This window comes from Oncorhynchus clarkii, chromosome 13 (genome assembly GCF_045791955.1).
Source record: "Oncorhynchus clarkii lewisi isolate Uvic-CL-2024 chromosome 13, UVic_Ocla_1.0, whole genome shotgun sequence".
Taxonomy (NCBI): Eukaryota; Metazoa; Chordata; class Actinopteri; order Salmoniformes; family Salmonidae; genus Oncorhynchus; species Oncorhynchus clarkii.
The window spans coordinates 43,285,585-43,399,119 of NC_092159.1; the positions used below are offsets into that span (position 1 = coordinate 43,285,585).

Below are 113,535 nucleotides of genomic sequence, written 5' to 3' on the forward strand. Positions count from 1 at the left end.
GAAAAATGGCGAGAGCAAGAGAGACAGAGAGAGAGAGAGGCAGTGGGAGAAAGATTGGAATGAGCGGGAAAAATATATGGGTCATAGAGTAGAGGATGAAGGTGGGAAGAGATAGAAAGAGACAGAGAAAGAAAACTACATTTTTTGGCGGGGGGGGGGGGGTGGTTATAGCCTAGGGGAGAGCTTTGATTTGAGTGTCAATCACCTTTCCCCTGTCCCTCCTCTCTCCATGACCTACTCAGGCTCTACATCATTTACCTCACTCAAATCACCCACCATCTTCACATCTGACCCCTCAAAAATGTATCTAACTTACCTATTCATTTTCTATTACCCCCCTCCTGAAACAATAAAGCACAGAGAAAGCTCTGGAATTTGAAAAAGAGAGTGATATTTACAATCCTCTGTTGTTTCTCCTCTCTAGAGTGTTTGTGTGTCACTGGAATCCCTCCATAAGACATAACAGCAGTTTTCACTGTCTCAGTGTCACTGGTCTGGCCTGGCCTGGTCTGGCCTGGCCTGGTCTGGCCTGGTCTGGTCTGGCCTGGCCTGGTCTGGCCTGGCCTGGTCTGGCCTGGTCTGGTCTGGCCTGGTCTGGCCTGGCCTGGTCTGGTCTGGCCGCGGGCAGAGCAGAATTAGTTTCAAGTTTTAGTCTCATGCACTAGTACCGTGAAATGCTTTTCTTGTAAGCTCTCCCAACAACTCAGTAATACATATCAGTAGTAAAACTATTATACTATAAAGTAAAGTAAAGTGGAACAAAAACACACAAAAATTGAAATGATAAGAAAACAAGAAAGTAAGTAGGCTACATACAGGGTCAGTTCATGGCTCTGTGCCAAAACCATATTTACAATGTGCAGGGATACTGGAGTGTTAGGGGTAGACTTTTAATGACTGATTAGTGTCAGATATCTGGCCTGTGCTACCTGGGCCTGACTGTGGGAAATAGGTTGTGCCTGATCCAGAGCTCAGTTTAGAGTTTCTCTTCAACTGGCTCGTCACATGAAGAAGAACAGTGAGACTTAACCTGGCTTAGAATTAAAACTAAACTAAAATGGCATCTGATTGGGATAATCACAGTTCCCCTGGCAGCTGGAGATTGGCCAACCCTCTTCTGTGTGCCAGGAGGCCAAGAACAAAACATTCCCCAGATCAGATCTCCTCCACTCTCAACCGGCCAAATCCTATTACCAACAGGCCATTCTCTACCAATAGGACATTCTCTAGCCCGGCCTGTGGAAGAGACTGGAGACCTGGTAGTATGTATTAGAGGTTAATATCGGATCTCTAAATTGCGTTTAATGGGAAAGAAGAGCCAGGTTGTGTACTTGGGACACAGTTGTATAACTTCCTAGTTCATACGCTGCTCAAACAGGGTTTAGGGTATACCTCAACATGAAAGTTATATATTTTAATGTGGAATCATATGTTTTTCTTTTGGAGCACACCACACACTTACAGGCAAGCCAATGCTTCTAAAATATGCCTCCCTTCCATTGCCCGTAAGCTTTCGACAAGTGGTGCAGCACTTGAAAGAACAGCCTTCCAATACACCATTCCTCATTAAGCAGTTTATATACAATTCTCCTTAACTGTGTATGTTGTAAAGACACACTCAAGCAGCTCAACAGTTGGGAGCAAATCATTGCCTGTGAACGTAATAACAACCTTTAATCTGTTCCCACTTATCTACTACATCACTTTTACTGGGTTTGGCTTCATGTTCCCCTTGGACATTTTTGAGTGATTGTGAACTCCAGCTTCCAATCTTTCCCAACCAGTCAGCCAGGGAATGATGAGTAGCATGTGGGCTGTCTGGAGGCATCACTTTTAATCACCTGCAGAGGGAAGGCCTCCCAGCTTCATTAGGGAATGTTGTGGCAATGTTAAGGGATGTGGCATTGTGGGGAGATGATGGGGTAAACAAACAGCGAAAGAAAATAGAGAAGCTAATTTTAGACATGAGGACAGAGTGAGGTCATGTTCTAGATTTAATGATCCATCTATGATTGACATGATTGCTCATTGCCATGTTTTCTTTGCCGTGCCCTGTGTCCCTGCTTCTCACTCTCGTTCCCTGCCCCCTCTCTCTTTATCTCCCTCTCCACCTCCTTAGCCATTGACCACCCCAGACTGAATGATGCCCTTCACAGCAGCTAGCAGTGGGAAGACGAGTGGCTCCGTGACGGCTGTGACTGTGGCTATGGCTGCGCTGTCGGCCCTTGTTGAGACAAAGACAAAGGGGGAATTTGGCAGGCTGCTGGGGCTGCGGCTGGATCAAACAGACTCTGTTTATTGGACGTCTCCTGCCCTTCTCCCCTCTCATCTAGGAGCTGTGTATCAGACTGCAGTCTGAAGTGTCTGAGAGCGCCACTCTCTCTCTCTCACACGCACGCACGCACGCACGCACGCACACACACACACACACACACACACACACACACACACACACACACACACACACACACACACACACACACACACACACACACACACACACACACACACACACACTCTGTGAAACTGGGACCAGAGAGACCACACAGGGTGTTCAACACCACCACAAAGGGGGACTGTCACTCAGCTTATAGGCACACAGTACATATGTTCCCATTCTCCCTTTGCCTGGCCCTCTGTCTCTCTGTCTCTCGGTCTCTCTGTCTCTCTGTCTCTCTGTCTCTCGCTCTCTCTCTCTCTCTCTCTCCTTCTAGTATCTCGCTCAACTTCACTCTTAGCATGGGGGTCTTAGCTTTCCTCTCTCTCTCTCTCTCTCTCTCACACACACACACACAAACACACACACACACACACACACACACACACACACACACACACACACACACACACACACACACACACACACACACACACACACACACACACACACACACACACACACACACACCACACACACACACACACTCTCTCTCTCCCCCTCTCTCTCTCTCTCTCCACATCACTTACTCTTACTGCTGCAGTAATGCCCTGCGGCCTCTGTTGCCCCTGTGTCTTTGTCCCATGGTGCCACTATAGGAATGTGTTCTTGTTAAAGGTGATAAATGCATCGTCAGGCAGAGAGAACTTCATCACAGGCTGATACAGATACAGTGAAAACAGAGTTCAGTAAGAAGACCCAAAAGCATTCTGTCATTACTCAACAGCCTTCACTCTGGGCACACACACACAGCACACACACAGCACACAGAGGAGAGATCTGAGATGCATGTAGCTGATCCTGCACCCAATGATGGTCAATCGTACTACAACATGATAGCAGCAGTCAATGAGTTCTGAGCAAGTGTGTGAGTGTGTGTGTGTGTGTGTGTGTACTCTGATCTGTGTTTGGGAGAGAGTGAGAGTGAAATGTGGGGGGATTATGATGATGGCACTGATAAGTGTTGATGGGAGGAGATCAGGTAGAGACAGGTCTCTGTTATCCTCCCATCTCCAGGTTGGTTCCCATCACCAGTTCTGTTGACAGCACTCTCCTAGCAGACACATGTAGAGTACAGCAGGCTGAGGATGGGAGAGTTATGACTATAGCTATGCCTACAGCCGCCTGAGTATGTTATAGATCCCCAGAGGTGCTTTGTTTTTCTCATCGTACTGCACAGAGCCCCTGTCCCCTGGATGCCCTGTGCACATGACTGATTGACAGTTCTTATTCTCCCATATCTCTTCCCTTAATTCCCACGCTAAAGCTGAAGCAACAGGTCTGATGGGAACATTCCAGAATAGAGGGACACACACACTATTAGGTCCCAGAATGCTTGCGGTGTGTACAAAAACTACCCCTGCCCTGTCACACAGACAGAGAAAAAAATGAAAAGGAGAATGTGAGAGACAGAGATTTCTCGGGGCGACCTTCCTGCGGTTCCATGTTATGTTGAAATGACAGCATGGGGCGGATGAAGTTCTCACAGCAAAGCGGTTCTAGTCCATGCCCAACCAAGGCCACTCCGCCGGCCCTTATCTCTCCCACATCGATCCCCACTGGGGAGCACACGGTTCCCACACACACTCCCCTTCAGCCGGCAGTGTAAACAAGCAGATGGCTGACATCTGCGCCTCACACACCCCTGACCGAAGGTCTGGCCTGGGAGAGACCCTGTCTGGGACAGACACACTGCTCGGTGCTCACTGCCCTGTGTTCAGCACCAGGAGCAGCTCTACTGGGTGGCAGGAGGGTGGGTGGCAGAGTGGCAGGGCACTTCAGGTACCCCTTTTTACACGACTGAGTCCAGCCAAGCTGCGCTGGCCAAGGTTCTGCATCCACCGTAGTTGCTGGAGCCATGCTGGAAAACGTTAAAAAAAGGAAATATCCTTGCAAGAACAGTATGACTCAAGCTAGAAGCAATAGTGTGACAAGGGCATTAGTGTCTGGTGATGGAGGTGAGGCAGAAGGAGTGGCAGGGGAAGCAGATGAGACAAGGATAAGAGGGCTGGTATCTGGCTGGTATCAGTGGCCATGCAGCAGCCTGAGAAGAGAAGAGCAGGGAGGATTTGGAATGGAGGAGTTGGATATTATTGAGCTTGGGAGACAGAGGCAGCATTGTTCAAGCCGGGGCAGAGCAGGGTGGTGTAATGTACTAGTTGCCAGGCTGGGTTTAGCGTTTAGCCAGGGTAGTAAAGCCAGCCGACTCAGCCATGTTCACAACAGACCATATGTTTCTGTCATCAGGAGGATCAGATGCCCTGGCAGAGGCTCCCTCTCAGGGTTGGGGTCCACTGGCCAGTTTAAGAGCTGGAGCCTCTGGAAGGAGGCATAGAGCGCAGACTGAAGGATCCATCAGGCAATGGGGTTGTAGAAAAGGGCGAGGAGGTTTGATGAGTCAAGTTAAAAGGAGAGGCAAGAGTTAATATGTTCACCAAATGTTCCAAGAGAGTTTTGAGACCACTGACTGGTACACACAGACAAAACACCACAAATACCTCAATATCGTGTCACGTTTTGGGCCACAGCGAAAGTTCACCTGCTCTAAAGCTTCACTCAACCTAAAGCCACTCCAACATCCTACTACTCAGCTTTCACCTTTTCAAAAGAGCCCTGCCCTTGACTTGAATAGACCAACTTTAGCTCACTTTATGGCAACACCAGTTCTACCATCGTCTCTTCAAATAAAATCAATTCAAATGTATTTGTCACATACACATGGTTAGCAGATGTTAATGCGAGTGTAGCGAAATGCTTGTGCTTCTAGTTCCGACAATGCAGTAGTAACCAACGAGTAATCTAACCCAACAATTCCACAACTGCTACCTTATACACACAAGTGCAAAGGGATAAAGAATATGTACATAAAGATATATGAATGAGTGATGGTACAGAACGGCATAGGCAAGATACAGTAGATGGTATCGAGTACAGTATATACATATGAGATGAGTAATGTAGGGTATGTAAACAAAGTGGCATAGTTTAAAGTGGCTAGTGATACATGTATTACATAAAGATGCAGTAGATTATATAGAGTACAGTATATACATATACATATGAGATGAGTAATGTAGGGTATGTAAACATTATATAAGGTAGCATTGTTTAAAGTGGCTTGTGATATATTTTTTACATCAATTTCCCATCAAATCCCATTATTAAAGTGGCTGGAGTTGAGTCAGTGTGTTGGCAGCAGACACTCAATGTTAGTGGTGGCTGTTTAACAGTCTGATTGCCTTGAGATAGAAGCTGTTTTTCAGTCTCTCGGTCCCTGCTTTGATGCACCTGTACTGACCTCGCCTTCTGGATGATAGCGGGGTGAACAGGCAGTGGCTCGGGTGGTTGTTGTCCTTGATGATCTTTATGGCTTTCCTGTGACATTGGGTGGTGTAGGTGTCCTGGAGGGCAGGTAGTTTGCCCCCGGTGATGCGTTGTGCAGACCTTACTACCCTCTGGAGAGCCTTACGATTGTGGGCGGAGCAGTTGCTGTACCAGGAGGTGATACAGCCCGACAGGATGCTCTCGATGGTGCATCTGTAACAGTTTGTGAGTGCTTTTGGAGACTAATTTCTTCAGCCTCCTGAGGTTGAAGTGAAGCTGCTGCGCCTTCTTCACCACGCTGTCTGTGTGGGTGGACCAATTCAGTTTGTCGGTGATGTGTACGCCAAGGAACTTAAAACTTACTACCCTCTCCACTATTGTCCCGTCGATGTGGATAGGGTAGATATGCATATGGCTACACTCAATTGTAATAGCTTTTTGTAATAGCTTTTCAGAACAGAGAAATCTGGAAAGACAAACTCTGAGAGATCTGAGGGCCTGACGGACTGATGTCAGTCCGTCTGTATACTCAGAATCACCCCCTCATTCACCCTTCCACTCTGCACTCCTCTCCAACAAATAACCTGATGGAAATGTGCTGGCTCAGGAAACAGGGCTGAGAGGGAAATTCAGTCAGTACATTCATAGCTCCTAAACCAGAGCAGTCTGAAAAAGTCAGTTCATGACGTGAAGTGACTAAACAACTGGTTGAGACTATAATACTGTTGTTTCCCTCTCTCTCCCTTCACGGTGTCAGAATCGATCATTATTTACACAGAACCCCACATCCGTTTATTAAGCCTTGATTTCACTGACCGTCCGAGCGCCTGTAAGTACTTGTGGTGTGTGAGATGTGTTTTCTGTTTCAAAGTTTCACCCGAAGGGGACCCGGAGCTCAGATCACCGTTTCCACTGCAGCCCGCTCCTTCCCTCCAGCTGGGTTTAAACTCTTACTGCCTCGGCCAGCCAGTCCACCAACCACTCTTAAAATACTGTGGTGGAGGGATCACCTCTCCCTTCAGAGAGAGGCCTTTAAAGTTTAAGGGAGAAACGTAGTGAGGAGGATTAGGATCCTTAACACAGACTCAGGTTTCAGATGGGGACTTCAAACAGTCTGAGCCAGCCGGGTTTAGGCTATACTATACCAGCCTTTGTAAAACCATTAAAAACCAGAGGACCCTTTGGAAAGAAGAGAAATTCCCCAATATGAGGGCGTAAGGTAGTGGGCTACGACCCTATCCTGTTCCTATATTTGCGACCCCCTCCCTTGCCCCGAGCCCCACTGTGATTGTGTTAACCCTCTTCCTGCTGGCGCCCCCAGGCCAGAGGCTGCTCTTATTGTGGACTTGTTGGACTTCCAAGACTTCCTTCTGTGTTTGTCCAGCGGGAGAAGGGCTAAGGGGAGAGGGAGGAATGGGAACAAGCTGTTGAAACAGCACTTCCATGGGAGAGCAGCGTGGGGAGACCCCCTGGATCTCCTGGTCTGTTCTCATGCATGTGTTGTGTTGACCAACTCAGAGCACTGGGTTCATGAAGGAGCCTGCGCAATTCACATCGCTTCAAAAGCTCAAGGAAACAACTGCTAGAGAGAGATGCCAGAGTAATGTTACGCAGCAGGAATGAGAGAAAATTGACAATGAAAAGGCACATTTTATGTAAAACTGCATGCCAGTTTATTTAGTCTTGTATTCTCAGTAAGGACCTATATTGATTGGTTTATTCTGAGTAAGCCAAAAAGTTTGAACTTTCTGCACCTGTGGAGGGCATTGCACCAGTGAGCCATTCTTTGACCTGTGTGTGTTTGAGTAATGTGTGTGTATTGGCAGTGTGTGTGCACGTATAATATGTATGTATGTATGTGCCCAAGAGAGATGAGGAAAAAGGGAGATGAATGAACGGTGCAGCACTTGCCTGAATCCCAGAGCTTTAAATTCCCAGTACTAATTATGTCTCCTAATGGAGCCAGTAAGGTAATTAGGGGTTAGAAAGCGCAGAAAGCACACTGGAACAGAAAGCAGATCACATCTGGGATCCCCCAGGGTCTCCCAGCCCCAACATGCAGCTCAGCCGAGTGTGAGAACCGGCCTCCTCAACCTGGGGAGACACCTATCTCCATTGGCAATTGGATCTATCTACCACACACCTACAATGTGACATTAAAATCACTTTGAATATGAAATTATACATTTAGGTGGGTGTTGAGCATTTAAGTGGTAGTTTAGCTTATTTACAACTTATTTTTCGACTTCTCTCTGGGTATCGTTGTTTCCAGCAAATGTTTTTTAAATTCCTAAAAACCTTTCATTTCCTCTCATCACTGGTTTGGTCTGTGAGTGTTATTCGCTCCTCCTGCAGGCTGTATATTCTGTTTTTAGGCTTTTCTATAAAGGGAACGTGTGCTGTGAGAAGCCGCTATGACTCAGGATCTCATGTGCTGCTGCTCAAATCACTACCCGCTCTGCAATGACTAATGCTGGATCTGGTGAATGGATAAAGCAACAGGTGATTTCCCTCTTCACTAAGAGAGAGGCTAGCGGGACCACAGTACCCACAGCAGCAGCAGGTGCCATCCACTGCACAAACAACCCAGCAGGGACCTTCAGGTCTCAGTGTGAGAACCAAAGCCCTATCCACCAGCTCCTCAGGACCCCTGAGGAACATTTCCCCATGGAGTCCCTCATGTGCTGTTTCACTGAGACTAGTCCCTTTGGAGGAGAGAGAGAGAGAGAGAGAGAGAGAGAGAGAGAGAGAGAGAGAGAGAGAGAGAGAGAGAGAGAGAGAGAGAGAGAGAGAGAGAGAGAGAGAGAGAGAGAGAGAGAGACTGAACAAAAGTATAAATGCAACATGCAACAATTTCAAATATTTTACTGAGTTACAGTTCATATGAGAAAATACATTAATTAGGCCCTAATATACGGACTTCACATGACTGAGAATGCAGATATGCATCTGTTGGTCACAGATACCTTACAAGAAACGGGCCTCACAATGGGCCTCAGGATCTCATCACGGTATTTCTGTGCATTCAATTTCCATCGATAAAATGCAATTGTGTTCGTTGTTCGTAGCTTACAGTGCATTCGGAAAGTATTCAGACCCCTTGACTCTTTCCACATTTTGTTACGTTACAGCCTTATTCTAAAATATGTTACATATTTTTTTCCCTCATCAATCTACACACAATACTCCATAATAACAAAGTGCAAAAAAACATATTTTCTTGCAAATGTATTAAAAATAAAAACATAAATACCTTATTTACATAAGTATTCAGACTCTTTGCTATTAGACCCAAAATTCAGCTCAGGTGCATCCTGTTTCCACTGATCATCCTTGAGTTGTTTCTACAACTTGATTGGAGTCCACCTGTGGCAAATTCAATTGATTGGACATGATTTGGAATGGCACACACCTGTCTATATTATGTCCCACAGTTGGCAGTGTATGTCAGAGCAAAAACCAAACCATGAGGTCGAAGGAATTGTCCGTAGAGCTCCGAGACAGGACTGTACCTACAGTTGAAGTCGGAAGTTTACATACACCTTAGCCAAATACATTTAAACTCAGTTTTTCACAATTCCTGACATTTAATCCTAGTTAAAGTGCCCTGTCTTAGGTCAGTTATGATCACCACTTTATTTTAAGATTGTGAAATGTCAGAATAATAGTAGAGATAGTTATTTATTTCAGCTTTTATTTCCTTCATCACATTCCCAGTGGGTCAGAAGTTCACATTCACTCAATTAGTATTTGGTAGCATTGCCTTCAAATAGTTTAACTTGGGTCAAACGTTTCGGGAAGCCTTCCACAAGCTTCCCACAATAAGTTGGGTGAATTTTGGCCCATTCCTCCTGACAGAGCTGGTGTAACTGAGTCGGGTTTGTAGGCCTCCTTGCTCACACACGCTTTTTCAGTTCTTCCCACAAATCTTCTGTAGGATTGAGGTCAGGGCTTTGTGATGGCCACTCCAATACCTTGACTTTGCTGTCCTTAAGCCATTTTGCCACAACTTTGAAAGTATGCTTGGGGTCATTGTCCATTTGGAAGACCCATTTGCGACAAAGTTTTAACTTCCTGACTGTCTTGAGATGTTGCTTCAATATATCCACGTAATTTTCCCTACTCATGATGCCATCTATTTATAGAAGCGCACAAGTCCCTCCTGCAGCAAAGCACCCCCACAACATGATTCTGCCACCCCCTGTGCATCACGGTTGGGATGGTGTTCTTCAGCTTGCAAGCCTCCCCCTTTTTCCTCCAAACATAACGATGGTCATTATAGCCAAACAGTTATTTTTTTGTTTCATCATACCAGATAATATTTCTTCAAAAAGTACAATCTTTGTCCCCATGTGCAGTTGCAAATTGTAGTCTGGCTTTTTTATGGTGGTTTTGGAGCAGTAGCTCCACAGAGGAACTCTGGAACTCACAGAGGAACTCTGGTTCTTGGTTACCTCCTTGACCAAGGCCTTTCTCCCCCGATTGCTTACTTTGGCTGGGCAGCCAGCTCTAGGAAGAGTCATGGTGGATCCAAACTTCTCCCATTAAAGAATGGTGGAGGCCACTGTGTTCTTGGGGACCATCAATGCTGCAGACATTTCAAAAATGCTAACATTTCTAAAAAACTGTTTTCACTCTGTCATTTTGGGGGGTGTAGATTGTTGAGAATATCTATCTTTTAGAATAAGGCTGTAACGTAACAAAATGTGAAAAAAGTCAAGAGGTCTGAATACTTTCTGTATAGAGATGGGGGCAGAGATGGGCACTTCTATCAATGGCCATCTAAAAATATTTGGCCTTTGTGTTTTTACTCCCGGGGCCTCCATTGACTATCTATTTCCATCCTGTAATTTATCCTCCCCCTTACCTTTCGCAGGTGTTTTGGTCCGGAGATGACCTGGCACACAGTTAGAAGGAACGTGTGCTGAGTATAACTCCTCTCCTCTCAGACCCCTGCTTCTCTATGTGTGCCCCCCTACCCCCAACCTCCTCCTGTCAGGAGCTTTGATGGTTGAGGGTTTGCAGAGCGACAGCTGCTCCCAAATTAGAGAGCAGAAGACAACACGACAGAGCCCTGGAATGCCAGGATTGTCCCAGCAGCCCTCTCTCTATCTCTCCTGCAGAAGCTCCCTGGGAAGACGGCTGCAACTGCAGCAGAAGCTCTACCAGGATGCAGGATAATCCAGCCCATCATGTATGTTCCTATAGGCTAATAATCGTATTCTAAACACACATTGGATTGCCCAGATGGCCTGAATAGAATTAGTGGCTAATAACTGTGAAATGCCACACAAAGGAATCATTTTGAGATTGATATATGAATGTTTTTATTTTCTCCAACAGGAAATAGCAGAAGACATTCCCGCCATGCCTAATGTCTAAGACAAGTGACCATGGCCTGTTTGCTGTTGCTATGTGAGGTTAGAGAGCCAGCCACTGTGAGACCCACGGGTCGTCCAGTCTGCGAGGAGGTGAGGAGCTCCTCTCTCTGTTCGAGCGGCATTATCACAGTTCCTTCATTAGTAACCGGGGAAACAGTGACCAGGGTCACCGGGGTCAATGGGACCAGGAGCATGGTTGTAAAATCAACCAGACAATAACGTCCGCCTCAATAACAGTGTAGTGTTCATTCACAGGAGATTAGGCCAACACAGCTCTTTAGGGCTCCACCACCAGCACCACAGCCTACTGAAAGCCACAGGACACCACGCTAACAGAGGGCAGACAAGCATGGAAGGAGGAGCACCACGAGGCTACTTACATAGAGCATGTGTTTACTACTGAGAACTACTCACATGGGGAGACAGAGAGGCTGCCATAAGAGAGGAAGTGGAGTAGTGAAAGTTTGATAAAGGGAGCGAGGAAGAGGGAGTGGGATGTTGAACGGAGCAAGAAGAGAGATTAAAGGAGGAGAGATGGCCGGACAGCTGTTTGGAACCGGACAGAGGGAGAGAGAAAGGGAGAGAGAGAGGGAGAGAAAGGGAGAGAGAGAGAGGGGGAGAGAGAGGGAGAGAAAGGGAGAGAGAGAGAGGGAGAGAGAGGGAGAGAAAGGGAGAGAGCTGAAAAGAAGAAGAAAGGTTCAACGCCGGAGCAGAGGCACAAGCCTCCAGTGAGGGAGGAAGAGAGAGAGAAGGGGGATCTGTCATGTTGATTTCCTCCTCCCCTGCAACAGCTCAGCTTGCTGTTTTTCTTCAATATATTTTAATAAAAGTGGTATTACTCAACCCCCTCCCCCTCCTCCCCCCTGCCTCGGTGGTGGTGTGGAATGTCTGCTCCCGTCGGCCCCCCCCCCCCCTCCCCCAGCCCCTCAGAGGAAGACAACACAGCACAGCGTTCAACTCCAATCACACACTTTGACCCACGAGACCCAGATATGGAGAAAGACAAATAATTTGTCATGTTTAGCTCGGAGTAACCATTCCCACGCCTTCTGATTCAACTGAACTATGATTTAGAAGAAAAGCTCGGAGCCAGAAGTTTGGTCTAAACATAAACAGTCATGTTGTGTCCAGTCCATAGCCAATGACGCAGGCTAAGGAACTCCTTATCTTCACACACTATCCGTACAGAGGTGTTCATGTGGGAGTGATGTGTACTCTGGTGAAAATGTGTGTGTGTGTGTGTGTGTGTGTGTGTGTGTGTGTGTGTGTGTGTGTGTGTGTGTGTGTGTGTGTGTGTGTGTGTGTGTGTGTGTGTGTGTGTGTGTGTGTGTGTGTGTATGTGTCTGTGTGCATCCCACAGAGGAGCTGGGTCAAAGTTCCTTTCCAAGTTGCCTTTGTCAAGGTGAGTTAGCCTTCAGGCATAAAGTATTCCAACCATGTCAACCAACCCCCCACCATCTTCCTTCCTTCCCCCCTTCTCATTCCATCACTACCCTCTCCCTATGTGCCTCCACTCCAGACCTGCCATGCCTAGTCAGTCTGTCTCAACAACGTGATGTGCAGCGCAGCATGCTGTGGAATCTGGAATCTGAGACCAGTAACAGTAAAGCTCACCACTCCTCAAATTCACCCTCATTTTCTGGACTTGATGATCCTCACTCTCTCCCTAAGCCTGACACAGAGCATGTCATGGAATCCTTTGTAATGAACTGGAACAGCTGCTGCAATGTGGTGCGTGATAACATCTTTAACAGAGGCTGGCGCTATAGCTGCTCCCTCCCTCTCTCCCTCCACAGCCCTGGCCCGAACTGACTGAGGAAGAGGACGAGAGGAAGACTGTGGTAATAACCGGAGATGTCATCTGACACCGCTTCACTGGGCTGGGACAAAAGGCAAGGGGCCTCCGTCACAGATCCTAGCGATCAGAGACGGATTGGCCCTCAGAACAAACAGGCCTGTTGATTTTGGCAGCAGGAGGACAGCCAGAGGACTCACCAGCCTTGGCAGGGTTCACACCAGACCAGTCACTACTGACACACCGACACCGCCACCACTGCACTGCCCCTCCACAGTACAAAGTCATAACGCCATAAAAACTATACTTCAAAAAGCAAACTGAAAGTGTGGTGCCACTGGCCCGAGGGTTTATGAGTCAGTTCAATCAACATGGGACCAAAGGATCAAAGTCTGACTTACATCAGAGCAGGAAGTACTAGTGAAAGCATCCAACGCATGACTTCCCTCCACTTCCAGTCTGATGGCTTGGTGCACTGAATGACACTCCCTGTCTTTAAGACTCTCTCTTGCGGTGATGTCTCTGCTATGAGGCACGGAGGTCTATGTGTGTGGGTGTGTCTGTGCCAGTATGTAAGTGTGTGTGTAGCCTATGTCTGTGTGTGTGTGGTGTGTGTGGTAACTACTAGGGTAATTATCCTGCTATCGGGTATTGTTTGTTATAATTATACCTTAGTGGTGTTGTGGCATTGTGTCTCTCTGGCTGGTGTTTTGATTGTAGCATGGCCAGATTGATCCTGTTTTCCCTGTTTCTTTTCTTGGGGAAGAGCAGGGATCTGTGGGGCTCTGCTGGGACAGGCAGGCTACCTGTACAGGTGGGGCTGTGGGCTGGGGGGCCTCCCTCTCACCTCAGTGTGGAGGTGTGGGAACCACTCAGCCGTCGGTAGTGCATGAGAAACAAGACCCCTGAGGGAGAGTGCTGTAATCTCCTCCAACGCTTTTCTTTTCTCTCGGTTTCTCCCAACCGGCTCTCAGAGGAACACACACACAAACATCCACACTCACTCCAATAAACAGGTAACCTCATGCAAACACGTTCATCTCAATCGGTGTACATTCGCAAACATTCGTCTGCAAATGAATACACACGCTCTATAATCACATAAACACAATGTATGGTAAGTATGTGATATTGCAAATACAGGTCTATATAATGCCAAACACAAGAAAGTCCATTAGTGAATAGATGAGTAATAACCATTTACTCTCTGTAAGATCCTTCTTGTAAAAATAAATTTCCAAACAACTTGTGCGCAATTACAACACACCTGGATTTGAAACAACAAGATGTGGCTGGTTGAGCAACAATACAAAGTACGGTTGAGCTGTTTTAGTATGCAACATGTGTATAATAGGAAAATTGGCTTTAATATTTTCTAGTCACGTCCATCAACTTCAACACAACAGAGTCTAACCCAGTCTACTGTTGTAATGTTATATTCAAGTGCATTCTTCACATCAGAAGCTAGTGAATAAGGGAATTGTAATACACAGGATGAAGTCAACTACAGTCAAACCACCCACCGTGTGTAAAACTTGATAATTGCTAGTCAAGTGCTACGACAAAACAGGAACGCTCTCCTCAGTAAATAACATGTACATAACACATATCCACTTTCTCTGTTGTATCAATAGTGACATTGTTCAGCTTTGCGTGATGGTGAAATAAAAGATGATCTCACATCCTCTGCGACAACGCTGTAGTTATACTCCACAGACCCGCACACGGTCACACGCACGGTCGCACACCCACCCGCTCAGCCACACCTCAATTACATACGCACAAACAGAACCACGTGTACATAACTAAACGTGTAAGATGTAACAATCAGGACTTCTGCATGGGTGGGGAGGGGAACGAAGAGGAGCAACAATATAAAAGCTATAATACAGACTTTAGAGCGGTGGGTCTGAGGAGCTGTGGGTCTGGGTGGGGTTGGGCCAGCAGAGAGGAGCAGAGCAGAGCGGAGGTGCAGGGAGGGGCAGTGCAGTGGGCTGGCAGCTGTTGCCGCTGTGCTGTGAGGGGGCCCTCAGGTCTCGGCCTATCCCTAATGGCCAGACCAGCTGTCAGAGTTGTGTCTGTAGGGACGCGGGGCTGCAGGAGGGGGTGAGGGCATGAGAACCACCACCCCCCTGTCCTGGGGGGCGGGTCCCCGGGCTGTCTGCCCTCCTCTGAAAGGGGGTGATTGATGGCGCAGGGTTGACACCATGCCTACAGAACAATTGACTCAGGAGGGACAGAGGACCAACACAGACGGGGTCCCCTCCAACTCTTTTCTCCTCTTTTTTTTTCAGAGGCAAATGCAGGATCAATTGCAGTTGTAATTCAGTCATTTTTCTTATTTTGACATATTTTGTGGAACGTATGCTTCTCCAAACCGAGGTTCAAAGTTCAAAACAGTGTCCGTGAATAATACATTCCCCAACTTATTTGTTTTGTGATTATTTGTCAGATTACTTGGAATCAGGACTTGGTTTTTGACGACTGGTTTAAATGACCCTCGACATTCCTTCAGATAAACCATCTTTTTTGGGGGGGTGCCATTTGTGCCCTCCATCTATAAACCCAGCAGGCAGGCAGGCAGAGCGGGGCTGGGTGGAGAGGTGTGGTGGATCATAGTGGACATGGTGCTCCAGGGCTGCAGTGAGGAGCAGCTCCCTGGCCTTTAGGCGTGCGCTCACTGTGCTGGGTTATCTCTGGGTATCAGGCCATGAGCCTCGGCACCGGGAGCCTGCTAACACAGACCTGACCCCACACACTAAACCCCAGGAACCCCTCTGGAGCCCTTTCAACAAGTCGCCAGCACCTCCCGTTCCTCCTCTGAGATTTATAGCCCTAGGGAGAGGGGGGAGGGGAGAGAGAAGGGAGGGAGGGGACACTGTCCGGCAGCTGTTCACAGTGGTCTTAAGAAGCTATTTCACACGGAAACAGAGCCATGGCACTCTAGATTCCTCCAGCTGGCTCGTCTCCAGCCCTGATCTGAAACACATTCCCTCACAGACCATCCACTCTGCTCTGCTGTACTCTGCGGCCTCCTCCTCCTTGCTCTGCTGGGGACGGACTGACTGACTACTGAGGGGCGAGTGGACCACCGGATTCTCTTACAGGAGCTCTGGGGTGTTTCTCTCATGTGGGGGGTGTAAACCCCCATAGGTGGGGGGCTACTTCTTACATAGCAGGAATATCAGAGTAGAGGTCTGCTTTTTTGGGGGAGTGATTCTGTTGTGTTCTCCAGGGGACTGGAGGGTGGGAGGATAAAAGGTCCACTGTAGCACAGGTCTACTACAGGGGTTGTCTTTAGGTGCCTCTCCCCTCGGGGGATGTGATCTAACACTCCAACAGAGCCCTGGCACATTTCCACACAGAAACAACAGGGGCAACAATCACTAACCAGGAGAAAATAGTAAATGAGAAAAGGGAGGGTGGAGAGTGGGAAAAGATCCTGAAAAAAACTCACACACACACAAACTACCCCCCTGAGGGAGACGTACACACATGCAAGATTTAATAGCCGTTTAGAGGACTTGTGTGAAAGTCAAACACCTTTTCCCACAATCCGTAAAAACATCCATCACTCACAATTGTTTACTTTAGGTAACAAGCCTCAGTTTCTCTGTGTGTGTGGAGGGAGAGGGAGAGGGAGAGGGAGAGGGAGAGGGAGAGAGAGAGAGAGAGAGAGAGAGAGAGAGAGAGAGAGAGAGAGAGAGAGAGAGAGAGAGGGAGAGAGAGAGAGAGAGAGAGGGATATATATAGAAATATCGAAGCCAGAGAGAGAGAGAGAGAGAGAGGGGGGAAAGTGTGAAGGAGACAGGATGGGGGAGATTATGATGAATTAATATGAAGAAGAAAGGTATTTTCCTCTTTTAAGCCTCCAGCAAACTGCTTCACCAGTACAGTTCATGAATACACACAGTGGAGAAAGTACAAGATCAAACCACATCAACACACATTTCACCAACACATTATTTAGCCTTCTAGTCGCTCTGTTGGCTTACCAGGATTTTCTTGAAAGATTAGGAAACAGGAAATGAACAAACCACACTCAGATAGGAAGAAAGGAAAAATCATATTTTGTTCCTCTCCATTTACTTATCATCCTGGGAAAGGCAGAGGTGTTCCCATTCCCGCCCTCAGAGATGATCCCAACTTTCCATTCAGAGCAGAGCAAGCGAGGTGATGTCTTATCATCCCGGGAAAAGGAGTGTGTGCGTGTGTGTGTGTGTGTGTGTGTGTGTGTGTGTGTGTGTGTGTGTGTGTGTGTGTGTGTGTGTGTGTGTGTGTGTGTGTGTGTGTGTGTGTGCGTTCGTGTGTGTGTGTGTGTGTGTGTGCGCGCATGTGTGTGTGTGTGTGTGTGAGTGTGTGTTCTTGCACTACTTGTAGAACAAACTTTATTTAATGATAAGAACACAACACCACAATAATAAGTCAATGTGTCAACAATAGATATGGTTGGAATAGACCACATTCCCCTCCGAACCACAAACATTATTTTAACAGTCAAAGTTGTCAATTTTACAAGACCCTTGACCCTTGGGCCTGTAAGACGCTTTTTGTTTCTCCACCTGGACATAACACACACTTAATCAATAGAGGGATCTATCGCATATGTACTTAATTACAATTCCATGGCCGACACGTAAAGCATACAAATGGATTCAACCTACAGAGCCTGATGATAGAGAGATCATAAGATCATAAAGGAACTGGGAGGAGCTATAGTTAGCTAATAAAGACAGCAGACCTGAATGTTGCGTTTTGATTGGCCGTGACGTCTGTCTGTAGGGGGTCAGAGTTGCTGATTGGCCGTGACGGGGTTGTGTGGCGGGGGGCTCTAATCCTCTCCACACTCAACAGGCGCTCTGGGAGCTTTTCCCACATAAATCAGCCTGGTCTGGGTGGTAAAGTCATCACCTCCCCTCACTCAATCCAAACAGCCTCACATCACAGAGCAGGATAGGCTAGCCTAGATCTCAAAGGCCACTGGACTAGGCTAGAAGAGCACTCACTCACAGCACAGGGGCTTGCCAAAGTCTGTTTTAGCATTAGTTCTCTCAGGTCATACTGCATGTTACAAACTCACCTTCCCTTCCTATCATATGAGGCATGTAAGGTTAGTACAGGGCACAATACAGGGCAATTGTTTTGATGACATCCCCAACAGCATTTTTCTCCTTACAGTCTTACTGTCTACAGTACATTTACATTTGAGTCATTTAGCAGACACTCTTATCCAGAGCAATTTAGGAGCAATAAGGATTGAGTGCCTTGCTCAAGGGCACATTGACAGATTTTTCACCACGTCGGCTTGGGGATTCTAACCAGCAACCTTTGTGTTACTGGCACAATGCTCTTAATCGCTAGGCTACCTGCTGCTACATAGTAGTGATTAGCCTACAGACTGCCGGTGGGCAGAAACAGACTCCAGATCAGTGCTTCAAAACAAAACTCTATCTCGTTAGATATATCTTAGTGGTCAGTGTGTCTGTTATGTTTGTCCAAGTGACTCCTGCAGGGTATCAACGTGCTCCCCTGGGGTCTGGGTGCGAGGTGGGGGAGGTTATGCAGGCAGCTTTACTCTCTCTTTACACACACACCTACACACACACCAGGGTGGTCCTCCTCACTAAGTGGCTTTAACCTCAAGCTTTCACTCTCCTCTCGGTAAACAGAACATACAGTAGTATCATTCTAATGCGCTGCTGAATGGATAAAAGCAGACTAGCATGCAGGCCAGGCCGGTGTTGCGTCACAATAGTACAGAAGCACATGCTGTAGGTTACTCATGGTAATCAGATTTGGAATAGTATACTTTAAACTAGTTAGTACAGCTGAACATACAACTAACTATACGTAGGGAATTGTCAACAACAAGATCTTACAAAAAGCTACTTTGAATAGCCAAGCCCTTGGATTTATGTCCTTAGTGTAAATATAGAATTTTAATAGGGACAGATAGATCTATATCATCAAAAATAATTCATCAGAGAATTGCTGAATGCCATAGGGGTGAGGGTAATTTGATGTATGTGTAACGGTTCTCCTCCTCTTCTGAGGAGGAGTAGGAGAGATCGGACCAATGTGCAGCGGGTTAAGTGTCCATTTTAGTTTATTAAAACTGAACACTAAAGAATACAAAATAACGGACGCAAATGAAAAACCTAACGAGTCCTGCAATGTGAAACAAACATCCAACAGGAAACAATCACCCACGAAACACAATAGAAAACAGGCTCCCTAAATGTGGTTCTCAATCAGGGACAACAATTGACAGCTGCCTCTGATTGAGAACCATACCAGGCCAAACACAGAAATAGCAAATCATTATAAAACTAACATAGACAACCCACCCAACTCACACCCTGACCACACTAAAACAAAGACATAACAAAAGAACTAAGGTCAGAACGTGACAGTATGTGTTTCATGTCAATACAGTATGTACTGTATGTAGACTGCTAATAAAGACACAGGTCCACATATCTGTAGAATTCCTCAGTGCATTTCTGTCTCCTATAGGAGTGAGGGTTCAAAGGGTAATACTGGGTTCCCATCAGTGGCCAGGGGTTATAAATCCTGACTGCTGTCAGTGTTGTTTATCTGATGTGAGTTCCCCTCGGAGTCCTGCGAGAACTCTGCCACCAGCCTTTTCCTCTCTCACACTCTCTGTCCCTAACACAAACAAACATTAAGTTCCCTATCTCTGTTTGCGTTTGTGTGTGTGTGTTTGTGTGCGTGTGCGCACCCACACGCATGTTTATGTATCTGAAACTATGTGCAGTAATGTAGGCTACAGAATCAACAAGAAGTTCTAAATTCACCTCGTCCCAAAAACGCATCACACAAACAAACCATTGTTGCTGTGCACAGCCGAAACAACACAACAGTACACTACACACTCACCATCACAGAGGTAGTCTGGTCACGGTGTTCTCTTTTATTCTCCAAACAATCAGGGAGAGTTCACATTTCCAGAGGTGAAGGGCTGGCTCTTCCACTGATGAGTTCAGAGAAAATACGTCAAACCAGAAACTGATGTGATTGTGTTCCTATTTCCTGGGTTAAGATCAGATGAACCTGGTATTATTCCCACACATTACGGGGTTTAACGCAGGCCTCTGGGCCTGCAGGGTGAAGAAAAGACTAGGCCCCCATGCATATGAACCGAAGTCTTGGAGACGTTTACATGGTTTTGCGCATGTGCCAGGTGAAACAAATTTCAACTTCAGTACCTGTGCTCTAAAGACTTGGGTAAACAATACTTTGCTGTGGATATTTTGTCTCACATTTTGAGTAGTTGAAGGACCAACACCATGGACAAGTTCAAATATAATTGTTTTCAACATTCCGGCTTGTAGAGGACCATTTCCAGAATCAAACACTCATGTTCCAGACAGTGTATTTAGAAATTCACCATCTGGTCCTCAGGCAAGGTCAAACCTGCCCCGGTATCAGTGCATTCGAGATGACAATGATGACTATGACGTGTCATACTCATCTGCCACGTTCACGTGCTAGTCGGAACCAGGAAACTCAGAAATGTAAGACTTGATAACTGTTTGGAGTTATACACGTGCAGTTAGCAAGTCGGACATTTCCGAGTTTCCTAGTTCCGACTAACACGTGAACGCAGCCCAAGGCAACATCTCGAACGCACTGATACTGCGGCACGACGAAGAGGAGACACGTCCGGAGAACAAGTTTGGTTGATGTAAGGCTCATGCTCTCAAAATGTCGGTGCCCGGAGAAGACATGTTTCCGAGTTGAGCAGGACGATTATGAGATGGAGTTACATCAGGATGCCCCCGGGCTGCAAAGCTAAGTCGGGAGAAGAGGAATATTGGGACAGGGACACAGAAATGTGGATTTCTGAGGAGAAAAGGAAAGGAAAAAGAGGAAGAAGTGGTTGAAGAGAATGAGGAAAGCACAGGTTGGATTTGAATCTGATGAAGAAGGCAATACAAATGGAGATGGGGTGTTGAAGGTGATTGGTGTCAAACAGAATGAGTCATGAGCCAGACTGAGTTCTAGAGGAGAAATTAAAGTGAATGAGGGAGAGTTAAGTGAGGTGGAAGGTGTGGTGAAGAGCTTGACATCGTTGGACAAAATACAAAATAATCTAGTTCAATAGGAGTGACATTTTTGGAGAAAGTGGACCCTTGCCTTTTGGCAGATCCATTTGTGGTTTCAGGATGGGTGGGAAATGAGTTGGGTGCATTAGAATCCATGAAGGTAACCTGAAGTGGACTCGTGATATTTGCTTGTGTTTCTTCTGTACAGAGGGAGCAGGCGCTCCATGTCACGCAACTTGGGTCAAGATCTGTTTCGCGCTTTGCTCTTAGGAACAGGGCACCATTGAAAGGAGTGATTTCTGGGGAAGCGTTAAGTGTGGAGGTGGAGCAATTGAATTTGAAGATTCCTGGTGTTCGTGATGCCTACAATTTGGTGCAACACAGACACGATGGTGAGTGTGGTGAAACAGAGGAGTCACTGCCAGTTCTTCCGAGTTTTGAGCCTGAGTCTTTACCCGACAAGGTCATGTTAGGATGTATCCTGTTTGAGCTTTTGTGGCGAATCCACTGCTCTGTTTCAGGTACAACGTTTATGGTCATGTTGCAGCAGTGTGTAGGAGGGAGATTCTAAGATGTGGGAAGTGTGCAGGAGGGCATGGGATAGAGGATTGTGTCGTTTCGGTAAAGTTCAATGTGCCAACCGTAGGCTTGCCTATGTTGCTGGGGATCGGAAGTGTCTGATGCGTGAGAGGCAGGTTGAGGTGGCTAGAGTCAGAGTAGTGAGTAGTAGATCTGTGCCAGCACACGGATAGGCCAACGAGTGATATATGCTTCAGTAAGGTTGGCTTCTTAGAGTTCATAGCAATGGTTATCAACTGTACTGCAGAAATGGAACATAAATCACAGAACATATATGTTGCGGTCGCAGCTGCAGAGAAGTATTTGGGTATACGACGTTTAACTTCAGAAGAGTTACAAACTGTTGGCATGGTGCAGGAGCAGATAGGGTCAAAGTGGGGTAGTGGGTTTTTAATGAGTTGGAAGGGTGTTCATTTTTCCCCCCTTTTTCCTCTATGAATCACATAGTATAATGGATTTATATTATAGTCCAGTTGGGGGTGGTAATGCAACATATTGAATGTCAACCGCCGTTAAACTCAAAAGAAGATAAAGAAGAGGAGAGGAGACACGTCATACTCAAACGCACAGATGCTGGGGCAGGTCAAACCCAACCTGAAACAGTCACAGCCAACTCAACACTACATGGCCCATGGGAGATTTAGGATTCCTTCTAACAGCAAAACATATCACATATCACAATACCTGGCAACTGACTCAATGAATAGGAAATATTAGCCAATATTTTTTGCATCTCTGTGACGATACGGGCTCGCGTAATAACGCTTATTCAGAGTAGGCCCTAGACCTATTTGTATCTTGCACTGTCACGTGTGATTACAGTTGCCTATTTAGGCCTGTCATTTTCAAATGAACGCTCACATTGGTATGTGTAAGTGTTTCTATACAGTCAAGCTTAGGCCAAGTCCTTATGTTGCTTATTTTTCCTAAAAAGACACGGTTTAGATAGTAACATTTCTACTGCAACTCACCTGCTTGCTTGAAAATCACGTTGGGAAGTCTTATTCTTCTATTACATCATGGCGGTCCGCAAACAAACGTTTAAGTGCATGCCGCCACCTACTGTGCTGGAATGTACGATCAATCATGATCTGGCCAATTCTGTACTACCATGAAAAATAACATTAAAAACCCCCACATAAATCCCTACCAACTCCCTACCAGATCCATCAGTCTGACAGTAGGTCCACTTACTACAGGTACATCCATGTAAACTCCATCAGTCTGACAGTAGGTCCACTTACTACAGGTACATCCATGTAAGATCCATCAGTCTAATCTGTAGTTCTACCAGTCTGTTTTATGGCCTCTGCATATGCTACATCATCATTGATCCTACTGTATATCTCTGAGCCTCTCTCTGCACCTGGCATCCACCAAATGCTGCCCTGTGTCCTCCCCCACAATTACAAAACGTGTGGGCCCTGTGGTCTCATCAAACACCATCACAACTTCCCACTCTGACACATTACTACTCTTGCTTCCTACTTTGACCCTCTTTTTGCTTTCTACACTAAATACTCCACTGCTTTCAGTATCTTCAAATCAAATCAAATGTTATTAGTCACATGCACCGAAGACAACAGGTGTAGACCTTACCGTGAAATACTGACTTACAAGCCGTTAACACCAACAATGCAGTTTTGAGAAAAATAAGAGTTAAGAAAATATTTACTAAATAAACTAAAGTAAAAAAATAAAAGAGCAACAATAAAATAACAATAACGACTAATGAGGCTATATACAGGGGGTACCGGTAGAGTAGGGGATAAAGTGACTATGCATAGATAATAGATAATAAACAGCGAGTAGCAGCAGCGTAAAAAAAATGGGGGGGGTCAATGCAAATAGTACGGGTAGACATTTTATTGGATGTTCAGCAGTCTTATGGCTTGGGGTAGAAGCTGTTCAGAAGCCTTTTGGACCTAGACTTGGCACTCCGGTACCGCTTGACTTGCGGTAGCAGAGAGAACAGTCTATGACTGGGGTGGCTGGCCTTCCTCTGACACGTCTGGTATAGAGGTCCTAGATGGCAGGAAGCTTGGCCCCAGTGATGTACAGGGCCGTATGCACTACCCTCTATAGCACCGGAGGCAAAGCAGTTGCCATACCAAGCGGTGATGCAACCTCTCAATGGTGCAGCTAAATCATTTTTTGAGGAACTGAGGACCCATGACAAATCTTTTCAGTCTCCTGTGGGGAATAGGCTTTGTTGTGCCCTCTTCACGACTCTCTTGTGTGTTTGGACCATGATAGTTTGTTGGTGATGTGGACACCAAGGAACTTGCAGCTCTCAACCTGCTCCACTACAGCCCCGTCGATGAGAATGGGTGCGTGCTTGTCCCTCCTTTTCCTGTAGTCCACGATCATCTCCTTTGTCTTGATCACGTTGAGAGAGAGGTTGTTGTCTTGGCACCACCCGGCCAGGTCTCTGACCTCCTCCCTATAGGCTGTCTCATCGTTGTCGGTAATCAGGCCCCACTCAATTCCTGCCAATATTTGTCTTCATGTTGGGAGTTCTAGAGAGCATGCCCTTCTCGTGCACTACTTTACCTGTGTAGTGCACACACATTGTTTGGGATAATCCATTCTGAATTGTCAGTGACATAATATTACATTTTGTGCTAATTAAAATGGCTTACACTATTTCCTATTACCACTGTATGTATTGATGTAAAATACATGTTTATTGAATCTCGTTGAGGTGTTTATTTATTTTGAATGGACTGTACATTTGTAAATATCCTCATGAATGGATCCACCTGTCGTTAGGTATGATCATTTCCACTTTCAGGCTATTTATGCCATATGTGCTTTTTCACCTGATGTTGGTGGTATATAGACAACATGCTGTTGATACAGTGTTTAGTTGTTACAGTAAGTGGGCCTAGTCAACTTAAAACCTACTACTACAACCATTTTTTTTTTAAATGTTCCTGGACTGTACATTTGTAAATATCCTCAACATCACTTTTGCACTGTAGACATACAAATACTGTAAATAACTATGTTTTTGATCACGCTACTCCGTCTGCTCTCCCACTCTGGTCCCACTGTGTGCTCCAAAATCCAACTAACTGGGCTGTGGTCCATTATCCTTAAAGATGCAATATGCAGATATCGCTCCACCATTTCCTGGTTGGTAAAATTCAAATACTTCGCCTAATTTCAGTTTATGTGACAAAACAAACAAGTATAGTGTAGAAAATCATTGTACCGTCTAAACCGCTGTGAAATATCTCTTCCATAACCAAAAATATTGCATTTTCAGCTGTTTGAAGCTGGTGTACAAAACCGAAAGTAAAAGATGCAAAAACGAAACTTAAGATCGGGAAGCATAGAAATAGCAGACCTAGAACAGATCTACTGCTTCTTACACTTGCTTTCAATAAGAATGACAGATCTACAACACACTTTTCTATGTGAATTTGGTCAGGTCACCCAAAAAGTTACATAGTGCAGCTTTGATAGGTCAATATTTTTTACACTTCAAATAGTGTCAAGGCTCTACACTGGCAAGCCTGTGTCTGTGTCTGTGACTTACACACTGTAACACTTAACTACAGAGTTGTTATAACAGTGTCATTTTTTTTTTACAGTAAGTACAGCGTTACAAGCATATTGTCAATTGTTACACTGTATTGTTACGCTGTATTTACAGCAGTAAAAAAATGAATAGTGAGAGTTTACAGGTTTCCAATCCTGTGCCACCCTTACTCTGTCACATTTAGTGATGTGACTCATCGGTAACACCTCTGTTGTCAAAGCACTGTCAGAGTAGAACAACCTCTATGGAACAGAGCCAAACAGCCTGCAAGCTGTAAGCACAGGGAAACACACACACACTTTTTCACCCAGTGATATGACAGAGATATAGGTGCAGGGCGTGCCAGGCCAGTGCCGTGCATAAATCGGAAATACCAGAACACACACGCAAACAAAAGTACAAACTAAAGTATCCACAAACTAGTAACAAACTGTAGCCCTACTTTGTGGTGCTGGGGAATGCCCCTCTCAGTGGTCCATTACCCCCAAATATAACATCTCCAACAGCAAATTCTAATGAGATATATGAGCGTATGACGAGGTTGCAGCTGGGATTGATCAACTGCCCATTTTGACCTCTATTGTGAAGATCATCAGGGAAGGATGAGGGATGATAAGGCGGCCACAGTCTGACATGGAGTTCCTGGGTGATTATAGACTCCCCTAACAGACTCTCTGTCTTATAACACACAGGGAGAAAACCCTCTCTGGGAAGTCCTCCAGCTGGAAAGGACTCTCAACACAGATGGGAGCCTGCCATGACCCATATGGAGAGGTTACACCACAAGCCCTGCGGCAGCAAGACAAAACTGTGGCCAGCCAGGTGAGACACACAAACTCACCCGATCACACACACTCGCAACCTCTCTTCTGCTCCACATCTGTCTTTCTCAAACATATGGAGACACTCACACATAGTCAGAGAGTCTTGGTTGAGAGTGAGTTTGCATCCATGTGGCTATATCAGTGTGAGAACATCCAAATGATTTGTTGGTGCTGGTGAATAAATTAACTCATCCACCCACCATGTGTACATCATCAACCATTGTATTCGCTGCTGAATCCGGCTATTGACTGGGATGGTTACAGCAGAACACACGTTTTAGAGGGTCGGTACCAAAAGAGGCAGGTGTCTGGTGGGCCCTAACAAGCTCTTTTCAATTACCCCTATAGAGTGACGTCACTGGCTGTAACGAGCTCCACTCCAAACGAGCTCTGCTACATTCACACCCCTATCTAGACCTTGCTAATTTATTCAAGTCCAGGAGCAGAATGTCAGTGTGCTACTGCCCCCCTTCACCTCAGTCCCCCGCGGAGAGAAACTGTGTCATAATGCCGGACTCCTTTTCTCATTCAAATCACGCTTATTGTCTCTGTAAGCGACCGGCTCCGCTCTGAGCACATAGAACAACCGAGGCCCTATACAGCGACTGCATAAAATGAGTCCACTGACGTAGGGCTGTGGACTCTGGAGAGGCAGGCTGAGAGAAAGAGAGGCCTGTAGCCCTGACAGTAGCAGTATAAAGGGTGGTAACAGGGATGTCTGCTCTCATTTTCATCATGTCAACATCAGTCTTATCTGCACAGCATCAAGTGTAAACACACAAACAAACAAGTAGCACCCAGACACACTCCTGTCAGGATAACAAGAGGCGCATTGTCAGGAAAACAGTAGTCCATCACACTCTACTGTAAACATTATGTTATTCTACAAAGATTGTTATCTATTATTATCAAGTTGATAATAACAGATCATATCAAGTAGTAATGGCAAATATTTTTTTATGGTAAGTCTACTCTAGATTGGCTATTACAGATCGATTACAATGCTGAAAAAAAATCTATATAAAGTGCCAGTATAAACTGACTGTCTACATGTATGTCTTAACGTGCTGTTATATTAATTAGATAATTTACTGTTTCTTTGAAATTATTTTCAAGTGAGATATAAGATACCTCAATGGAACCGCATTGTCATTCTCTTGAAAGACAACAAGACTGGTCTCTCCCTAAATGTTGCTAATGCCATACAAAAAACACTTTACCCTGTCCATTGAGTGGTGGCTTGCGGACTATTTGTCTTGAGCGGAGTGTAACCCGTTACTGCAAGTGGAAAGGGGAGGAAAGGAGGGCGGAGTAATACCAAGTTGTTTCCCAGCGCAGACTTCAAGCTGAGAAGAAAAAAATAGTTATTCAAAAGTTCCAGGAGGAGACGCACAGCAGCCGCGTCCGAGCTGCGAATGCTAATACGGGATAGGACCTGTACGATTTATACGCCGTTTTTACTTTTAGTTGATTAATGAACTTTTTGAAGATCCCAGACACTGCCTCTTGGAACTTTTATCTCTCGGTGAACTCAAAGGATGTATTACTGCTAAGTTAACACTTCAAAGAGAAGTTGGGACAAATTTCCACCGAGATGGGGGGGAATTATAACGTTTGGATATTTTTACCCATTTTATTCTTGGTCCATAATTGCGAAGGTAAGGACAATTAATTTATTTGACAGTCACATAAATTTCAATTAATGTGTTTGTGAGCTTTCTAAATTTGACTAGCAGACAAGTCTGTACAAATTCTAGCAGTTTCCGTTTTTTTCCCCCCCTTCACAAATTGTTAACGTTACATTTTGTCACCTGTGCGCTGCACAATTTAAATGGCATCAGATTGAAGCACATGCCAGACAACATGCTAGCTGATCTCAAGTCTAGGCTACAAAGATTTGTTTTAAGCATTTCATTTACAAAAGCATGGTTGGTTGTTAGTGGCGTTAAAAGTTCGATTTCTGACAGGTTAATATAACACCTACGAAGGCTGTCATAACGGGTTAATAGCTGGATAACAAGCATTCGTTTTTGTATAGCCTACAGTAATAGGCTACGAAACTTTGTATTTGCATAATGTTCTTTGTAGACTGGTAGTGAACAAGGAGGATTCTATCCTGGAATATTTGCCCCCTGATGTTATTCTATCTTCTAGCAGTGTTGAGTGACAAAGCCCAATGTATTCAATGGAAGGAAGTTGGGAGGTGTTTTGTGGAGGTTGATACCAATGTTGTATCTTCTATTGTATGGGTGAGATTTTTGTTTACAGATTGCACCCGATAACAGCAAAGAATCCGCTTGTCTCTGCGGCATTGGTATGCGTCTCTGTGGGTAACTTTGCGAGGCTGATCGCCACGGTGAGAACTTAATTACAAGCGATAGTATGGAGTGCCGCTGGCAGCGCTGTGCAAGCAAGCCCGCAGGAACGGAACGCGGAATGGAACAATTGAAAGAAAGTTACTTCGGGCATTCGTCCACAAGTTGTAGGCTAGAAGCACGGTTCACTCACATAACAACGGAATTCCATATGTATGTCTTGTAGGAGATAAGTATTTTCCCTCTTTCATTCAAGTCTATTATCTTCGTTCGTGGGGGTATAGGGTGAGATTTGTTTGTGAGTGAAGGGGGGTGATGAGCCAACTTGACCCACTCCTTATCTGAACAAAGAGCTGTAAACAATTGAACTTTGTTGCTGTGGGGGATGGGATGAGTGCTAGAATATAATAACATGATTCAAAAAAGGTCATGTATCTGTCTATGCTGTGTAATAAACTCCCACATATGGCTGACAAACCTTTTGGATGGATGTTTGATAGGGTTGTGAGTTTCAGATCTGTTTGTGCGCGAAAATCTTTTGAACTAGGCCTACAGTTGAGAAAGTAACAAATAGGTCTATTTTGTTGCCATCCAGTAAAATGTTAGTTTATGGTAGCACAATTTGATTGGTTGCTCATCGTTGAACTCCGAATTAATTCATTATCTTGCAATAACCCTGAACATTAATCAACTTGAGTCGGCTACATTTCACTGTAATTAAACAAATTATGGAAACCATTCATTGGCTTATAGGCTATGCCTACCCTCAACGAAACGGGTTGGCAGATACTCTTATAGTTATCCCACATAGTCAATAATTACCATATCAAACCTATTATTACTAAAGCGATGTGGAATCTATGTCAAATAAATGAAATCCTATCTCGTTTCCCTGTCTACACCCATCTCAGCATGCATCTGCATTCAGTCGCAGATAACGCTATCAGCTCTTGCCAAGAAAGTAAACATACACGTACCCATGTCAGCGGGTGTGTCCATAAAGTGTCATTTTAACGAGTGGGAAAATGGAACTGTCTAGCCAAGAGCAACATGTTTGAAATCCAGCACATGGCTTACCGGTATATTGGAATGATTGATTCTGAACGGCGGAGAAGTGTAATTTGATTATAAAAAATACAATGTTCCTCCATGACCACTTCTCCTCCCACAAATGATATAGTCTGCTCTATCAAATGTCTGGATTAAATGCATGTTTCAAACCTGCCCTGAGAAAAGGGCCTGATCACCATGGGTCTGCCTCCCTTCATCTCTCCTTCCTCTCCACAGGATTCCGCTGCTTGGATAAATACAGACCGTGTGACAATGGAGGAATGTGCATAGACTCACCCTCGCGATGCATGTAAGTGCAACATCATGTTTTATGGATCACACATGAACGAAATCACTGCAGGCCTACATTGATCCAAATGGTGACGTGATGAGGAGGAACTCTGGAAAACAGTATAGGCCCAGGCCTATGAGTAGGCTCTCAGGATTAGTTGAGGACTGATGGGGTAGAAACGGTTCAAGTAGACATAGTTTAGTCATTTGTATCAGTAAGCAGAACTTGTGTTATTTAGCGTTGGTTAGTAAATCATTGCATTGCAAACTACTCGAGCTGCACCGCGCTCACAATGGGCTGGAACTCAGCCAAGTGCTGGGTGGTTATCGATACTATGTGGACAATGGCAAGTGTTTACCGTGAACATTTTACACGTTTGATAAAACGTTTCAGTCTGCAGTCAAACCACTACATGGGGTGTAATGAACAACACATGGATACATACAGACAGGTTGAATGGAGTGTACCAGCCTGGACTTGTTTGGCTTGTGACACACGTTCACTTGGAGTTGCACCTGTTGAAGATGAAGAGCTTTGTGGAACACAAACGACAGTATTAAAGTGCTCATAGCATGACTAAGGTGTTCCTTATTCGCAATTTGATGGATTGTTTCGTAACCAGCAGAATTGATTTTGAGAGTTTCCCACGGTTTCTATGTCGGAGAGGTCGAGGTTCCAGTCCTTCAGAGCGAGAGCAACGTGATTGTTATCATGAGAGAGCCCGGGGGCTGCTGTTTTTACTTTCCCGCCTGATTTGGACATGTTCTGTGTGAGCTCTCACCGTCGTTCACAGTGATTAGGGCTCTTTGTTTTTCCAATAGGCGAGGGGGTGCGTGGGAAACAATCTCAGTAGTTTAGGATAGATACAGATGATGGCGAGGGAGCCATTAGGCTTTTTACCATTGAGCCTATAATGCATTAGTGTTTGAAGTTGGACCAGAGCTGAGAATTGGACGGAACAATAACACTTGGTTCCTTTGGTTTTTACTTTTGTCTGATGAGATTGGCTGACAGGCAGCTTCCCTCCACTACAGTCGTTTTTAGGACTTGGTTGGTGACAAGACCCTCACCTTCAAATCAAATCAAATCACCATTCATTCTACAGTTAAGCCGAAGGCTATTTGACATCACCAAGCATCATTCCGATGCTCAGTAGAGTTTCTCAACCAGGCTGTATAGTAGCTCCCCATGTAGGCTAGTGATTGACCACTGATTCCACCACAGTAGTCTGCTGCTTGCCTGGAACATTCCACACTGCCATCTCATTACTTACATCCCAGTTCTGACCTGTCTGAAAACATGGCCATTGTAAAAGATCAGTCACAGACACCACATAAAGGTATAAAAGTGTCAGGCAGTGTCTGTGTAAACGCACGTGAAGCCAGTCACCAACAAACGACAATATAGTTCTCAAATCATTACCTGAAGCAGGGGAAGCGGTTGGTAAATGTGTAATTGTGTTAATAGCTCTTCAAACTGTTCTTTGTGAGAGGAGCTCTCTTCTGTTTTCAAACTGCTTAGACTTTCTGGAGCTAAAGACTTCTGTGTCTTCACATAACTCTGCTACCAACTGGCCTATGCTTCAACCTTCTACGGGTCATTACTGTATCATTGTACATAGTTAAACCCTTGAACTTGGACCGAGCGTGTTCATTCATCTCCCAACTTTAATGGCGTCTCGTCTCTGGGTTAGTGTTCACTTCTCAGAAAGTGTGTAGTGTGTTCATGCTTTGTGTTCCTCAGCTTTCTTGGCGCTGCGTGTCTATATGTATGGGGCGTGGAGGGCTATCCATTCATGCGTAATCACTCCTCTGGGTCAGTGTCAACAGCGAGACATAGAAGAGATTCCCAATAGGAAATCGAAATGCCGTACCACACAGAATGGTAACACGTCCACAGCAGTGCAATGACCGGGACAGGCAGCGTAGCCTCAGACCGGCTAACGGGGGAGCGGAGTGGTCTAACCAGTCCTAGACAGAGGCGACTGGAGGACCCAGCCCCATCCCCTGGGATCCCAGTGTAACTGGAGAACCACAACAGCAGAAAAGATCCTTTCTTTCCCCAGACACCTGACTGTAACCGGGCACCATCAGGAGAGCTGAGAGCTGGGGAGAGGGGGAGAAAAGGAAAGGGCACAGGAGAGTGAGGAAGGAATGGAGAGAGAGAGAGAGAGATAGCAGATAGAGATCAAATTGAGGGCTTTAGGAAGAAATTGCAGAGAGCTGGTGAGACATGTGAGATTTTACCTGAAAATCACTGAAGGCAAACTAGCCATTAGCTCTCTGTTTGAAATCAACCTGTGGATTTTCCTACCTGATGTTTCAGAGCAGAAGCTGTTGATCAGGTCCTTCTCTGAAGTTGTGCAGCATGGGTATTATTTTCCTCTGTTCTCAGGTGACAGTAATGTTCTATCTTTTTTTTATTGTCATTGTTACTGTTCCAGATACCAATGTATTCTCTGTCTGGTGGCCCTGTCTGTGGCCCTGTCTGTGTGGCCCCCTCATGGTTTACTGCTGTGACCCTGTCTGTCTGGCCCCCTCATGGTTCACTGCTGTGGCTTTGTCTGTCTGGCCCCCTCATGGTTCACTGCTGTGGCCCTGTCTGTCTGGCCCCCTCATGGTTCACTGCTCTGGCCCTGTCTGTCTGGCCCCTTCATGGTTCACTGCTGTGGCCCTGTCTGTCTGGCCCCTTCATGGTTCACTGCTCTGGCCCTGTCTGTCTGGCCCCTTCGTGGTTCACTGCTGTGGCCCTGTCTGTCTGGCCCTGTCTGTCTGGCCCCCTCGTGGTTCACTGCTGTGGCCCTGTCTGTGTGGCCCTCTCATGGTTCACTGCTGTGGCCCTGTCTGTCTGGCCCCCTCATGGTTCACTGCTGTGGCCCTGTCTGTGTGGCCCCCTCATGGTTCACTGCTGTGGCCCTGTCTGTCTGGCCCTGTCTGTCTGGCCCCCTCATGGTTCACTGCTGTGGCCCTGTCTGTCTGGCCCTCTCATGGTTCACTGCTGTGGCCTGTCTGTCTGGCTCCCTCATGGTTCACTGCTGTGGCCCTGTCTGTCTGGCCCTGTCTGTCTGGCCCTCTCATGGTTCACTGCTGTGGCCCTGTCTGTCTGGCCCCCTCATGGTTCACTGCTGTGGCCCTGTCTGTCTGGCCCCCTCATGGTTCACTGCTGTGGCCCTGTCTGTGTGGCCCCCTCATGGTTCACTGCTGTGGCCCTCTCTGTCTGGCCCTGTCTGTCTGGCCCTCTCATGGTTCACTGCTGTGGCCCTGTCTGTCTGGCCCCCTCATGGTTCACTGCTGTAGCCCTGTCTGTCTGGCCCCCTCATGGTTCACTGCTGTGGCCCTGTCTAAGGTGAACGAGCAGGGTCTCAGACATGTGTAGTGGATAGCAGATTACAGGAGTAATCCTTCTGGAACCTGTTCCTCCGTCTCACTGAGCCAGCATGACGGTCACTTCTGATAGGTGTAGGGGCTGGCTGGTCTGGCCTGGGCGGGACTACTATGCTGATGCACCTGTAACACACACTACAGCAATCCAAGTGATTTTTGTCTTCTTCTCTGAATCATGATAACAGTATTTTGGCCCCCTTGAACTTTGCGACCTTTTGCCACATTTCAGGCTTCAAACATAAAGATATAAAACTGTATTTTTTGTGAAGAATCAACAACAAGTGGGACACAATCATGAAGTGGAACAACATTTATTGGATATTTCAAACTTTTTTAACAAATCAAAAACTGAAAAATTGGGCGTGCAAAATTATTCAGCCCCCTTACTTTCAGTGCAGCAAACTCTCTCCAGAAGTTCAGTGAGGATCTCTGAATGATCCAATGTTGACCTAAATGACTAATGATGATAAATACAATCCACCTGTGTGTAATCAAGTCTCCGTATAAATGCACCTGCACTGTGATAGTCTCAGAGGTCCGTTAAAAGCGCAGAGAGCATCATGAAGAACAAGGAACACACCAGGCAGGTCCGAGATACTGTTGTGAAGAAGTTTAAAGCCGGATTTGGATACAAAAAGATTTCCCAAGCTTTAAACATCCCAAGGAGCACTGTGCAAGCGATAATATTGAAATGGAAGGAGTATCAGACCACTGCAAATCTACCAAGACCTGGCCGTCCCTCTAAACTTTCAGCTCATACAAGGAGAAGACTGATCAGAGATGCAGCCAAGAGGCCCATGATCACTCTGGATGAACTGCAGAGATCTACAGCTGAGGTGGGAGACTCTGTCCATAGGACAACAATCAGTCGTATATTGCACAAATCTGGCCTTTATGGAAGAGTGGCAAGAAGAAAGCCATTTCTTAAAGATATCCATAAAAAGTGTTGTTTAAAGTTTGCCACAAGCCACCTGGGAGACACACCAAACATGTGGAAGAAGGTGCTCTGGTCAGATGAAACCAAAATGGAACTTTTTGGCAACAATGCAAAACGTTATGTTTGGCGTAAAAGCAACACAGCTGAACACACCATCCCCACTGTCAAACATGGTGGTGGCAGCATCATGGTTTGGGCCTGCTTTTCTTCAGCAGGGACAGGGAAGATGGTTAAAATTGATGGGAAGATGGATGGAGCCAAATACAGGACCATTCTGGAAGAAAACCTGATGGAGTCTGCAAAAGACCTGAGACTGGGACGGAGATTTGTCTTCCAACAAGACAATGATCCAAAATCTACAATGGAATGGTTCAAAAATAAACATATCCAGGTGTTAGAATGGCCAAGTCAAAGTCCAGACCTGAATCCAATCGAGAATCTGTGGAAAGAACTGAAAACTGCTGTTCACAAATGCTCTCCATCCAAACTCACTGAGCTCGAGCTGTTTTGCAAGGAGGAATGGGAAAAAATGTCAGTCTCTCGATGTGCAAAACTGATAGAGACATACCCCAAGCGACTTACAGCTGTAATCGCAGCAAAAGGTGGCGCTACAAAGTATTAACTTAAGGGGGCTGAATAATTTTGCACGCCCAATTTTTCAGTTTTTGATTTGTTAAAAAAGTTTGAAATATCCAATAAATGTCGTTCCACTTCATGATTGTGTCCCACTTGTTGTTGATTCTTCACAAAAAAATACCGTTTTATATCTTTATGTTTGAAGCCTGAAATGTGGCAAAAGGTCGCAAAGTTCAAGGGGGCCGAATACTTTCGCAAGGCACTGTATGTTGAGTCTTAGCTATTCTTTTCTCTTCTCTTGATGCGCCTGCTTACATCGACATCCTGGTTTGTTGGGGAAAGTACAAAACATACACAAATCATTGGGCAGAACGTTGTTGTTCTCTCTGTCTCTCATTCTGTCTCTCTGAATCCCATAATTGAACACAAGGCCAGGGAGCACAAAGCCCAGAGACAGACAGACAGACAGACGTGTGGTGCACTTGATGGTGAAGAGGTTGAGTATCACGGAAAGAGTGGCCCTCTAGGTGAGCAGTCAGTTGAAGGGCCACGGGTCCCCTCTGCTCCGCATGTCTGTGTGTAGACGGAATGTGCAACGGAGGGGCCGCTGGAGTGTCGGAGATAATTAGGCAGATTGAGAGGGTGTCATTCAGAGTGGATCCAGCTGGAAGAATTGGGCAGGGGGGGACAGCTGGTGCATGTTGTGATGGTAATCCAGTGAAGTCAGATCTTTGACAAAGGGGGAGAAGCGGAGGGCCAGGTGCTGCCATTGAGCGGCCTGCTGGCCGCATGCTGGGAGAGACGGGCTCGTGCGTGGAGGAGTGGAGCCGGACGGCGGACCAGCCCACAGGCCTCCTCTTCTCTGAACATGCTCCCTTTCTCTCACTGATATTGGGGATGAACGCTCTTTGTCTCTGTGTGTTTTTCCCCAGCTCCTCCAATGGTTTATCTATCCTCTGTGTGTTGTGTCTCTCAAAGCCCACAGTGGTGGACCCCACCACAGATTGCACAATGGCTTCAGATCCTCTGGCAGGGAGGGATGGATCTGAAAGATATGTTTTTCTCTCTCTTGCTCTCTCTCTTGCTCTCTCTTTCTCTCTCTCTCTTTCTCTCTCGCTCTCGCTCTCTCTCTCTGTCTGTCTGTCTGACTGTCTGTCTGTGAGGCCAGGCTGATGGAGGGATGGATCTGAAAGATATGTTGTTGTCTGTCTGTCTGTCTGTCTGTGAGGCCAGGCCGATGGAGGGATGGAAACAGTGTCTCTCTGTGTGTTATTAATAGCTGTGATGTGACCTCAGTAGCAGGGTGAGGTCTATAAATTGTAAGTGTTGTGTTTTAATGACCTCCATGGAAGCTCCGGCCTCTTAGGACATGATGAACGAGGGACAGTTTTTCAGTTTGATAGGGAACAGCCACTTCAGCCTGTGTGTGTGTGTGTGTGTGTGTGTGTGTGTGTGTAGAGTCTCTGTGTAGTAAGAGCTCTGTGTCCTAGCAACTCTGTGTCCTAGGGTCTCTGTGTAGTAGGAGCTCTGTGTAGTATGGTCTCTGTGTCCTAGGGTCTCTGTGTAGTAGGGTACCTGTGTAGTAGGGTCTCTGTGTCCTAGGGTCTCTGTGTAGTAGGGTACCTGTGTAGTAGGAGCTCTGTGTAGTATGGTCTCTGTGTCCTAGCAACTCTGTGTCCTAGGGTATCTGTGTAGTAGGAGCTCTGTGTAGTATGGTCTCTGTGTCCTAGGGTCTCTGTGTAGTAGGGTACCTGTGTAGTAGGAGCTCTGTGTAGTAGGGTCTCTGTGTCCTGGGGTCTCTGTGTCCTAGGGTCTCTGTGTAGTAGGGTCTCTGTGTAGTAGGATCTCTGTGTAGTAGGCTCTCTGTCCTAGGGTCTCTGTGTCCTAGGGTCTCTGTGTAGTATGGTACCTGTGTAGTAGGAGCTCTGTGTAGTAGGGTCTCTGTGTCCTGGGGTCTCTGTGTCGTAGGGTCTCTGTGTCGTAGGATCTCTGTGTAGTAGGCTCTCTGTCCTAGGGTCTCTGTGTAGTAGGGTATATGTGTAGTAGGAGCTCTGTGTAGTAGGAGCTCTGTGTAGTAGGAACTCTGTGTAGTAGGGTCTCTGTCCTAGGGTCTCTGTTCTAGGGTCTCTGGGTAGTAGGGCATCTGTGTAGTAGGGTCTCTGTGTCCTAGGGTCTCTGTGTCCTTTGGGTCTCTGTGTAGTAGGATCTCCGTGTAGTAAGGTCGCTGTGTAGTAGGGTATATGTGTAGTAGGAGCTCTGTGTAGTAGGGTATCTGTGTAGTAGGGTCTGTGTCCTGGGGTCTCTTTGTCCTGGGGTCTCTGTGTAGTAGGGTCTGTGTCCTAGGGTCGCTGTGTAGTAGGGTCTGTGTCCTAGGGTCTCTGTGTAGTAGGGTCTGTGTAGTAGGGTCTGTGTCCCTCATGTCTGGGTTTCCTCATGAAAAATGCATCAAGCTCTGTTGAATGTGATTATTGTCATTTGGATCCAAACCAGATAGACCAGGGATTTGGATGGGTCACTGGCGGTCTTGCGGCCAGCTATCTAAACTTGTAGTAATCACGGTGGAATTAACGACCGGGAGGCCCCAATTGATTTTGTTAGTCAATCTCAGTCAGATATCATATTAAAAACTGCAAACATTTCTCTCCGCCCCATGGCCAAATGAGTAGAATTGTAGGAAATGAACTCTAAAACTTCCATTTTCGCTTAGGCTCTCCAAAAGGTTGCACATGTGAGTGAGTATGGATGTGGGTATGCAGACCCCCCCATGACGAGTTCAGCGTTTTGTGACCCCCACCCCCATTAAAGTTGCCCATCCCCGAGATGTCATCCTGTACAGTACCCCTGAACAGAGCCAGTTCACCTTGAAAGAGAGATGTACACACATCCCCCACCCACTGGGCGCAGGTGTCATTTCAACAACAGTTTTGAAGTACATTTGGTTGAGTTGTCAACTAACATGAATTCAACATGAAATCAACAAAAAATTTCACCATGTCATTGGATTTAGGTCCAAAAAAATATGATGAATTCCCTTACGTTGATGACTAACGTTGATGACTGACGTTGATGACTGACGTTGATGACTTACGTTGATGACTTACGTTGATGACTTACGTTGATGACTAACGTTGATGACTAACGTTGATGACTAACGTTGATGACTTACGTTGATGACTTACGTTGATGACTGACGTTGATGACTTACGTTGATGACTTACGTTGATGACTTACGTTGATGACTAACGTTGATGACTAACGTTGATGACTAATGTTGATGACTTACGTTGATGACTAACGCTGATGACTTACGTTGATGACTTACGTTGATGACTTACGTTGATGACTGACGTTGATGACTTACGTTGATGACTAACGTTGATGACTAACGTTGATGACTAATGTTGATGACTTACGTTGATGACTAACGCTGATGACTTACGTTGATGACTTACGTTGATGACTTACGTTGATGACTGACGTTGATGACTAACGTTGATGACTAACGTTGATGACTTACGCTGATGACTTACGTTGATGACTAACGTTGATGACTAACGTTGATGACTAACGTTGATGACTAATGTTGATGACTGACGTTGATGACTTACGTTGATGACTTACGTTGATGACTTACGTTGATTACTTTTTGCAAATCCAATCAGTTCCACACGTTAATTAAACATCATCACATTGATTTTGACGTGGAAACAATGTTGATTCATCAACAACAATAAAATCCGAGTGGGCAGTCACACGGTGACAGGCAGAGCGAGGCAGGCAGACAACACAGTTAGTTAGTTATTACTGTTGGCTTTGCCCGGAACACCTTGGGGCTGGTAGTGTTTTCTCTGGCGTCTTCACGCTGGATGAGAGAGGAATGCTTTAGTGAGATTCCTCCTTTCCCCTCCGCTGCTCCTCTCAGTGTATTGTCCTCCAGCCCGTTCACCCCTGCAGTCATCTCAGTGTGTTGTCCTGCTCACCTCCAGCCCGTTCACCCCTGCACTCATCTCAGTGTGTTGTCCTGCTCACCTCCAGCCCGTTCACCCCTGCACTCATCTCAGTGTATTGTCCTGCTCACCTCCAGCCCGTTCACCCCTGCACTCATCTCAGTGTGTTGTCCTGCTCACCTCCAGCCCGTTCACCCCTGCAGTCATCTCAGTGTGTTGTCCTGCTCACCTCCAGCCCGTTCACCCCTGCAGTCATCTCAGTGTGTTGTCCTGCTCACCTCCAGCCCGTTCACCCCTGCACTCATCTCAGGAATGCTTCAAACACCATGACCACAGGCTCTCATTTAAAACGTCATGTTTGGAATGACTGGTGGGATAGATAGACAATTAGGTTCTCTCACGCCAACATGCAGCGGGAGGGAACCACAGATCACTCGTGTCTGGTTGACAGGCAGATTGAGCCATCCCCAGTCCGTCATGTCAGGAGGAGACCACTGACTCCATGGATGAATCTCAGCTGTGTTTCTTGATTTCCTTGCATCCTCTTCCCTCACCTCCTCAAAACGCATCTATGAGAGAGGATCCATGGAATCACGTAAACACAATTGAGATTCACTCCAGAGGAGTCAGTGGTCTCTTCCCGACATGAAGGAACCTGTGGATTCAGCTTGTTGGACCTGTAGATAAGATTCGAGGTGGTTGTATATCTAAGGGAAGATGACCTGTATTTATCTGAGACAGTGCTGGTTGGGTCTGAGCAGAGAGAGGAGGTAGTGGGTAGAAGGGGGTTTGTCCCCACTGCTCTTGAGTCATGGGGGCTGGAGGAGAACTGAGGGCTGTGGTTCCCAGGCCCTATCAGAGGAAGTGGTGCCTTCTGACCCGCTGTCATACGCACATCCTGACTGTCTGTGCAGCTTAAAGCAGCTTACTCACTGCTCTCTGCCCTCCTCCTCCTTGACCCCTCCATCCACACTGACCACAATACCACCAACAACGTCCCCTACGCAATCATGTTACTGCCACAACTCATCATCAGGGATTGTGGTACAACTTGCCTGCTTGTTTTTCTCATGTGAACCCTTCATGTTTTGTGTTTGGAATCTCTACTAAGAACAAACACTGACTCACACGCACACAGCACTCAGACACAGGGACACAGACACTCTACTGAGCTAGATAATCATCGTCAGACTGTCCATTATTGTGTGGCCCAAAGAGAAAGAAGATATGCGATAAAGTCCTATATTATTACTACATTATGCTTCAGTTCCTATATGTCTAAATCTGGTGCTTAGATAGGGACAGGCCTTCCTCTGATGTCTCATCCCCTGCTTGTTTCTCTTTCTGCTGGGAGACTACGGCTTCTAAAGAGACATGTAATTGGAATAGCTGAGGTTGAGCCCAGCCGATTGAGATTCCTCCCCGTGTTCCCCTCCCTCTCCTCTCAGACCCAGACTAGCTGAGGAGAGGAAGGGATGGGTTCTTCCCTCAGACAACCAGAGGAAAGGCAAGCACACCTTTCCACAACACATAAATGTGTTAATGTAATTAATGACAATTACAACAATACTGAATGAACACTTATTTTAACTTAATATAATACATCAATAAAATAAATGTAGCCTCAAATAAATAATGAAACATGTTCAATTTGGTTTAAATAATGCAAAAACAAAGTGTTGGAGAAGAAAGTAAAAGTGCAATATGTGCCATGTAAGAAACGTTGAAGTTCCTTGCTCAGAACATGAGAACATATGAAAGCTGGTGGTTCCTTTTAACATGAGTCTTCAATATTCCCAGGTAAGAAGTTTTAGGTTGTAGTTGTTATAGGACTATTTCCCTCTATACCATTTATATTTCATATACCTTTGACTATTGGATGTTCTTATAGGCACTTTAGTTTTGCCAGTGTAACAGTATAGCTTCCGTCCCTCTCCTCGCCCCTACCTGGGCTCGAACCAGGAACACATCGACAACAGCCACCCTCGAAGCAGCGTTACCCATGCAGAGCAAGGGGAACAACTATAAGTCTCAGAGCAAGTGACGTTTGAAACGCTATTAGCGCACACCCCGCTAACTAGCTAGCCATTTCACATCAGTTACACCAGCCTAATCTCGGGAGTTGATAGGCTTGAATTCATAAACAGCGCTTGAAGTCATAAACAACGCTTGAAGCATTGCGAAGAGCTGCTGGCAAACACACAAAAGTGCTGTTTGAATGAATGCTTACGAGCCTGCTGGTGCCTACCACTGCTCAGTCAGACTCCTCTATCAAATCATAAACTTAATTATAACATAATAACACACAGAAATACGAGCCTTTGGTCATTAGAGTGGTCGAATCAGAAACTATGATTTCGAAAACAAAACGTTTGTTCTTTCAGTGAAATACAGATCCGTTCCGTATTTTATCTAACGGATGGCAACCCTAAGTCTAAATATTCCTGTTACATTGTACAACCTTCAATGTTATGTCATAATTATGTACAATTCTGGCAAATTAATTACGGCCTTTGTTAGGAATAAATTGACTTCACACAGTTTGCAGCGAGCCAGGCAGCCCAAACTGCTGCATATACCCTGACTGCTTGCACGGAACGCAAGAGAAGTGACAATTTCCCTAGTTATAAGAAATTCATGATAGCAGGCAATATTAACTAAATATGCATGTTTAAAAATATATACTTGTGTATCGATTTTAAAGAAAGGCATTGATGTTTATGGTTAGGTACATTGGTGCAACGACAGTGCATTTTTCGCAAATGCGCTTGTTAAATCATCACCCGTTTGTCGAAGTAGGCTGTGATTCAATGAGAAATTAACAGGCACCGCATCGATTATATGCAACGCAGGACACGCTAGATAAACTAGTAATATCATCAACCATGTGTAGTTAACAAGTGATTATGATAAGATTGATTGTTTTTTTACAAGATAAGTTTAATGCTAGCTAGCAACTTACCTTGGCTTCTTGCTGCCCTCGCATAACAGGTAGTCAGCCTGCAACGCAGGCTCCTCGTGGAGTGCAATGTAAGGCAGGTGGTTAGAGCGTTGGACTAGTAACCGGAAGGTTGCAAAAATGAATCCCAGAGCTGACAAGGTAAAAATCTGTTGTTCTGCCCCTGAACAAGGCAGTTAACCCACTGTTCCTAGGCCATCATTGAAAATAAGAATGTGTTCTTTTAACTGACTTGCCTCTTTAAATAAAGGTAAGAAAAATAAGAAAAAATCGGTGTCCAAAAATACCGATTACTGATTGTTATGACAACTTGAAATCTGCCCTAATTAATCGGCCATTTCGATGAATCGGTCGACCTCTAGTTTAGATGGTACAATGATGCTCTACACTATACTTGCTTGTTTTGTCACATAAACTGACATTTTGGAAACTATTGTAATTTTAGCAACCATCAAATGGTTGAGCGATTTCTGCATAGTCCACCTTTAAAGTAGAAAGAAACCAGGCACAGTTACAGAAAGATACAAGTCAAATCCCACGTTGTCGAGTGTTTATTTTGGTGTTTATGAGATGTTGGAGGAGATAGAAGTGAGGACCTCACCCTTCATCTTAAAGTTCTCCAGCGGTTTGTTGGTGAGAGTGCTTGAGATAACGGACATTCTTTGGCCCTTTTCCTAGCGTTCTCCCCCAGGTTTCTTATCACGGTGGAAGATAGTCCCTGCCTTGTAAACATACCTCCAATGACTCTGATTCTCACACAGCGGTTCTCCTGTAAAACGGTCTGCTCTGTGCTGGTCTGTTTGGTTTGGACTCCACATTCTAATCCATCAACCTGTCTTCATAAAAGCTTTTGTTTGAATATATTGGAAGCCATTCATTGCTCTCTCCCAAAGTCATTGTGAAATAAATGTTCACCGAGGAGTAGAATAGCCAACTATGATAAATGAGCTTGGTCTTTGGATTGGAACAAATGCTGTCTCATCATCATTAGTCACATTTAGGCCTGGCTATACATTATTCCTGAATGAACTTGGAACCAGCACAGTGAGAAACAGGCAAGATATTTGGAGGGAAGTTCTGCCATTTCATGATGGGGAATCATTTATTGAGAAACTCTGTGAGGAAGTTGATTTTTGAAGTTGCCTTTGGTGCTGGAAAAATTCCCTTTTGTTTTCTCAGGCTTTGCAGCAGTCTGGTTCAGTTTAGGTGGTGGGGTGGGGTTCTGTGGTGGAGCACGTTGAGAAGAATGCTTTGGAAGACCTCGACCCTGGGATGCATGCGATGCGGTTATGGACGTCTGCTTTGCTATTCAAACTATTTCAGGGAGTTTTTTTTATCCCAAAGAAAAGATGTTGTCGTTTGAGGTATTTCTTATGATATCAACTTTAGTGTTGCATTGTCTCCTAAAGAATCAGTGTCTTCGTTTCAGTTTAATGTGAGGTAAATGTGTGTGTTTACTGCATTACTGAGCCCTTATTTACACAATTGCAGACATGTGTCACGCCAAGGTACAAAAATGCACCATGTCCAGGCAGTCTTCTGACCAGAGAAAACAAGGAGTTACAAAGATAATTGAGACGAGCAAAGCCACGGGAGTTTGAAATACACTGATAGGCCCATATGTTCTTGTCCCCTCGAGGGTTAAGAGGGTTTAGTGACAGCTTATTTCTGCTCAGATTCATATTTGCTTTTCTCTAAGAGGAGGTTAATTGTCTTAATGTTCACATGGTTAATATTCATGCCATGGGGGTGCTCCTCAAACCTCCCTCTGCTCATTTCAATACCTCCATTGTCTGTCGCCAAGCACCATTATTCAATAAAACGTTGGACTTTAAACTGGGAAACTCTGGTACACACATCCTTTTATAGTTGATCATGGTCGTTCTGTTTGATCTTGTCACTCACTGAACTCTAAGTTACCTGTACATACTGTATGGTCTCCAGAACTTTACAAACTGTCTTCACAGAACCCTGTGTCTCTCCCAAATGCCCCCCTCACCTCTCACCCTCTCCCCAACCATGGGTTACTGTTGCCAGGCTACAGCTGAGATCTGTTGGTCCGTGTAAGCTCAGGCCTGAAAGACTGTCTGTTTGGGTCACTGCCCCTCCTCCCTCCACTCCGCTCCAGCCCCCCCCCCCCCCCCACACAATGGAGTTCTGACTACTTTAGCTCTTTTATTTGGCCCACAGGACTCTCCCCTACCCCCAACCTGTTGGCTCCTCTCTGAGAAAGAGGAGAGCAGGGAGAGAGAGAGGAGAGGGGGTGTTGGGGGAGGAGGATCTCTTCTTGTTGGCAGTATGGTGTCAGTATGGACTCTCACAAAGAAATGGAGCTGCTGGTTCCTGGTGGTGGTGGTGGTGGTAGTGGTGATAGTGGTGGTGATGGTGGTGGGAGTTTGCCTGACGGAGGCTGTGCTTTGCTGTGGGCAGAACACTGCCTAAGAGGGACTTTTGTTGGAGGTTACCAAATTCCCATACCTTCGTAAATTCCTCCCAAATCAAAAGCTCGCAAACAAGGGAAGGATAATACTTCCATGACAGTTCTCAGAAGTGTTGAGGTTGGAGATTCCTTCCTTCCTTCCTGCTGAAGGGGATGACAAGATGGTGGCCCTGCTGTGCTTTCAATCCTGTTATTGTTATTGTCCATTTGTCTTGTATGGGCTTTTGGTTGATTCACAATACCTGTGGAATAGGTCACCCTTTGAGTGGGGATCAGGCCATTCATCCATACTTGTTGCTCTGTAGGCCATGACCGTGACTTGTCGAACCGTGTCACAGATTACTGCGTGACGTCCACAGGTGAGCTGGCCTGCGACCCCTGTGTCAGGCTGGGTGATGTATTGTGTCTCAGAGGGTGGGCTCAGTGTTACCTTGCACAATGACCCACAGAGCAGAAAAAGTGTATCTGGGTTACTGTCACACACACGGGCTGAACAGAGGTGTCCTGATTCACACACATAAATCAATGGGTCTTTGCGGTAGGTCTGTCTGGGTCCCTTGATGTTGTTCAGAAGTGTCCCCCATAAAGTGTAGAACGTTGGAGTAGCTCAATGTCATTGTCACCTGTTTTGTCATTTCCCAGTGGATCCCCAGCCCTGTGATGGGCTCACCATACTGCCTCCCTCCTCTTCCAGCAGCTATAGTGGTTGTAAGTTCCTGCCTGTGTTTGGATGTGTACTGTGGTGTTTCTTTGCATGTGTGTGCACATTATACCATGTGAATATTTGCATTGTTTTTGTTGTCGTTGGTGCCCTTTTGGTTGAAGGTGTAAAAAGTAACTACATTGCATGTGAGTGTTTGTGAAGGAATGTCATGTGTGTGTGTGTTGGTGTTCGTGCCTTGTCTACCAGCCAGGCAGAATAGCTCCATTGTTCTAGCAAGAGTAAAATAAATAGTGGCCAACACCAGACAGCCTGAGTCTCTCTGACAGATGTGGACAGATGCATGGTGCTGGCTGGGGCTGAGTGGGGCTGCAGCTGGCGTTAACCTTCAGATCTGTTGTGACGTGAGGAGATTACCCTGGCTTTTCTGGCCCCGGGCCCCGCTGCACCCCACAGACCTCCCCCTCGTCTGGCTCTGGCACACTCTCTTCCTCAAAGGTCAGGAGTCAGCCCTCAGTAAATCTTGACACAGGTTGCGCAACCCACCCCCCCCCACACACACACACACCTGCTCCCTCCACATCCTACCACTAAACACTTAACACCCCCTGGCTCTGGTCGAAGGTCCAGCAGCTACTGCTCTGCTAGGCTACACTACAGCAGTCTCAACAGACAAGGACTTTCACAACAGTGGTGGAATCCAGATGGCTGTAAAAGTCTGAACTCCCAGATTCTGATAAGGCTGCATGACTGAACCACAGGTGCAGGACAAAATAGCGTCCCCCACAGCCACGAGACTGACAGAACCCTGGTTTAGTTATGTGTTCCGAGAGTAGCATGTTGACAATGGCCAAGGCCCTACACAAAAGAATGTGTGTTTTGGCTGCTGGACTCTGTGTGTTTTTAAAGGAAAGCAAACAATCTCTCCACTGCATTCCCTCCTGCTCTACTGCTGCTGCTGCTCAAGCACAGACACACACACACACACACACAGACACACACACACACACACACACACACACATATACACACACACACACACACACACACACACAGACACACACCTGATTTATTCTCACAATCCAGTCATACTCTTTCACCCTTACTTCCTGAATTGTAACATCTCTCAGTCAGTATTATCCACACATTATGCAGCTCTCTCCACAGTCGTCGGTTGAGATTCTCCTCTCTCCCTTAAACTTTTAACTGCCGTAACAGCAGAATAGAAGTCAAAAAGATTTGAGTGTGACTGCCCGGGTCTCATTCACTGTGCCTCAGACAAACACACACACATACAGTCTCACATCCGCTAGTTTCTAGAAGTAGCTGTTATTCCCTGTCTGTCTGTCTGTCCAGGAGAGTTGTGAAGGCCTTTAGAACAGAACAACAGGCTGTAAAAGATGGCTGTTCTGCCGTTCTTTCTTCAGCGTTTTAAATGGCCTCAGAAGAGTTTGAGTGTCAGTCTGTGTTGTTAGTTTTAAAACCTCCAAGCGGTTCCCCTTCCCCTCCTCAGTCCGTCCAGTCCTCTCTTTGTGCCGACGCAGCACTGTCCTCGTTTCTTCCTGGGTGACACCCTAGATTCCAGACATAGTTAATTTGCTTCTAAATGAACCCAGCCAAGCCATGACAAATAGCTAAGGGGACGAAGGCTTGGGAGGGAGGGAGTGGGGGGGTGAGGCGGGTGATTGGTCCGGTGTCAGGGCTTGCTCGTTCGTCTGTGAGGTTGCCTGGGCAACAGGGATATGGGATTCAAAGAGAGTGTTTTCAGAGCAGGGGACGAGAGATTACAGGAAATATGACATGACATTCTCTCTGGACCAGACCCCCCTCTATACCCCACCCATACCCTCCCAAAGACATTCTCTCTGGACCAGACCCCCCCTCTATACCCCACCCATACCATCCCAAAGACATTCTCTCTGGACCAGAGCCCCCTCTATACCCCACCCATACCCTCCCAAAGACATTCTCTCTGGACCAGACCCCCCTCTATACCCCACCCATACTCTCTGGACCAGACCCCCCTCTATACCCCACCCATACCCTCCCAAATACAATCTTTCTGGACCAAACCCACCTCTATACCCCACCCATACCCTCCCAAAGACATTCTCTCTCCAACAGAATCCCCCCAACCCCTGCCTTCCCTTCCCACAACCACCCACATCCCCCGGCCAGCTCTGCCCCCTCCTTTCCACAGCCTGACTGACATTATCATTACAATCAGACTGGTGACCTTTGACATCTGACCTCCCAGCATGTGAGTGGGTTCATAGGGAAAGCCAGGCCTATGCTGCAGGACCTTTGGGACACGAAGGAGTAGCCGTGGAAACTAAGCGAGCCAGCAGGGATCTCTCTCTCTCTATCTCAAAGGTCACCAGATCTCTCTCTCTCTATCTCTCTCTCTGTATATATATATATATAGCTGCTCAAGTTCTTCTTCCATGTAGAGGAGCATAACTCTCCCAGGCCCCAACACTGTCCCAACTGCCAAGAACCATTATGTTCTTACTGTAATGGCAGTTTTGTTCAAAATGACCGGTTGTCTAATGAATCAGAGTGGCGTACTTGAATAATCTGGTAATTCTTCTCAGCATGTCATTGAAAGTGTAGAGGGGAAACAAATGGTCTGAGGAGGACTTTCCTGGGTTTCTCTGGATTTTAGGTCCGGTGTGTGTGTGTCTCTACGGCTGCACATTCATGCGGGTGTGCCTGCCTCTCCATGCTGAGCCCTGTGGCTTCTCGGTCTCGCCATTGTCATGGCAGGTAGAAAGAAAGGCCACAGAACACTGAGCAGTCTTGTTTTTAGGAAGCGGAGCAGAGCAGCCAGTGGAACACAGTGTATTAGAGAGACAGAGAGCAGGCCGGCTCAGTATTCAGCACACAGGGCCTGGTAACCCACAAGAAGAGTGGCCCCTACGGGTCAGGAACAGCTCCTCCCCCTGCACTAGCCTCAGGCCCCCCAGTCAGAGAGCAGCCCGGCTCAGTATTCAGCAACAGGGCCTGGAAACCCACAAGAAGAGTGGCCCCTACGGGTCAGAAACTGCACCTCCTCTCCCTGCACTAGCCTCAGGCCCCCCAGTCAGAGAGCAGGCCGGCTCAGTATTCAGCACACAGGGCCTGGTAACCCACAAGAAGAGTGGTCCCTACGGATCAGAAACTGCACCTCCTCTCCCTGCACTAGCCTTAGGCCCCCCAGTCAGAGAGCAGGCCGGCTCAGTATTCAGCACACAGGGCCTGGTAACCCACAAGAAGAGTGGCCCCTACGAATCAGAAACTGCACCTCCTCTCCCTGCACTAGCCTCAGGCCCCCCAGTCAGAGAGCAGGCCGGCTCAGTATTCAGCACACAGGGCCTGGTAACCCACAAGAAGAGTGGCCCCTACGGGTCAGAAACTGCACCTCCTCTCCCTGTACTAGCCTCAGGCCCCCCAGTCAGAGAGCAGGGTCATAAAAGCAGATTGAGGTCACAAAAGAAGCACAAACAGTAACAGAGATGATCTACCCCCTCCTGCAAACAAGAAGAGGAAAAGCCATTGTTGTTTTCTGCCCGGGGGTTATTTTACAGTGAAAGAGGAGAGTGGGACCCAAGGGAGGGCCAGGGCCCAGCCATCACTGCCCTGTCATCAGCTTCAAACGACCTGTTTGAAGTGGGAGCCAATTCCCGTCCCTATCCCTTGGCCGGACCGGGGCTCCCTGTCCCTGGGTGGATGTAGGGTTATCTACCTATCACACTGGCCTCCCTCTCAAACAGACCCCAATAGGTACTGCTTCACCGAGCTCTCCATCCCCAGGGGCCCCTGGAGTAGGCCACAGGAAACCTGTTGTTTATCTCACCCTACCTGCACACTTTTAGTTCAGGCTTTAGTCGTCCATCAAGATGGTGTGATGCGTTACTGGAAAACAACAGCTAGGAAGAGGCCCAGGAAGCAGAGACATTTATTTCTCACCTAGACTTTAGAATCGTTCCAAAGCAGCTCTCAGTCAGTGAAATGTTGTGTTAGTGGAGTCCTGGTTCCTAATGTCTGCACCTCTCATAGGTCAACTATGTCACAGGTGGTCTGACATTGTTGACATGCTTTTGTAAGCTGCTGGTTTTGGGGCGTGCTTGTTTTAACGTACGAGGGGAAAAGTGAGAGCTGAAGTGCGGAAAAGGAGTAATGTTGGAAGAATGTGAACTGGCATGGAGAGAGTGATGCTTTCCAGCTGGGAACAACAGAGGGAGAGGGAAATGGAGGAGAGTGCATGTCTTGTCTTTTACAGACAAGAGAGAAAGACAATGACTGATGGCTTACATCTGTTTCCGAATTAGAAATAGTGTGTGTGTGTGTGTGTGTGTGTGTGTGTGTGTGTGTGTGTGTGTGTGTGTGTGTGTGTGTGTGTGTGTGTGTGTGTGTGTGTGTGTGTGCTTGCAGTATAAATATTCTGACTGAATGGAACCCACCCAGCCCAGGGCCAAGTCGACTGACTCCTTCCAGGGTCTGAGTCAGGGGCGCCTGCCAGGGTGTCTATAAGGGGGTGGAGCAGGAACAGGGAGGGAGCTGGGAAGGGGGTTGCCTGCCTGGCTTTTGGCTGGAAATCACACTGAGGTAGTTGTAGTTAGTTTCACATCTCTCCCAACAGCCTCAGCTCTGAGGCCTGCTGCTCTGCTGTCAGACTGTCTGTCAGTCTAACCTAGGGTCTAACATGCTATGTTCCGTATTCTGTGTCCAGATGTCGGCCGGGGTACATCGGCCCTCTGTGCCAAAGCCTGGACCCCTGTCACCGGTCGCCATGCCTCAACGGAGCTGCCTGCAAGAGCCAGGTGGCCAACGGAATGCCACAATTCACCTGTGTGTGTCAGAGAGGGTTCAGAGGTACGTCTGTCTGTCTGTCCGTGTGGATCAGTGTTTCCTGAGAGAGTGGTGTGGGAAAGAGCTGATCTGTGCACATTTATGTAAGTATGTAAGTACAATGAAGAGAGGCAGTTGAAGGCTCATGCATGCTAATAACAAGTTATAAAGCATATATTAGGTTTAGGTGTTAACTAAAATGTTCATAATGAGACATTGCATCCCTTATCTATCTACAGGTCAAGACTGCTCCCTCATAGACGCCTGTGCCACCAGCCCCTGTGCCAATGGCGCCCGCTGTGCCAGTTGGAATAACCACTATAACTGTTCCTGCCCGCCCGGGTTCCAGGGGAAGAACTGCCGCAACGATATCGACGAGTGCCGCAAGTCTGGCGCCTGTCTCAACGCAGGCCTCTGCATGAACACCCATGGTTCCTTCCGCTGCCAGTGCCCACCTGGGTACAGCGGGCGCACCTGCGAGGTGTCCTCCCTGCCCTGCGCCCCCTCACAGTGCATCAACGGGGGCACCTGCCGCCCGACCGGAGATCACACCTATGACTGTGCCTGCCTGCCAGGTAAGCTGATTGGCTCATAAACTGGCCTACACACACAGACCCCAGAGCCCCGCCAGTCACTATAAACCCCATGTCTTTCTCAGGGTTCCCATGCCTCTCTCTCTCTCTCTCTCTCTCTCTCTCTCTCTCTCTCTCTCTCTCTCTCTCTCTCTCTCTCTCTCTCTCTCTCTCTCTCTCTCTCTCTCTCTCTCTCTCTCTCTCTCTCTCTCTCTCTCTCTCTCTCTCTCTCTCTCTCTCTCTCTCTCTCTCTCTCTCTCTCTCTCTCTCTCTCTCTCTGGCTGCTATTAATAGCTTGTTGATGGGATGGGGGGGACAAACGGGGGTTGGGAGAGGAGAGTGGGCCGCTGTTCTACTCCAAACTGCTCCCTTCAGGAGGAATTTACTTCATGGCCCTTCTGGCTTCCCTCCTGGGAGCTGACAGGAAATGTCTCTGGGCCAGAGAGGAAGTCATTGAAACTGTGAGAGATTATAAAACAAGCAAACATGGCAGGGAGTAGTGGACCTCTGTAGCGCAGCACAGCGCTGTGTGTCAGCCCGGTGGTGTCAGGGGCCTCCCTGGTGCTCTGCTGCTACCTACTGTGGGAAACACCACGCCATGAGAACATGTAAACACTTTTACTGCCCCTCTCTGCCCTTCACCTCCACGGCTGTGGGAAGCAGAGGGGAATGTTTAGGAAGACCATATGAATGGAAGTGGGGAGGCATTGGATGTGTTAGTGAGCACTTAACTCAAATGCGTGTGCTTATTATCCCTGAGACTTAGCTTCTTGGCTCACCTCTGTCTCTCTCTCTCTCTCTCTCTCTCTCTCTCTCTCTCTCTCTCTCTCTCTCTCTCTCTTTCCCTGCTCTCTCTCTCTCCGTCAGGGTTTGAGGGACACAACTGTGAGACGAACATGGACGACTGCCCAGGGCATAGGTGTATGAATGGAGGCCTGTGTGTGGATGGAGTCAACACCTATAATTGCCAGTGCTCACCTGAGTGGACAGGTCAGTACTGTGCAGAGGATGTCAATGAGTGCCTTATGCAGCCCAACGCCTGCCATAACGGAGGCACCTGCTTCAACACCATCGGGGGGCACACCTGCGTGTGCGTCAACGGCTGGACGGGAGACGACTGTAGCGAGAACATCGACGACTGTGCCACCGCCGTGTGCTTCAACGGCGCCACCTGCCACGACCGCGTGGCGTCCTTCTTCTGCGAATGTCCCGTGGGGAAAACCGGTGAGTCCGCTGGTCCACTGTTGCCGGGAACTTTCCCCAAATGACCTAGTTTTCCTGAAATCCCGGTCTGGAAAACCAGGGAAGCACCCAGAATTTTGCAGTCCTAGTCAGCTGTATGTTAGTTAGGACAGTGTTCCTGACATGACTCTGTTTGTCCCTGTGTCCCTTCCCTCAGGTCTGCTGTGTCACCTGGACGACGCGTGCGTCAGCAACCCGTGTAACGAGGGCGCCGTGTGTGATACCAACCCCCTGAACGGGCGCGCCATCTGCACCTGTCCCGCCGGCTTCGTGGGCGGAGCCTGCAACCAGGACATGGACGAATGTTCCATTGGTAAGAGGGCATATTATTTAGCACCAACCTCTGCTTTGTGTTGGTCCTATCTCACCTGGCCCCGCCCTATATGTACTGTGTGTGAGCGGGTGCACTGACCCCTGTTCCCTCTGCCTACAGGTGCCAACCCCTGTGAACACTTTGGGAAGTGTGTGAACACGGAGGGGTCCTTCCAGTGCCAGTGTGGCCGAGGCTACGCCGGCCCCCGCTGTGAGATCGACATCAACGAGTGTCTGTCCATGCCCTGCCAGAATGATGCCACCTGTCTGGACCGCATCGGAGAGTTTACCTGCATCTGCATGCCAGGTAGGACCACACCCCGCCCGACCACCTGGAGACACCTCACAGCACAGAAATGCATCCCGGGAACTACAGGGAACTACAGCTACGGAACTAAAGTCAGAGAAATACAGCTAGGGAACTACAGGGAATTACAGCTACGGAACTAAAGTCAGAGAAATACAGCTAGGGAACTACAGGGAATTACAGCTACGGAACTAAAGTCAGAGAAATACAGCTAGGGAACTACAGGGAACTACAGCTACGGAACTAAAGTCAGAGAAATACAGCTAGGGAACTACAGGGAACTACAGCTGCGGAACTAAAGTCAGAGAAATACAGCTAGGGAACTACAGGGAACTACAGCTACGGAACTAAAGTCAGAGAAATACAGCTAGGGAACTACAGGGAACTACAGCTACGGAACTAAAGTCAGAGAAATACAGCTAGGGAACTACAGGGAACTACAGCTACGGAACTAAAGTCAGAGAAATACAGCTAGGGAACTACAGGGAATTACCTCTACGGAACTAAAGTTAGAGAAATACAGCTAGGGAACTACAGGGAACTACAGCTACGGAACTAAAGTCAGAGAAATACAGCTAGGGAACTACAGGGAACTACAGCTACGGAACTAAAGTCAGAGAAATACAGCTAGGGCACTACAGGGAACTACAGCTACGGAACTAAAGTCAGAGAAATACAGCTAGGGAACTACAGGGAACTACAGCTACGGAACTAAAGTCAGAGAAATACAGCTAGGGAACTACAGGGAATTACAGCTACGGAAATAAAGTCAGAGAAATACAGCTAGGGAACTAAAGGGAACTACAGCTATGGAACTAAAGTCAGAGAAATACAGCTAGGGAACTACAGGGAACTACAGCTACGGAACTAAAGTCAGAGAAATACAGCTAGGGAACTACAGGGAACTACAGCTACAGAACTAAAGTCAGAGAAATACAGGTAGGGAACTACAGGGAACTACAGCTACGGAACTACAACCAGAGAACTACGGAGAAGTACAGCTAGGGAACTACAGGGAACGACAGCTACGGAACTACAACCAGGGAACTACGGAGAAGTACAGCTAGGGAACTACAGGGAACTACAGCTATGGAACTAAAGTCAGAGAAATACAGCTAGGGAACTACAGGGAACTACAGCTACGGAACTACAACCAGAGAACTACAGAGAAGTACAGCTAGGGAACTACAGGGAACTACAGCTACTGAACTACAGCCAGAGAACCAAGGAGAAGTACAGCTAGGGAACTACAGGGAACTACAGCTACTGAACTACAACCAGAGAACTACAGCCAAGGAACTACAGCCAGGGAACTACAGCTACGGAACTACAGCCAGGGAACTACAGCTAGGGAACTACAGCCAGGGAACTACAGCTAGGGAACTACAGCCAGGGAACTACAGCTACGGAACTACAGCTAGGGAACTACAGCCAGGGAACTACAGCCAAGGAACTACGGTCAGGGAACTACAGCTACGGAACTACAGCTAGGGAACTACAGCCAGGGAACTACGGTCAGGGAACTACAGCTACGGAATTACAGCCAGGGAACTACAGCCCAGTCCTCTGATCTCATCTCTCACTGATCTCCCATCCCTCTTGTTTACTATAGACCCTCTGAGCCCCAGACACTCTGGAGATGATGGCTTTACACTTGACTTTCCCAGAGCAGCAGTAGCCACAGCTCTAACCCTCCACCTTCCCTAGGCACTAGATCTTATTATGTAACACGTTCTCGCTGCTGCTGGTGGTGGTGGTGGTGCTGGTGGTGGTGGGCTAGAGAGGTGCTCATAACCTTGACACCGGTGGTCCCAGTAAGACAGCCAGCCAGTGTGTTAGTTAGGTACGGTACAGAGTCAAGGCTCCCGACCCTCTTTCACAAACACATTGAGACTCTCACGCACAGCACCGTCCTCAGGCCATGCATGCTGGCTGGGGGTTTGGTTTGGGGGACTATGCAAATTTGGGATGGGAGTCGTGGTCTATAGGGCTGGATGGTGAGAGAGAGAGGGAGAGAGAGAAGCGAGGCGAGGGGGAGGAGTGTGCTGTGAATAATAATGAGTGGTGGAGTGGTGGGAATGGAGCAGGACAATAGGGCCCCTCTGTGCTCCACTTTACACCCCTCATACATACACAGAGAAGAGAAGGGAGAGAGGCTTTTTCCCAGAGCTTCTACCCTCCCCCTTCCCCTCCACCTCCCCGTTCATTTTCCACAGACAGCCGCCTTCCTCTCTCTCCACCCTCCTCATCATCGGCTAGCCTGGTGGAGCGCCATGTGGAGTGGCCGATTCTTCCTGATTCCACGCCGCCTCTGTCTCTTCAGAGCCACCGTGGCCCACTCCACACTCAGCTTCACCTCAATGGAGGGGACACTGCAACACTCTATAGCACGGTTCCACTGAATATAGGACCGTTGTTAAGGGGAAGATGACCCAGGGACAGGGAGTGGTAATACCGTGTGGAACCACGGTGGGGTTTGGTGATACAGGTCACAGCTTTAGCCCAGACAGCACTTCAATTGTATTTGTGTATTTGTGATGGTTTCCCATCCTGGGAGTAAAAGCTAACGTTCCCCCTGTGGTTTGGGACTCTTGACAAGAGCCGTGTTGAGTGAAAACCTTCTGTGGCCCCTTGAGACTGTGTGAACTCTTTCCACTGCTAGAAGTCCCCTAGATAGATAGGGAAACTATATAGTCTCGTCTCCTGGACATAGAAGGGCCCAGAATGAATCGTTTTTCACTTCACAGTTTTGTATTTTATGAATAAATGTGATCTTTGATATTTGTGTTAATAATGTGTATGCAGAGGCTGTTCTATAATAATTATGTTGATTGTCCTGTTTAAAAATCCAATAATATATTTGTTAAAATATATATATATATGCGTATTTACTTTCCAGGCTACATGGGGACCTACTGTGAGGTGGATGTGGATGAGTGTGAGAGCAACCCTTGTGTGAACGACGGTATCTGTCGGGACATGGTCAACGGCTTCACATGCACCTGCCAGCCAGGTAAGAATCATGTCTGAGTCTATCTGAGCTGTTGAGGTACAGCAAAGAACCTCTCCGGCCTTTCATGAATGAAAATAGCTGACCTGTTGGTCAGTGTGAACCGAACAGGTGTGAGATGTAGAGTTAAATGTCCCTGTGAATCAGTGCTCCTCTTGCTAGTTTTGTCTGATGGGAGTTTAGAGCGACCAAGCCCAGTCATAAAAGCCACGCAGGCCCCAGAGGCAGCCTGCCTATCCTTTCCACTGAACAAAGACACTATTGTGACCCCCCTCCACAACCCCTCCCCCTTCCTCTCCACATCTATGGTGGAATGTGGAAGGGACAGCAGTCCTACTAATGAGATTCTTATTCAGGTTGGCAATTTACATCTGGGGCAGACATCCCCCCCACCCCCCATCTAGCTATTGAGCCTATGTAGCTGATGCGGGCAGGGGGGGGGTCCCTGAGAGAGAAAACAATCCCACTGTCTCTCCCCCTCTAACCTCCTGCCCCAAGCAGCAACACAGACACACAGAGACACAGACCAGGTCCATCCTCTTCACACTGTTAATTACCACTAGGTATTCCTAAACCGACCGCACCAATTGACTCCTCCATGGGCCCCTTCCCCATTGATTTCTGTTGCTTTGCCAGCTAAACTTTTTCTCAGACATGGGGAATACAAGTTCATTTAAAGCCTACTTTGGTGTTTCCGTCTCAACAAATTGAGGACGAGCGGTTTCAGACACTGTAGAAGAACGTGTACAAGATGAAATGCCTCAGCTAGTTGACCAAGGCATTAGTCATACTCACTATTCTGGTTTGACATTTACATTAATGTCGGGGCAAGAAATCCATTTAAACGGTAAGCATGTGGGAGATAAAATGTTGCTGGGTTAAGCGATTGGTAGACATGTTGGAAGTTGGACCGTGACTTGACATTAGCAGACATTCCAGAACACAACATAGTCCTTAAGAGTCCAGACATTCTCAAATTCACCACACATCCCAGAATGCATCATAGTCCAGACGCAACAGAACACTGCAGATTCCAGACATTGCAGAGCCTAACCCCCTCCAGAACCATGTTTAGGTCCTACACTGTGGATCCCAGTAGACGTTTCAAGTCCATGGATCACCCAGACACTTTAGAGCCTTACCATCCCACTGTACTGACGTCCCACACCTAACCTAGCCTGGAGACCTCTGGCTGACCTCACTGTGGACCCGACTACCAGAGCTTTTCTCTGACCCCTCACCTCTGTATTTGCCTGTCCCAGGGTTTACTGGCACCATGTGTCAGATCGACATTGATGAGTGCGCCAGCACGCCCTGCCAGAACGGAGCCAAGTGTTACGACCGGCCCAACGGATACGAGTGCCGCTGTGCTGAAGGTAAGGAGCAATAATAATGTCCATTTCTTTATGTCCACGTGTGTGTTCTGTGTTTGTGTGTGTCAGTGTGTACATACATGAGTGGTCCTAGACTGTCCTAGACTGACAGTCAGCCCCTAGTCTGTCCCCTCACCTCTATAGGTGTTATAGATGGTGATGGTCTCAGTGAGAGGGAGTGTGATGGTCGGGTCAGATGACTCCCTGGTTGTGTGTCTGTTGCGGCCTCAGACTGCTGGTTGGACTGGACCTGGGAGACTGTTGCTGGAGATGGACTGGGACTGAGGCTGAGGCTGAGCTTGGGTTGAGACTGGGCTAGGGTTGAGACTGGGCTGGTGTTGAGGCTGGGCTGGGGTTGAGCCTGGGCTGGGGTTGAGCCTGGGCTGGGGTTGAGACTGGGCTGGGGTTGAGACTGGGCTGGGGTTGAGGCTGGGCTGGGGTTGAGACTGGGCTGGGGTTGAGCCTGGGCTGGGGTTGAGCCTGGGCTGGTGTTGAGGCTGGGCTGGGGTTGAGGTTGGGCTGGGGTTGAGACTGGACTGGGGTTGAGACTGGGCTGGGGTTGAGACTGAGCTGGGGTTGAGACTGAGCTGGGGTTGAGACTGAGCTTGGGTTGAGACTGGACTGGGGTTGAGACTGGGCTGGGGTTGAGACTGGGCTGGGGTTGAAACTGGCCTGGGGTTGAGGCTGGGCTGGGCTGGGGTTGAGACTGAGCTGGGGTTGAGACTGAGCTTGGGTTGAGACTGGGCTGGGGTTGAGGCTGGGGTTGAGGCTGGGCTGGGCTGGGGTTGAGACGGAGCTGGGGTTGAGACTGAGCTTGGGTTGAGCCTGGGCTGGGGTTGAGACTGGGCTGGGGTTGAGGCTGGGCTGGGGTTGAGCCTGGGCTGGGGTTGAGCCTGGGCTGGGGTTGAGGCTGGGCTGGGGTTGAGGCTGGGCTGGGGTTGAGAATGGGCTGGGGTTGAGGCTGGGCTGGGGTTGAGGTTGGGCTGGGGTTGAGACTGGGCTGGGGTTGAAACTGGGCTGGGGTTGAGACTGGGCTGGGCTGGGGTTGAGACTGAGCTTGGGTTGAGACTGAGCTTGGGTTGAGACTGGGCTGGGGTTGAGACTGGGCTGGGGTTGAGGCTGGGCTGGGGTTGAGACTGGGTTGGGGTTGAGACTGGGCTGGGGTTGAGGCTGGGCTGGGGTTGAGGCTGGGCTGGGGTTGAGACTGGGCTAGGGTTGAGACTGGGCTGGTGTTGAGGCTGGGCTGGGGTTGAGAATGGGCTGCTGTTGAGGCTGGGCTGGTGTTGAGGCTGGGCTGGGGTTGAGGCTGGGCTGGGGTTGAGACTGGGCTAGGGTTGAGACTGGGCTGGTGTTGAGGCTGGGCTGGGGTTGAGAATGGGCTGCTGTTGAGGCTGGGCTGGTGTTGAGGCTGGGCTGGGGTTGAGGCTGGGCTGGGGTTGAGACTGGGTTGGGGTTGAGAATGGGCTGGGGTTGAGACTGGGCTGGTGTTGAGCCTGGGCTGGTGTTGAGGCTGGGCTGGGGTTGAGGTTGGGCTGGGGTTGAGACTGGACTGGGGTTGAGACTGGGCTGAGGTTGAGGCTGGGCTGGGCTGGGGTTGAGACTGAGCTGGTGTTGAGACTGAGCTTGGGTTGATCATCCCCCTGACATCTGATCATCCCCCTGACATCTGTTCCTCTGTACCCCACAATACATACCCCCACACACCCCAACACGCTGCACTGGCTTTGTGGTATATCTTAGCTCACTCAAGGTCATTCCCATTCATATTAACATCTATGAGTAAGACTGTGAACAGCTCAGCTGTTTTTAGCATGTTTCTTGAGCAGGTGTGTTTGTGTTAGTTGGTCTAGTGTGTGTGTGTGTATGTGTGTGTATGGGGGAGCCTGTTGCATTGTTTAGCGGTGACCAGCTGCTTGGTATTCCCTGTGTCCCCACACCCCCCCTCCTCTGTTGTTGAGTGAAGTGGCCCTGTTAGACGTGGCGCGGACCATTGTCCCCGGTGGGAACAAAGCCAGGCCTGTGAGCCTTGTCAAGGGCCCTACTCCTTCTACACCGCAAGGCCCTGTCCCCTGGCCCACAGCACGATGGGGCCTACCTAGCACCCGGCACAGCAGCACTCAACTCTCTCTGCACCAACACACCACACGGCTCTGGGGTTGAGACTGGGCTGGGGTTGAGGCTGGGCTGGGGTAGAGGCTGGGCTGGGGTTGAGAATGGGCTGGGGTTGAGGCTGGGCTGGGGTTGAGGTTGGGCTGGGGTTGAGACTGGGCTGGGGTTGAGGCTGGGCTGGGCTGGGGTTGAGACTGAGCTGGGGTTGAGACTGAGCTTGGGTTGAGACTGTGCTGGGGTTGAGGCTGGGCTGGGGTTGAGACTGAGCTTGGGTTGAGACTGGGCTGGGGTTGAGACTGGGCTGGGGTTGAGGCTGGGCTGGGGTTGAGGCTGGGCTGGGGTTGAGGCTGGGCTGGGGTTGAGACTGGGCTGGTGTTGAGGCTGGGCTGGGGTTGAGAATGGGCTGGTGTTGAGGCTGGGCTGGTGTTGAAGCTGGGCTGGGGTTGAGGCTGGGCTGGGGTTGAGACTGGGTTGGGGTTGAGAATGGGCTGGGGCTGAGACTGGGCTGGGGTTGAGCCTGGGCTGGTGTTGAGACTGGGCTGGGGTTGAGGTTGGGCTGGGGTTGAGACTGGACTGGGGTTGAGACTGGGCTGGGGTTGAGGCTGGGCTGGGGTTGAGGCTGGGCTGGGGTTGAGACTGAGCTGGGGTTGAGACTGAGCTTGGGTTGAGACTGGGCTGGGGTTGAGACTGGGCTGGGGTTGAGGCTGGGCTGGGGTTGAGGCTGGGTTGGGGTTGAGAATGGGCTGGTGTTGAGGCTAGGCTGGGGTTGAGGCTGGGCTGGTGTTGAGGCTGGGCTGGGGTTGAAACTGGGCTGGGGTTGAGACTGGGCTGGGGTTGAGGCTGGGCTGGGGTTGAGGCTGGGTTGGGGTTGAAACTGGGCTGGGGTTGAGGCTGGGCTGGGGTTGAGACTGAGCTGGGGTTGAGCCTGAGCTTGGGTTGAGACTGGGCTGGGGTTGAGACTGGGCTGGGGTTGAGGCTGGGCTGGGGTTGAGGCTGGGCAGGGGTTGAGGCTGGGCTGGGGTTGAGACTGGGCTAGGGTTGAGGCTGGGCTGGTGTTGAGGCTGGGCTGGGGTTGAGAATGGGCTGGTGTTGAGGCTGGGCTGGTGTTGAAGCTGGGCTGGGGTTGAGGCTGGGCTGGGGTTGAGGCTGGATTGGGGTTGAGAATGGGCTGGGGCTGAGACTGGGCTGGGGTTGAGCCTGGGCTGGTGTTGAGGCTGGGCTGGGGTTGAGGTTGGGCTGGGGTTGAGACTGGACTGGGGTTGAGACTGGGCTGGGGTTGAGGCTGGGCTGGGGTTGAGGCTGGGCTGGGGTTGAGACTGAGCTGGGGTTGAGACTGAGCTTGGGTTGAGACTGGGCTGGGGTTGAGACTGGGCTGGGGTTGAGGCTGGGCTGGGGTTGAGACTGGGTTGGGGTTGAGAATGGGCTGGTGTTGAGGCTAGGCTGGGGTTGAGACTGGGCTGGTGTTGAGGCTGGGCTGGGGTTGAAACTGGGCTGGGGTTGAGACTGGGCTGGGGTTGAGGCTGGGCTGGGGTTGAGGCTGGGTTGGGGTTGAGACTGGGCTGGGGTTGAGGCTGGGCTGGGGTTGAGGCTGGGCTGGGGTTGAGGCTGGGCTGGGGTTGAGTCTGGGCTGGGGTTGAAATGTGGTTGAGGTTGGGCTGGGGTTGAGGCTGGGCTGGGGTTGAGACTGGGCTGGGGTTGAGACTGGGCTGGGGTTGAGACTGGGCTGGGGTTGAGCCTGGACTGAGGCCCCTAATCCCCATCTTCTCCCCAGCCGGTCCCTCGGACCCCAGGATCACACACAGGGTCACCCAGGGCCAGCAGCTGCTGGGGGTGCGGGGGGTTGGGGCTGGTCATCCCCCTGACATCTGTTCCTCTGTACCCCACAATACATACCCCCACACACCCCAACACGCTGCACTGGCTTTGTGGTATATCTTAGCTCACTCAAGGTCATTCCCATTCATATTAACATCTATGTGTAAGACTGTGAACAGCTCAGCTGTTTTTAGCATGTTTCTTGAGCAGGTGTGTTTGTGTTGGTCTAGTGTGTGTGTATGTGTGTGTATGGGGGAGCCTGTTGCATTGTTTAGCGGTGACCAGCTGCTTGGTATTCCCTGTGTCCCCACACCCCCCCTCCTCTGTTGTTGAGTGAAGTGGCCCTGTTAGACGTGGCGTGGACCATTGTCCCCGGTGGGAACAAAGCCAGGCCTGTGAGCCTTGTCAAGGGCCCTACTCCTTCTACACCGCAAGGCCCTGTCCCCTGGCCCACAGCACGATGGGGCCTACCTAGCACCCGGCACAGCAGCACTCAACTCTCTCTGCACCACCACACCACACGGCTCTGCTCTGCACACTAACGAACCAACTAACACTGCTCAGTCTCACACACACACACACACCACCGTCGGCATGGAAACCACGGGGCCCAGAACTCCAAACTGTAGAAGCTTTCATAGAGAGAGAAAGAGTGGGAAATAGGGGGAGGAAATAGAGAGGGATAAAGAGGGAAGTGGAGATGGAGAGAAGTGAATGGGAGAGGGGAAATGGTAGGAGGGGTTTGGATGAGGAGAGGTGGCAGGCAGATTTAAAGACAAAAAACTGTCTAAAAGATGAAGAGTGAGACGCAAAGAAACCCCAGGAGGCCTGTTCTAATTCTTGTTGTCTCTTCCCCAAGGGTACGAGGGCACACTGTGCGAGAGCAACACCAACAACTGCCAGCCCGACCCGTGCCACCACGGCACCTGCGTGGACGGCATCGCCAGCTACACGTGTAACTGCGAGGCGGGCTACACGGGTTACCGCTGCGAGAACCAGCTGAACGAGTGCCACAGTAACCCCTGCCAGAATGGGGGCAAGTGTGTGGACCTGGTCAACAAGTACATCTGCCAGTGTCAGCACGGTACCTCAGGTGAGAGAGCAGTACCAACAGAGATTCATAACACTAAATATCTTCTACTTTATTCTGATTATGGACACAGAGTTTCTGCTGGGGTCTCTGTCTTAGTACTGCTGTTTGATTGGTGTTCTCTCTCTTGTACACACAGGTACCAACTGTGAGATTAACTTTGATGACTGCGCCAGCAAACCATGTGACTATGGCATCTGCAAGGACGGCATCAACCGCTACGACTGCGTGTGCAAACCAGGCTTCACCGGCCCTCTGTGCAACGTGGAGATGGACGAGTGCTCGTCCGGACCCTGCAGGAACGGGGGGACGTGTGTGGACGAGGAGAACGGCTTCCACTGCCAGTGTCCCGAGGGCTTCCAGCCTCCCTACTGTTACTCCCAGGTGGACGAGTGTGGCAGCAACCCCTGTGTGCACGGCGCCTGCAGAGACGACATCAACGGCTACCGCTGTGACTGTGAGCCCGGCTGGGTGGGGAAGAACTGTGACCTAGACCGTAATGACTGTCTGCCCAGCCCCTGTCAGAACGCTGGCACCTGCATCGATCAGCTGAACGGATTCACCTGCAAGTGTCGCCAGGGCTTCAGAGGTGAGCCTGCTGTCCTATCCCTAACCCTATCTCTATCCCAGACCCTGACACTACCACAAACCCTGACTCTACCCCGAACCCTGACTCTATCCCAGACCCTGACTCTACCCCAAACCCTATCTCTATCCCAGACCCTGACACTACCACAAACCCTGACTCTACCCCGAACCCTGACTCTATCCCAGACCCTGACTCTACCCCAAACCCTATCTCTATCCCTAACCCTATCTCTATCCCAGACCCTGACTCTACCACAAACCCTATCTCTATCCCAGACCCTGACTCTACCACAAACCCTATCTCTATCCCAGACCCTGACTCTACCACAAACCCTATCTCTATCCCAGACCCTGACTCTACCACAAACCCTATCTCTATCCCAGACCCTGACTCTACCACAAACCCTGACACTACCACAAACCCTGACTCTACCCCGAACCCTGACTCTATCCCAGACCCTGACTCTACCCCAAACCCTATCTCTATCCCTAACCCTATCTCTATCCCAGACCCTGACTCTACCACAAACCCTATCTCTATCCCAGACCCTGACTCTACCACAAACCCTATCTCTATCCCAGACCCTGACTCTACCACAAACCCTATCTCTATCCCAGACCCTGACTCTACCACAAACCCTATCTCTATCCCAGACCCTGACTCTACCACAAACCCTATCTCTATCCCTAACCCTATCTCTATCCCAGACCCTGACTCTACCACAAACCCTATCTCTATCCCAGACCCTGACTCTACCACAAACCCTATCTCTATCCCTAACCCTATCTCTATCCCAGACCCTGACTCTACCACAAACCCTATCTCTATCCCAGACCCTGACACTACCACAAACCCTATCTCTATCCCAGACCCTGACTCTACCACAAACCCTATCTCTATCCCTAACCCTATCTCTATCCCAGACCCTGACTCTACCCCGAACCCTGACTCTACCCCGAACCCGAGCTCTATCCCTAACCCTATCTCTATCCCGAACCCTATCTCTATCCCAACCCTGACTCTATCCGAGACCCTGACTCTACCCCGAACCCTATCTCTATCCCTAACCCTATCTCTATCCCGAACCCTGACTCTACCCCGAAACCTATCTCTATCCCAACCCTGACTCTATCCGAGACCCTGACTCTACCCCAAACCCTATCTCTATCCCTAACCCTATCTCTATCCCGAACCCTATCTCTATCCCGAACCCTATCTCTATCCCAGACCCTGACTCTACCACAAACCCTATCCCTAACCCTATCTCTATCCCAGACCCTGACTCTACCACAAACCCTATCTCTATCCCTAACCCTATCTCTATCCCAGACCCTGACTCTACCACAAACCCTATCCCTAACCCTATCTCTATCCCAGACCCTGACTCTACCACAAACCCTATCTCTATCCCTAAAGCTATCTCTATCCCAGACCCTGGCTCTACCACAAACCCTATCTCTATCCCTAACCCTATCTCTATCCCAGACCCTGACTCTACCACAAACCCTATCTCTAACCCTGACTATATCCCTAACCCTGACTCTACCCCGAACCCTATCTCTATCCCAACCCTGACTCTATCCGAGACCCTGACTCTACCCCGAACCCTATCTCTATCCCTAACCCTATCTCTATCCCAGACCCTGACTCTACCACAAACCCTATCCCTAACCCTATCTCTATCCCAGACCCTGACTCTACCACAAACCCTATCTCTATCCCTAACCCTATCTCTATCCCAGACCCTGACTCTACCACAAACCCTATCCCTAACCCTATCTCTATCCCAGACCCTGACTCTACCACAAACCCTATCTCTATCCCTAAAGCTATCTCTATCCCAGACCCTGACTCTACCACAAACCCTATCTCTATCCCTAACCCTATCTCTATCCCAGACCCTGACTCTACCACAAACCCTATCTCTATCCCTAACCCTATCCCTAACCCTGACTCTACCCCAAACCCTATCTCTATCCCTAACCCTGACTATATCCCTAACCCTGACTCTACCCCAAACCCTATCTCTATCCCTAACCCTGACTATATCCCTAACCCTGACTCTACCCCAAACCCTATCTCTATCCCTAACCCTGACCAGATCCCTAACCCTGACTCTACCCCGAACCCTATCTCTATCCCTAACCCCGACTCTATCCCAGATCCTGACTCTATCCCAGATCCTGACTCTACCCCAAACCCTATCTCTATCCCTAACCCTGACCAGATCCCTAACCCTGACTCTACCCCGAACCCTGACTCTATCCCTAACCCTGACTCTATCCCTAACCCTGACTCTACCCCGAACCCTGACTCTATTCCAGACCCTGACTCTATCCCAAACCCTATCTCTATCCCTAACCCTGACTCTATCCCAGATCCTGACTCTACCCCAAACCCTATCTCTATCCCTAACCCTGACCAGATCCCTAACCCTGACTCTATCCCAGACCCTGACTCTATCCCAAACCCTATCTCTATCCCTAACCCTGACTCTATCCCAGATCCTGACTCTACCCCAAACCCTGTCTCTATCCCTAACCCTGACCAGATCCCTAACCCTGACTCTACCCCGAACCCTGACTCTATCCCTAACCCTGACTCTACCCCGAACCCTATCTCTATCCCTAACCCTGACTCTATCCAAGACCCTGACTCTATCCCAAACCCTATCTCTATCCCTAACCCTGACTCTATCCCAGATCCTGACTCTACCCCAAACCCTATATCTATCCCTAACCCTGACCAGATCCCTAACCCTGACTCTACCCCGAACCCTGACTCTATCCCTAACCCTGACTCTACCCCGAACCCTGACTCTATTCCAGACCCTGACTCTATCCCCAAACCCTATCGCTATCCCTAACCCTGACTCTACCCCAAACCCTATCTCTATCCCTAACCCTGACCAGATCCCTAACCCTGACTCTACCCCGAACCCTATCTCTATCCCTAACCCTGACCAGATCCCTAACCCTGACTCTACCCCGAACCCTATCTCTATCCCTAACCCTGACTCTATCCCTAACCCTGACTATATCCCAAACCCTATCTCTATCCCTAACCCTGACTCTATCCCTAACCCTGACTATATCCCTAACCCTGACTATATCCCTAACCCTGACTCTATCCCTAACCCTGACTCTATCCCTAACCCTATCCCTAACCCTGACTATATCCCTAACCCTGACTCTATCCCTAACCCTGACTCTATCCCTAACCCTGACTATATCCCTAACTCTGACTATATCCCTAACCCTGACTCTATCCCAAACCCTATCTCTATCCCTAACCCTGACTCTATCCCTAACCCTGACTCTATCCCTAACCCTGACTCTATCCCTAACCCTGACTCTATCCCTAACCCTGACTCTAGACACAGAGGCACTACAAACATACACCAGGCACCCGTGATGTATACGCTCTCACAGTATACAAACACATGGTAGATAAACACCAATCACTGTTTGAAAGTAAACCTGGAGATGCATGTATGCACCAAAACATTTGAACATCTACAGACCGTGTAAACTTCTGTACGTTGTTCTCATGCCAACTGATGCTTCACACAACTCAAGAGGCCTTGTTTGGTTTGGTTTCCAGATCATCCATAAAGGGTCCCATCTAATATACTGGCTCATAACGCCCCCTAGTGTATATCTAAAATAACTGCAGCGGGTGACACAGTTTACTAGTTTACCTAGTAAGGGTTATCCCCATGTTAAATGAACCTACTCAATGACTCTACTCTGTATCGTAATCTAACACATGTCCCTTGTGTCGCTCTGTCCTGCATTGCCTAGGTAACCTGTGCCAGGTCAACATCAACGAGTGTTCATCCAGTCCGTGTCTGAACCAGGGCACGTGTGTGGACGGCGTGGCCAGTTTCACCTGTCTGTGTGAGCTGCCCTACAGCGGGCCCACCTGTGCCGACGTGCTCACCCCCTGCTCCCCCAACCCCTGCGCCAATCATGCCCTGTGCACCAACACACCTGACTACCTGGGCTACCAGTGCAACTGCCAGCAAGGATGGCAAGGTCAGCTGTGCAACATTGACGTGAACGAGTGCATCGCCAACCCGTGTAAGAACCGTGGTACCTGCACCAACACACTGGGAGGGTTCATGTGCTCCTGCCGCGGCGGCTTCACCGGGCTCAACTGTGAGACGGACATCAATGACTGTGCCCCTAGTGAGTGACCAATGAGAGACTAGCAATATTCTATTACTGTACTTCATTATCCATAGAACCACAGTCTCTGCTGCTGCTGTACAATACTGGCCTCCGTATCTGCTTCTACTTCCTCCAACTCCAGTTTATCACATTATCCATAGAACTATAGTACTGTATAGACATATCATCCTCCTCCATCCCTAACCCTTCTCTCGCTTTCTCTCTCTCTCTGTCTTCCTGCAGACCCGTGTCTGAGTGGGGGTTCCTGTACGGACGGTGTGAACTCGATCCGCTGCAGCTGTCTGCCAGGCTTCACGGGGCCTCGCTGTGCCGTGGAGGTCAACGAGTGTCAGAGCGCCCCCTGTAAGAACGGCGGCACCTGCACAGACTACGTCAACAGCTACACCTGCACCTGCAGACCTGGCTTCACCGGCATTAACTGTGAGACCAACATCCCAGACTGCACTGAAAGGTGAGTCTCATAGTCCGCTGTGTTTGTGTGCGTGCACGTCTGCCCTTTGTGACCTTTGAAACAGTGCGTGTTCTGATGTGTGCAGAATGGATCAGCAGTGATGATTGAACTATCTTTTACCCTACACCCACAGCTCATGCTTCAACGGAGGTACCTGTACAGACAAGATCAACGGCTACTCCTGTACCTGTCGCTCAGGCTTCACAGGCTCCCACTGCCAGTATGAGGTGAATGAGTGTGACTCCCAGCCCTGCCTCAACGGAGGGGTCTGCCAGGACGCTCTGGAGTCCTTCCGCTGTTCCTGTCCCAAGGGATACACAGGCAACCGCTGCCAGGTACACACACAGCATATACTATTCTATTCTATACTATTCTGTTCTAAACTATTCTGTTCTATACTATTCTATGCTATTTTTTGCTATTCTATTATATTCTATACTATATTATACTATTAAATTCTAAACTATTATATTCTATACTATTCTATTATTTTCTATACTATGCTATTTTATTCTATAGTATATTCTATACTATTCTATTTTATACTAATCTAGAAAGCATTAACACAAACACATGTTCAGATACTGTGGTGTTAAGCTGGTTCTCTTCTCTGTCTCTCCAGATGCCAGTGGACTGGTGCAGACGCTCGTCTCCCTGTCAGAACGGGGGGCGCTGTCGTCAGAAGGACGCCTCCTTCTCCTGTGAGTGTCTGGGAGGCTGGTCTGGACGCTACTGTGACATCCCTGGGGTTTCCTGTGAGGTTGCCGCGCTCAAGAGAGGTACGGAGGCATGCTCTGTTCTTGTTAGTTGTGTGTGTGTGTGTGTGTGTTTACTGTAAGTGTTTAGCGCAGCGGTGTTAAACTCCGCGGGGGCCTCATTCGGTCTTCAACGAGGTCCAGAGGGCCGCACACAAAAATCTTTATATTTCCTCTCCATCAAAGTTAGCAAAGAATTGTCCTTTATCCATAGTTGTGGGATTTTCCGATGCTCCCTGACTGTCTAGCTTCATTTTGGTGATTATTAGAGAGCTGGACAGTCAACAAACGGTATGAATGTCGGCTCATTATCATTACTACACTGTTTTGATTTGGTTTTAGTCATTTTAAAGTATATTGAGTTCGTACATATATATTTTGTTTTACTCAACCACCCACAGGCCCTATGTTTGACACCCCAGGTTTAGTGCATGTATGTAGTATGTGTTTGTATTTATACCATGGTATAACCACCCACAGGCCCTATGTTTGACACCCCTGGTTTAGTGCATGTATGTAGTATGTGTTTGTATTTATACCATGGTATAACCATCCCCGGTCTCTTGTCTGCTCCCAGGCCTCCAGACAGACGAGCTGTGTCATCACGGAGGTCACTGTGTCAACACAGGCAACACCCACTACTGTAAGTGTCCCACAGACTACACAGACAGCTACTGTGAGAGCCAGGTGGACCACTGTGAGGACAAACACTGTCGCAACGGCGCCACCTGCAGGGGCTACGTGGGAGGATACCAGTGTGACGTGAGTCGGATTAGTCAAGTCAGAATTCTGTATAAACTGCAGTTTTGTCTAATAACTCTAAAGTGATTGTCTTAATGTTGTTGTAATATGGTTCTAGATATGATGTTAATGGAATGTGTCTATGGCCCTACAGTGTATGCCAGGCTACACCGGAGAGAACTGTGAGTTGGAGGTCAACGAGTGCCAGTCTCACCCGTGCCAGAACGGTGGCACCTGCATTGACCTGGTGGGACACTACATCTGTTCCTGCCCACCTGGCACCTTGGGTATGTCCTCTTCTGTCCTCACCCATGTCCTCTTCTGTCCTCACCAATGTCCTCTTCTGTCCTCACCCATGTCCTCTTCTGTCCTCACCCGTGTCCTCCTCCGTACTCACATGTCCTCTTCTGTCCTCACCCATGTCCTCTTCTGTCCTCACCCATGTCCTCCTCCGTACTCACATGTCCTCTTCTGTCCTCACCCATGTCTTCTTCTGTACTCACTCATGTCCTCTTCTGTACTCACCCATGTCCTCTTCTGTACTCACCCATGTCCTCTTCTGTCCTCACCCATGTCCTCTTCTGTACTCACCCATGTCCTCTTCTGTACTCACCCATGTCCTCTTCTGTACTCACTCATGCCCTCTTCTGTACTCACCCATGTCCTCTTCTGTACTCACCCATGTCCTCCTCCGTACTCACATGTCCTCTTCTGTCCTCACCCATGTCCTCCTCCGTACTCACATGTCCTCCTCCGTACTCACATGTCCTCTTCCATACTCATCCATGTCCTCTTCCATACTCACAACGTGTCCTCTTCCATACTCACAACATTTCCTCTTCCATACTCATCCATGTCCTCTTCCATACTCACAACATGTCCTCTTCCATACTCACAACATGTCCTCTTCCATACTCATCCATGTCCTCTTCCATACTCACAACATGTCCTCTTCCATACTCACAACATGTCCTCTTCCATACTCACAATGTGTCCTCTTCCATACTCACAACATGTCATCTTCCATACTCACAACGTGTCCTCTTCCATACTCACAACATGTCCTCTTCCATACTCACAACGTGTCCTCTTCCATACTCACAACGTGTCCTCTTCCATACTCACAACATGTCCTCTTCCATACTCACAACATGTCCTCTTCCATACTCACAACATGTCCTCTTCCATACTCATCCATGTCCTCTTCCATACTCACAACGTGTCCTCTTCCATATTCACAACGTGTCCTCTTCCATACTCACAACGTGTCCTCTTCCATACTCACAACATGTCCTCTTCCATACTCATCCATGTCCTCTTCCATACTCACAACATGTCCTCTTCCATACTCACAACATGTCCTCTTCCATACTCACAATGTGTCCTCTTCCATACTCACAACATGTCATCTTCCATACTCACAACGTGTCCTCTTCCATACTCACAACATGTCCTCTTCCATACTCACAACGTGTCCTCTTCCATACTCACAACGTGTCCTCTTCCATACTCACAACATGTCCTCTTCCATACTCACAACATGTCCTCTTCCATACTCACAACATGTCCTCTTCCATACTCATCCATGTCCTCTTCCATACTCACAACGTGTCCTCTTCCATATTCACAACGTGTCCTCTTCCATACTCACAACGTGTCCTCTTCCATACTCACAACGTGTCCTCCTCCATACTCACAACATGTCCTCTTCCATACTCACAACGTGTCCTCTTCCATACTCACAACATGTCCTCTTCCATACTCATCCATGTCCTCTTCCATACTCACAACGTGTCCTCTTCCATACTCACAACATGTCCTCTTCCATACTCATCCATGTCCTCTTCCATACTCACAACGTGTCCTCTTCCATACTCACAACATGTCCTCTTCCATACTCACAACGTGTCCTCTTTCATACTCACAACATGTCCTCTTCCATACTCATCCATGTCCTCTTCCATACTCACAACATGTCCTCTTCCATACTCACAACATGTCCTCTTCCATACTCATCCATGTCCTCTTCCATACTCACAACATGTCCTCTTCCATACTCACAACATGTCCTCTTCCATACTCACAACGTGTCCTCTTCCATACTCACAACATGTCATCTTCCATACTCACAACGTGTCCTCTTCCATACTCACAACGTGTCCTCTTCCATACTCACAACATGTCCTCTTCCATACTCATCCATGTCCTCTTCCATACTCACAACGTGTCCTCTTCCATACTCACAACATGTCCTCTTCCATACTCACAACATGTCCTCCATACTCACAACATGTCCTCTTCCATACTCACAACATGTCCTTTTCCATACTCACAACATGTCCTCTTCCATACTCACAACATGTCCTCTTCCATACTCATCCATGTCCTCTTCCATACTCACAACGTGTCCTCTTCCATACTCACAACATGTCCTCTTCCATACTCATCCATGTCCTCTTCCATACTCACAACATGTCCTCTTCCATACTCATCCATGTCCTCTTCCATACTCACAACATGTCCTCTTCCATACTCACAACATGTCCTCTTCCATACTCACAACATGTCCTCTTCCATACTCATCCATGTCCTCTTCCATACTCACAACGTGTCCTCTTCCATATTCACAACGTGTCCTCTTCCATACTCACAACGTGTCCTCTTCCATATTCACAACGTGTCCTCTTCCATACTCACGACGTGTCCTCTTCCATACTCACAACGTGTCCTCTTCCATACTCACAACGTGTCCTCTTCCATACTCACAACGTGTCCTCTTCCATACTCACAACATGTCCTCTTCCATACTCATCCATGTCCTCTTCCATACTCACAACGTGTCCTCTTCCATACTCACAACATGTCCTCTTCCATACTCATCCATGTCCTCTTCCATACTCACAACATGTCCTCTTCCATACTCATCCATGTCCTCTTCCATACTCATCCATGTCCTCTTCCATACTCACAACGTGTCCTCTTCCATACTCACAACATGTCCTCTTCCATACTCACAACGTGTCCTCTTCCATACTCACAACATGTCCTCTTCCATACTCATCCATGTCCTCTTCCATACTCACAATGTGTCCTCTTCCATACTCACAACATGTCCTCTTCCATACTCATCCATGTCCTCTTCCATACTCACAACGTGTCCTCTTCCATACTCACAACATGTCCTCTTCCATACTCACAACGTGTCCTCTTCCATACTCACAACATGTCCTCTTCCATACTCATCCATGTCCTCTTCCATACTCACAACATGTCCTCTTCCATACTCACAACATGTCCTCTTCCATACTCATCCATGTCCTCTTCCATACTCACAACATGTCCTCTTCCATACTCACAACATGTCCTCTTCCATACTCACAACGTGTCCTCTTCCATACTCACAACGTGTCATCTTCCATACTCACAACGTGTCCTCTTCCATACTCACAACGTGTCCTCTTCCATACTCACAATGTGTCCTCTTCCATACTCATCCATGTCCTCTTCCATACTCACAACGTGTCCTCTTCCATACTCACAACGTGTCCTCTTCCATACTCACAACATGTCCTCTTCCATACTCACAACGTGTCCTCTTCCATACTCACAACATGTCCTCTTCCATACTCATCCATGTAATCTTCCATGCTCACAACATGTCCTCTTCCATACTCATCCATGTCCTCTTCCATACTCACAACATGTCCTCTTCCATACTCATCCATGTCCTCTTCCATACTCATCCATGTCCTCTTCCATACTCACAACATGTCCTCTTCCATACTCACAACATGTCCTCTTCCATACTCACAACATGTCCTCTTCCATACTCACAACGTGTCCTCTTCCATACTCACAACATGTCCTCTTCCATACTCACAACGTGTCCTCTTCCATACTCACAACATGTCCTCTTCCATACTCACAACGTGTCCTCTTCCATACTCACAACGTGTCCTCTTCCATACTCACAACGTGTCCTCTTCCATACTCACAACATGTCCTCTTCCATACTCACAACGTGTCCTCTTCCATACTCACAACGTGTCCTCTTCCATACTCACAACATGTCCTCTTCCATACTCACAACATGTCCTCTTCCATACTCACAACGTGTCCTCTTCCATACTCACAACATGTCCTCTTCCATACTCACAACATGTCCTCTTCCATACTCACAACGTGTCCTCTTCCATACTCACAACGTGTCCTCTTCCATACTCACAACGTGAGTGTTTTAATCTGAGTATGCTTACTACCATTATAGCTTTACGCTGATTAAGATAAGCAGAGTTAGGTGTTTACATGACTAATGCCATACTCAGTTTGATATTTCATTACTAGTGTGCCTGTAAACATACTCAATGTTGATACCTGTCCATCTCTCCTACAGGTGTTCTGTGTGAGATCAATGAGGATGACTGTGCTCCTCCTCTGAGGCTGCGCGGGACTCCTTCTAAGTGTCTGAACAACGGTACCTGTGTGGACAGAGTGGGGGGCTACCGCTGTAACTGTCCCCCTGGCTTTACTGGAGAGAGGTGTGAGGGGGACATCAACGAGTGTCACTCCAACCCCTGCAGCCCCGCCAACAGTCTGGACTGCATCCAGCTCCCCAACGACTACCAGTGTGTCTGCAAGCCCGGCTTCACAGGTAAGGAGGGTGCGCGTGTGTGTATAGTCGTATTGCTGTGTAATAAATGTGTGTGTTTGTATCGGTTTGCGCCACTCTAACGTGTGTGTGTTATTGTGTGCAGGTCGGCGGTGCCAGAGCAGGTTCAGTGTGTGTGAGTCTCAGCCCTGTCAGAACGGAGGGGCCTGTTCTGTCTCCAGCAGCCCAGCACTTGGATACGCCTGTACCTGTCAGCTGGTAAGTATCAACATCTCACTGTCGCACACTTTTACCCCGTGTCTAGTCCGCCTGTGGAAACAGCTGATATTTCTACAACCATCTCTGTCTCCCTGAACTTCCCTGCTCACAGAGCATAACCTAGAACCATATGTCAAAGCCCCCTGGATGTATTACAATGCTAACGTCCTGTAGGGTTAGCTGTTCTGTTTCGTACCCACACTGACGTTGTATGTGATTGTTCTCCCTCCTCAGGGCTATGCTGGGAACAACTGTGAGAGGAGCATGTCCTGTCGGGAGTTGTCTTGCTATAATGGAGGTAGTTGTGCTCTGACCACGCGGGGCGCCCGCTGTACCTGCCTGACAGGCTATGCCGGGCCCCAGTGCCAGCACCGTAGTAACGAGGGCTGCTCCTCCCAGCCGTGCCGCAACGGAGGCCTCTGCACTGAGGAGACCAGCTTCCCCTTCTTCCTCTGCCAGTGTGCCCAAGGCTGGACGGGCAAGCGCTGCGAGCAGGGCAGCACCAGGCTGGTAGAGACCCTTCTGCCGCCCGCCTGCCCCCTGGCCGACTGCCACGGCAAGGCCAACGACGGTGTCTGCGACAAGGAGTGCAACACATTCCCCTGCCGCTGGGACGGGGGCGACTGCTCACTGGCGGTGAACCCGTGGGCTCGCTGCACCGACCCGCGCTGCTGGCGTGTTTTCAACAACAGCCAGTGTGACGAGTCGTGCAACAACGCAGACTGCCTCTACGACAACTTTGACTGCAAGAACAAGGAGAAAATCTGCAAGTAAGTACTCCACCGCCAGTATTCTGTTCTGGACTCTTATTATTTCACCTTACCCTCTATATGAGACCCTCTAAGCTGATCTCTGTAACTCTTTGTCTCCACCAGTCCCATCTACGAGGCATACTGCATCGACCACTACGCTGACGGCCGCTGTGACCAGGGCTGTAACTCAGAGGAGTGTGGCTGGGACGGTCTGGACTGTGCAGGGAATGTTCCGGAGAACCTGGCTGACGGGGTGCTGGTCCTGGTGGTCCTGCTACCCCCGGACGAACTTGTGAATACGGCCCCTGCCTTCCTGCAGAAGCTCAGCGCCATCCTGAGAACCACCCTGCGCTTCCGCCTGGACCACAACGGAGAGCCCATGATCCGACCCTACACCCGCCGAGAGGCGCGCCTCAAACGAGAGCTGCAGCCCCACCAGGAGGTGATTGGGTCCATAGTGTACCTGGAGATAGACAACCGTCTGTGTTCCCAGCGGTCTGACGACTGTTTCCCATCGGCAGACAGCGCAGCAGACTACCTGGGAGCTCTGTCAGCCGTGGAGATGCTCCCCTTCCCCTACCCCATCAAAGAAGTCCGCGGTGAGTAGAAACCCACGGACACTATACCAGGATACAGCATCTAAAGATAACAGGAGATAACCTTACAAACATTGACATATACATCATTTCTCCATCAAATACTGTAACCACAGCTCGTATACTAAAGTCCTTGTAATAACATGTAGGTGAGAAGATCCCAGACCCTGTAGACATGCCAGAGTGGGGCAAGCTGATGCTGGTGGGCGTGGCAGCCCTGTTCCTGTTGGTCATCCTGGTGGTGGGCGTGCTGATCGGCCGCAGAAAGAGAGAACACAGCACCCTGTGGTTCCCCGAGGGCTTCTTCCCCAAGAAGGAACCCAGCAGCAACAAGAACCGCAGGGAACCCTTAGGCCAGGACGCACTGGGCATGAAGTGAGTAACCACACTGTTGTGTCCTCAGTACACTTACAGCACTCCTATGGTGATTCCAAATCAATGTATCTGCTCCACTATGGTATTGTGACTTTGTGTTACCGGTCTCTCTCCAGATACATGCCCAAGACGGTGGAGGAGTCTCTGCTTGGCGACCACAGTGACTCGTGGATCGACACAGACTGCCCCGAGGCCAAGAGACTGAAGGTTGAGGAGCCCAGTATCCTGTCAGACAGTGAAGACACTGTAGACTGTAGACAGTGGACCCAGCACCACCTAGCGGCTGCAGACATCCGCATGCCCCCCTCCATGGCCCTCACCCCGCCCCAGGGAGAGTTCGACCAGGACTGCATGGACGTCAACGTCCGAGGACCTGGTCAGTATTGAAATGAACCACATGGAGCGTTGTTGTGTCATGTGCAGTGTTGTATGTGTCTGGACTGGAATCCTTGAGGCTGTAGTATATCCTTTAAAAACCGCTCCTCCTGATTCGTATTCCCGGTGTTTATTGGTAGTTGCTACGTTTGATCTCTTTGATCTGTTCCTGTCCGTCGTGTTTTGATTGACACATTGACTGACCCTTCGCCTCTCCCGTCCTTCTCCCCTCCAGACGGTTTCACCCCTCTGATGCTGGCGTCGTTCTGCGGAGGCGGTCTGGAGCCCGAGCTCCCCGAGGAGGAGGAGTCAGAGGAGTGTTCCGCCAACATCATCTCTGACCTCATCTACCAGGGTGCCACATTGGCCGCCCAGACGGACCGCACTGGAGAGACCGCCCTTCACCTGGCTGCCCGCTACGCCCGCGCTGACGCCGCTAAGCGGCTGTTGGACGCCGGGGCCGACGCCAACGCGCAGGACAACACAGGGCGCACGCCGCTACACGCCGCCGTGGCCGCCGACGCCCAGGGGGTCTTCCAGGTAAACACACTTTTCAGATGCTTAATGTTTAAGTTATATCTTCACATGAACTCAATGTATTCCTCTGTCTTTCTATACACAGTATTACACATGTAAGACTTGACTTGGCTACTTCTTACAGTTGCCCACTTGCTGAGTAGACTGTTGTGTCATCTGCCAGACTGACATGGTATTTCTCCCTGTCTGTCCTGGTTAGATTCTGATCCGAACCCGGGCTACAGACCTGGACTCTCGTATGTACGACGGCTCCACCGCCCTGATCCTGGCTGCCCGCCTGGCCGTAGAGGGCATGGTGGAGGAACTCATCACCTGCCACGCAGACATCAACGCTGTCGACGAACTGGGTACGTGATTGGCTAAGCTAGTGTGTGAGTGTGTGTGTGTTGAAGAGAGAGTTGATGCAGTTGAATGGTGATGCTGTGTTTTGTGGTAAGAGGTAGGGTGAGTAACAACAGTGTGTGTTCCTCCCATCCCAGGTAAATCTGCTCTGCACTGGGCAGCTGCTGTCAACAACGTGGAGGCCACCATGGCCCTGCTGAAGAACGGAGCCAACAAAGACATGCAGGACCTCAAGGTACACACAGCCCTCCACCTATATCTACAACTGTCAGCTCCCCACAGTCATACAGTCTGGAATATATAGAGATATTGAGGAGCCAACATGTCTAATTCTCTCTCTCTCTCCCGTCTTACCCCTCCCCCCTCTCTCTCTCTCCCGTCTTACCCCCCCTCTCTGTATATTAGGAGGAGACGCCTCTCTTCCTGGCGGCGCGTGAGGGTAGTTGTGAGGCGGTCAAGGTCCTCCTGGCCCACTTCGCCAACAGGGAGATAACCGACCATATGGACCGTCTGCCTCGGGACATCGCCCAGGAGAGAATGCACCATGACATCGTTCAGCTGCTGGATGAGTACAACACAGTGAGGAGCCCCCAGGGCCACGGAGGGGCCCCACACCACCTGGCCGGGGGACACACCCTGTCCCCCCTCATGTGCCCCCCCAGCGCCTTCATGCCCGGCCTGAAGAACACCCCCCAGGGGAAGAAGAGTCGCCGCCCTGGGGCAAAGGGTTCAGGTCTGGGAGGGCAGCATGCCCAGAACCTGAAGGATTCAGCTAAGGCCCGCAACAAGAAGCTGACCCTGGACATGCAGAGCGCCCTGCTGGAGAGCTCTGTCACCCTGTCCCCCGTCGACTCCCTGGACTCCCCCCGCGGAGGGGCCAACAACGCCGGCTACATCACCAACCCCTGCTCCCCGGTCGCCATGCCCTCCTCGGGGCTCTTCCACTCCTCCATGTCGGTGCCCAGCACTCCCATGGTGCACAACAGCATGATGGACGGCTCTGGCCCCTTCGCTGTGTCTCTGGCCCAGCTCAACGACCTGGGAGATGGAGGCATGTCCATGCAGGGCCGCGTGTCCATGGCCAGCCAGGTCAACCAGGGCCCCCACAGCTATGTGCTCAACGCCGGCCAGCTGGGGCTCAACATGGGCCTGGTGAGCCCTGTCAGCGTGCCCTTCGACTGGCACAGCCGCATGCCCTCCTCCTCCCAGTGCGGGGGACAGGTGGTGAACCTGGTCCACAGCAGCCAGGCGGGCATGCACCCTCAGAGCCCCATGCAGCAGCAGCAGAACAGCCTCATGATGCAGCAGCACCAGCAGAACCTATACCGCAGCGCCCAGCAGGCCATGCTGCAGCCCACGCCTGTCATCGCCAGCACGCCCATCTCCCACAGCCCCGTCAAGCTGCCCTCCATCTCAGAGCAGCAGCAGCAGCTCCACAACCACTCCATGGCCAGCCAGCAGAGCCTCCGCATGGGCACCTCCTCCCCATCCACCCCCCAGACGACACAGCCCCCTCCAGCCTTCTTCCAGCAGCAGCAGCAGCAGCCTCCTCAGCCCCAGCCAGCCACTCAGCCCACCTCTCCACAGGCCTCCCAAGCCCCTCCTCCCCAGGCCAGTGGCAGCACTGCAGGCTTGGAGGACTACCCCACCCCGCCCTCCCAGCACAGCTACTCCTCCGCCCTGGATGCCACCCCCAAGCATTACCTCCGCCTGTCCAGCGAGCATCCCTACCTGACCCCCTCCCCAGAGTCGCCCGAGCCCTGGTCCAGCCCCTCCCCCCACTGTGTGTCTGATTGGTCAGACTCCACCCCCAGCCCGGCGGTGGCCGGTCCTGCCCAAACCCAGATTCCCCATGTCCAGGAGTCCAACGGCAAGATGCAGGTGTTTGCATGAACCCCCAAGGCACCTGGTTAACACCTGGTTAACATAGACCTGCCTGGGGGAGAGGAGAGAGGAGACGACTGGCTGTAAAGGCCTGTGTGTCTGGAGTTTATGCGTCAGCCTGGTTCCAAGATTTCCATTGGATTTGGATTGACTGTGTTTTATCACGAGGACCGTCTGCTAGTGTTGTTTGCAGAGAAAGAGTAAAGGGAAATGTGTTGTCTGGATATAAAAGATCAGACAATTTAATGAAGTAAGACTTATTCTGTCACAGATGGACTTGTTTTTTTATTATTATAAAAAGTATATGAAGAAAACGAAGTCTTTCATTTCAAAGACTTAGGGATGCTCTCCTGAAAAACTAACAAACTTTTTAAAAAGTAGATAAAAGAAAGAAAAAAGCAACAATGTTGAAGGGAATTCCTTTATTTTTATTTATTGTTTGTTTTCTTCTCTCAGAAGTGCCTTTTCAGGTGTTTTCTCAGCCTCTTTCTGTCCTGTCCTCTCACACAGTGTTTCACACTCACCTGTTACATGTCTTGGGCTCACCTGAGTCCAGTGGTGTTAGAAGGAAAACAACTAGTGATTCAGTCTCTCTCTCTCCACCCAGCACACCACCGGTGTCTAACACTCTGTAGGCAGATCAACATGGGGTTCAGACAGGAAGAGGAAGAGATTCCGCCTCTCTTGACTGATGTTATTTATTTAGGCCAACAGGTAAAACGATCAGATTGGCTTGGGAACAAATATGTACTCTTTTAAGTTGGTTGTCATTAGTGATATTATGTTCTGATTTGACAAACTAGGAAAAAAAGGAGTGATTAAGTATTATGTGTAAGAATGTAGAATGATGGGCGTCTCTGAAGCACTTGACAGGACAAAGCGATGGGAGGGAGGGTGATCGTGGGGTTCTGACACTGCAATGAGGCACTCTGCTTATCCACACACAAGAGCCAGGAAGGCATTTAAACATTCATTACAGTACGTTCATTGGCCAGTGTTTAGTCAGACAGACAACTCAACAGAAACATTGATGTGTTAAAAGTTAACTTCCCATTGACTTAAGCTACGTTCTCCCCCAGGCCGTCTGCCTGTCAGTCCCAGGCCGTCTGCCTGTCAGTCCCAGGCCGTCTGCGTGTCAGTCCCAGGCAGTCTGCCTGTCAGTCCCAGGCCGTCTGCGTGTCAGTCCCAGGCCGTCTGCGTGTCAGTCCCATGCCGTCTGCGTGTCAGTCCCAGGCCGTCTGCGTGCCAGTCCCAGGCCGTCTGCGTGTCAGTCCCAGGCCGTCTGCCTGTCAGTCCCAGGCCGTCTGCCTGTCAGTCCCATGCCGTCTGCGTGTCAGTCCCAGGCCGTCTGCGTGTCAGTCCCAGGCCGTCTGCGTGTCAGTCCCAGGCCGTCTGCGTGTCAGTCCCAGGCCGTCTGCGTGTCAGTCCCGGGCATGGCTCGAGTCATCCTAGTCATTAGTCTCATTGGTCCTGGTCTAAAGGGCTTCCCCCCCCCAGTCTGCCATCACTACTTCAGTCATGCAGCTTGTTTTCACTCATTCTGAACATTCATTCAGATGAGGGCATTATTATGCCAATTCTAAAATCAGCCTGTCACTGCCCTTTAGTTTTGGTTTTAACTCAGTTATCTGTTGTTGTTTTTTTACATACTGTATATGTGTTGACACCTTGGTTACTTTTTTGAACATCTCCTCGGTGTACTAAGCTATGTTTATCAGCTGCTATTCCTTTACCACTCCCCTGCAAACATTCCTGCATGTTGCCTGTCAGTGTGATAGCATGCTTTTGACTGCTTCTATTCTACTCTTTGAACCCTGGTCCTGTTTTTGTGTAGCCTGAATGCCACATCTGCTTGTGCTCTCTTGCCGACTCCATTGCGGTCATTGTTATGCGTGTAAGACCGCACACATAGATCTGGGACTCAGGCTAGCTGTCGCGTTGTCCAATAGAAGCACATTCTCTTGCGGTTCCATTGGTAATGGAGGTGTTGGTATGTTCTCCTGCGGTTCAGTTACGGATAAGTCTGTGGACTGATTCCAACTCTGGTGCGCTCCATCGGTAGTCAGTCAGTCGTCGGTCAGTGTGAGGGCCTGGCTGGTGGGTCGGGACTGTTAGTGCTCTGTCACTCCTCAGGGAGGTGCTATACTACAGCATGCAGAGGAGCGTTCCCCTGCATCTTTAGCAGCTTGCACCCCACTAGCCACGGAGAGGACATTTACATATGACTTGTTAGAAGACGTAGAAGGAGAGAACACTACTATGTAGTGCTGCACCCCCCTACTGTAGCTCTTTACTATGGATGTCACTCCCCAGGGATCCAACTAACCCTCACAAGACCACTGCTGCTCCCTGGGTAGGATACTTACTACTGGGAAAGCCAATCAGATCCTCCTCCCCTGTTCGATTTCATTACTATGTTTCCTTCACTGGTCCAAGCCTGTTCACTATAACCAGCTACTACAGTACAGTAGGGAGGTTTCTGGGTTGGACTGATACCAGGTTCAGATTCCAGTTCAGGGTTCATTTAGTGAAGTGTTTATTTGTTGTCCTTTGATTTCCTTTCCTGGCGACACTACTATGCTCTGTCTGTACATTTCAGATATCCCAACTTCTGTCTGTAAATAATGTTTGTCCTGGGTAGATATACTTGTTTAAGATGCATCTTATGTTTCGAAAAATGATGATGTACTAAAAAGGACAAAAAGAAAATGTACTTCCTTTTAGGATTATTGTGAAAATTGAGGATGTGACTGATATTTTATTGGTCTTGTATTATTAGAAGTCATAGATATTTTCTATCATTATTATTAATTCCTATACTTGTTTAAAAGTAGTTTAAAAATCATTGTACATAAAAAAAACTGTTCCACAATGTTTCTTTCTACAGACAAAAGTTGTAAAGTAAGTCACTTCTAATAAAAACTATAGGGAACTACATTTCTGTGTATCTTTTTGCATTCATCGTATTTTCACACCTTTATATTTGACTTATAATAATGTACTAATTATGAAGTATTGCATGTGAATAGAGCAAATCCTTTCAAATGTAGAATATGATGTTGATTGCCGTTTTAGTGGATGGTTAAAGGCATCGCTGCGGCCTTCCTGAGACCTAGAAGTACTGTCTCCCTGGGTTTAGGAATGCCTTAGCATTTCTGGGTCAGTGGTATTGACAGTACTTCTTGAGTACGTTGTTACGGCGATGAGAGTTGTGAGTTCGTGCCCATGTCGGGTGGAATTTCCACTCTGTCACAATTGCAGTGAATTTCCACTGTCACAATTGCACAAAGTAAACAAGTTTAAATGGTATAAAACTGAACTTCCAAAGACCTTGCTATTCATCATTTTCCTCCAGTTCAACGTTACTCTGAGAGCAAGGAAGGATCACAACTTTGGACAACTTTCCCAAGGTCATTTAATCCTATCAGATAAATAATGAAGGTGAGATTGGTTGCCTTGAATAGGGGGTGGGGGATTATTATTCTATAATAATAATAATATCTTTAAGTTAAAGTTGACATTTATTGCAGGCTTTGGATGTGCTCATTCTACTACTCCCAGTGGCAGTCAATACTCTACCGTACGATATCATGCCAGTGGATTGTGCTGGTGTGTATAGAAGGGGCTTTGGACACAGTGGAGTGTACACCATCTACCCTGCAGGAACAACCTCCCCCATCCAGGTCTACTGTGACATGGGCTGTGAGGACCAACCTGAGGGGGGGAAATGGACAGTGTGTACAGTGACTCGACCTTTTGTTTATAGCCTTTTGAGCTTCATCACAGTTTGTTTCACTACCACTACCTCAGGGCTCAATCCATGTTGTTGTTTGCGCAAGTAACATTTGAAGTAGAGAATGTTATCAACCTGGAGAGATGGATAAAAATTCTCCTTGTGTGGAACATTCACATTTCTGTGGAACATCTCACATTTCTGTGGAACATCTCAAAATGCCCCTCTATTCCAGGTGATCCAGAAGAGAAAGGATGGGACAGTGAACTTTTACCGTGGATGGGACCAATACAGGAGTGGGTTTGGGCAGGCATCTGGAGAGTACTGGTTAGGTAAGAGCATGACGCACTGGACACATTTGAAGTGTCTATGCTGAGATACGAAATGCATTAAATGTCTATTCATGTATATTATTACTATCTTTAATACTCACCTCGTGTTATGTTCCCCCCAACACCTTGTGCTCTCCCTCAGGCCTAGAAAACATCCATCTCCTCACTCAGAGGAAAAAGTATGAGTTGAGGGTGGACCTGGAGGACTTCGAAGGGGCTAAAGCCCACGTGCAGTACTCCTCCTTCTCTGTCGACTCTGAGCATGAAGGATACAAGCTGCATTTAAGTGGCTTCAAAGATGGAGGTGCTGGTGAGTCTAAAGAACATTTCAATTTCTCCTTTCCCGTGAAACAACAGTATTACAAATCTGAAAGGACTACTTGGTCGATACAGTCTGAAGAAAGTTATACTGTAAATGGAAATGTGGAACAATCCCTTCTGCATTTCAGGAAAATCTATGGATGAACACAATGGGCAGAAGTTCTCCACCTTCGATAAAGACCAGGACACTTACGTTTCAAACTGTGCTAAATCATATCTAGGAGGATGGTGGTATGGAGAATGCCACAGTGTCAATCCCAACGGGGTATATCTGTGGGGCGACTCAATCTATGGTATTGGTATCAACTGGGTGAATTGGAAAGGTTATAAATACTCTTTAAAAGCCATTGAAATGAAGATAAGGCCAGTGGAATAAGTTCACAACCTCTCACACTCACACTTCACATAAAAATGTTACCTTTCAAATTATGAAAATATTTGGAAAGCCACTGAAGTTTAAACATTTTAAAGCTAATAAATTGAAGGGAAAAAAGCTTTGTCTCGTTTTATTGAAGTGTTGCCAGTCTTACCGTAAACCTTCATTACACTGTTAAAATAAGGTAGAAACGCACTAATATCCTCTAAAAGCGGAAGGAACAGTTGCAGGAGTCCAGATTGGTCTGAGACACACTGAGCCCTTAGTTCGTACGGCTAGGTTACCGGGTTTGATTAGAGGCCCACAAACATCAGTCCTTGTCAAAGTCTCATCTTTGTTGAGCACAGTCATTGATAGTTTAAGGAGTGGTTAGAGGATGTTCATAAGGAAGCGTGTTGGTCTGAGGCATGCATCTTTTACTAAGGATCTATCAGGAAGGTCTCAACAGTAATCTTTTGTTGTTTCTATACACAAACATGACTAGCAGAAAAGAAAAGGGGGCTTGTGCACTGCAGACTGGAGTCACTCAATGACTCACTCCTTCTGCTCTCTCTATCCCCCTATCTCTCCTCACCAGGTTATTCACTCTGTCTCTCCAACCTTCTGCTCATTTGGAGCTCTTCCCTGCCCTCTTCTGCAACATGCGCAGCAGCCCCAGACTGGCAGTGAATAGACTGTCGTGCTTGAACAGCAGCTTATAAAAGGTGTCCAGGGGTAGACGACCGGTAGGGTCTGCATGCTTCAGGGCAGTCATGGGCATGTACACACGGTTGGTCTGGTGGCGAAACGGAGGCTCCTTCGCTGTGATCAGTTGAAGTGTTTGCTGCAAGAGAGTAGAGTAGAGCGATTAGTATATTCTGTTTAACATTTAGCCACCAAAGGATGAGATGTTGAGACTGCATACCAAATAATACTAGGATAGTAGTCACAAAATATAAGATAGTGACATAACAGAGTGTTACCTCTGCTATTTCCTCGGGTGTCTGTGCGAGAGAGTTGAACACCTTCCTAGAGTAGGGCAGGTAGATCTCACGGAAGATCCTAGCAGTCTCCTCGTCTACGCCTGCGAGGTCCATCTTCTCAGAGTCCTCGTACACCTTCCTCTCAAACTCTGTCCCCACCGGACCAGGCTCCACTAGAGTCATCCTCAGAGTGGAAGGACAGATGGACAGAGCGGGGAGAAGTACAGATGGACAGAGCAGGGAGAAGGACAGATGGACAGAGCAGGGAGAAGTACAGATGGACAGAGCAGGGAGAAGGACAGATGGACAGAGCAGGGAGAAGGACAGATGGACAGAGCAGGGAGAGGGACAGGTGGACAGAGCGGGGAGAGGGACAGGTGGACAGAGCGGGGAGAAGGACAGATGGACAGAGCAGGGAGATGGACAGAGCAGGGAGAAGGGCAGATGGACAGAGCAGGGAGAAGGACAGAGCAGAGAGAAGGGCAGATGGACAGAGCAGGGAGAGGGACAGATGGACAGAGCAGGGAGAAGGACAGATGGACAGAGAAGGGAGAAGGACAGATGGACAGAGCAGGGAGATGGACAGAGCAGGGAGAAGGGCAGATGGACAGAGCAGGGAGAAGGACAGAGCAGAGAGAAGGGCAGATGGACAGAGCAGGGAGAAGGACAGATGGACAGAGAAGGGAGAAGGACAGATGGACAGAGCAGAGAGAAGGACAGATGGACAGAGCAGGGAGAGGGACAGATGGACAGAGCAGGGAGAGGGACAGATGGACAGAGCAGGGAGAAGGACAGATGGACAGATCAGGGAGAAGGACAGATGTACAGAGCAGGGAGAAGGACAGATGGACAGAGCAGGGAGAAGGACAGAGCAAGGAGAAGGACAGATGGACAGAGCAGGGAGAAGGACAGAGCAGGGAGAAGGACAGATGGACAGATCAGGGAGAAGAACAGATGGACAGAGCAGGGAGAAGGGCAGATGGACAGAGCAGGGAGAAGGGCAGATGGACAGAGCAGGGAGAAGGGCAGATGGACAGAGCAGGGAGAAGGACAGATGGACAGAGCAGGGATAAGGACAGATAGACAGAGCAGAGAGAAGGACAGATGTACAGAGCAGGGAGAAGGACAGATGTACAGAGCAGGGAGAATGACAGATGGACAGAGCAGGGAGAAGGACAGATGTACAGAGCAGGGAGAATGACAGATGGACAGAGCAGGGAGAAGCGCAGAGCAAGGAGAAGGACAGATGGACAGAGCAGGGAGAAGGACAGAGCAGGGAGAAGGACAGATGGACAGAGCAGGGAGAAGGACAGAGCAGGGAGAAGGACAGTTGGACAGAGCAGGGAGAAGAACAGATGGACAGAGCAGGGAGGACAGAGCAAGGAGAAGGACAGATGGACATAGCAGGGAGAAGGACAGATGTACAGAGCAGGGAGAAGGACAGATGTACAGAGCAGGGAGAAGGACAGATGGACAGAGCAGGGAGAAGGACAGATGGACAGAGCAGGGAGAAGGACAGATGGACAGATGGACAGAGCAGGGAGAAGGACAGGTGAGAAGAGCAGGGAGAAGGACAGAGCAGGGAGAAGGACAGGTGGACAGAGCAGGGAGAAGGACAGAGCAGGGAGAAGGACAGATGGACAGAGCAGGGAGAAGGACAGAGCAGGGAGAAGGACAGAGCAGGGAGAGATAAAAGACCACTGTTTGACTGAGGGAATCCTCCTGCTTGCACATGCATGTGCGATCAGCTATTCCCTATCTCAGGCTAATCATCTACATGAAAACATAACCTGCGGGTTCACTGTCGGGGCATTAGGGCAAAGTCTTATTACTGCCGAGTGTTGGTTTAGTTACTGATGTGTGACTCATGTGAAGTGATGTGGCTGGATCTCCTTAAATGTAGACTCACTTCACGCTGAACTTCATGGCTTGTACTGCTAGACTCTCACAGAACCCCTCCACAGCAAACTTTGAAGCAGAGTAGACATCATTGAAGAGTAGCCCTATCAATACAAATACAATCCATTTATTTGTTTTAATGTACGATTCTATAGGGATAAGTTTAGGAAGTAAACACCTTATTTATTTCTGAAGCTGCATTTATGTACTGACTACTCACCCTGAATTCCCATGATGCTGCTCATCACCACAATATGTCCGCTTCGACGTCGCTTCATATCAGGCAGGACCTCCTTCACCAGCCGCACCAAGCCAAAGAAGTTGGTGTCGAAGAGCCCCTGCATGTCAGACATACTTTGACACTCCAACGGCCCAATCATGCCTACACCTGCGTTACTCACTGAGGGAGACAGATACTGCCATGTCACACCCTGTTCACTCATTATGGATGACAATGTGTTATGGTGTACTGTGTACAGTACAAGTTTATATTGGAGTGTGGTTCAAGTTATCATGCCGTGTGCACTAGTACAGTGAAATGCCAAAAATGCAGTACATTTTTTAAGTCAAGTAGAACAAAAATGCACAAAAAATAGAAGAACACAAGAAAGTCAGTAGGCTGTATACAGGGTCAGTTCCAGGGTCAGTAGGCTGTATACAGGGTCAGTTCCAGGGTCAGTAGGCTGTATACAGGGTCAGTTCCAGGGTCAGTAGGCTGTATACAGGGTCAGTTCCAGGGTCAGTAGGCTATATACAGGGTCAGTTCCAGGGTCAGTAGGCTGTGTACAGGTCAGTTCCAGGGTCAGTAGGCTGTATACAGGGTCAGTTCCAGGGTCAGTAGGCTGTATACAGGGTCAGTTGGCTGTATACAGGGTCAGTAGGCTGTATACTGGGTCAGTTCCAGGGTCAGTGCCAAAACCATATTTACAATGTGCAGGAATACTGGAGTTGTAGGGTTAGAAATGTATAGGGGTAAGGTGACTAGGGGTAATGTATCAGGACATTTGATAAACAGAGTAGCTGCAGTGTATATGATTATTGCATGTGAGTGTGTGTGTGCGTGAAGAGTCAGTATGAATGTGTGTTTGTGCTATGTTTGTGCGTGCGTTCGAGCGCGCATGCGTGGAAGCCTAATATTCACCGAGTACATCCACCTGTCTGTCTTGCAGGCTGTCCACACACTCTCTGATGGAGTCTTCACAGCAGGCATCCAGCTGTCTGATCTCCAGGGATCTGTTCAGGGTGTCCCCAGCCACTCTCTCCAGGGGTTCCCGCTTCTCTAGGTCCCTCATGGTGGCAACCACTGCCTCACACAGACACACTGCAAGTTAACAACACTTGCATTGCATCTCAACTGATGGGGTTGAGCATGTCAAACTGTCAATTTCATTTATGAAAACCACAATGTTTTACAATCAAGGGTTCAGTGCCTCTCTGACCTTTGAATCCCTTCTCCTTGGCCAGTCTTACAGCCACAGCCATCCCGATCCCAGAGGAACAGCCTGTCACCAGCACCCTCCTGGTCCCCATGGATACCTCACGGCAGCTACAGTTGCTCCTGATTGAAACTGGGTTCTCTGCAACTCTCCTTTGCAGTTGGAATGCATGGACCTTAGTGACCAGTCAACCTTGCGGTCACGGCCAGTGTGTGAAGCAGGTGCTTTGTTCAAAGATTAGAAGGCTAATCCTATGCGTCTATCCTGGGAACGCATTGGCTCCATAGACGGGTTGGCTATTTAGCAACAAAACCGACACGTGCGCAACTATGGGGCAAAACTGACGTTGTTGGCTTTTGTTGACAACATGTAAACTATATTTCGTTTACAATATTTGTTGAAAACATAAATCAATTTGCAGTTGTTGTCTCTCAAATACGTCGTTACAGTTGTTGGTTAGCTAGCTAGCGAATTTTAGCCATATTAACATTGACATGAAATCAATCAAAACACCTCAAAACAAGAGATGGTATAAAGAACAAGATGAAACGATCCACTTCCGATTTCCCACATGGCAGTCTCTTGTCAGCTTTGCTAGCAATCTGGTCATCCAGAATCACAACAACACGCCGCATGGAAGCGCGCCCATCGTTTTCGTGACGTTGTCAGCTAACCCGTCTATGCTGCTGCTTGCTCCACTTCATTCAGATGTCAGTAGCCTGCTGCTGATTGCTTAATTTCACTCTAGAGGGTAAAGTTCATTATATGGATGGCTATGTGGATTTCAGTAACAAAGCCTCTCCTCAGCCCCCTACATTAATTTCAATCACTTAAGTATTTTTGCTGGGCTTTACAAATGCATTTTTTTTAATGACAATGGGTCTGCACCACTTTACAAATCTAAATACATTTCTAATATAAATAGTTAAGTTCATAGCATACACACATGCTACCCATGATGATACATTACATCATATTATAAACTGGGTGGTTCGAGCCCTGAACGCTGATTGGCTGACAGCAGTGGTGTATAAGACATGTACCATGGGAATGACAAAACATGTATTTTTACTGATCTAATTACGTTGGCAACTTGTTTATAATAGCAATAAGGCACCTCGGGGGTTTGTGATATATGACCAATATACCACGGCGAAGGGCTGTATGCAGGCACTCTGCGTTGCGTCACAAATAATAAGAACAGCCATATACCACACCCCCTCTGGCCTTATTGCTTAATTATAATGTAATAGTGACAGTTATGCAAGTTCTGGTCAGCCTAAAAGGCTGCAACACAAAGTTGAAGAAGTTGCCAGCTGCGTTGTTTCCAATGACAACAAAAAAAGGTTGCTTGGTGCTGCTATCTGAAATGCCCCATGTGCAGGTTAATACAGCTACAGCAGTCTACAGTTACAGCCGTTATAAATGGCTATAGTCTACCGGTATACTAACCTGTACTGTGGGAAATAGTGCGCAGTTGCTACGGTGCAGGTATATATCCCACGTATATGTGTAATCTAATACAGATATATATATATATATGTGTAAAGATTGTCAATTTAGAGCAACGTGTAAACATGTAGGTTATTCTAACCAACGCTAAAGCAAAGTGAACAGTCACATAACGACGACCGAGCAGCCGCTAGCCGGATGACCTAACTGGGTCATGTCATTTTGCAAACTGTGGCTGCTCTACTGGGAGTTGTAGTTCTTCGTCGGCAATTTACATTAGGTTTTAAATCGTTGGTTTAGGAGAGGGGGCTGGTGATTAAGTGATTCAGTTCGCTTAGATGTGACAGAGTGGTGGGGACGGTGGGGGCTGTGCTACATTCGTTAAAGAGGGGTTGGCATACAGAATATTGGAGATACAGGAATTGGAATGTGTAGGAAGAATAGAAATACAGTTGCAGTCCGAAGTTTACATACACTTCCTCATTAAAACTCGTTTTTCAACTACTCCACGATTTTTTAAAAACAAACTATAGTTTTGGCAAGTCGGTTAGGACTTTATGCATGACACAAGTCATTTTTCCAACAATTGTTTACAGACAGATTATTTCACTTATAATTCACTGTATCACAATTCCAGTGGGTCAGAAGTTTACATACACTAAATTGACTGTGCCTTTAAACAGCTAGGAAAATTCCCGAAAAATGTAATGGCTTTAGAAGCTTCTGATAGACTAATTGACATCATTTGAGTCAATTGGAGGTATTTCAAGGCCTACCTTCAAACTTAGTGCCTCTTTGCTTGACATCATGGGAAAATCAAAAGAAATCAGCCCAGCCTCCACAAGTCTGCTTCGTCCTTGGGAGCAATTTCCAAATGCCTGAAGGTACCACGTTCATCTGTACAAACAATAGTACACAAGTATAAACACCATGGGACCACGCAGCCATCATACCGCTCAGGAAGGAGACGCGTTCTGTCTCTTAGAGATGAATGTACTTTGGTGCGAAAGTGCAGATCAATCCCAGAACAACAGCAAAGGACCTTGTGAAGATGCTGGAGGAAACAGGTACAAAAGTATCTATATCCACAGTAAAACAGGTCCTATATCGACATAACCTTAAAGGCCGCTCAGCAAGGAAGAAGCCACTGCTCCAAAAACGCCATAAAAAAGCCAGACTACGGTTTGCAACTGCACATGGGGACAAAGAGCTCACTTTTTGGCCATAATGACCAAAGTTATGTTTGGAGGAAAAAGGGAGGCTTGCAAGCCGAAGATCACCCTCCCAACCGTGAAGCACGGGGGTGGCAGCATCATGTTGTGGGGGTGCTGTGCTGCAGGAGGGACTGTTGCACTTCTCAAAATTGATGGCATCACATGGAAGGAAAATTAAAAGGATATATTGAAGCAACATCTCAAGACATCAGCCAGGAAGTTAAAGCTTGGTCGCAAATGGGTCTTCCAAATGGACAATGTTCCTAAGTATACTTCCAAAGTTGTGGCAAATGGTTTAAGGACAACAAAGTCAAGGTATTGGAGTGGCCATCACAAAGCCATAGAAAATTTGTGGGCAGAACTGAAAAAGTGTGCTCGAGCAAGGAGGCCTACAAACCTGACTCAGTTACACCAGCTCTGTCAGTAGTAATGGGCCAAAATTCACCCAAATAATTGTGGGAAACTTGTGGAAGGCTACCTGAAACGTTTGACCCAAGTTAAACAATTTAAAGGCAATGCAACCAAATACTAATTGAGTGTATGTGAACTTCTGACCCACTGGGAATGTGATGAAAGAAATAAAAGCTGAAATAAATCATTCTCTCTACTATTATTCTGACATTTCACATTCTTAAAATAAAGAGGTGATCCTAACTGACCTAAGACAGGGATTTTTTACTAGGATTAAATGTCAGGAATTGTGAAAAACTGAGTATAAATGTATTTGGCAAGGTGTATGTAAACTTCCGACTTTAACTGTATGTAGGAATAGGGGTAACGTAATAGTTAACTTCTATAACCCCTGCAAACCTCTCTTGTTACCAAAGTTAAAGGGATTGATTGGACATGTAGGGGTAGAAAGCTAATATGGTGTGATTTTAATACCCATAATTTTTATTTCACCTTTATTTAACCAGGTAGGCAAGTTGAGAACAAGTTCTCATTTACAATTGCGACCTGGCCAAGATAAAGCAAAGCAGTTCGACAAATATAACAACACATAGTTACACATGGAGTAAAACAAACATACAGTCAATAATACAGTAGAAAAATAAGTCTATATATATAAGTCTATATACGCAAATGAGGTGAGACAAGGGAGGTAAAGGCAAAAAAAGGCCATGGTGGCGAAGTAAATACAATATAGCAAGTAAAACACTGGAATGGTAGATTTGCAGTGGAAGAATGTGCAAAGTAGAAATAAAAATAGTGGGGTGCAAATAAATAAATACAGTAGGGGAAGAGGTAGTTGTTTGGGCTAAATTATAGATGGGCTATGTACAGGTGCAGTAATCTGTGAGCTGCTCTGACAGCTGGTGCTTAAAGCTAGTGAGGGAGATAAGTGTCTACAGTTTCAGAGATTTCTGTAGTTCATTCCAGTCATTTGCAGCAGAGAACTGGAAGGAGAGGCGGCCAAAGGAAGAATTGGTTTTGGGGATGACCAGAGAGATATACCTGCTGGAGTGCGTGCTACAGGTGGGTGCTGCTATGGTGACCAGCGAGCTGAGATAAGGGGGAACTTTACCTAGCAGGGTCTTGTAGATGACCTGGAGCCAGTGGGTTTGGCGAGGAGTCTGAAGCGAGGGCCAGCCAAAGAGAGCGTGCAGGTCGCAGACTCAATATGGGGCTTTGGTGACAAAACGGATGGCATTGTGATAGACTGCATCCAATTTATTGAGTAGGGTATTGGAGGATATTTTGTAAATGACATCTCCGAAGTCAAGGATCGGTAGGATGGTCAGTTTTAAAAGGGTATGTTTGGCAGCATGAGTGAAGGATGCTTTGTTGCGAAATAGGAAGCCAATTCTAGATTTAACTTTGGATTGGAGATGTTTGATGTGAGTCTGGAAGGATAGTTTACAGTCTAACCAGACACCTAGGTTTTTGTAGTTGTCCACATATTCTAAGTCAGAACCGTCCAGAGTAGTGATGCTGGACGGGCGGGCAGGTGCAGGCAGCGATCGGTTGAAGAGCATGCATTTAGTTTTACTTGTATTTAAGAGCAGTTGGAGGCCACGGAAGGAGAGTTGTATGGCATTGAAGCTCGTCTGGAGGGTTGTTAACACAGTGTCCAAAGAAGGGCCAGAAGTATACAGAATGGTGTCGTCTGCGTAGAGGTGGATCAGAGACTCACCAGCAGCAAGAGCGACATAATTGATGTATACAGAGAAGAGAGTCGGCCCAAGAATTGAACCCTGTGGCACCCCCATAGTGACTGCCAGAGGCCCGGACAACAGGACCTCTGATTTGACACACTGAACTCTATCAGAGAAATAGTTGGTGAACCAGGCGAGGCAATCATTGAACCAGGCGAGGAAACCAAGGCTATCGAGTCTGCCGATGAGGATGTGGTGATTGACAGAGTCGAAAGCCTTGGCCAGGTCAATGAATACGGCTGCACAGTATTGTTTCTTATCGATGACGGTTAAGATATCATTTAGGACCTTGAGCGTGGCTGAGGTGCACCCATGACCAGCTCTGAAACCAGATTGCATAGGGGAGAAGGTGCGGTGGGATTCAAAATGGTCGGTAATCTGTTTGTTAACTTGGCTTTTGAAGACCTTAGAAAGGCAGGGAAGGATAGATATAGGTCTGTAGCAGTTTGGGTCACGAGTGTCCCCCCTTTGAAGAGGGGGATGACCGCAGCTGCTTTCCAATCTTTGGGAATCTCAGATGACACGAAAGAGAGGTTGAACAGGCTAGTAATAGGGGTTGCAACAATTTCAGCAGATCATTTTAGAAAGAAAGGGTCCAGATTGTCTAGCCCGGCTGATTTGTAGGGGATAATGAATAATGATAATAGATAATGATAATGGATAATGAAGACGACAATGGGAGTACAGTTGAACAATGTATGGATAACAGGGGATTAGTGTGTGTTAATGATGGGAGGGGGGTGAGAATCAATGTGGTGAGTGTCAATGCGCGGACTTGGCATTGGTATCTGCAGCGGTGGCAGGGAGGTGTGAATGAATGGGAAGTGATGAGAGAAACCACCGTAGGAGTGATCAATTTCCAGTTAGATGTAAGGTGTGTGTGTGTGTGTGTGTGTGTGTGTGTGTGTGTGTGTGTGTGTGTGTGTGTGTGTGCTGGAAGTGGTGTTGGAGGGCCAGTAGGAGGCACTCTTTCCTCTGGTCAGAGGAAAAAAGTATCCCAATGCCCCAGGGCCATTGCCCTGTGTAAGGTGCTGTCTTTCGGATGGGATGTTAAACGGCTGTCCTAACTCTCTGTGGTCACTAAAAGATCCCATGGCACTCATCATAAGAGTAGGGGTGTTAACGCTAGTGTATCTGGCTCTCATACCATCATGGTCACCTAATCACCCCCAGCTTACAATTCCATCCCCCTCCTCTCCCTTGTAACTACTCCCCAGGTTGTTGCTGTAAATGAGAATGTATTCTCAGTCAATTTACCGGGTAAAATAAAATAATAACACAAGGTGGTGCTTTGAGAAAGCTAACTGGAAGATATTAGTACCTGTGTGACCGTGTGGAACAAAAGTGATCAATGGAGGAGTCTGTGAAGGAGTGCACCGAGGCAGTAATGTCTGTAATTATATCAGCTGCCGATGTGACTGTTCCAGTGTGCATCATGAAGTATCAAAGGAAGAGAGCGATGGCCAGAAGAATGATTAAGACAGTGAAAGGGGCGGCATGGTGTGAATTTTGCTCCACTATTGGTATAGGGGCCGAAATTGGTGAGGTTTAGAAAATGTTTTAAAAAATGATTGCTGAAATTCCAGTGTTGGTAGAAGGAAACGTCACAGCTGTATCAAGTGAAGAAAAGGCGAATGTCCTAGGAGGTGTTTGCAGCGGTTCATAGATGTGAGCACCTGTGTGATGAGAGTATGAGGAGACGTAGGGAAAAGTTAAAGAGCATGGCCATGTCTTACAGAGAAAAGGGGAGTCAGGAGCAGCTATGGATGTTTGAGATGCCAAGGCTGTTGGGAGGGCTGTGGGCAGACTGCTCCTGAAGATAGGGTGTGTTATGTGATGTTTAAGCATGCACCAGACAGTGTGTTGGAAGCAGTGTTGAGGTTGTATAATGAGGACTGGGACATCTGTATAACTGGATCATGGACTTCCTGTTCGATTGAGTCATACGCATGACACATGGTACTCCTCAGAGAAGTGTGGTTAGTCCGGTGTTGTTCACCCTAATGATAGATTACATATTTAAGGAGCTGAGACAGGGAGTGGGTGTGACCTTGTATGCCGATGATTGGGCTGTGTAAAAGAGAGGTGGGAATGTGAAATATGTGATGAGGAAGTTGCAAGAAGTTGTGGGAGTAGTGGAATATTTGTCTCTAACATGAGGGTTTAAAATGTCTGTGGCCAAGCACTGGTTTATGGTGTATTCTCAGAGGAAGGCTAAAAACCTACGGCTGAAAATATATGGTCAGGATATAAGTACACTCTTAGAAAAAAGGATTCCAAAAGGGTTATTCAGCTGTTCCCATAGCATAATCCTTTTTGGTTCCAGGTAGAACCCTTTTGGGTGCCATGTTTCTACTTGGCACCCATTCCTCTATAGTGCATTTGGAAAGTATTCAGACCCCTTGACTTTTTCTAAAATGGATTAAACTGTTTTTTTCCCCTCAACAATCGACACACAATACTCCATAATAAAAAAGTGGAAACAGGTTTTTAGAAGTATTTGCAAATTTAAAAAACAGAAATAACTTATTTATATAAGTATTCAGGCCCTTTGCTATGAGACTCGAAATTGAGCTCAGGTGCATCCTGTTTCCATTGATCATCCTTGAGATGTTTCTGCAACTTGATTGGAGTCCACCTGTGGTAAATTCAATTGATTGGACATGATTTGGAAAGGCACACACCTGTGTATACAAGGTCCCACAGTTGACAGTGCATGTCAGAGCAAAAACCAAGCCATGAGGTCAAAGGAATTGTCCGTAGAGCTCTGAGATCTGGGGAAGGGTACCAAAACATTTTTGCAGCTTTGAAGGTCCCCAAGAACATAGTGGCCTCCATAATTCGTAAATGGAAGAAGTTTGGAAGAACCAATAGTCTTCCTAAAGCTGGCCGCCCGGCCAAACTGAGCAATCAGGGGAGAAGGGCCTTGGTCAGAGAGGTAACCAAGAACCTGATGGTCACTCTGATAGAGCTCTAGAGTTCCTCTGTGGAGATGGGAGAACCTTCCAGAAGGACAACCATCTCTTCAGCACTCCACAAATCAGGCCACTCCTCAGTAAAAGGCACATGACAGCCCACTTGGAGCTTGCCAAAAGTTATCTAAAGACTCTCAGACCATGAGAAACAAGATTCTCTGGTCTGATGAAACCAAGATTTAACTATTTGGCCTGAATGCCAAGCATTACATCTGGAGGAAACATGGTGGTGGCAGCATCATGCTGTGGGATGTTTTTCAGCGGCTGGGACTGTAAGACTAGTCAAGATCGAGGCAAAGATGAACGGAGCAAAGTACAGAAAGATTCTTGATGAAAACCTTCTCCAGAGCGCTCAAGACCTCAGAATGGGAAGAAGGTTCCGCTTTCAACAGGACAATGACCCTAATCACACAGCCAAGACAACGCAGGAGTGGCTTCGGGACAAGTCTCTGAATGTCCTTGAGTGGCCCAGCCAGAGCCCGGATTTAAACCTGATCGAACATCTCTGGAGAGACCTGATAATAGCTGTGCATCAAAGCTCCCCATCCAACCTTACAGACCTTGAGAGGATCTGCTGAGAAGAATGGGAGAAACTCCCCAAATACAGGTGTGCCAAGCTTGTAGTGTCATACCCAAGAAGACTTGAGGCTGTAATCGCTGCTAAAGGTGCTTCAACAAAGTACTGAGTAAAGGGTCTGAATACTCATGTACATTTTATATTTCAGTTTTTAATTTTTAATACATTTGCCAACATTTCTGAAAACGTGTTTTTGCTTCGTCATTATGAGGTATTGTGTGTAGATTGATGAGGGAAAAAAACTATTTAATCCATTTTAGAACAAGGCTGTAACGTAACAAAATATGGAAAAAGGTCAAGGGGTCTGAATACTTTCCGAGGGCAATGTATAATACCACAAATAAAACTTCAGATGACAGTTTGAACTGAGAGTCTGACCTCAACTAGACGTCTGCCACACATGGGCTATTAGGCCTGCTATGAGCAGCAATAAAGCTACGCCCTCTGGTAAGATGTTTCTATAACTGTGGTAAATTCAATTGATTGGACATGATATGGAAAGGCACACATATACAGTGCCTTGCGAAAGTATTCGGCCCCCTTGAACTTTGCGACCTTTTGCCACATTTCAGGCTTCAAACATAAAGATATAAAACTGTATTTTTTTGTGAAGAATCAACAACAAGTGGGACACAATCATGAAGTGGAATGACATTTATTGGATATTTCAAACTTTTTTAACAAATCAAAAACTGAAAAATTGGGCGTGCAAAATTATTCAGCCCCCTTAAGTTAATACTTTGTAGCACCACCTTTTGCTGCGATTACAGCTGTAAGTCGCTTGGGGTATGTCTCTATCAGTTTTGCACATCGAGAGACTGACATTTTTTCCCATTCCTCCTTGCAAAACAGCTCGAGCTCAGTGAGGTTGGATGGAGAGCATTTGTGAACAGCAGTTTTCAGTTCTTTCCACAGATTCTCGATTGGATTCAGGTCTGGACTTTGACTTGGCCATTCTAACACCTGGATATGTTTATTTTTGAACAATTCCATTGTAGATTTTGCTTTATGTTTTGGATCATTGTCTTGTTGGAAGACAAATCTCCGTCCCAGTCTCAGGTCTTTTGCAGACTCCATCAGGTTTTCTTCCAGAATGGTCCTGTATTTGGCTCCATCCATCTTCCCATCAATTTTAACCATCTTCCCTGTCCCTGCTGAAGAAAAGCAGGCCCAAACCATGATGCTGCCACCACCATGTTTGACAGTGGGGATGGTGTGTTCAGGGTGATGAGCTGTGTTGCTTTTACGCCAAACATAACGTTTTGCATTGTTGCCAAAAAGTTCCATTTTGGTTTCATCTGACCAGAGCACCTTCTTCCACATGTTTGGTGTGTCTCCCAGGTGGCTTGTGGCAAACTTTAAACAACACTTTTTATGGATATCTTTAAGAAATGGCTTTCTTCTTGCCACTCTTCCATAAAGGCCAGATTTGTGCAATATACGACTGATTGTTGTCCTATGGACAGAGTCTCCCACCTCAGCTGTAGATCTCTGCAGTTCATCCAGAGTGATCATGGGCCTCTTGGCTGCATCTCTGATCAGTCTTCTCCTTGTATGAGCTGAAAGTTTAGAGGGACGGCCAGGTCTTGGTAGATTTGCAGTGGTCTGATACTCCTTCCATTTCAATATTATCGCTTGCACAGTGCTCCTTGGGATGTTTAAAGCTTGGGAAATCTTTTTGTATCCAAATCCGGCTTTAAACTTCTTCACAACAGTATCTCGGACCTGCCTGGTGTGTTCCTTGTTCTTCATGATGCTCTCTGCGCTTTTAACGGACCTCTGAGACTATCACAGTGCAGGTGCATTTATACGGAGACTTGATTACACACAAGTGGATTGTATTTATCATCATTAGTCATTTAGGTCAACATTGGATCATTCAGAGATCCTCACTGAACTTCTGGAGAGAGTTTGCTGCACTGAAAGTAAAGGGGCTGAATAATTTTGCACGCCCAATTTTTCAGTTTTTGATTTGTTAAAAAAGTTTGAAATATCCAATAAATGTCGTTCCACTTCATGATTGTGTCCCACTTGTTGTTGATTCTTCACAAACAAAAAAATACAGTTTTATATCTTTATGTTTGATGCCTGAAATGTGGCAAAAGGTCGCAAAGTTCAAGGGGGCCGAATACTTTTGCAAGGCACTGTATATATATAAGTTCCCACAGTTAACAGTGCATGTCAGAGCAAAAACAATCCAATTGTCTGTAGACCTCCGAGACAGGATTATGTCGAGGCACAGATCTGGGGAAGGGTACCAAAATGTCATCAGCATTGAAGGTCCCCAAGAACACAGTGGCCTGCACCATTCTTAAATGGAAGAAGTTTGGAATCACCAAAACTCTTCCTAGAGCTGGCCACCCGGCCAAACTGAGCAATCGGGGGAGAAGGGACTTGGTCAGGGAGGTGATTAAGAACCCGATGGTGACTCTGAAAGAGCTCCAGATTTACTCTGTGGAGATGGGGGAACCTTCCGGAAGGACAACCATCTCTGCAGCCCTCCACCAATCAGGCCTTTATGGTAGTGGCCAGATGGAAGCCACTCCTTAGTAAAAGGCACATGACAGCCCACTTGAAGTTTGCCAAAAGGCCTTCAAAAGACTCTCAGACCATGAGAAACAAGATTCTCTGGTCTGATGAAACCAAGATTGAGCTCTTTGTCCTTCTTTGTCAAAGAAGCATCACATCTGGAGGATATCTGGCACCATCCCTACAGTGAAGCATGGTGGTGGTAGCATCATGCTGTGGGATGTTTTTCAGCGGCAGGGACTAGGAGACTAGTCAGGATCGAAGGGAAAGAAGAATGGAGCAAAGTACAAAGAGATCCTTGATGAAAATCTGCTCCAGAACGTTCAGGACCTCAGACTGGGGGCGAAGACTCACCTTCTAACAGGACAACGACCACAAGCACACACCCAAGACAACGCTGGAGTGGCTTCGGGACAAGTCTCTGAATGTCCTTGAGTGGCACAGCCATATCCCAGACTTGAACCCGATTGAACATCTCTAGAGAGACCTGAAAATAGCTGTGCAGCGACGCTCCCCATCCAACCTGACAGAGCTTGAGAGGATCTGCAGAGAAGAATGGGAGAAACTCCCCAAATACAGGTGTGCCAAGCTTGTAGTGAGGCTGTAATCGCTACCAAAGGTGCTTTAACAAAGTACCAAGTAAAGGGTCTGAATAATTATGTAATTGTGATATCAGTTTTTTTGGTTTTGATACATTTGCAAAAATTTAAAATGAACTTTTTGCTTCGTCATTATGGGGTATTGTGTGTAGATTGATGAGAAAAAAATAACAATTTGATACATTTTTGAATGTGACGGCTGTGACGTAACAAAATGTGGAAAAAGTCAAGTAATCTGTGGATTATAGGGGCTTTGTATAATAATCAGCAGCCAAAACGGTACTACAGCGCCTGGATAGGATACAGTCAAGGGCCCTGAGATTGTGTGTGGGTGCCTTCAGGACGACACCTGTTGAAGCATTGCAGATGGATAGTTGCGATCTGCAACTGAGGATAAGGAGGGACAAACTTGCATTAGTGTACTGGGCGAGGTTGAAAGGGAGTTCAGAAGGACATCCTGCGGTCATGGCACCTGGGGAATGCTGGGAGCGAGGACTGGGTAAGCAGAGGGCGTACTGGTGGACAATCGGGCAGAAGGTGGTAGAGTATGGACTGGGGAAGAGAGGGAGAGGGCCCGTAAATACATTGGGGAACGTTCCTCCATGGCTGTTTCCTTAACCAAGTGTAGACATGATTGATGGCAGGAGAGAATTTGGTGACGTGAGACGTGTAGAGTTTTTTATGATATATGCAAATAGTTCAAAGGATCCAGTCAGTGGTAGGCTGGGGGCAGAGGTGTATATCTCAGATTTCAATGTTAGTGTATGTAAGCAGTTAAATTATTATGTGTCAGTATATGCGGACGAGTTGATGACCATTATTATAGGTTTGAGATGGGTGGATGAGGTGAAACCACTCAGAGTGGTGATCTGCTCTGATTCAGCTGCAGTTTTGGGTAGTGTGAAGACTGGCAGGTCGGAAAGGATAGACTTGTTTGTGGAGATGATGGTGCTGTTAATGGGATTGGAGAGGTTGGGAGTGGTGGTGAGATTGTGCTGGGTTCCCGCCCATGTGGGTGTGGAGGGTAATGAGAAGGCCGATGTGGTGGCTAAGAGTGCTGTGAGGAGAGAGGGGGAAGATATTCAAGTCCCGCTGGGACACAGGGAAGTCAAGTCCTTGATCCGGGTAAAAGGGCTCGATCTTTTGCAAAGGCAGTGGGAGTTATAAGGGGAGGAAATTTTTTTGCGTGCACCGGTCAGTAAAGGAAGAGGTGGAGAGGATGGGATGTAGGAGAAGGGAAGCTGTGTAGAGCAGACTACAGTTTGGGCACACAGGTTTGAATGCCACGTTGTGGATGATAGGGAGACATGAAACAGGTCTGTGTGATGAGTGTTTAGTGGACGAAACAGTGGAGCATGTGTTGATACTTTGTGAACTGTATGACGTACAATACCAGTCAAAAGTTGGACACACCTACTCATTACAGGGTTTTCTTACATTGTAGAATAATAGACATCAAAACTATGAAATAACCCTTATGGAATCATGTAGTAACCAAAAAAGTGTTCAACAAATATTATATTATATATACAGTGGGGCAAAAAAGTATTTAGTCAGCCACCAATTGTGCAAGTTCTCCCACTTAAAAAGATGAGAGGCCTGTAATTTTCATCATAGGTACACTTCAACTATGGCAGACAAAAGGAGAAAAAAAATCCAGAAAATCACATTGTAGGATTTTTAATGAATTTATTTGCAAATTATGGTGGAAAATAAGTATTTGGTCACCTACAAATAAGCAAGATTTCTGGCTCTCACAGACCTGTAACTTCTTCTTTAAGAGGCTCCTCTGTCCTCCACTGTACCTGTATTAATGGCACCTGTTTGAACTTGTTATCAGTATAAAAGACATCTGTCCACAACCTCAAACAGTCACACTCCAAACTCCACTATGGCCAAGACCAAAGAGCTGTCAAAGGACACCAGAAACAAAATTGTAGATCTGCACCAGGCTGGGAAGACTGAATCTGCAATAGGCAGCTTGGTTTGAAGAAATCAACTGTGAGAGCAATTATTAGGAAATGGAAAACATACAAGATCACTGATAATCTCCCTCGATCTGGGGCTCCACGCAAGATCTCACCCCGTGGGGTCAAAATTATCACAAGAACGGTGAGCAAAAATCCCAGAACCACACAGGGGGGACCTAGTGAATAACCTGCAGAGAGCTGGGACCAAAGTAACAAAGCCTACCATCAGTAACACACTACGCCGCCAGGGACTCAAATCCTGCAGTGCCAGACATGTCCCTCTGCTTAAGCCAGTACATATCCAGGCCCGTCTGAAGTTTGCTAGAGAGCATTTGGATGATCCAGAAGAAGATTGGGAGAATGTCATCTGGTCAGATGAAACCAAAATAGAGCTTTTTTGTAAAAACTCAACTCGTCGTGTTTGGAGGACAAAGAATGCTGAGTTGCATTCAAAGAACACCATACCTACTGTGAAGCATGGGGGTGGAAACATCATGATTTGGGGCTGTTTTTCTGCAAAGGGACCAGGACGACTGATCCGTGTAAAGGAAAGAATGAATGGGGTCATGTATCGTGAGATTTTGAGTGAAAACATCCTTCCATCAGCAAGGGCATTGAAGATGAAACGTGGCTTGGTCTTTCAGCATTACAATGATCCCAAACACACCACCCGGGCAACGAAGGAGTGGCTTCATAAGAAGCATTTCAAGGTCCTGGAGTGGCCTAGCCAGTCTCCAGATCTCAACCCCATAGAAAATCTTTGGAGGGAGTTGAAAGTCCGTGTTGCCCTGCAACAGCCCCAAAACATCACTGCTCTAGAGGAGATCTGCATGGAGGAATGGGCCAAAATACCAGCAACAGTGTGTGAAAACCTTGTGAAGACTTACAGAAAACGTTTGACCTCTGTCATTGCCAAGAAAGGGTATATAACAAAGTATTGAGATAAACTTTAGTTATTGACCAAATACTTATTTTCCACCATAATTTGCAAATAAATTCATTAGAAATCCAACAATGTGATTTTCTGGATTTTTTCCCCTCATTTTGTCTGTCATAGTTGAAGTGTACCTATGATGAAAATTACAGGCCTCTCTCATCTTTTTAAGTGTGAGAACTTGCACAATTGGTGGCTGACTAAATACTTTTTTGCCCCACTGTATATTTTAGATTATTCAAAGTAGCCATCCTTTGCCTTGATGACAGCTTTGCACACTCTTGGCATTCTCTCAAGGAGTTCCCACATATGCTGAGCACTTGTTGGCTGCTTTTCCTTCACTCTGCAGTCCAATTCATCCCAAATCATCTCAATTGTGTTGAGGTCGGGTAATTGTGGAGGCCAGGTCATCTGATGGAGCCCTCCATCACTCTTCTTCTTGGTCAAATAGCCCCTACACAACCTGGAGGTATGTTGGGTCATTGTCCTGTTGAAAAACAAATGATAGTCAAACTAAGCGCAAACCAGATGGGATCGCGTATCATAGCAGAATACTGTGGTAGCCATGCTGGTCAAGTAGGCCTTGAATTCTAAATAAATCACAGACAGTGTCACCAGCAAAGCACCCCCACACCATCACACCACCTCCTCCATGCTTCACGGTGGAAACCACACATTCAGAGATAATCTGTTCACCTACACTGCGATTCAGAAAGACATGGCGGTAGTAACCAAAAATCTCACATTTGGGCTCATCAGACCAAGGGACAGATTTCCACCGGCCTAATGTCCATTGCTCATGTTTCTTGGCCCAAGCAAGTCTCTTATTATTATTGGTGTCCTTTAGCAGTGGTTTCCTTGCAGCAAATCAACCATGAAGGCCCGATTCAGTTTCCTCTAAACAGTTGATGTTGAGATGTGTCTGTTACTTGAACTCTGTGAAGCGTTTATTTTGGCTGCAATTTCTGAGGCTGGTAACTCTAATGAACTTATGCCTTGCAGCAAAGGTAACGCTGGGTCTTCCTTTCCTGTGGCGGTCCTCGGGAGAAACAGTTTCATCATATCGCTTGTTGGTTTTTGCAACTGCACTTGAAGAAACTTTTCCAGATTGACTGACCTTCATGTCTTAAAGTAATGATGGACTGTCATTTCTCTTTCCTTATTTGAGCTGTTCTTGCCATAATATGGACTTGGTGTTTTACCAAATAGGGCTATCTTCTGTATACCACCCTTATCATGCATGTCACAACACAACTGATTGGCTCAAACGCATTAAGAAGGAAAGACATTTTACAAATGAACTTTTAACAAGGCACACCTGTTAATTGAAAGGCATTCCAGTTTACATCATGAAGCTGGTTGAGAGAATGCCAAGTGTGCAAAGCTGTCATCAAGGCAAAGGATGGCTACTTTGAAAAATATAAATATAAAATGTATTTTGATTTGTTTAACACTTTTTTGGTTACTACATGATTCCATATGTGTTATTTAATAGTTTTGATGTCTTCACTATTATTCTACATTGTAGAAAATAGTAAAAATAAAGAAAAATCCTTGACTGAGTAGGTGTGTCCAAACTTTTGACTGGTACTGTAGATTGGGAGAGCTTGTGTGAAACGGTTAGAAAGGCTGGATGGGGTTGGAGTTTGGGTGGTGTAGTGGGGGGAGTAAAGGGGAGGGAAGTAGTATTTCCCTTTCTTAGAGGAACAGGACTAATGAAGATAATTACATTTTGGTTTGGCTGTGACTGGCCTTACACTTCAGTACAGTAGGTGGTGGTGTATGCACCTTAAAAGTTGGATGCGATCCACCAATCCAATCCCAAAGAAGAAGAAGCAAAGGGGGCTAGTTGGAACAGTTCACTTGAAAGCGGTTCTGAAGAGGAATCATGGAACAAGAAGAGGAATATTGGGACAGGGACACAGAAATGTGGATTTCTGAGGAGGAATGGAGGTGAAAAAAGAGGAAGAGGTGGTTGAAGAGAATGAGGAAAGTAGAAGTTGGATTTGAATCTGAGGAAGATGGAGATAAAAATGGAGAGGGTGGGGTGTTGAGGATGATTGGTGACAAACAGAGTGAGTCATGAGCCAGACTGAGTTCTAGAGGATAAATTGAAGTGAATGAGGGTGAGGTAAGTGAGGTGTGGTGTGATGAAGAGCTTGACATCGTTGGACATGATAAAAAATAAACTACTGTAGTTCAATAGGAGTGACATTTTTGGAGAAAGTGGACCCTTACCCTTTGGCAGATTCATTTGTGGTTTCAGGATGGGTGGGAAAGGAGTTACAGTAGAATCCGTGAAGGTAACCTGAAGTGGACTTTTTCTTTTTGTTTATGTTTCTTCTGACCAGAGGGAGCAGGCGCTCCATGTCACGCAACTTGGGTCAAGATCTGTTTCGTGCTTTGCTCTTAGGAACAGGTCAACATTGAAAGGAGTGATTTCTGGGATCGCATTAAGTGTGGCGTTAAGTGTGGCGGTGGGGCAATTGAAGTTGAAGATTCCAGGTGTTTGTGACGCCCGCCATTTGGTGCGACACAGACCTGGTGGGGAGCGTGGTGAAACAGAGGAGTCACTGTCAGTCCTTTTGAGTTTTGAGTCAGAGTCTTAACCCGACAAGGTCATGTTAGGATATATCAGTTATCCTGTTTGAGCTTTGAGTGGGGTGTTGGGCTATATATATATATATATATATATATATATATATATACACTGCTCAAAAAAAATAAAGGGAACGCTTAAACAACACAATGTAACTCCAAGTCAATCACACTTCTGTGAAATCAAACTGTCCACTTGGGAAGCAACACTGATTGACAATACATTTCACATGCTGTTGTGCAAATGGAATAGACAACAGGTGGAAATTATAGGCAATTAGCAAGACAACCCCAATAAAGGAGTGGTTCTGCAGGTGGTGACCTCAGACCACTTCTCAGTTCCTATGCTTCCTGGCTGATGTTTTGGTCACTTTTGAATGCTGGCGGTGCGTTCACTCTAGTGGTAGCATGAGACAGAGTCTACAACCCACACAAGTGGCTTAGGTAGAGCAGCTCATCCAGGATGGCACATCAATGCGAGCTGTGGCAAGAAGGTTTGCTGTGTCTGTCAGCGTAGTGTCCAGAGCATGGAGGCGCTACCAGGAGACAGGCCAGTACATCAGGAGACGTGGAGGAGGCGGTAGGAGGGCAACAACCCAGCAGCAGGACCGCTACCTCCGCCTTTGTGCAAGGAGGAGCAGGAGGAGCACTGCCAGAGCCCTGCAAAATGACCTCCAGCAGGCCACAAATGTGCATGTGTCTGCTCAAATGGTCAGAAACAGACTCCATGAGGGTGGTATGAGGGCCCGACGTCCACATGTGGGGGTTGGGCTTACAGCCCAACACCGTGCAGGACGTTTGGCATTTGCCAGAGAACACCAAAATTGGCAAATTCGCCACTGGCGCCCTGTGCTCTTCACGGATGAAAGCAGGTTCACACTGAGCACATGTGACAGACGTGACAGAGTCTGGAGACGCCGTGGAGAACGTTCTGCTGCCTGCAACATCCTCCAGCATGACCGGTTTGGCGGTGGGTCAGTCATGGTGTGGGGTGGCATTTCTTTGGGGGGCCGCACAGCCCTCCATGTGCTCGCCAGAGGTAGCCTGACTGCCATTAGGTACCGAGATGAGATCCTCAGACCCCTTGTGAGACCATATGCTGGTGCGGTTGGCCCTGTTCCTCCTAATGCAAGACAATGCTAGACCTCATGTGGCTGGAGTGTGTCAGCAGTTCCTGCAAGAGGAAGGCATTGATGCTATGGACTGGCCCGCCCGTTCCCCAGACCTGAATCCAATTGAGCACATCTGGGACATCATGTCTCGCTCCATCCACCAAAGCCACGTTGCACCACAGACTGTCCAGGAGTTGGCGGATGCTTTAGTCCAGGTCTGGGAGGAGATCACTCAAGAGACCATCCGCCACCTCATCAGGAGCATGCCCAGGCGTTGTAGGGAGGTCATACAGGCACGTGGAGGCCACACACACTACTGAGCCTCATTTTGACTTGTTTTAAGGACATTACATCAAAGTTGGATCAGCCTGTAGTGTGGTTTTCCACTTTAATTTTTAGTGTGACTCCAAATCCAGACCTCCATGGGTTGATACATTTGATTTCCATTGATAATTTTTGTGTGATTTTGTTGTCAGCACATTCAACTATGTAAAGAAAAAAGTATTTAATAAGAATATTTCATTCATTCAGATCTATGATGTGTTATTTTAGTGTTCCCTTTATTTTTTTGAGCAGTGTATTTTTTTTTTTTGCACTTTTTATTTTTGTATAACGTGATTGAACATACACTACCGCACAGTAGGTGGCGAAATGCACAAACAAAATGTGCAAACGCCATGATACCAAATAAGAAGAAGAAGAAGTAGCGGGGGCTGGTTGTGTGCTCATTGGTTGGTGTGTGTTGGTTTTTACGGTGTGTGGCGTGCGTGGGCGTGTGTGGACGCGTGGTGCGTATGACCAGTCTAATGATACGTTCAAAACAACTCGGAACTGGGAACCCCGAAAACCGACTTCAGCGCATTCAAAACAGTGGGAATTCGCACAACAAACGAGCTCCGACAGGGAAAATTTGATTTGAACGGTCACCCAACTCGGAATTTCAACTCGGGAACTCAGGCCTCTTTCTCGAGCTCCGACTTTTCGCCCTAAAGATCCCTGGCGTAATGATTTGACATCGTATTGTTCCAAGTTCCCAGTGCTTTTGAACGCGGCATCTTATCAAAGTGAAAGTTGTTAACGTTAGTCAACACTCCAACTGCAGCGCTACATGGAAATAGATCGATTGTTGCAAAATATGTTGCCATAGAACGACATACAAAAATAGAAAAAGCCTAGACGATAACAAAATGAGTTCTCTGCAAGATGAATTTGAGGTAGGATACGGTAAACGTAGTTTTCATTTGGCCAATAACACTGTTTTATATGGTCAATTTGTATGCGCCTTTCTTGTTTGTATTGTAGTCCTACGGATCCAATGTTCAATTTGTGTTATGGTCGATGTGAAACTTTTAACGTTGGATAAGAATTATGTTTTTTTTAATCACATTTCTCATACGTTTAGACTAAACCTAAATAACGTCATCAAACACTATTGAGTTATTACACTTTATAAGTAGGCCTATGTGATTAGAGAGGACAGGGCAAGAGCAGTGTGTGTTTCATTGTGCGCTGTGTTGTGATCTGTTTTAGAATAAACCATGCCCTTAGGCTGCATTTGCATTTGTTGCAATGTTCTGTCGATCTTCCTGTTGAATGTGCCCGATCTTCTATTTTATTTACAACATGATTGAGACCAGCCTGTTTATTTTAGATTCTTATTGTCCTTTTCTTATTTGTCTGTTAACTCAGCTGGAGAAAAGTGTCAGGCGGTTCAGGGAGACATTCCATGGAAAGATAGCGGTGGAAAAGGCAACCTTACTGATGAGACGCTATGCCAACAACCATCAAATGGTCACCTGGGCAGTTATACTGAAGAAAGGCAACGGTAAAGAAATGGTTCACAGTAAATTCAAACCCCAGTCATACCACCATAGGAAATCCCTATGGAGAAGTTTCCAAGACACCGGGTCCTGTACTAAAAAGCTTGTTCAATGGGGATTCTCTGTTAAATGTGCCCCTTAGTCCAGGAACAGAACTAGGATTCATCTGTCCTGGAAACTATCCTTTAAAGGGGCAATCTGCAGTTGCTACATCCGCTACATCTGTTTGTTGGACTTATGCATTTATGATATGTACCCATTGATTCTTGAAGAACATAACTTATAAATGCCTCGTGAGCTTAGTTCAACTGTCGTAACCCATCAGAACCCAAAATATAAGCTTGTTTTACTCCATTGTTTGTAAGCAAAGTCAATGAAAAAAACAAACACTATATATCCTCAAAACATGGTTAAACTATCGTTTTTATATCATGGATGGTCAGTCCTTGCATCCATAGCTCTGCGTATACATTTAAAAGTGCCTACATTTCTCCAGCACCATCCCTACATTTTTTACAGAGCCAGGGGCGAGGAAGACTGTTATTGTTTCAGCTGCTGATGGCCTCTTTAACCTCTCTATTCAGACATGGTCTCGGGTGGTTTAACAACCAGACCCATTTTATTTGCGTTAAAGGGTTGGCCATGTTGACAATCTAATCTCTGACTCTTCCTCTTTCTCTACTCTTGCCGTGCAGAGCTGGATGAGGAGGACAGAAAATGCTTACAGACGGATCAGGCTGTCAAGGTTACATTAATAAATACCATACTATTCCCTGTCGCTTTGTGTGTGTCTCTTTGGCTTAGGGGTGTATCCAGGCGGGTCTGTACTTCTTTGAACATGTGATCTTTGTGGTCATAAACATGATAGTTCAGTTGTACCCTGACCCTTGACCCACCTCTCTCTCTCTCTTTCAGAATGTGGTGCAGAGACTCACAGCTGAGGACAGGGAACCTCAGGTCCCTCCTGCGCAACAGGTACAACACAGTCACAGTGTCAGTTAGTCCCTCTTTCATTGGGTTAAAGAATCAATGTTCATCAGAAGACATCTGGATATCAGGCATTTCAGCATAATCTCTGTTGATTTTGAAGTTACATATCCCATAACCATATTGGTAATGGGTAATAACACATTGGGAAAAGATTTGTTAGCTATTATAACAACACTGTTCAAGGGCTGGAAGAGGGAATAAAACTCCTATCATATTACATTGGTCCTATATCCAATCTGACGATCAGGTTGGTAAATTGACTATTTCTAATTCTATGACTTACATTGTCTTCCCTACAGCCCCGAGGTAGCAGACAGCCTGAACACGATAATGATATCAAGGTCAGTCATCCACAGACTATTTACCGACTTTACTGGTGGGGAAAGAGATTAAGGGTAAAGTGGATGGCTAACTGAAAGGTGTGTGTGCGCATGAGTGCGTACCTGCCTTTATGTGTGTGGCTCGTGTGTGTTGAGTCTTCAGGAGCTGGGAGAGCGTCTGCGGGTCCTGCCTCTCACTGAGAAGAACAAGAGAATGTTTGATAATGCCCAGCGCCACCTCACCCCCTCTGTCCTGCACCAGTTTGCCTGCCAGACCTGTGACAAGGACTGGTGGCGTCGGGTACCCCAGAGGAAGAGGGTAATGCTCTTCCATACATACCCACCTGGTATTCACCGTGGTCTCCACACATTGGTACACTTTGTTTGATGTGCATGCCAAACCCATGCACAATAGTTCAAAAGTATTTCTCCATGCCTGTGTCTGTAACTGTGTTTCTGTTACCTTGTTACTTTGTCTTAGAATGTGTATTTCACATGGCCAGTTCATCTACTAACTGGGGACTCCACTGACTGTCATCTCTCCTAGGTATCTCGCTGTCACCTGTGCAAGAAGAAATATGACCCTGTCCCTTATGACAAAATGTGGGGTATTGGAGAGTTCTGCTGCACCAAATGCACACGCTCCTTCAGGTAAAAACTGGAGCGTCCTGTACATGTGTGATTATAAGACATTATACATGTGATTTAATCTCTATGCACTTGGTTTGATTTGTCCATCAGGGGCTTTGGGAGGATGGATTTGGGCTCCCCCTGCTACTCCTGCCGAACTCTGGTGATCCCAACAGAGATTCTTCCTCCACGCAAGGGAGGGGTAGGAGGAGCAGGACCCAGAAAACCTATCCCACACAGCTGCCTCGCTGAGGACTGTTACAACAGACAAGGTTAAACTACACACGCACACACACACACACACACACACACACACACACACACACACACACACACACACACACACACACACACACACACACACACACACACACACACACACACACACACACACACACACACACAGGATTGCTGTACAGTGCAATGTACTGTGGTTTGTAGAGTGTGTTACTACAAACATGTACCCCCAGATGGCGTCCTTTTACTTGTCTGTCTGGCTGCTGGCTCCAGCCAACTAACTGGCCTTGTACTTCCATGCCAGAGCCCCATGTTCCTGGGACAGAGTGTGTCCACCCCCGCAGTCGCCAGAGGAACAGGAAGCCTCGCGTGGTCAATCCCAGCTCCGTCCACATCAGCTCCGGCTCCACCGTCAACACCTGCCTGAGCCAAGGAAGCCTGGAGAACCTGTACGACCTCATCATGGATGACATCAGAGAGGAGAGTGAAGAGGACAACAGTAGTGGTAGCAGCAGCAGCTAGAGCAGCACTGATGTTACCAGTGACCAACAGTCGTGAGCAGCTTCCATTCTTCCCCAATGGTGCTTCCAACGATCAGGATATGATCGCTTACCTTAGGTTCACATTCAGTGTAAGGATGGCATCTCATAGGCCTACCATAGGCCTAAAAACCATGAAAATACAGCTCAATATTCACAACAGTCAGATGATATAAGTGAGATGATATAACTAGTTTCATGTTTTGCTTTTGTCTTTGTTTATGCTTCTTGAAGTGTTGCCACGTGTTGTTGCTGCTGCTTTGTTGAATGATAAGGGGAGATTGACCGCACTGGCTTCTGCCCATAATTCTGACTTTACTTTTGGTTACCTATTCAGGAGTTAGCTTTCTAGTGATATGTGTGTTCAAATAGATTTGTCATATCAACTTGAACAAGAATATATTATAAAACGCAAATAATGCATTTTGGTCCCCCCCAGAAAAACACAAATAATGCATTATGAAATCGTACTATTATTAATTTTCAAAACGACTCGGGTTCAAATCAAATTGTATTTGTCACATGCACCGAATACAACAGGTGAAACGCTTACTTACAAGCCCTTAACCAGCAATGCAGAGTTTTTAAAAAAAGTAAGAAAATAAGAAAATATTCAAAAACGTAACACAATAAAATAACAATAACGAGGCTATATATAGGGGTTCCCAGTACCGAGTCAATGTGCGGGGTACAGGTTAATTGAGGTAAAAAGTAGGTAGGGGGTAAAGTGACTATGCATAGATAATAGGCAGGGAGTAGCAGCAGTGTAAAAACAAAGGGGGGTCAATGTAAATAGTCCGGGTGGCCATTTTGATTAGATGTTCAGGAGTCTTATGGCTTGGGGATAGAAGCTTTTAAGGAGCCTTTTGGACCTAGACTTGGATCTCTGGTACCGCTTGCCGTGCGGTAGCAGAGAGAACAGTCTATGATATGGGTGGCTGGATTCTTTCACAATTTTTAGGAGGAAAAATCACAGACATGCCACCGTGGATTTTAATATATCACTGTAAATAATTTAGAAGATACCTGTACACCAATAAAGCATAATTTATTCTGTTTGTTTAAGAATAACCTGAGAAAAACATTTAAAGTGGGGTTCAAAGTTATTGCTAAAGATTGACAAAGATAAGCAATATTGACTTTATTAACTAAAGAATTCAAATACTGAGCTATATTGTATGCGCAAAAAAATGGGAAATTATGAATTTATACTAATAATACAATTCCTCAGAGAAAGAGATGTTATTTAACAAGTCATATTTTTTCTCTCTCAAAAGGGTAGTGGTCAAAATGATTGACACCCCTTATTATTCTTATAAATTAAATAGTCAAAAGTTTAGTATTTGATCCCATGTCCCTAGCACACAATGACTACAGCAAGCTTGTTACGACAAACTTTTTGGATGCATTTGCAGTTCGTTTAAGTTGTGTTTCAGATCATTTTGTGACCTATAGAAATGAATGGTAAATCATCTATTGTGTCTTTTTGGAATCACTTTTATTGTAAATAAGAATATAATTTTTCTAAACACCTCTACATTAATGTGGGTGCTACCTTGATTGCGGGTAATGAATCGTAAAATAATGATGAGGGAGAAAGTTACAGAGGGACTAAACTCCTAGGTATAACATTGGATGGTCTACATGTACATACTACCTCAATCAGCCTGACTAACCGGTGTCTGTATGTAGCCTCTCTACTTTTATAGCCTTGCTACTGTATATAGCCTGTCTTTTTACTGTTGTTTTATTTCTTTACTTACCTATTGTTCACCTAATACCTTTTTTGCACTATTGGTTAGAGCCTGTAAGTAAGTATTTCACTGTAAGGTCTACTACTGTACACCTGTTGTATTCAGTGCACGTGACAAATAAACTTTGATTTGATTTATCATTGGATGGTCAATTATCATATTGACTTAAGTTTTTGTGAAGATGTCCCATCTTGATTACTGTCTGGTAATATGGTCAAATAAAGCAGAGAAAAACCTAGCAAATCTGCAGCTGTTTGAAAACAGCAGCACGCCTTGCCCTTACAGTGCATTCGGAAAGTATTCAGACCCCTTGACATACAGTACCCCATAATGAAAAAGCAAAACAGGTTATTAGACATTTTTTCTAATTTATAAAAAATACAAAACTGAAATATCACATGTACATAAGTATTCAGACCCTTTACTCAGTACTTTGTTGAAGCACCTTTTGGCAGCAATTACAGCCTCGATTTTTCTTGGGTATGACACTACAAGCTTGGCACACCTGCATTTGGGGAGTTTCTCCAATTCTTCTCTGCAGATCTTCTCAAGCTCTGTCAGGTTGGATGGGGAATGTCGCTGCACAGCTATTTTCAGGTCTCTTCAGAGATGTTCGATCTGGTTCAAGTCCGGGCTCTGGCTGGGCCACTCAAGGACATTCAGAGACTTATCCCGAAGCCACTCCTGCATTGTCTTGGCTGTGTGCTTAGGGTCGATATCCTGTTTGAAGGTGAACCTTCGCCCGAGTCTGAGATCCTGAGTACTCTAGAGCAGGTTTTCATCAAAGATCTCTCTGTACTTTGCTCCATTCATCTTTCCCTCATCCTGACTAGTCTCTCAGCTCTGGGAAGAGTCTTGGTGGTTCTAAACGTCTTCAATTTAAAAAGGATGGAGGCCACTGTGTTCTTGGGGACCTTCAATGCTGCAGAAATGTTTTGGTACCCTTCCCCTGATCTGTGCCTCGGCACAATTCTGTCTTGGAGCTCCTCAGACAATTCCTTTGACCCCATGGCTTGGTTTTGCTCTGACATGCACTGTTAACTGTGATACCAAATCATGTCCAATCAATTGAATTTACCACAGGTGTACTCCAATCAAGTTTTCGAAACATCTCAAGGATGATCAATGGAAACAGGATGCACCTGAGCTCAATTTCGTGTCTCATAGCAAAGGGTCTGAATACTTATGTAAATAAGGTATTTCTGTTTTTTATTTTTAATAGCTAACTTGCAACCATTTCTAAAAACCTGTTTTCGCTTTGTCATTACAGGGTATTGTGTGGAGATTGATAAGGATTTTTTTTTTGTTAAATCAATTTTAGAATGAGGCTATAACTTAACAAAATGTGGAAAAGGAGGAGGGGTCTGAATACCTTCCGAATGCACAGTAACTGCATAACATCAACAACATGCATGCCAATCTTTCCTTGTTGAGAGTTAAAGAGAGATTAAAGTATTCTCTTGTAGTTTTTATGAGAAATATTACTTTGATGAAAATTCCAGATCGTCTGTATAATCAAATAACATACATCTCAGACACTCATACATACCCCACAAGACAGGGGACTCGTCACAGTATTATACAGAGCCATGATCACATGGAACCCCCCTTCTATCTCCAATTACTCAAGAAAACATCAAAATGACCTAAAAATGTTTTATAAAACAACATCTCATGGCACAATAGGGACTGTGAAATGACACACACTGACACACTCTAACACAGTCTAAGGCACTGCATTTCAGTGCTCGAGGCGTCACTCCAGGCACCTTGGTTAGAGTCCAGGCTGTATCACAACCGGCCGTGGTTGGGAGTCCCATTTGGAGGAGCACAATTGGCCCAGTGTCGTCCGGGTTTAGCCGGTGTAGGCCGTCATTGTAAATAAGAATTTGTTCTTAACTGACTTCCCTAGTTAAATAAAGATCAAATAAAAAAAATATACACACATTCTTTAGTTGTATTGTTTGTACATCGTTGTATTTTACATTTGTGTGACGGTTCTTGTCTATCAGTGTATCCGTGTTTTGTTACTTGTCGTGTTCTATGTTTTTGTGTGGACCCCAGGAAGAGGAGCTGCTGCTTCGGCAAAAGCTAATGGGGATCCTAATAAACCAATAAAACCAGTAGTCATTCAGGATTTTCGGACACAATACATGAATTATTATTCATTTCTATTGGGCACAAAATAATCTGAAACACAACCAAAACAAACTGCAAATGGATCCAACAAGTTTGTAGAGTCACAAGCGTGATGTATTCATTGTTTGCTAGGAATATGGGAACAAATACGAAACTTTTGACTACTTTATTTTTACGAATCTTTAGGGGTGTCAATAATTTGGACCCCTACCTTTTTGAGAAGAATTTGATTTTGAATCATTTATTTTATACACTGGCCAAACCCAAACAACACTGGGCCAAATGGGACTCCCAATCA

General features: G+C 47.2%; 4 protein-coding genes across 9 annotated transcripts; 3 read left to right on the forward strand and 1 right to left on the reverse strand.

The window, feature by feature from the left end:
• The first annotated feature begins 27,311 nt into the window (after window positions 1–27,311).
• On the forward strand, window positions 27,312–80,555 carry LOC139364806 (neurogenic locus notch homolog protein 3-like). 4 transcript variants are annotated; one of them, XR_011626499.1, is made up of 29 exons: window positions 27,312–27,614; window positions 29,559–29,631; window positions 49,228–49,370; window positions 49,586–49,921; window positions 50,786–51,142; window positions 51,318–51,473; window positions 51,594–51,779; window positions 54,679–54,792; window positions 56,052–56,165; window positions 60,946–61,179; window positions 61,316–61,765; window positions 65,569–65,955; window positions 66,181–66,409; window positions 66,543–66,744; window positions 67,032–67,188; window positions 67,742–67,926; window positions 68,060–68,192; window positions 72,299–72,556; window positions 72,660–72,772; window positions 73,007–73,542; window positions 73,648–74,123; window positions 74,270–74,495; window positions 74,612–74,871; window positions 75,106–75,410; window positions 75,607–75,754; window positions 75,887–75,984; window positions 76,155–78,347; window positions 78,713–78,745; window positions 78,911–80,555. XR_011626499.1 is itself a non-coding variant. In XM_071101907.1 (27 exons), exons 1-27 carry the CDS (start codon window positions 27,551–27,553, stop codon window positions 77,640–77,642), a joined length of 7,428 nt encoding a protein of 2,475 aa, XP_070958008.1. In that variant the 5' UTR covers window positions 27,312–27,550; the 3' UTR covers window positions 77,643–80,555. The 4 variants fall into 4 exon arrangements, 1 of the variants encoding a protein (XP_070958008.1); XR_011626497.1 differs by having other exon boundaries at window positions 76,155–78,745; XR_011626498.1 differs by having other exon boundaries at window positions 78,713–80,555.
• A 432-nt stretch (window positions 80,556–80,987) lies between these two features.
• Window positions 80,988–82,532, forward strand: LOC139364821 (microfibril-associated glycoprotein 4-like). Its single transcript, XM_071101951.1, has 5 exons — window positions 80,988–81,074; window positions 81,164–81,367; window positions 81,602–81,698; window positions 81,841–82,008; window positions 82,148–82,532. Exons 1-5 carry the CDS (start codon window positions 81,069–81,071, stop codon window positions 82,393–82,395), a joined length of 723 nt encoding a protein of 240 aa, XP_070958052.1. The 5' UTR covers window positions 80,988–81,068; the 3' UTR covers window positions 82,396–82,532.
• On the reverse strand, window positions 82,510–88,160 carry LOC139364818 (retinol dehydrogenase 8). 2 transcript variants are annotated; one of them, XM_071101945.1, is made up of 7 exons: window positions 88,145–88,160; window positions 86,696–86,844; window positions 86,398–86,559; window positions 85,477–85,656; window positions 85,267–85,360; window positions 83,358–83,541; window positions 82,510–83,218 (listed from the first exon to the last, which is right to left on the reverse strand). In XM_071101945.1, exons 2-7 carry the CDS (start codon window positions 86,784–86,786, stop codon window positions 83,003–83,005), a joined length of 927 nt encoding a protein of 308 aa, XP_070958046.1. In that variant the 5' UTR covers window positions 86,787–86,844; window positions 88,145–88,160; the 3' UTR covers window positions 82,510–83,002. The 2 variants fall into 2 exon arrangements, with proteins under 2 accessions (XP_070958046.1, XP_070958045.1); XM_071101944.1 differs by lacking the exon at window positions 88,145–88,160 and having other exon boundaries at window positions 86,696–88,088.
• Window positions 88,161–105,585: 17,425 nt separating this feature from the next.
• Window positions 105,586–111,238, forward strand: LOC139364816 (shiftless antiviral inhibitor of ribosomal frameshifting protein homolog). Of its 2 annotated transcripts, XM_071101941.1 has the most exons (9): window positions 105,586–106,022; window positions 106,498–106,633; window positions 107,324–107,373; window positions 107,544–107,603; window positions 107,918–107,959; window positions 108,102–108,257; window positions 108,486–108,589; window positions 108,680–108,840; window positions 109,110–111,238. In XM_071101941.1, exons 1-9 carry the CDS (start codon window positions 105,996–105,998, stop codon window positions 109,325–109,327), a joined length of 954 nt encoding a protein of 317 aa, XP_070958042.1. In that variant the 5' UTR covers window positions 105,586–105,995; the 3' UTR covers window positions 109,328–111,238. The 2 variants fall into 2 exon arrangements, with proteins under 2 accessions (XP_070958042.1, XP_070958041.1); XM_071101940.1 differs by lacking the exon at window positions 105,586–106,022 and having other exon boundaries at window positions 106,402–106,633.
• The last annotated feature ends 2,297 nt before the right edge of the window (window positions 111,239–113,535 follow it).

Coding starts and splice junctions, on each gene's coding strand:
- LOC139364816 (XM_071101940.1), top strand. CDS start 106,402: ATGTGCCCGATCTTCTATTTTATTTACAACATGATTGAGACCAGCCTG. Junction 107,604..107,917: donor AGGTCCCTCCTGCGCAACAG/GTACAACACAGT, acceptor TCTTCCCTACAG/CCCCGAGGTAGCAGACAGCC. Junction 108,258..108,485: donor GGGTACCCCAGAGGAAGAGG/GTAATGCTCTTC, acceptor CATCTCTCCTAG/GTATCTCGCTGTCACCTGTG.
- LOC139364821 (XM_071101951.1), top strand. Junction 81,368..81,601: donor CTGAGGGGGGGAAATGGACA/GTGTGTACAGTG, acceptor CCTCTATTCCAG/GTGATCCAGAAGAGAAAGGA. Junction 81,699..81,840: donor ATCTGGAGAGTACTGGTTAG/GTAAGAGCATGA, acceptor GCTCTCCCTCAG/GCCTAGAAAACATCCATCTC.
- LOC139364818 (XM_071101945.1), bottom strand. CDS start 86,786: ATGGGGACCAGGAGGGTGCTGGTGACAGGCTGTTCCTCTGGGATCGGG. Junction 85,657..86,397: donor CAGACAGGTGGATGTACTCG/GTGAATATTAGG, acceptor TGTCTCCCTCAG/TGAGTAACGCAGGTGTAGGC. Junction 83,219..83,357: donor CACCCGAGGAAATAGCAGAG/GTAACACTCTGT, acceptor ACTCTCTTGCAG/CAAACACTTCAACTGATCAC.
- LOC139364806 (XM_071101907.1), top strand. CDS start 27,551: ATGGGGGGGAATTATAACGTTTGGATATTTTTACCCATTTTATTCTTG. Junction 61,766..65,568: donor GTGTCGCCAGGGCTTCAGAG/GTGAGCCTGCTG, acceptor TGCATTGCCTAG/GTAACCTGTGCCAGGTCAAC. Junction 74,872..75,105: donor CGTCAACGTCCGAGGACCTG/GTCAGTATTGAA, acceptor TCTCCCCTCCAG/ACGGTTTCACCCCTCTGATG.